Source organism: Arachis ipaensis, chromosome B2, assembly GCF_059453495.1.
Source record: "Arachis ipaensis isolate K30076 ecotype BB chromosome B2, ASM5945349v1, whole genome shotgun sequence".
In the NCBI taxonomy this organism is placed as follows: Eukaryota; Viridiplantae; Streptophyta; class Magnoliopsida; order Fabales; family Fabaceae; genus Arachis; species Arachis ipaensis.
Window position 1 is genome coordinate 113,807,088 of NC_142437.1, and position 144,179 is coordinate 113,951,266.

The following is a 144,179-nucleotide window of genomic DNA, read 5'->3' on the forward strand; positions in this document are numbered from 1 at the left end:
AGACACTTGAAACAAACACCTTGGGCAAATGTAAAATAACAAATTGTTCTCCAATTGTCACAAACCTAAAGTATGAAACCCCACTCAACAAACAGAATAAAGGATCTGAGATAATAGCATGCATGCACAGGGTAGAAAAATAATGTACCAACCTTGAAAATCAACTGGTAATAAACTAAGGCCAGCTGACAAAGTAAGAGATGGACATAAATGTAGGGAACAAGTATAACCCCTAGAGCAATAGAAAAAATCTAAAGGGGCTAAGTTATTGTCCCAAGGAAGAGTAAAATTGAAAACAAAATGGGAATGAAAAGAATAATTACTTGCGGCAAATCATCTTGTCTTGATTGTACTTGCGGGCCAATGCCATGAGAGAAGGCTCAATGATGCCACCGCGAAGCCTGAGGACAAGATGAAGCGTTGACTCCTTCTGGATGTTGTAGTCAGCCAAGGTGCGTCCATCTTCCAGCTGCTTCCCGGCGAAGATCAACCGCTGCTGATCCGGTGGAATCCCTGGATTTTAAAGGTTAAGGATATGACTTTGGATGGAAGAGAATGGAGTGTGAGTTTGTGCGTGTGTACCTTCCTTGTCTTGAATCTTGGCTTTCACATTGTCGATTGTGTCGCTGCTCTCAACCTCGAGGGTGATGGTCTTGCCGGTTAGGGTTTTCACGAATATCTGCATCCTTAGGGTGATGCTCTGCGCCGTGCAAACAACAAAGACCACACTTCTTTTATACTTCTGTTTCTAGGGTTTCATACTCTTGCCATTCTTTTTTTTTTTTTAACAGATCCAGGCCCATAACCAAGGAAACACGGGCTCCAACCCGGAACCCGACCCGGATTTCAAACTTCTTAGTTCATCCTCCCTCTCAAGGCCGCTGCGTGTGTGCGCCGCTCTAACAGCTCCCAACTCCCAACTCCCAAGCAGACCTTCATCCGCCGCGAACATGCCACCGTCTCCCGCTTCACCCGCTTGGCCGGTTAATGCTCGTGCTCGCATGGCCGTCGCGACCGCCGATGGTTCCGCAATTGTCGGTCTTTCCTATGCTTCGCTTCTCTGGTTCCATTGCAGCCTCCGTGACCACTTCCACACCGCCGTTCGCGTCGCCGTCCACCCCGCCATCTGCCTAGCTTCAAATGGTTGTTCTCTGTTCCAATTGACTTCCTGCTTGTGAATATGTGACCTCTGGTTATCTGAGAATGTTTCCTTCTTCACCCTGTCAAGCTTGACCTTGATGATCGTTGATCCGCGACCAATTCATGCGATTGTCATTTCGGGGATGGCTATGAGTTTTGGGCCGAAATAAAAAAAGAAAATGGTGAATATAATGACAGCTGTGGGATTTGAACCCACGCCCTTTCGGACCAGAGCCTAAATCTGGCGCCTTAGACCACTCGGCCAAACTGTCGTTGGATAATAATAGATGAAACGTAAAATATTAAATTAGTTTTTGTATTCAAATTTTAAGTCCGCATTTATACCCCTATCGGAATAATATGATTACAATTGTTAGAGATATAACCATTAATGTTACCTTCTCCCATCAGTTTAAGCTTTTGGGATGAGTGGTTTCTAACATGGTATCAGAGCTCTATGTCCGAAAGGTCAAAAGTTCGATCCTTAGTAAACCCCAAAAGTGAAAAATAGCATAAGGCAAATAAAAGTAAAAAGAAGGCCTATGCAAAATCAAACAAACCCAAAAGAGGCTCTTGTTTGAGAGGAAGTGTTAGAGATATAACCATTAATGTTACCTTCTCCCATCAGCTTAAGCTTTTGGGATGAGTAGTTTCTAACAACAATACGTGACAAAATATTAGCATATAAAAGTATTTTTTATTTTTACCTTATTTAATTATTTTGAAAACTTGTGTGTTTGATAAAGAGAAGGCATCTCTGATCTCTAGCAAACTGTACATAAATTATTGGGGTGAACAAACAAATATGCCTAATAGAAAATGAAAAAAATATTGAAATGCCTTTCAATTAATTTAATCCAAAGTTGTAACAATAAAAAAATGCTTTGATATTTTTTTTGTACAACTTTTAATTATATTTTAAAACCTATAGACTTGCTTTTCAAAATTTTTACAAAAAGTAATTATAGAATGAATAATTATCCATAAGAAGTGAAGAGTATAATAAGAGGTATTAGAAAAAGGATCGCACTACTGTACAGATGTAAGTTCATGCAGATTTACAGATATTTTTTTTCCATGCATCTCCTGTTGACGCGTGTTGTCTTTCTTTTGCAAAATGGAGCAGGTTGTCAGCAAGTTGCGGGCGCTCATGGAATGATCGGCCGAGCCGAGTTGGTAGCGTGCATTGGAACGGGATCTCATTGTGCTGGGGTTCCGTAGATGCCAGCTTCGCAAGTTGGGCCATTGGTCGCTCAAAAAAAAAACGGATGAAACAGATGCAGGTTGGGTCTTCAAGTCACTCTTCTCCTCTCGTGAAAGCAAACCCGAGCTTCCTCCAATGCGACCGCCGCCTCTGGTCTTGTCACTGTGGCTGTCAGTGGCGCTCGAGATCTGTGTCTGTTCGTCGTGGTCAAGGTCATCTCCCCGTTCGCCAATCGCCATTCTTTGTCGTAGTCGCGTAGTCGTGGTGCCTTGACCCGTCATTGTGGTTACCGTGTTCAGTAGCGCCTTGCCCGCCATCCCTCATCGTGCTCGTCGTCCGCCTTGCTTGTGAGTCGAAGGTAAGAGCTGCTCCGCCCAGCGATTGATTAGCTTTGACATCTATATCCTTGTAGGGTCCCTTGAATTCTATGGCTCCTAGCCATGATGGGTTTTTTGGAATTCAGCAAAGCATTCATGGGTTGGTAGAGTACTTTCTGTTTCATTTTTAATTTTCAATGAAATTGCTTGGAAGTTAATGACTAAACTAACTTTAACATGGTAGCTTTTTGCTGATTTTTTTCATTGGTTTATGTAGGGAGGGCAACTGGAATTCCGTCCTGCTACTTCTTTCGGATATAGCCTTCAGGTTTGTTAATGGAATATGCTATGTTCTAATATTTTGAAATTGGAATAACAAATTGTTTTTGGTTTTCTCTTTAATTTATTTATTAGTATTTATTATTTTTGGCACCTTACCTCTCTTCGTTTCTTGCCTCAAATTCAGATCCACCGTTTCAACTAGGTACCCTCATTAAGCTTCAATTCCTCATAATCATGGTTAATTAATAATATTAAATATAATTTTTCTTTAATTTAGTTTGATTTAGGTTTATTTTTCTTTTGCGCTACATGGTTCTGTATTCAGATTCAGATGATTATGCTTTTTGCAGTGTGCATGACTTAGGGAAAATATATAAGTTCATGAATCAGCTTCTGAGAAATATTTCTTAAGCTTAGAGGAACTTGTTTCAATTTTTACCGAATTTTTCTTTTCCCTTTCCTTCACGTGTAGTAGATTTAGGGTGTGTTTGGAAACCCGTTGGAAGGGAAGAAGCACGTTTAAATTTCTTGAAAGTTTCAACTTTTGGTTTGGCAAATTTTTTTCTCATGAACGCAGAAGTGATTCTGCTGCCAAAACTAGCGTTTACAAGAAGCAACTATTTCTAGCTTCTGCGTTTTCTTAACGGGCTTTTAGCCATAAATACTAACATTTTATTTACTTTTTACCAACTTTATCCTTTGTATATGTTATTGTATTATTTATAAAATTCTTGTTATTTCTATTTATATGAGCTCTAATTTTTTATTATTTATTATTTTTATTTTTTTTAACTATTTGTTTGACATTATACACTTTTATAATCGTGATTTTTGTGTATTATGTTTGTTATTATCTTTTTATAATATGATTTATTAATTCTATTAAGTAAAGTAAATTAAATAAAAAAATTAACTGTAAATAATAATAATAGTAAAAAATTATAACATACTAAAAAAAGAGTACTAAAAATATATTATATAAAAAGATCATTAAAAACTTTTAGATTTGTTTCGATCACTATAAAGTAAATATTTAATTTTTTTTTATTATTTTCAGGACTATCTTTTATAATTGTAATTCTCCTATACTATATTTTAGTGTAATTTTTTATAATATAGATTATGATTCCATTAAAAAAGATAAATTAAATAAAAAATTAATCATATATAATAATAAAATCATAAACGTTGGATTTCAAATTAATATATATATATATATATATATATATATATATATATCTAAAATGTATAATTTTTATTTTTATTTAAAAAAATATTTTGTCTATTTTTATATGTTATTTTTATTTTAGTAAGTAAATATTAATTTTATTATAAAATTAACTAATAAAATCTATTTAAATATCTAAATTAAAACAATAGGATAATATAAAAAAAATCTAAGTTGATGTCCATTTTAGTAATTTTTTATCTAAAAGTGATTTTAAATGGTATAAGCCAAACAACATTTATTTTACTATAATCCATTTTGATACAAAAATTACCAAACATAAATCACTTTAACACAAACCTACTTTTGACCAAAATCAAGTTTGCAAAATCAATTTTATGCAAACTCCCGTTTGCAAACTGTAATCCAAACACACACTTAATGGTATCAATTATATTATAATTATATATCATAATCCCTGTTTTGGAATTGGATCATGATTGGATCATGATTGCATTTGATATATCATATAAGTAGCCAAGTTAATGTATGACAGCATAGTTAGTATATAGTGATATGGTGTTAGAGATGAACTTGTCAACAATATAACAAGCAATGGTGAAACTTGTTAGTGTTACATAATGTAATCTTGCTAGTACATAGTGCTTGAATTTTCACCCTGTTGTAGTTTTTTATGGTTACATGGTTATTGTTTGAATCTATGTGCAGATTATTATCTATGGACTGAATTGCACTTAATAAGTTGGATATTATTCCTTTTCATATTGCAGTCTCTCTTTTTATTTTTTCCGCTCGAAATAGTGCAGTTTTGATGTTGGGAAATTTGAAGACTTTGCTTGAAATAAGTGTAGGATTTTGACTAAGTCGAGCTCCAGAGTGTCTTTATGTTGGTGCAGTCATGCACCCACAGACGAACTGAGGTATCTGAATTGTCCTTGTGCCATTTAGGACTGCAGAGATGTACGAAATGGCATGCTTAACTTTTATGATCTGTAGCATTTATTTGGATATTTGAATGGTTCAATTCTGATATGTTGTATAATGAGATGAAAAGGGCCCTCCGACAATCTGCTTTTATCCTGATGAGGGAGTTATCATGGCGTTTCTTTGGCCACAAAATCGACTGGCGAAGATTGTTTCTTCTGGCGGCTGTTTTGACTGTATCTAGTATTTTGTTTCAGATGCTTGTACATAGATATTTACTAAATGATCAGTCTCCTTATGAAAATGATTCATCACACCCATCCTTGAATAGCAGCACCACCAAAGAGGCAATACTTCAGCAGGTTCGCTTCAGCCTTCCTTACTCTGTTATTTTACTTAATTCATCAAATGAAGTAGTCCAATCAGTCGCATTTGAGTCTGAGAGAGCAAAAACCTGCCTGAATAGTTCAATCTCTAGGAGTAAAAGGGAGGACAAGCTTGCTGACGCAACAAAAAATACAAGATTTTCACCCCTTGGTGTTCCTTCTTATAAGCAGGTAGAAATTGGTGAGACCTTGAACCTACCACTTTTTTTTTTTTTATAAATTCACCAATAAGTTGATGCATATATATTTCTCAGAGACACATACAGTTGTTGCCACCTCATGAGGCCCTTGTGTATGCAAAGAAAGAGATTGATAATGCCCCTTTGGTTAATGAAGATCCTGATCTCTATGTCCCTTGAGGGTGAAGATGTAGTTTCGCAAATGAAGATGTAGTTTCTTGTACAGTAAAGAACATATATGAAGTTGCATCATATATAATATGTATATTTAGTGTTCATAAATCAAGATTTGTTTTCAATATGTTAGAAAACATTGCTTGTGAGCCGTATATATGCCTTGTCCTTTATACATATATAATATGTGAGCCGTATATCTATGTTACTTGTGATAATGTTTATTTTATGGATTCAGAGGCATTACTTGTGATATTGTTCATATGAAGTTGATAGTAAAAAGTCAATAGATGGTTTGACTAAATAATTTTCTAATGTTGTATGTGAATTTTCACCATGCCCTAATCTCTCAAGTATGCTACTAGTGTCTATAGGTTGGAATGTTGGACAACTAAAAACAATAAATTTAGTTATGATCAAGATGTTTTGCCTTGTTTCCTTGGACACAAAATTCTCACTGTTTCACCTAATAATGAATTGAATCCATACCATCTTAAAATTATAATAAAGTTTGATTTTTATCTGTTAATTGAGTAATTGGCACGTCAAATTTTAAATATCATTGCACCTTACAATTAAAGCCTAAGAAGCGTAATATTCTGTCTATTCTATACTTGTTTTATTTTTAGTTATTACATCTGTTATAGTATGAAACATGCTTTAATTCCTATAACAACTCCTATCTAAATATAGTTACAAAATATGTAACAAAAATTAAATTACATTAGAATTCATTTCTTTTCTCATGATATTAAAATCAGAAAATACAATGTAAATATATGTATCAATATTAATATGTTCGGTATATTTTTTTTACTAATTTATTTTAAATGAATATATTAAAAATTAGAGTTTCATGTTAAAAGAATTTAAATTTTGGTATACATGAGTTTTTAAAAACATAGTAAACATGCAGGTTTTTAAAGATAATAAAAACAAAAAGAGTCCAAAATAGTCCATGTTTACAAAGCTCCATTGATAGGCCCACCAAAATCCTCTTTCCTGAATCAATCAAATGGGCTGTGAACCCAAACCATATGAACGGATCAGTATATGTAACAGAGTCCAACATTAGTAACCGTTACACCGTTTTATGGAAACTAATGTGGCTTCTTCTGTTTCTATTTCTGCTAATGTCAACCAAACTCTGCTATATGTTCAGTGAGCCTTGCAAGCTGCTTCCTGAGTACCAGCATGGTACCGTGTGTCATTCTGGTATTCAACCACAGAAAATCTGTATAAAGAGCATCTGTACGCTATAAAAATCCTTAGAAAAAATATTAAAGTTAAGTGTGATTTGAATTTGTAACATAAAATAAAAATAAAGAATGCAATTTGTTAGTAAGTTTGGAGTATGATATATTAACAATTTCAAACGATATATTTATTCTTCTATTTTTTAGTATAAAGAGGATTAGAAGATGTTAAGTATAAACTAAGGTTAGGTTAATTGGTATAAGAGTTTAGCTTTTTTCTTCCCACCTGGTATTTCATATTCGAGACCTAGTATTAATAGGAAAAGATTTAGTATATACTATTTGTCACAACGTCCCTGCCTCAAGTGACGGGATTTTTTTTATTTAAATTAAAAAAATATATTTACCGATTTAAATAAACGTATAAGTATTTACCAAATTATATTTAGAGTCATATCTTGGATGCACTGACCTCGTTTTGTGATACGGGACGCGTTGGTCATATCCCAAGTGCACTCGAGATATGAACAAGAAAGTATCTCAGATACACTGCAGCCAAGATATGCTCATATTCTGACATGAAGCAGTGCATCCGAGATACGTGCAAGGAAGCAAAACAGGGGCACTACATCCGAGATATAGTCAAGATTATAATTAGGGTCTCATCACCTAAGATATGTTGTACAATAAAGCTATTTATAGAGACCATCCCAATACCTCTCCTCACACAATTCACAAACCATTCATTTCTTTCTCTTCTTTCAATTCGATTTTGCTCTGATGGAGAACAATCAAGACTTTTTTGTGGTGGTTTATCCGAATGGGATAGTCAAACAATATTGTGATGTTGCGCACTTACCGGGTTGATACCCTGGATGTGCTAAAGACGATCATGCTGACCAATACGGGAGGAGTAGGAACAAAGGAGGTTGGGAGGATTGCATATAGATTTCTGTATGCGCTTCTGAACGGTGGATTTACGAACCCGTTATTCTGGATAAATTGGGATCAGCATGTGAGGGTAATGTTCGACGTACATGCGCGACTGATGCCCCAACATGTGATGGAGTTGTATGCTGTGGTCCGTGATGTAGTTGTTAGGGATTGGCCGTCTCCTCCGGGTCCTGAAGTCGTGCTGCTCGAGGCGACACCAATCCACTATGCCCAGCCTTATGATAGTGCCGACGACTCCGACAGTGAGGGCGATTCCACCTATGTTGCCGAGTCCGAGTCGTCAAGTGATACAGTGTCAGAGGATGAGTTTGTGTCGGAGACTCGCAGTGGTAGCGTTGGTAGGTTTCTGCTACCTCTACCTTTGGCCATTCCTCGACTGTCGGATGTTCCTAGCCATTATTAGACGTTGAACTTGGATGCAATGCACTCGGACGATCTTTTGAACGCTGGGGACAGGGAGGATTACAACACAGATAGTGGGGTAGAATTCCGAATTGGGCATAGGTTCAACAACCGAGAAGTAGTCCTACTGGCAGTGAAGAACTACAGTATTCGACGGAATACGGAGTACAGAGTGGTAGAGTCAGATAGGCTAAAATATCACTGCCGATGCAAGCAGTTCTCCAATGGTTGTCCGTGGAGTCTTCGTGTGGCATTATGACAGAACTTGAATTACTGGTATATTTTGCATTATATTGTGGATGCATTAGACTCTATACGTTTGTTTTTTGTTTGGCATGTTGTTGACATTGGATCAATATTAGTAGGGAGGTACGTCAATTCGGTGAATCGCATACCTATCTGGCACCAACCATGTCTCAGGACCATGCGCAACTGGATAGTGGGTTGATTTGCAAGGTTGTGTTACCTATGATAAAGACTGATCCTTCGGTGTCTATCCAGTGTTACAAAGTGTTGTCCATCAAAGTTACCATTTTAATCACTCGTATCGGAAGGTGTGGATGGCAAAGCAAAAGGCAATCGCCAAGATCTATGGCGACTGGGAAGAGTCATACAATAGAATTCTGGCATTCTTACAAGCCTTGCAGGAGTGCCTCCCAGGTACAATCCACGAATGCAATGCTACCCTTATTACAACGGGGATATGGTTGACGGAGAGTGGAGTCAGTTTGATAAGGTTTTCTGGGCATTTCCTCCATGTATTGAAGCATTTAAGCATTGCAAGCCGTTTGTATTGGTGGACGGAACACATTTATACGGCAAGTACAGGGGTGTGCTTTTGATTGTTGTGGCTTAAGATGGTAACAACAATATTCTTCCTATAGCTTTTTCATTAGTGGAGTTTGAGACAACGGAGTCATGGTCATTTTTCCTCTCAAATTTGAGACAACATGTTACTCCACAGCCAGGAATCCTGATCATATCAGATAGATCACAGGCCATTCGCGCCGCTCTCAATGCACCTCACAGTGGATGGCATCCCCCGTCAGCATATCATGCTTACTGCATACGGCACATGGCTTCAAATTTCAATTCCAGGTTCAAGTCGACCGAGGGTAAGAGGTACCTGATAAATGCGGCGTACAGTCCGAGTAAGGAAGGATGCAACTGGTACTTGGATGCTTTAGGTACACTATCTCATGAGATGGTGGATTGGGCTCTTTGTTTCACGAAGGAATTGTGGTTGCAACATTGCGACGAAGGTTGTCGATATGATCACATGACGAACCTATCGGAGTGTATAAATGTCGTGCTGAAGGAAACGAGGAATCTTCCGGTGGCAGCGATTGTTCAGGCAACGTATGAGCAATTGCAACAGTTGTTCGTGCGCAGAGGATGCGAAGCACATGCTCAGTTACAAGGTGGACAGATCCACTCGCTGCGGCTGTTGGCAGCTATAGATAAGAACAGAGAGAGTCTGCCGATGTTGTGAGTCACCCATTGTGATCGTAGGGCATCCATTTTTAGCGTGGAAGAGGTGGAGCCAGTAGATGGTTGGTCACAGACTTCATATCGGGTTTGTTTGACCGAACGTACATGCAATTGTGGCATGTTCCAGTCATTGCATTACCCATGTCGACACGTCCTGGCGGCATGTACAGTTACGAGTATTGAGTGGGGTCATTTTGGGATCCCGTGTACACGATGGCCTCTGTATTCAAGGTATACGAAAGGGATTTTCCGCCGATACCAGACGAAAAGATGTGGCCTCCATGGTACGGTGCACGCCTGAAGCCCAACTCAGCCATGAGGAGGAAGGTATTGGGTAGGCCGGTATCCACTCAGATCCGGAATGAGATGGATGCCATTGAGCGTGCGGAGAAGAGATGTAGGCTTTGCCGCAGAAAGGGCCACACCAGACGTGGGTGTCCCAATGCGCCCCACTCGGATCCATGACAATGCATGCAGTTTAGGGTTTAGGTCTTTTTGTTCCAATGTTGTCACTTTGATGTACTTATTGTTATTAAACGTGTTTAATGTGTAATGAAGCATAATTTCTGTATAACTAGTTATCTTCGATTGTTATGGGACCATTTTTCATCTACAACATTACAATATTTTCATAACATCGGATCTTGACTATATCTCGGATGCAGTGCCCCTATTTTGCTTTCTTGCACGTATCTCAGATGCACTGCTACATGTCAGAATATGAGTATATCTCGGATGCAGTGTATCTGAGATGCTCTCTTGTTCATATATAGGATGCACTCAGGATATGACCAGCGCGTCCCGTATCACAGAACGGGGTCAGTGCATCCGAGATACGTTCGATTTTTGGTTTTCTCCACTATATCCGAAATATGACTCTAAATGTAATTTGGTAAGTACTTATACGTTTATTTAAATCGATAAATATTTTTTTAATTTAAATTAAAAAATCCCAGGTGACACGACCCAAATGCAACCGAAAAAATTAAGGGAGGTTATTCATCATTTAAAAAAAATTGTATTATGAGATTCATAGTCAGAAATTAATTTGTAAATGGATTAGAAAATGGTGAATTGGTAAAAAATGGATGCATAGTGTGTTATGCTTGAATGTGGAGCTGACATTTGTCAGAGAGCACAAAACACAAGTAACGTTTTAGCAGGGACGAAAAACAAGGAAGAGAAGCACGCTGCAAAACGCAGCCTGCGTTTGGCAGGCTCAGGCAATCAAAGAACGAAATGTGGCTCTGTGTCCCCTGCATGAAAACAGCTTCACTTTTGACCAGTTTTGGAGATGACAAAACGCAGGTTGCGTTTGTCAGCCTACCAAAGCAAATCGGATGTTACGTTTGGCAGCCACCTTAGCTGCATGTGTGACACGCATCTTGGAGGATGGTAAATTTGTTTATAAAGACGAAAACCAAACGCAGATAGGAGTAACGGGAGTGAAACGAGAGTAAAAGAAAAAAGTTGAAGAAGTGAAAGTGAAGAAGTGTGGGAGAAGTGGGGAAGAAGAAGAAGTTTACGGTAAAGGATTAAATAATGATTCGTAATTTTACCAAACCGAAAAAACACATTATTGAATATCTTGATCATCCTCAATGGGTAAATAATTTTTTTATTTTGATAGTGTTATTGTTAATTTTAATATTATTATTATTGTTATTATTATTATTGTGATTACTGTAACTGTTGTTGCTATTATTATTAATGTTATTATTGTTATTGTTATTATTATTATTATTATTATTATTATTATTATTAATATAATTATTTTTTAATAATAAAAAATACTGTGTAATAAATTTTTTATTATCTTTAATAAATTTGTTATTATTTTTTAATTATTTATTTATATTTTTTATCATACGACTAGTCGTACTGTCTAATAAATTAAAAAATAAATTAAAAATTTATTATTATTTTTAAATAATTTATTATTAATTATTATGATACGGTTGTGTAAATATATTATTAATATTTTCTAATAATAAGTTATTAATTTTTATAATAAAATATTAATATTTTCTAATAATAAATAAATAATACTGTGTAATAATAATACTAAATTGTAATTGTTTTTTAATGAAAAGTAAATAATGTTTAATAATTGTTTATTATTTATTAATAATTTATGATTATTTTTTAAGATAATAATACATACTGTTTAGTTATTGGTTATTATTATTATTATTATTATTATTATTATTATTATTATTATTATTATTATATGAATAATAGTTGTGTTTTATCATACCGATATTATTATTATTATCATGTCTATAATATGAATAATAATTATGTTTTGGTGTACCGGTAGTCATGAAATAGTTATTATTATTATAATTATTATTATTATTATAATATTGTTACTGTTATTATAATAATTATTTCTTAAGATAATAATAGTAGTAACAATACTGTTTAGTTACCGTATTATTATTATTATTATTATTATTATTATTATTATTATTATTATTATTATTATTATTATTATTATTATTATTATTATTATTATTATTATTATTATTATTATTATTATTATGGAATACTGACTAACAAGTTTAAACCCTAAACCGAAAATTTTTGCGACAACTTTTTGCTTTGCCAACCAAACCTTGCGGTAACTCACAGTATAGTTGAACTTGCCTTAAACTTCTGTAATAACAGACTTCATCTATATTGAGGGGTCTGCTTCGACCAACGACCTAATAGCATCTGCAATTGTGTCTGAATCCAACTTGGCATGATCTTGTGAAATCGTGTTCATGGTGCACGTGTGCTTGCTATTGTATCTCCTGATCTCCCAACAAGCTTTTTTTCTAATCAAGCTAGCTCGGATAAGCCAGTTGCACCCTGCACCATACCCCTTGCATTTCGCATAGAATGTTTGCGGCTCAGACTCATACACAGTGTAATCAACTCCTCTAGAGATGGTGTAGCTTTTGATTGCAGATATCACCGACTCTCTCGAACCAAATTCCATTCCGACACTAAACTCGCCATCTTCCGCCGCAACGTTGCCTTCGCCTACGACATGCGCACCGTCATCAGTCAGACAAGGCAAATAAAATAAGCATTATAGAAAACTTCAGTTAATAATTATGACATACCTGTATTCGCATACTCAGAAAATTCCGGAGCATGCATGGCTTCGAGATCTAAAGTCCGCATAAAGGACGGAACACCAAACGGGTGCTGGCTTACAATCGCATTTGCTTCATCTTGCACCGTCGGATTACCTGCCAAGTTTCCGTCATTGTTTTTGTCATCGACTTCATAGTTAGTTTCGAATTCGTCTTCACTGTCATTATTATCTTCTTCCCAATCTATATCCCCAAGCTCATCAACATTGATCTCGTCGCCGACCATACTCATCCCCGACTGTTGTTCAAACTCAACGTACAGCTCTATCATCGGCACGTGAGATCCAGTTTGTTGATAAATATACATCTGCTGCATACTGGCATCGTCAGTGATGGGCATTATTTGAAACTATATTAACCCACCAAATACTTGCACAGGACTTCTGTATAAAAGATTGCTCACCCTTTTCAAAATGTGGCTTTGAATGTTATTACAAAGACCATTTTGCAACTCAACAAAATCCATGGTACATGGAATGGCAAATGACAACGGACATTCACAAACAAAAGTCACTCCTTCATGTGTGTTTGTTATAACCTCACCGTTATAATATACTCGCAAGTTTGCAACGCCTTCCATAACTTCAGTCTTAACTAACTCTATTTTTTTGACACAGTTATCTGCCAAAAAAATACCCCACTAAGGACTTTATGCAAGAAATAACAAGAGGAGAAGTGAAGATGAAGATGAACATCACCGGACTTTATATTTATAGGCAAACTTGTGGATTTAAATATTATTTTGTGTACAAAACGCAACCTGCGTTTTGGGACTTCCAAGAAAAAATTTTTGACACCAACAAAATGCAACCTGCATTTTGTGGGCTTCAAAAATTTTTTTCTTTTTTTAACTTAGTAAAACGCAACTTGCGTTTAGTATTAAACTGAAAAAAAAAAAAAAGAAAAACCCAAAACATAAGCTACGTTTAGTGTATTTTAAAATTTAAAAAAAGTAAACAAATACAAAACTAAGGTTGCGAGAACCGAATCGGTTATTGAACCGGTCAAGTTACTGGTTTAATGGTTCAATGGTCCAACCGTGGTTGAACCGTGATCGAACCGATTTCATTAAATATAAAATAAAATTATTAAAAGTATAATATAAATTTTTTAAAATTTAAATTCAATCATTCATATGATAATAAAATTTAAAATTTCATAACCTCCCCACTAACTAAACTATATCTCATATCATCATTAAAATTCTACATTCAAAAATCATAATTTATAATGGCATAAATACTATATCCATATTCAATCAACAATCACCAACAATCAATAATAATATCAATAATTACTTAATTAGACAAAACTCACTCGGTTAATATCAAATTACTAATTAGAAATAGTTATGAACCAATCTTAGCAGCAACATTTTTTCAAGATGTGCAAAACAAACTATCCCCTGCCCCCTTAAAACCAAACTTCATGTTTCAGCAGCCATTACAGCAATTATACCAAGCGTTACAAAATTATACCAAAATTCAATTCAGCATTCAAAATTCAGGATCTGAAATTATATCAAAATTAGGAGGATTATTAGAAGAATACATTACAGAATATAGAATTCCATAATGTGATCACTAGTTTTCAGCCATTAACAGAAAATAAATTCAAAAGAAAAATTCAAGTTTCTTCAAAAACCAAAGAACAAAACAGAAAATAATGTTAGAATTACTTTCAATAGAAGGGTATGTACCAAATATTTGGCACATCATGGAGCAGAAGTAATGTTCTGAAAAAACGGTTTTGAAATTCTATTCAGTATTACAGCAACTCTGTAGCAAAATTAACAGAATAAAAAAATTAATTGAAAAACTAAAGAACTCTGCAGCAACTCCAACAAGCCAGTGATTCATATAATTAATAGAATAAAAAATATTAATTGAAAAACTGGCAACTCCAGCAAGCCAGCAATTCATATCATTATGAGTTTATCAAAAAAAATTAAAACACCAAGAAACTCATTGAGGCAGAGAAAGCAGACAGCCTAAAGTGGCATAGAGATGCTCGGCAGGACAGAGGTGGCTGACGACAGAAGCTATGCCCCGACCTTCCGACGACGAGGGCGACAGAAGCTTCAAACGGACCACCCGACGACGACGATGGTGACAGAAGCTTCGAGTGGTGATGGTGGCAACGACTGGTGGCCGCTGCCGGTGCCGATAGTGGTAAGGACGCTGGAGTGGAGGCGTTCCTCCTGGCTTCAGCCTTCAGCTCATTGAGGAAATTAGGGTTGGAAGGGGAGAGAGAGGCGTTAGGCTCGAAGGATTGGGTGGGTGTAGGTTATTGAAAGTTTTTTTTTTAAGCGTCAAAAAATGACGCCGTTTTCTATATGGGTGGCAAAATCGGACTTCTGAAAAATTTTCCGGTTCGTCCGGTTCACCAGTTAACCATCGGTTTGACCGATTTTTTTACCGATTTTTTGCAAAACGATTTTAGGAGTCAACCGGACCGGCCAGATGATCGGTTCCCGATTAATCTAGTTGAACCGGCCGATCCGGTCCGATTTTCAGAACATTGTACAAAACGTAAGTTATGTTTTGTCTCTTACCCGTAGCAGTGCAATATTTTGCTATGCCTCCATTTTATGGTGTTACAACATGATCTTCTCCATTTGCAAAAAAAATGAGACATTCATAGTTTTCCCCAAATAATTTTTGATAAATTCTCTTGTGTAGACAGAGAAACTCTATCTACATGTGTAGACAAGTGTTGACGAGGTCTCAGTACAACAAGTGTTAACGGAGTAAGACATTTTTTGCAGGGTTTTACAGGGCATTGCAGGAATGGTCTGCTGAACCGGTCACATGCATTGTTGAATTATCTTAATGTGTAATAGTAATAAGTAGTTACGATGATTTTAATTATATATTGGTAATATGGATTTTTTGTGTTTTTGATTGTATGAAAGCAATTATAACAGGCCCATAATTGAAAGGAATAGGCATGGAATCCCTGTGCAATGATTTTGTGTTTTGTTGGGTTTAGGCCCCTTTTATTTACCAAGAAAAAAAAAGAAAAATATATTTTAAAAAATAAATTATAATTAAAAAGAATATCTAACTAAAAATTTTAGTCTAAAAAATTCAATTACAAATTTTTAAGTTATAAGAATCTAATTAAAAATTAATAAAATTAAAAAAGCTAATTAAAAAATTAAAAAGAACTATATATAATTGGAATATTAAGAGTTTAGTGTATAATTTTTTCTTCTAGAGTTTTAGGAACATATATAATTTATAAAAAGTATGCTTCCTATTTCGAAAATAGAACAAAAAAATCTTGGTTTTTTTTTTGGTGACTTCAAAAAAAAAAAATCTTGGTTAAAAGATAATTTTTTTACCATGTTGATTAAATTTACATTTATTATGTATTTAAGTTATATAAAAAAAAAGAATTAATAGTCACATTATTAGTAGCTATATATATATTCATAATAAATAGATAAAAAACTATTCAATAATTAATATTTTGACGTTATTTAATTCAACAAATTTGATATATTTATAAATAATTTTTTTTATTGTCACGTGTTATATATTTGCCCCACGACATAAAATTTTCAATCTATCCGCTTTTAGAATAGTGACAAATTCAACAAATTTGATAATTGGGATAAAATATATTAATAATTTATTGATTTAAGTACTTGTTGATCCTTATAATTTAATAATTTTTTAGTTAGGTTCTTATAGTTTAAAAGTTTATAATCGAATCATTATATTAGGTAAAAAAAATTGTTTAATTAGATCCTTAGTAGTTATCTTTAAAAAAATACACATTAATCCTAAAATATTTTGCTTTTAAAAAATTTCATAATTTATTGTACATCAAATATAAAAACAAATATTTTAAAAAAGTTAAAAAGATTCTACTTGAGAATTTTTGATCTAATATAAGGATTTAACATAATAAAAAATTTTTAAATTATAAGGACTTAAACCTAATTCTTCTAATTATATTATGGTATTGTAAAATATGATTAGTTTTAAAATTATGTAATTAACAAATTAAAATATTAAAATAGTAATTTAAATAACAATATATACTTTAGAATTCGATTATTATTGTAAGTTTCATATTTAAAAAATGAATAACTTTTAAGGTATGAATACAATTAAAAATCTCTCTTTATATATATGTTATAAAATAATCATTTAAAAATTCATTTTTCTTACTATTACGAAACCAGTATTTATAACTGAGAAAATTCTTTCAACTGATATAGTTGTTATAAAAAAATTCAAGCTTACTTTAACAAAGGAAACATTTATAGATAAAATATTCTTTCAAGTGTTAATAAATTTAAATAAAGAACACCAATTTCATTTAAGTTCGAGAATTGATTACAAAACCTTATATCTAAAATGCTCTCAAATTAATTATTTTAATGGCGTAAATTATTATTATTATTATTATTATTATTATTATTATTATTATTATTAAAAAAAAATTTACATGTGTAGTCGGAGCAGTTGCCCCCACACTCTAATACATAAATCTATCCCTACTTTAAAATTTTTCTTCCTATAATTGATATTTTTTGATATATTTCTAGTATTGATCTAATCCAAAATTTGTAGTCACGACAACAACTGTAATACTGTTAGTCATAATATTAATAGTAAAAAAAGTTATATAATTATTAACAACATTAATGTTAATAATACAACTTAATTTTGATATAATATTTGACCTATAGAAATATAATATTATTAGTGAGAAAAAGCTAATAAGATTTAAAAGGTAAGAAATGAGATCAAGTAATATATTTGCAGCTTAAAAACTTTATTAAAAAGTTATTAGGGTAGTAAGATTAACATTAATTTTTTTTGTTTTTAATTTTTTGGATTTTTTTTTTGGTCAAGTACCTTTACACATATTTGAATTTGGTGCACTTTCTAGCAAGACAAACATAGTTGCTACTAAACTAAGTCTTGTGCTGCATTTTTGGATCTTGAATTAGTACTAGTTTTATATATATTTTTTTTGTAATAGGCCCAAAATTAATTGCTCTCATCCAATCAAAAACATAAAAAAATCCATATTACTTAACGCATAATTAAAATGATCTTAATTATTAATTATTGTTACACATTGCTAATCTCACTAAATTAATTCAACAATGTACGTGACCGATTAAATACTATCACTGCAATACATCTATACAAAAAATGTCTCCATCAACACTTATTACATTCTATGAAGTACGGACACTTTGCTGAATTATCGTGTCCACGTGTCGAACACATTTTGGACACGACACTCGTCCGACACGCGTGTCTGCTGTGTCCAACCGTGTCTTAATAAAAAATAAAAAATTCTTCTCCGAACACGCCTGGACACACCTAAATTCTAAATACCATCACGTGTCCGCGTGTCCAGTCTTATTCTTAACATATATTCTTAAAATAAATTTAGATATAGTATATATTATTATTTATTAAAACAAAAAATATTTTAAATACTTGATATAATTAAAATAAGACATTAAAAATAATTAAAATTTTTAATTTATATTTTAATATCAATAAAATATCAAAATATCATTACAATTTATCTAAAAAATATTTTATATTATATATATATGCGTGTCCCCGTGTCATGTAAGATTTTAAAATTCACGTGTTGGCGTTTTCCGTATCGTGTCGTGTCCCGTGTCCGTGTCAGTGTCCGTGCATCATAGATTACATTTAAGTACTCTCAACACTAATCTACACATGTAGATGGAATCTTTTTATCTATAGAGAGCTTGCCATAATTTTTTTATACAAGAATGAAATAGCTGATTGAATGTCAAAAATAAAAAAGTCTGCTATACTAAAATTTAAGTTCGGAAATTAATTATGAATAAAAAATGTATTAGTACTTATATTATTTGTTTTTAATAGTTATTTTTTATTCTTTTATTATTTGTAGATTTAATTTTATTAGTCTTAAAAAATATATATAATTTATTTATTTTAATTATCTTGATAACTAAAATATTATATTTTAATAATTTTATGAAACAATGAGTGTTTATATTATTATTATTATTATTATTATTATTATTATTATTATTATTATTATTATTATTATTTTGAAGATTAAATTTAACCAATAGTTATGGTTAAATTTGAAATAAAAACTTCTGAGTCTTAGAAAGAATGAATTTAATTGGTAATGTGACCTTCTTCTCATTTTTATCGTAGACTAACTAAAAAAAATTGGGATAATTTATAATTATTCTCATTTAATTATGATGATATTTTATTTTATTTATTCTAGAAATTATAGCAAATTCACACTTCGGATCAATCTTAATTTTAGGATAAGTTACCAGAATAAATCAATTGACAATTAAATTTATCAAATTATAACTTTTAGAGATTGCATACGCAAATGCATTTTTTACAAATCTATAAAAATTGTGAGAGGGATCCCACAGATTTTAAATACACGTAAATCGCTACATCCCTCTAACGGTATATGTTGAAATTCGAAATGGCTAAAAACCGCGACAAGAGTCCAACAGTTTCTTCATGTTTTGGCAAATGTGCATGAATCGCGATAAAGAGTGTAGCGGTTTATGCTTTAGTATAAATACGCTAGAGGGAGTCGCGATTTATTCACTTTGCACCAATTTGAAATTTTTAGAGAGAGAAAGTGACGTTTTAGAGAGAAGGGGAGAGAAAATTTGGTGAGAAAGACAAAGTTCTTAAGGCTTAAAGAATTTGGCCATTCGGATTTAACTGGGAGCGGGACCATGGTGGACGAATGCAGTCTTTACCGACTCAACAGCGTTGCGCACGTTGCCGGCAGCATCAACGAAGAGGTAAGTTTGTTTTCTTTTAGTTATTGAATTTCATATAACATGAAATGTAGTATTCGGGTACAGTAATTAGAATACAGAATTTAGGATTGGCCAGTTTAGGATTTTAAAGTTAAATATTTGGGTTTAAATTTTAATATTATAGTTTTAGTCGTTTAGTATTTAAAATTTAAATATTAAATTTTTGAAATAGAACCTAATGATGGTATTTTATATTCTTAAATTTTAAAATTATAAGTTTTCTAGTTTAATATTTTAAAATTATAAGGTTAGTATTTTATTATTTTAAATTTTGTATTGTAGGACATATAAATTTAAAAGTTGGACATTTTTCACTTGTTTTAAAAAAACATTTAGATATGTTTCAAACTGAAATGTAGAAGTTTAGTAATTTTGTTTTCCCAACTTAATACAATTAGTTTCAAAAATAATGGTAACATTTGTGGGTCACATGTTGATGCAAGTGGGATAAGAAAAAAGCCCAAGACTCCACATTCTCCCCTTCCACAAGTGCAAAGGCAATGAGGAAGATATTCGAGTTTCTATTTTGCGCGATAGCCAAAAGCAAAGTCCCGCCATACTTTTCATACAAATGAGTCCCGTCGATGTTGATGACTAGTGGCTTGCAATGTCTAAATGCCTCAATGCATGGAGGAAAAGTCTAGAAAAGATGATGAAAGTAGACTGTAGACTCATCAACCTGATCACTAACATGTACCGGAGAAGTATTCAACAACGCCACGGTTCCATCCATTGTGGATTGCACACAAAAGATCCAACGAGGTAACTCGACATACGACTCTTTTCAATCCCTGTAGATTTACGCAACAGCCTTCTGTTTTGCCATCCACAACTTCCTGTAACCAGGCTTGAATCCGTAAGTTGCCTCAGTTGCTTCTTGCAAGTAGCGTTGTCAGAACCAGACCGACCCTCCCGGTCGGACCAGAAACCCAGCGAACCGGTGACCAAGCCAGTCCGGGTGAGCTTGCTGACCAGACAAGGAATAGAACCGACAAGACCCAGTTTGAGAGACAGAGAGAGACCACCTGAGAGCTGAGAGTCTGAGACCTCACCGTGCTCACCGTGCTCGCAATGTCGCAACCGCACTACCCACCACAGCCAGTGCCACTTCCATCAGTATTTCGAACGTCGTCGGCTCCTGTGTGTCCGTCACTCCGCCGCCTCCTGCTACTGCTACTGCTCGTCGCCTCCATTGTGTGTCCAGTCGTCGTCGTCGGTGCCTTAATTTCTTCTCTGGTCTCCCTCTTCTCCGCCTGTGAACTTTCTCATCAGCCAGGTATGTATTTTTTTTTCAAATTTTCAATAATTTAGTATTTTAGTTAGAATTAATTGATTAATGATGTTGATAATCTATGTTGATTTCTATTTGAATTGTGTTAGATTGTTGATTGTTCAATTTTTTGTAATATATTGTTGTTATATATGTTGATTATCTATGTTGAGTTCTATTTGATTTATGTTTGATTGTTGATTTATGTTTGATTTCTGTTCAGTTTGTTAATTATCTATTGTTGTTAGATTGTTGATTGTTGATTATCTATTATATATGTTAGTTGTTGTTGTATGTTATTCTTAGTAAGTTAGTAGATTGTTGTTGTATATTATTCTTGTAGATTAATCCTTTAGTTCTGGCTGATTAGGAATTTAGGATGGCTTCATCAAATACACCATCAGAAACACCAGCTTCTCAGAAAAAAGGATCAACTCCTGATGCAACAATTGGAAGAAAAAAAAATAGTAACAGAGGAAAAACAGATCCTTCATGGGGCCATTGTAAACAAGTTGTGGATAAAGAAAAAACAGTTCTGTTATTATTTATTGTGAGAAGATTATTAGGGGTAGAGGAATTAACCAGGTTAAGCATCATTTGGCTGGAAAAGGCAGAGATATTGAGGCATGTCGAAAGGTGCCAGCTGTAGTGAGACACCAATTCAATCAAAACATTGAAGATCTTCGAAACAAGAAAAGGAAAACTCAAGAAGAATATGCAGAAAGTTATAATGCTTGTGATGAAGTTGAAAGAGAATTTGATGAGATTGAACGTAATGAGATGCGACAACAACAAAAATCAAGGCTTCCAGCACCTAGCTCTAGAAAAGGAAAACAACTCAAGGGTTTACAATCTTTTTTTCCGTCGGCAGCAACACCTAGAGCTCAACCAACTATCAAAAGTGTTCTCCAAAGCAAAGAAATTATGGAGAAGTGTGATATTGCTATTGCGAGATGGATGATGAATGCCTCTTCACCATTTAATGCAGTTAATTCAGCTTATTATCAGCTGATGATCGATGCTATTGCAAACATGGGTGCAGGGTATAAAGGGCCAAATTACGGAAGAGTTCGTGGATATTTATTGAGTAAATTGGTTGAAGATGTAAAAAAAATGATTAAAGATTATCGTGAGATTTTAAAACAAACTGGATGTACTATCATGGCCGATGAATGGACTGATCGTGGTAGGCGTACCTTAATTAATTTCTTGGTTTATTATCCTAAAGGAACTATTTTTCTAAAGTCAGTTGATGCTTCTCATCTTTCGAAAACTATTGATGCTTTGTTTAAGTTGCTTAGGGATGTTGTATTATTTGCTGGTCCTGAGAATGTTGTACATGTAGTGACGGATAATGCTACAAATTACATTGCTGCTGGAAGGTTGTTGGAATCGGAGTTTCCTAGATTGTATTGGTCTCCTTGTGCAGCACATTGTGTTAATTTGATGTTTCAGGATATTGAAAAATTAGAGGAAGTGAGTGAAATTATATCACAAGCTTCAATGATTACGAAGTATATCTATAATCATTGCCATCCTTTGTACTTGATGAGAAAGTTCACAGGTGGTCGAGAAATACTTTATCCAGCTCCAACTCGGTTTGCCACTAATTTTATTGCTTTGCAAAGTATTTTAGCTCAAAAGGATGCATTGAGAGCTATGGTAACATCTAGAGAATGGACAAGCTCAGCTTACTCTAAAGAAGCCAAAGCTAAAAAGTTTGTGAATCAAGTCTTAGATTCTAATTTTTGGAATCAATGCACTGATATTGTTAAGCTTACTGAGCCATTTGTTCGTGTCTTGCGAATTATGGATAGTGAAGATAGAGCTGCAATGGGTTTCTTTTATCAAGCTATTTATAAGGATAGGAAAGAGATGGTGAAGAGGTTTCAAAAAAGAAAGAGGATTATTGATCCTTATTTGAAGATTTTAGATACACGTTAGGATTCACAACTTCGAAAAAATCTTCATGCTGCTGGTTATTGGTTAAATCTAGCTTTTCGATTTAATGAGAATTTAAAAAGCACAAGCAAACAACTTCTGGCCTACTAGATGTCATTGAGAGATATGCTTACGGTGATGCAGATTTGAATTCTAAATTGACAAGTGAGATGAGATTCTTTAAGAATGCTGAACAAGATTTTGGAAGACAGTCTGCAATACGTGAGTGAAGCACAGTGATGCCTGATAATTTTTTTTTTGAAATTAGTCTTTTATGATTGTGATATATTTATGATTTGATTTTTATGATTGTGATATATTATTTTCTTTTTATGTTAAGATCAATGATGGGAATCTTATGGATGTGAAGCACCAAACTTGCAAAAATTAGCAATTCGTGTTTTGAGTCAAACTTGTAGTTCTTCAAGTTGTGAGCGTAACTGGAGCATTTTTTAACACATTCACTCAAATAAAAGAAATCGGTTAGAGCATCAATAGCTTAATGATCTTGTTTATGTTCATTACAATTTAAGACTACAACAAAGGTACTTTTTATTATTCTTTCTTGAAGGTATTATTTTAAATTTTTAGTCACAATAAGAATAATGAACGAGAAAGTAAAGTTATGATTCAATTTGTCTTGATGCATTTGAGATCATTTAGAATGGATAATGGAAGATTCACCACCATTTTTAACTCTCGAAAAAGTTGATGCTTTACGAAATGATCTTACAAATATGTCTCTTCAATCATCTTTAGATGACTTTGGTATGTTTTTGTTAGGGATGATTTTGAAATGTTTTAACCAAATGCAGTGACAGACCTAAAAAATTTTAGGAGTGGGGGCAAAAATATATATACTAAAAGAAATTTTGTTGAACATTATTAATTATATGGAGATATAGAAATTAAAAAGAGTTAATGAACACTTTTCATTTTTAAAATACTATTCATTATATATAATTTATAAAAAAATATTTTTTATTTCTAAGACTTGAACTTAAAATATTTTAATTAATTAAATTATAGATAACTTGTTATCCTAATTAATTTTTATACACATTTAATAATAAAAGACTGAATCAATTGACACATTAACGCCTAATGATACATTAGTATTTATAATTTGAAACTATAATTATATATAAATACTAAAAAAATTAAATATGTATATAAAAAGTATGTTTATATAAAATAATAAAATCTTAATTTACAATTTTTTTCTTTCTTTATTTTAAAATAATTAAATTTGTTATATATTTTTAATTTAATTTTAATAATAATATTAGATAAAAAAATTTATGCATCTGTTTAATTATGTATTGTAATTAAAATATATTTTTATTATTATTTTTAAAAATAAAAAATATATTTTAAATTATTAAATTAATAAATTTATTTTAAAATTTTATATATAACATAGGTATATATAATAGAACAAAAGATAAAAAAATAAGTAATAAAAATGAATAAATTGAAAATAAAATAAAATATATAAAGTCATGAAGAGAATAAAAAATTAGATTAATATCTAAACTATAATTGTTTGAATTTAAATTTGTAATTGAAAATATCAAAAAAAAAAATAATAAAATTGGAAGATACATGGAGTTATGGAGAGTTATATAAAAAAATATGGAGAATTTAAAATTTGTCTTTTTGATGAAAAGAATAATTAGACAAGGAATAGAAAAAGAAGGTTAAAAATATAAAAATAAGAAGATGGTTTAAAGGAATAAAAGAGTCATGGCATAAGAATTAAATTTGATTAGGTTAAATAATAGTAAAAATGATAGAAAAAAATAAATTTACAATTTTGACTAATTGAATTTAATTTATTTATAATAGGTCATTTAAAATTTAAAGTAAAAGTATATTATATATAACTATTTTTTAAAAAAAATTAAAATCACAGTGGGGACAAATGCGCCTCATTATTATTACTAGGTCTATGCCTGACCAAATGTTTTGCCTTATTATTAATTATGATTTGTGAAATATTATTGAAATGCTAGATCAATTGAATTTGGAAGATGATTGAGATGATGATAAAACAAATAATAATTCTGTGAAAAATACAAATCAGAATGAAATCAATCAGGATGTAGCTCCAGATTTGTCAGATAAAGAAAGATATTTAGACTTTGAAATTATTTTTTGGATATAATCCATGAATTATTATTTTCATTGTGTTAAATTGAGATGTGTTTAGGATCTGAGACTTAATGCTTAGGATTTGAGACTTATTATTTTAGGACTTGAGACTTAATCTTTTTATTTTCATATTACTTATTTTTAGGATTTAAGACTTAATGTTTATTAAAATGTTATTGGAGATATATTTTTTAAATTTTAATTTTTAAGTTTTTTGGCTATTTTATATGTTTTACTTATGTGGGACTGGGTTAACCAGTTGAACTAGTGATTCACCGGTTAAATCAGTAACTCAGTGATCCAGTAGTCTGACCGGTTTGATCACTGGTTCGGTTCTAACAACTATGAGTTGCAACACCTTTATCATAATCGCTGCATCAACTCTAACCAATGGAAAGATCCTCGCACAAATGACATGGTGATCGAGCTGTCGGTGATCGCTCGAAATCGAAGTGGCCAAGCAAGTGTGAGGTCCGTTGTACCTTCTAACCTCCCAATTACCCTTATGCTACCGAAGTGTGATGCGAATCATCCACGTGCAACCGTTCCCGAACTCCTTGCATCTCCCATGATACTTCAGATGATCTAACTCTATTACCCAGTACTCAACCACGACGGATGCTATAATCGTTAACACTCAACACAGCTTCCTCCTTAGTTTGGAAAGATTGACCAATCTGAAATTTCCCACAATGATTTTTCTCGTGTAATCCTTGACCTCCGAAAGTGGGATCTATATCCGGTTGTTGGCCGACGGCTTTCAAGTTCAGCATTGAGAAATGTGGCGGGTGTTGCTGTGACCCAGAACTGGATGGCCCCTGATGTGTTAGTGGGTTCCTAGGAGTATTCTCGTCATAAATGTTTCATACTGCACACCAGTTGACACAACCGCAATCGAAATCTTATAGAACACCTTCTTTACCCACTTGACCCCACACAACCCTTCCTTTTGCAATATACTCATCTTTAACTCTGACAAAGTAGATGTTGACCGGATAAAAACACTCACTGGTTCTTTATCCGTGAACTTAATACCATGTCATTTTTTTTCACAGCAATGTACTAGCACAAAAAAACTCTCCATACTATCCATTTGTGAATTTGTGAAAATGAACCTCTACCATCACACCACTCCCTCTTAGTTGGTATTTATAGGAGTTTTTGTACATGCATAAACCGCTACACTTCTATCGCGGTTTATGCACATTTGTCGAAACATGAAGAAATTACTGGACTCTGTCGCAATTTCTGGTCATTTCGAATTTCAATGTAAACCGCTAGAGAGGTGTAGCGGTTTATGTGTATTTAGAATTCGTAGGACTCCTCTCACGATTCTATAGATTTATAAAAAATGCATTTACGTATGTAATTTTCAAAAGTTATCATCTAGTTAATTTGATAACTTGTCCTTAATTTTAGGTATTAAGAATTTAGCACATCTATTTAAAAAAGAGTTATAGTTGAGTATTTTATTTCTTTTAAAACAATTTTGAATTTATATCCTTTATTATTTTTTATATTTAATTTATTATTTTGCAGTGAAAGAAAAAATCTAAAAAAAAAGTATAAACAAAATCTTAAATGGATTACTTTCACGAGTAATTAGCCATTTCTGACCATGAAAGATTGAGGCGCTGACAATACTGACCATGACTAATTTAAATTAACTTTGTAACCATGAAAGATGTACTCCGTTTGAATCAAGATAAACGGAGAGGAAGAAGCATGACAGCTATCATAATAAATCCATATTCTACTTTTATAACTACATTCTCAACCTTTCATAACTAGGGTTTTAGATTTTGAAATAACCCACACACTTATGAAGAAGAAGAAGAACATAGGGTCATTATGGTAAAATTAGGTAATAATGCCATGTTGAAAAGCCAAGTTGGAAGGAAACTTGCCATGTAGGAAGCCTTACTAATGACAAATTTAAAAAATTGACGTTTGGTTAGAAATGTCAAACGGAGTATATCTTTTATGGTTACAAAGTTAATTTAAATTAGTCATGGTTAGTATTGTCAGCGCCTCAATCTTTCATGGTCAGAAATGGTTAATTACTCTTACTTTCACCAAATGAGGTTTTTATTAAAAAAAAAAAACAAGAAACACTTGAAAACAAATGCATCGGAACCAAGAATAACAATAAAAAATAAAATAGAACAGAATGAATAAAATAATAAAGAGCCTGAAAAAGTTCACATATTTCTAAGGCACACACCACAATATTTAGAAAGTTAAATTATACCGTTAGTCTCTATATTTTTAGTGAAATTGTAAATTAGTTCTTACATTTTAAAAATTTATAATTGAATTTCTAAAGAGAATTAAAATTTTAATTTAGTCTCGCCGGTCAAAAAATGTTGATTTAACATAATATTTTCAGAATATGCTAAAAATATTCTTTTAAAATAGAGAATATGTTAAGAATATGCTGTTAAATCAAACTCTTTTTGAACGATGGAGACTAAATTGTAAATTTTAATTATCTTTAGAGACCTAATTACAAACTTTTAAAGTGTAGGGACCAATTTACAATTTTACTAAAAGTGTAGGAGTCAACTGTGTAATTTAATCTATTTAAAAACACAATATCTTTCAAACTTTTTTTATATTTTCTTTTTCACTCTTTATTAATAAACTTTCATAAAAGATAAAGCATATAGGTAGATCAAAGAACAAGGTTTTTAGTATGTTCAAGAAGAAACTCAAAAGTCAAAACTTAAAAGTAGAAGGTGCTGTCTAGGGTAAAAATAAAGTGTTCATAAAATTCGTAGCTCAAGTTATCTTTACTTGCATAATGGGATGCTTTAAATTACCTACCAGTCTATGCTAACACATTGGAGCCATATGATCAGCCAATTCTACTAGAGGGTCAAGGAATGAGGAGCGAAAAATTCATTGGATTAAATGGGATAAGCTGTGCCAACCAAAACAGCGTGGGGACTTCAGTTCAGAGACAGTGAAACTTTCAATTTGACACTTTTACTTCAGTTTAGAGACATTGAAGCTTTCAATTGGAGACTTTTAGCCACACAAAGGTGGAGGCTAATGAAGGATCATAACTCTTTAGACCGTGTTTGTTTCTAAAAATAGGATAAAATAAGATATTAAAATTATTTAATGATAAAGTAGAATAAATTCTCATTTTTTCATTCAAAAATTTTGAAAAAAAATATAATAATAAAAATATAATTATAAAAAATTAATAAGTATATTAAAAAAAATAAATTATTTTTTTATTAGTGTTTTTGTTTTTTTTTTTTTAGAATAGATACAAAATATAATAAATAAATTCTTTTGAAAAAAGAACTTAAAATATAAGGACTTTTATTAATAATAGCTTATGAATAAGTTATTTTTTGTTTGGACTTTTAATTATATAAATATTTATTTTAAAGTTATAGGGATTGAATAAATGACTTAAAAAATACATTTTTTTACACAAAAGAATAGATATTAAAATAACGATGATAATAAATACCTTCTAATATTAAATGTTGATTTTACATAACCTAATCTCACTTGTTTTTAAATTGTTTATACTCATAATTCAAACCAATCTCTTTCGTTTTAAATTTGTCCAACCAGTTTGGTTAAAATGTGTTTCAGGACTTGATATGGTTGCTATAACTCATCCTTAATACTATAACTCGACAGTATATATTATATGGCCGTTATAACTTGTCCTTAATGCTATAACTCGGCAGGCCATTATAACTTGTTCTTAATACTATAACTCAGCAGCATGCTTTATAGATCAGTTATCAATAACGGGTACACAAAAAAATATTATAACGTCTTAATATGCTATTACTCTCTATTAATGCAAATTATTGAGAGTATAACAGCCGATGTTTCATCCCAAAATATAAAAGGGAGGTAAAACGTTTATTTGATTCATTGCGTTTTCTACAAAACTTATTATTCACGTACTGACTTGAGTCTTGAAGTGCCTTTTGCAGGTACCCACCCCCTTATTATCTCCTCATTGATTTATAACTCATCCCGACAGAAAGCTTGCAGATACTCATCGGTAGACGAGCTATACACCGGCCAACCTCTACAAGAACATGTCTATTTCTAATCACCATCTCTTCTTTACATATTTCATGAATATAAGAGTATTTTGTTCATTTCAATCAACTTTAAATTTTCTTTCGGACTTGCCACTTTTATGAATTTACTGAGGAAGAACATAAAAAAATCAAACAAATATTTCATACATGAAGAGATACATAAAAAAGTGGAGAGATATTACAAAATAAGGGAATGACCCTATTGAAAAAAAATAGTGGAAGACCAGCACTTCTAGTAGATGGAACATTGCGTGAAAATAGTGGAAGGCCGGTACTTCTAATATTGCGTGAAAATAACGGTGGAAGACCAATATTTCCAGTAGAAATAGGAAACATTTTTCACAAAGCCAAAATTAAAAGTAGCACAATGGTCTCTCTTATTTTGAAGTCAATTTTTTTTTAATAAAAATAATAAAATAACTTTTGAAAGAAGAAGTCATATCTTTCTACTTTTTCAAAAGCACTTAATTAATTCTTTCACAGTGGTCCCTATTCTGCTTCCTCTTGAACTAACTCTAGAGAGCCTGAAATCTCTTGATTTTCAGAGGAAGCACGAAGCCAATTGAGGAAGAAGTGGCATCAGTGATGAAACTGAACGAAGAATATGGAAAAGGGAGTGTTGTTTCACTGAAGTTATTTTGGAGAGTGACAATTTGGAAGTGGTGAAAACACTCAAACAAGGTAAGCTAGATGACACTTGGTTTGGTCATTCATTGACAATAGACTCTCTGATTGCTGAATTTAGATCACTTAGTTTCAATCACGTGAAAAGAAATAGAAATAGGGTAGCACATGGACTAGCAAAATGGGTATTTACCAATCCAAATTTAATGAGAATGGAAGAAGCTCCAAACCATATACAAAATATGGCAGGGATAAATATCATTGCTCCTCATGAATTTAACCCTCTCTTTCCTTAAAAAAAAAAGTGTATATAATAACTACGAGGAATGTTATGTGGCCAGCAACTTTGTGATTTGTAGCCATCAAATAGCCATGAATGATAGTTTTAATGGTATGAGATGAGTGTGAGATTTCATCCAATTACTCACTTTTCTTTGCTGGTTAGATGCTGGCCAAAATTTAACAAAGTTGCTGGCCCCTAGACTTTTCCTAATAACCACTTTAAATTCTGCTCAATATGGAAAAGGCTTCAAACCATACACAATACATGACACAACAACTTGGACTACTTCCAGTTTCTTAACAACCTCATCCATGGAAGGTCTCAATTCAGGTGATATTGCCATGCATGCCTCTGCTAGTAGCATCATCTTCCTTAGCATTCGACCATGCATGTCATCGCGAATCGAATTGTTAAATGAGCTCTGAAGATCATTATTATTATACTCAGATGACAATTTTCCAGTTAGTATCTCAAAAAGAACAACACCAAATCCGTACACATCAGATTTTTGAGTCAGAATTCCAGTTCGAATAACCTCCGGCGCGTAATACCCTTTATTTCGTGTAAAAAGATTGGTTGATTTGCCACTGAATATAGAATGCAAGCCAAAATACGATATGCAACCTTTAATATCTGCTGTGACAAGTATATTGGATGTGCTAATGTTGCCATGAACAAATTCTCCTTCACTTGATGAGTGGATATGAGCAACACCCTTTGCAACTCCAAGTAAAATCTTCAGTTTCAAATCCCAATCTAGTAGTGGCATTCCATTCTTCCTTTTCTCTGTAACCATATTGCACATGGTATATAAGTTTAAGAAAGTCATGGGGCTATGGATCGAAGAAGTTCCTATATACCTTATGTTAAATTTGATTACATTTTTAGTATGAGTAGAGTAAGGTATTCATTTTAAATAAGTGAATTCATTTTATAAAATTTTATGTCTCTGTCTTTTATAATAAAAGAATTCCAATGCAGAACCTCATGGTATGAGAGTAAGGGGTTGAAAAGCAGTTACCATGCAACAGATCGGAAAGGTTGCAGCTGGCTATGTAGTCGTAAATGAGCAACTTCTCATCCTTGGAATAATAGCCAGCAAGAAGGGGCATAATATTCGGGTGCCTAGAAAGCCTTTGCAAAATCAGCAACTGCCGATCAAACTCACTCTTCCCCACCACCACATTTCTCAGCCTTTTCACAACCAGCGTCGTCCCATCCTCCAACATCGCTTTGTAAGCAAACGTTCCATAACTCGTCATCCCAAGAACCTCTCCCGAAGCACCTAACAACTCATCAATATGGAAATTACTAGAAGACCCTTGGAAATCGGGGAACGTTATTGTAACAGAGTCAGTTGGACTACTTGACTCGTCGGCTTTGATGTTTGTGTTGAAAATGGATTGGCTCTGGCGATTCACAAAAGCATTAGATCCCAAAGACGGCGAACTTGTTTCGTGTATCTCTAAATGGCCCAAATCAGCGGATAAAGAGACGTGACCAGAAGAAGAGCACCGTAAATGTGATGCAGAGGATAATTTACTCACTTCACTGCTTATTTTCCTGACCTCAAGCAGAGTCTCCTTCAAATCTCTGGCTGTCTGAGCCTGCAAATCAATCATGAAGAACTTGACCAAAGATTCTACCAACGCCACCAGCTGTTCTTGGTACCGGATCCTGGCGATGAAATTCAACTTGCGGATCTTGGAACACTTGTAGACGAGCTTGGTGCCTTGTTCCATTTCTCTCATGAGGGATTCAAGCTCTTCCTTTGGACGACCCAATTCATTGTTGTGGTTCTCTATCTCTTTGACCACAGGAGCGATTGCTGTTAACGTTGTTCTCAGGTGCGCTAAGGTTTGTCTGAACATCATGGCCTTGTCTTTCATTGCCAGGACCGCTTTTAGCAGTTCTCCAAACACAGCACCTACTGCAGCTCCTCCTACTAGTGATGCTGCCATACTTAATTGTTTTATTATTTAGCTATTGATTGGTGTGAGGTTTGAGCAACAGATCAGAGAAAGTTCTTACTTGTTACTTGTTGGTGTACCAAGTTGATTATTAGCAAAACTGCTTTCTTGTATGGAGACAGAGTCAACGCGTCTGAACCATGATTCGAGAATGGGAGGCTTCTTGGTTCCTTCAAATAAGCTTCTTTTTCTTTTCTTTTCTTTTTCTTTTTATATTCATATCCATTTTTTTTAGAGTTATACTAGGTAACTAATAACTTTTTTGAATAATATAAACAACCACCAATCAAATCAAAACATATTACACCTCTAAATTACTTACCTAAATCTTAATATTAGAATAATCATGCGTATACAATAGTAAAATAAACATCCGATATATCTATTATTCACATTGTTTAGTATTTTCATTGTCTACCTATGCTTTTCCTTTTTATTATATCTCCACGACGTTGTTGAATAAAAAGAAGGGGAGTTATAGTGTACAGATGCGATGATACAGATATTCCTCTTGGAGTTATCTTGTGCTGACAGGTGTCCAGAGGAGCCGTAGCTGAGTGTTTGCTGAACGGTGTAACGTGAAGCGACAACGAAGCCGAGTAGCTCATGCTGGAAGGAAATTGACTCCGTTTAGATAGTAGGTGCTGTGCCTGGATGTGCGAGGATTGGGCCCAGTTGGATGGACTCCATATGAGGTCTTGGATATGAGTGGGCCGCGGAGGCATCATGGTAGAAAGGGTGAAATGAGTTAAAAGCATAGTGCAAGATTAAGTGATTTTGTGTTGTTTGACCGTTGACCCAAAAAAAAAAAAAGGGTTGTAGGACCCAAATGAACACGAACAAAATAAAGGGAGAGAAAGGACAAATGCGCCTGGACAAAATTTTTGGGAAACATTGAAGAGTTAGTTTATTAAAGAGGAAGTAGTTGTTTTAGTGCTATACTCGTTATAGGTTAATTTTGTATAATTTAAGAAGTAATGAATAAAGATAACGAATATTAAATACCTGAGTATGGTACTACTAGATTAACAGTAAAAGTATAATTCATGCAATATCGCTGGAACGTTGAGATGTAAAAATATCTTAATATAAATACAGTTTAGATGCAGTTTAAATGTGTTGATTCTATTTATTTATTAGAACGTAGACTAAATAATATAGTACAAGATTTAAATATGTAAGTATTTGTTGGCGCCATAGTTACTGAACATTGTATAAGATTAGTATGGAGTGTTCCGATGTTGGGTTTGTTGACTTCTAGCTGTTACTATTAATTAAAAGAAGGCAATAGAAAGAGTCAGTTTGATCAGTATAGATGTGGGTATGCCTCCGAAGTGAATAAAGTCTTGGTGAATGGCAGTGTGTAAAATCAGCAAGCAGTTGGTTGTTAGGGTATTCCGAGTTTGCAACGAAAAATCTAAAGAGCTATCCGGATCGGTCTGGAGGAGGGGGACGTTTTCGATTCGGTTGAAGTTATGAAAGAGCGGGAGAATGTAGTGATGAGACAAACCGAAGTCCAGTTGCATGAATAATGCAATTTGATGGTTAGCAGTGAATTTGAACCAAAAAATTAAGAGCCATTAGCAACTAACAGAGCCATGGAGCCATCAGTAACAGAGTCATCAGTAACAGAGCAAAGAATTGAAAGCAACAGACTACATGAGCCAGCGAGCCATCAGTAAATTTGAAAAAAAATTAACAGCCATCAGGAACCAGCAAATATAAGACAGAACCATCAGCAGCATAGAATTACAATTTACAAAATATTACAAGAGAAATGGAACAAAAATTGAACAACAATTTAAGAACTTCAAACGAAGAAGAAGACTGAACATTCAGAATGTAAAAGGAAGAAGCGGAGGCGAAGAATTGAAAGCAGGGCCACTAAACTAGGTTCCGTGCCGAGAAGGTAGCGAAGAAGAAAATGACGTGCTGAGCTACCTGGGGAAGTGGAAGATGAAAACAACGTGCCAGTGAAGATGAAAACAACACAGGGAAGAGGAAGCAGCGGTGTTGCTGAGGACCTGGGGACGGCGGCGGCAATGAAGGGCTAGGGTTTTCCTTTGCTTAAGAGTTGTCCAGTACAGGGAGTGAGTAATGACAAATGAATGAAGGATTGGGTGAAGAGGGGGGTTGGTTCACGAGTGGATACGTTTCGGTTTTTTTTTTTACTAATTAAAAACCGGCGTTGGTTTATTTGAACCGGCAGGTTACTGGTCTGGCCCAACGGGCCGGTTCTCAATCGGTTCGGCGGTTTTCTAGCAATTTTCCGGCGATTTTCCGTCGAGCGATTATGGGTGGAAGAGTGGACCGCTTGCATCGTTGGTTTCCGGTTGAACCGATTTGACTAGTCGGTCCGGTTCGGTTTTTAGAACCATGGCTCTCACTCCTTACCTTAAACCCTCGGCCATTCACCTTTAATATAGAAGAGTGAAGCTTCCGAAGTTGAATCACGTTCAACCGTAGTACTGTCTTCTTGTCCAACATCAAATTAGCGGCAGATTCATCAGATGATAGAGAGAGATAGCCCGAATCTGTTGCGTGCATCTCTCTCATAATTGTTTCATCCATCTTCTTCAAAGCCTGAGACTCAGAGGCTATCTTCTTGTTGGTAGAATAAAAATAGAAGTGAACTTTTTACCAAGGAAGATATGCTTCCTATCCGAATCCGATCGCGTCTTTTCTTGGTAACAAAATCTTGAAGACTTTCTTCAAATCTTTCCTTTTGAAGCAAAGATCTTTGTTAGACTTTCTTCATAGACTTTTCCCGTGACTTCCAATTTCTTCTATCTTCATCTTTGATAGATTGAATTGACCAAAAGCAAGAGAGAGGATAGAGAAGAGGGACAAAACGTTCGAAGGAAGCATTAAATGGAAGAGGGACAAAACTTTCGAAGGAAGCATTAAATGGAATCTCCTCTCTTATCTCTTTCTTTCTCTATCTCTCTCATTCCTTCACTCATTCTATCTCTCGTATATATCATTATCAATGACTAATTACGAATTTTACAATCAAAATATACAACATAACATTCTCTAATTGTATTTAAATTAAATCAAAATTAAAATTGAAATACTAGAATTGAAATATAGCTATAATATATATTATATTAATATATTACTAACTAATTTAATAACTAAAATGTGTCACAGGACACTCTTATTAGAATTTGGAGAACACTTTTTCCTCTAAAATTAGTAAACATTCTTCTTATATTTTCTTATCTACCTCTCTCCTTTTTTCTGTTTCTCTCTATTCTTCTCGCTCTATGTATAATTTATAATTCATATTTTATATTAGTAATTTGACTAATCAAAATGTGTCACCAGATATTTTTATTATAATTAAAATTAAAATTTTTTTAACTTCCAAAATTAACAAACTCCATGTCTCATTCTTCTTGTTTATCTCTCTGTTTTCTCACAGTCTCTATTTTTCTCTACCTTTATGTTCTACAGAAAATAAAATTAACAACATAATATAATTTAAATAAAAATGTTATTATATACATATTTCTTATTTGACTTTAAATTTTTACTGCTTATCATTTTAATATATATTTTCACTTCTTCTCTTTTAAATATTTATTACATATAAATTAAAAAAATACTAATGTTGTGATTAGAAGTTAGAATCAAGATTCAATTGTTTTAAAAAAATTAATTTATTTTATAACTATCAGTAGAAATTTTTTTTATGTTAATATCTAATTATGTTTTTATATATCTAAAAAAATATTATTTTTAAATAGCAAGTATAAAAATTAATTATCTCTATTTGTGCAACAAATTTAATACCTAATTAAATATAAAAATAAACATATTAAATTCTTTCAAATTTTAGATAACGAATGTTAAAATAAAGTAAAAAAATTTAATTCTTTCATTTGGAAATAATAACTTAAAAATTTATTATTTAATAGCGTAAAGATGAAAAAGCAAAAATTGGGCACTAAACTCTCCTATTCTCTTTATATAATTTTATACCTAACCTCTAAAAAGAAGGTGGAAATTATTCTTAACTTAATTTTAATTTTTAAAAATGATTTCCTATAATTATGTTTCATAATTTTATTTACGAGAATGTTATTGTTTTCTTCTTTACAAGTTCGAAAGCCTAATCCCGACATGAAATCCTGTGGCTTATAATCGCTTACGTTTCTTTCATGAAAATAAATTTTTTATACTTGTATGGATAAAATTTTTCTCAACATATTAACACGGGTATTACAACAGTCAAATAACAAGGTCCTGGTATGTGGCTTCGCATGACGTCGTTGCATGCTTCACTAGCTCTTGTTTAAAGTAGGCTTCGATCCGGGTTGGCTTGCGGACGGTGGGAGCACAGCATGCACGTGTCATCTGATGCTTGTAGGGTTGCCCGCGGCATATGCTTCCGCTACAGTTGCATGTGCGTTGCATTGGGAAGCCATTCAGCAAGACATGGAAAGTTAGCGTTTGACCTGGCCGAGCATGTACAAGTTTAAAGGATGCATGCACTGGAGAGCCATGATCAGCCTACCTTAGCGAGCGAAAGCGGTTGTGTTGGACAGCTTCCGGCCCCCCGCCCCTTTTAGATCACATTTTTAATAATGGCACCGTTAGTATTGTTCACACCCTCCTGCGCAAGGCACGATTTCTGCTCGTGAGAGTTAATGGCCGTGCAACAGTGAGCATTTCGAGGGCAACTGTTTATGCTTAGCCGTGTGTTGATCTTGCCGTGTTACGGCGTATAATATGTGTGTCTTGTCACGAGCAACGCTATGAACGTAGTGATGAATTATTTTTAACCTATGCAGCATGTGCGAGAGAAGCAGAATGACCGGCGAATATCGACCAGAGGCAAGATCGTCATAGTTCAAAAATGGGTTCGGCCACGATAAAAAATGGTTGAGTTCAAACAAGAATACGAAATAAAGGGTCAATGCATCACGTGACATGTACATACGATAAGAATGGTTAATTAATTTGCACATACATATGGCCACAGCCATAATTCAGCATACATGAAAATAAATTAAAAAAATTCTTTGAAGAGCCAAATAGTGAAAAACGTATACTAGTAATCACCTATTGAGGCAGACAAAAGTAAACGCGTACGGTCTTAACTCGAGATACACCAAGAGATTAATGTCGGCATCGGTTGCTATTCTCCAAGATCGCTCACTCGAGGTGCCAACCTATAGCAGGGAGTCGCTAAACTTGCATTCACTGTCGCTAGACACATTGGTAGAGCGGCAATCTTGCAAGTCACCCCGACCTTCTTAAATGTGAAATTTGTCGAGGGGCGCACCCATTAATGGATCCGACGTAACGAGAAAGGTAACTAAGTCATGTGTTTGCTCCCAATGCCACCCAATCCCAAGAAAACATGGAAGGGGTTTATATTGCTCCCTAACAGGTTTTTGTAACGTGTGTGGTGTTTGTTTAGTGGGCTGAGGCTCTCCCTATTGTGGAGTGCCATGGTTTTGAAGGTCCGATAAGGGTGTTTTCTAGTCTAACCCTGAACGGCTTTGTGTGTTGCATTGTGGTGCAGTAGCGGTAGGCAGATATTTATACTGCCACTTTCTTAGGCATTTTTTTGGATGGACGAATTTGCCCCGATCATAACAATGATGCCATACATTGTGCATCTCAAATAAGCCAGCCTCTTGATGCATGTACAATTGGGTAAAGTTGCGGGGCCCATGAGGTCCTACACGGCGTCGTCTTGTGCGTTGTGAGTTTTGTTAAAGCAGGTATGACGCGATAGTTTGATGGACAACACAATGGGTGTACTGTAGCATGCATGGGGTTGTGATTCTTGTAGAAAGACTATTTCATCCCCCGCTATTGTGGTTTCCCGCCACTAATATCAAGACCTCATGGTCATAGTAATTCAATGCGAATGAATGTGTCGAAAATGTAAGGGGTAGTTTCGTCAAAGGGAAACTCAAGTGATGACTATGTGAGGATGGGGTGAGGTAGCAGGAGTGGTGCACGAAGATCACAACACTTCCACGAGGCATTGCACAAACGAAAAAGAACTTGCGCCTGTTAACCTCCTCCACGAAAATGGCCTCCATGCTGGTGTCTGGCAGTGTCCGGGTCTGACGTTATTATTCCCTCGCCACTGTTTCTCGGCACGCAAGAATCTTTCCATGGAAGAGGACAAAACAGAGCAGTCTCGCTTCGTTGGGGGTCCGTGAAAGGATCCCTGAGTGGCGGACACGTTCCTTATTCGTCTGTAGAAACCACATCAAAGATTCGCTCGTAGCTCGAACCCATGTGAGTTGATACCTTTCCACACTTAGCTATGTTTTGTTTCTTCCATATTGTTACGATTTCAATAGTGTCAGGGCAGTCGAGTGCCATACCTACGTCTTTCCCTTCAGAAGCTATCCCTAGTAACTATCTCGCCGGTGTTGGAAACTTGGTCTTTTCAAAATAGCTTTCTGTCCCCATTGTAGCATTAGGGTTCCGTGAACATGTGTTGAATCAAGTTGGCCCTATGAGGGTCATCATTGCCGCAGGCTCATGCATGTGTGGCCCAATAAAATAGGCATGTTTAGAAAGCAACCCATCTGGGCTGTGGTCGCGAAAGAATGTGAAGGCCAGCGGGTTATAGTGGACACAACCATGTACCCCTTATTCTACTGGGCCTGTCAACACGATTTCTGGCCCTGAAAAGCTGAAAGGAGAAGGGGGTGCACAAGAGGAACCCTCGATGGAGGTTTTTGTATGGCTTGGGCATATATGCCGTGGTCCTAGGCTAACCGGTGAAATTCCTGGGTATTGCAGGCGCTCACGTCGATTGTCCTTCGGTGAGAAGTCGTTTGGAAACGTTCGGGACAGACCACTTCCCGTACCGGAACCGGTGGCTGGATCGAGTTCCAAATGTTCCTTGTCGTGTGCGAGGAAGATGTCGTGTGTTAACACTAGTAGGTAGATAAAGATATGTAGTTATTTATTTAAGGGACAACATATACAATGCATGGAACATACATGGGATAGTATGCTAAAGTTTTCTTCTCACTTGAATTTTACAGGGGCTTTGTAGGCAGAGATGCGGATGAAGTCGCGTCATGTGGAAGTTGCCGATCCTCCCGTGCTCCCAAAAACCAGGTATGTCTTAGTTGGGTACTTTTCCTTAGTAAGAAAAGTGTCACCTATTTGGAAGTGCAAGATTGTGTGATGTGGTACGTACTGTTGCAAGACTGCGAAACCATCGCGATGAGTATGGTGACAAGTGTCTCCGGGATGCAAACGGAGATGAGGAAACTTTCGGCCACGCTGTCCCGGCATGATGCCCTTGTACAAGAAGTGAGAGATGCCATCAAGCTACTGAGAAGAGACAATTCTGCTGTGTCCCTGAACCCGGTTCCATTTGGGCACTGCGCCACTTGCAGGTGCTACAAGGGGGAGGCCACTGCGATGTCAAAAAAGCGGACCATCGACAGCCAGCTATGAACTCCGAGGCAGGGCAAGGGTCTGTCATCTCGTCCTATCAGCGACATGACATTCACAGTTGACCATATTACATTCAGCTCTTCGCGGAAGAAGAAACCCACAAGAAAGAACCTCTGGCCCCAGAAAAAGTCCCCCGCAAGCCCCTCGCCGGAAGTGGTTCGGTCTTCTAGGATAAGGGGGTTTATTCATAGCATGCATATGCGAAGTCCATGAAATGTTCGTTCTAGATAGCCTAATAATCCAGTTGATTCTTGCAGGTCGATTTGACTTCCGAGCATGTGTGGGATAGCCTAAAATGCAGGAATCCCCCTAAAGAAGGCACTGGATGCATGCGTCTCCCCACTAGGGTTCAGAGCAATTACTATCCCACAGAGAACGAGGACGTGCTCGATGGTTGGCAGGGGATGGCGATGAAACTCGAACAAGTTCCCCGAGTGCGACATTCTATCTGTTTTTAAACTACCAATTACCAACTCTAGCCTAGTATGCGAATCCAGATTTGCTGGTAGTTCTTCGTTTGTGACACTTTGCAATTGATTTCGCAGACCATGAACCTTGCATTCCAGCCGCAGAACGACATGAATCTGTCTCCAGTTGAGCTGGCTGTGGCGGCTTACGTCTTTTGCAGGGATCTTCCCCACAGGTTAGTAACATGCGGTGGTCTTGCAATAGGGGCTCTGTGGTTGGAATGTTTTACAATAATCAATTTAAGTGACATGACTGCATGGTTTCCTGACAGCGAACTACTAGTGGATGTCGGCGAATGCATCGCTAACAGGGCAGCCCTGATGACCCTTATTCTGAGAGCGGAGGTTGTGGACGATGTACGTGCCTGTAGCGATCCTCATACTATAACGTGGCCTTAATGGCATGCCTTTATACGCGAACTGATGATGACACACTGACCCTATTCTTCATTGATAACTTTTTTCGCTACAGGTTCTAAACATGGTCGTCTGGATGCTCATACGGACTTCAAAACAAACTCAGTGGTTCCTCCCCACAAGCATCGTGGTATGTAATGGTCTTCCTTTCGAATTTGTTGATCAGAAGTTAATTTGTTGACAAGAAACGGCTGAAGTTTCCCTTCTTGACTTATCTCAGCAAGCCGCACTCGAAGGCCGAATGCTTACCTCAGGCACTGCCACCTCGCTTCGTAACAACTACATGCGGTGCAAGGTGGACATGGTCACGAGGGTATGTTAGTTACCTAACCCAATTAATTTCGACTGTATGGTTTCACGTTATGCCTCAATTCTGATTTCTTGTTCAATTTATGTGTAGATACATCAACCGATGTGGTGTGATGGTCACTGGTATCTCATGATAATTGATGTATCCCGCATGAAACTCATTTACCTGGACTCGCTTCGAGATCCTGCCCAAGCAGAAGCAAGGAAGATCGGCATGACGCGTGTGGTGAGTATCCGGGTTTAATTCCCAACTATTGGATCGTATCACTTTTTTTTATTAGTGTTGATGCTGGGTTCTTGATCGTTGTCATATATTCTTCCTGTTTAAGTAGGAATTGTACCTTGAAGGGCTGATGTTGGGACGGTCTTGGCTCTCCGGCAACTGCTCAACTCGACCCAGGTTTTCAACGTTCGATTTTGAAGAGCCTAAACTGCCCCAGCAGGATCAGAAATCGTGAGCTACGAATATCCCGTCCACATGCCTTGCACATGCATCCATGACTCAACAAAATTAAAAGTGTCGCAACTCATACTAAAAGTGGCATCTCCTTTGGAATACAAACTTAATTGTTTTTTTTTTGTGACTGTCCAACAGAATGGACTGCGGCATGTGGGTGGCACAGTGGATGATTAGGGACCATCTGTGGCAGGATTATAGTGTCCAGGTATTTTCCTCCATCACTAGTTCATGTCATGATAGGTTTGCATCTCGTTAACCACCTACGTATGTCGGGTTCGGTTTTCCTGTGTTATAGAACGTCAGCAGCGCAACGCATATGCGCTTGGCAGTAGATCTGGTGATGAAGTCGCACAACGACATGGCCAGCGACATCGTTGCCAAAGCCGTTGCTCACTGGTAGGTGGAGGCCGAGTAGCCATCGCCCTTGAAAAAGTTTCGGTCCTATATTGTCTGCATACCCTTTTTGGTGCATCTCCAACAACCGTGTGGCCATTTTGGAACAACTTGGAGCCCCACCTTAGGTTCAGATTTGGGTTGCGTACAGCACTTTTGGAGGTCAAACGACCAATTTTTTGTTCCCAGCTCTTGACCTGGCATAGGAAATGGTCTTCCACTTCGGAATTCTATAACGTGTCTCGGCTAATAGGTCAGGTGCCTTTGAAGCCGTGGAAGACTTATAGCACCATTCTGTATGAAGACATTATGCAACTCTAACCATTTTGTATAAAGACATTATGTACCAGCGACAATGTTCTTAAATATATATTGTTAAAGACCAAACAATGGTCAAGAAATTAACATCAACGTTCATATCTATTGTATTAGTATATACTATACGTATTTACTGAGAAATAATATTAACAGATTTTATTCGCTTTGGAAAAGAAAAATTATCTAACTTTATAATTCTTTTTTTAAAAAGATGTATAATTAAGTTAACAATGGATGAGTTAACAACTAAAAATAAAATAACTTAAATGCAAGTAAATTAATGGGTGAAAGGTTTCTACACGTATTTTAATTTGCACATACGTTGACAACAAAGATGTTAGCCCGGGGGTTGTGACTACCATTCGTTTCCCTCAGAACGAGGATTCGAACTCTTGCTTTTTCATTTTGGGACCCAGATAAAAAAGGCCAAAAAAAAATGTTATTGTTGGCCCAACAGACCCAGCTGTTACAGTTGGCCTGTTTAAAAATGCAGATTCTCCATCTTTATCAAGGAAGCAAATTACTTCAACTGGCCAGAGCAGAAAAGTTGCTAACAAATCCTTGCACATGTCCATGAGCAGTACAGTGGGAAAATATTTAATATCTTTAATTATGCATTATGCAGAAAATGGGAGATATGGACATAGTGAGACGAGCATTTAAGACATTCCAGAACAATTACAACCAGCCAAATTATTCTGGTGAAGACAGATCCTTGGTAAAGTGACAGGTATGGAAAATGAGTATGAGCCAAATTATTCTGGACACAAAATTAAAAAAAGCCAACTAAAACCTCAACTAATGCTGCGTTTTCGCTGGCAGCACTAAGAGAGTCACCACCAACACACTATAGAAATCTAGTTACAATAAATCAGAAAAACAGATCACACACTATTGAAATTTGCAACGACCACTTAGCAACACAGACTTTACCGACAAAGACAAAATTTGGCAACACACAAAGTATTCGGGGCGTGTTAATACCCCGCTTAATATCAAGTTCCACGCGTGGGAAATCCGCCCTGCATCTTGCTCGAGGAGCAACGACCGATCACATTCTGTTCGACACCAAAAGGCACATGGTTTAGTTGACAGGTCCGAATTGCTAATACATCGAAATAGAAAATATTGGAGTACATCTCAGGAGAACCCCCGTACCTGGAGCAGCCACCATTCAAACAAGTCCTCATTCGTTGCCCTCGTTGGAGTCGACATACTGCCGTGGCCTTCTTGCGGCGACGGTTCGCTTTGGTGCCTAGAGCAAGGTTGGGATGCATAGAATTGGTGGATGTGTTGGCCCCCAAGGAAGAAGTTCCCCCCACTTCCCCCGCCACAGAACGGAGCACGCCAACAAGGACTACCTCTCCGATTCACCATGGAGGATGTATTCACCGCTGAGCTAGACACGTTATTGAGACAAGATTCGACATGAGGCGAGGTTTGATCTTGCAAGCATGTAGGACGTTTTATATTTTGTTCAAAATATAAGCCACTAGGCAAAAAATGATACCAGTAATTAACTTCAGCAAGTAGGAAACAGCACAGCCTCCCTTGTTCACTTAAAACGAGTTAACATTTCTACCTTAATTTCTTTACTTGTCTCAACATATACCACTGTTCCAATCACGACACAGTTAAATCAAATGACATGCTACCGGGTTACAAGTTAACATGTTCGTGAAACATTGTGTAACAACCCTGATTTTCGAGTATGCGAGATCTTTTCCGAAGGCACGGATTTCTCTGGAAGATTAGTAAAGGGAACACCTCTTCTATATCATCAAGTATCTCAATCCTCATTGTCATTATGTCATCTTTAAGCTAGAACCTCTTCTGAGGCAAGCTCGATAATGCAATCGTGAAGAACCTAGTTTTTGAACCGTATCGGTTGGCATTTTTGATTCTGATTTTCGTAAATAGTCTCTGTTTGACGAACCGGACTCGATTCATGAGAGGAGAGAGATAATAGAATAATATTATCATTATATTAGTATTAGAAGCTTCTTGAATAATATTATAAGGTTACCTGGTCTGTTTTAGTTAAAAACAGGAAATCGGTTTAACCGGGTTCACAGTTTACTGGTGCAGCATAGCACCGGCACTCTCTGATGACTTTAGCAATGCTAAGGCCTCATTATACATATTTTATTCTCATATTAAATATGTTACTAGTGTCTTTTATGCTAGTAGCTTAGAAAATAATTTTTAGAGATGTTTTTACGAGTGTTCCGATACATCTAGTTTTAGTAGTTATACACCTGAGATACTTTAATATTATTTTAATCCACCTCCAAGCCAACCAATCACAACTCACCTTATACCCCCAATACCCCCAAGGCTGCCTCATTTGCTCATTGTGGCCGAAATTGAAAGGAGAGAAAAGAGAGAAAACTTCATGAACACTTAATCTTCAAAGCTTGATTTCTTCTGAGCTAAAACTCAAATCAAAATTCCGATTTCACCAAAATGATCCTCTCTTCTTCCTCTACATAACCATATAACATATCAAGGCTGAAAATAAGGTGAGATGGCTGTCTTCCTCCCTCTTCAATTCGGTTTTCAAGAAAAACCATGCAAAACATGTGTTTTCTTGATGTTTTTCCTTAGGAATCATGCTTAACTTGACTTGAGGGCCAAGAAACGTGAATTTACATTAAGTCTAAGGTTAGAAATCACTTCCTAACATGCTGAGTGAGATTTGGTTAGTTGAGGGTTTTTGGATTTAAAGTTGTTCTTGATGTGATTTAGGAGGAAAAAGTGCTTAAGGACCACCTGAAAGTCTAAACGAATTAGGAGCAGCAAAACCAGGTAGGGTTTGAAGAATTTAATCTTGATTGATTGTATTTGAGTTGTGTGATTATGATATGGTTTGGCTGTGCTTGAAATTGATTGTTTGTATGAGTAATTCTTGTTGAAATTTTGGTGAAAATTTGATGAAATTTGATGAAATTCAAGCTATGAATGTGTGTTCTTGGGGCAGCTGGGAAAACGAAACCCTAGGATTAAATTGGGGTTCAATTTGTGTTTAAATCATGTAGAAAATATGGGGTTTTAGTGGCTGCTAATTTATTATGAATTTTGGTAAAAATCGGTTGCTGAAAAGACTGAAAAACGAGTACAAACAGAGAAAGAATCTGAAGAATTTACGAAGAACACGAAGAACACTTTGAGTGTGGTGAAGAACATTGAAGAACACCTTTTAGATCTTAGAAAGGGCAAGGAAGTAATTATTAAATGAACTAGGGCAACTTAGTTAGTACTTGAGTTGCGACTAGGGCTAGGTATAATATGAAAAGTTAAACTGTTTCAGTATAGACTTAATGAACCTATACTTGGGATAGGCTAACTATTCATACCGAAATTTACATAAGCTTTAAATACATATGTTAAGCAGAGAAATCAAAGCAGAGTAAAGAAACACAGAGAACAGAGTAACCAGAGAAGAATAAAGGGATACAGAGAAAAGAGTAATCAGAGCAAAGTAAAAGTAATGTGATAAAGAGAAATGGTTTGAGTTAAGATGTTGTAAAAGTAAAAGCTGTAGAGTTTGTATAGTATGATTGAACAGAGAAAGAAAGAGGTATTGCATAAGAATGTCAAAGTGATGATGAATAATGAGAATGATAATGAATGATGATAATGAGAATAGTTATGTGATGATTTGTTGCTTGAGGCAACCCAAGAGATATTTATTTGTTGCTTGAGGCAACTCAAGAGATGTGTTTATTCATTTGTTGCATTAAGGCAACTCCAGAGTTATTTGTATGATCATCTGCTGCACTGAGGCGGTCAGATAGATGGTGGTACGACCACTGAGAATGCTTTCCTGGGATACCTTGCTATAATGCTTTGCTGTAAGACAGAGGTTGCTTACAGAAGTATCGAGATGAGTGTGCTCCTGTAAGACAGAGGTTGCTTACAGTGAGTCTGTTGGGCGTATATCGGCTAATAAGTGCCGCCCTGCAAGACAAAGGTTGCTTGCAGTGGGTGTTGCCAACAGGAAAGCCTTATCCAGACAGAGGTTGCTGGGTAACGTCGGGAGCGGGTATGTAACCGACAAATGAGCTCATTACCTGCACTAGGGCTAGACATGCATCATTCTTGTCTGCACATCATTCTCTGTTGCATTCCTTTCTGAGTGTGGTCTATTTCTTTATGTTTGTCTGCTTGCATGCTATTTCTGTGTTTTATTTTTTTGTATTCTTTTGTTTGTGTTCTGCTTTCTGTTGTCTCTACTTTCTCTTTCTATCTTTATTTTCTATTTACTGCTTCGCTATATTATGTTATTTGTCTGCTAATCGACCCCAAATTAATGAACTTAACTAATAACCCCGGCCCTACTAAGAACTCCCCAGTTCTTACCCCTTCTCTCTCCCTTCCCCCTTCAGATGGAAGCAGGAGTACCCTTCCGTAATCTACCGATGACCGTTTCGCAAAGAGGATTCCGCTCTAGGTAGTCTTCTGAGTCTAGGGTGAATCTCTTTATCTGTTTATATGTATATACTATGAGACCAGCCAACGTCTGCACCCTGTTTGTATGCGCACTTTAGCCTAAATCCTGTGAACGAGACTCCTGTTGTATGGCTACCTGATGAGGTATCAGAGAGATGTCATATGGCAATGTCTGATCGTGTAGAGGAATAGTAGATGATGTTCCACCTTCTGATGACGTTCCACCTGACTTGAGTTTTGAAGACTTAGAACGTACTTTCCCTCGCTTTAGTAGTTTAGAGGGACTAGGTGAGTATAGAGTCTAGGCTAGCCTAGGTGCCAGCTTAGGGACCTCTTGAACAGGTCAGGACCTGGGATGTTGTATGTATATATAAGTATATAGTTATTATCTAGCTATATCTAGGGCTGTTCTAACTAACAGTCTATTTTCTAATAAAGGCTGAATCATCGAATGCTGTCAACTACTTGTGATGTATTTATGTGTGGTTGTTTATAACTGTTTTACCTGTTATTATTTGTGAATTGATTATAAGTGATTCTGTTTATTAATTCAAACGTTTTAAAAAAAAAAAATACCTCGCTAACTAACTACACTTTTAACAACGAATCAGGCTCATATAATAAATAATAGATAATAATTAGGATGACAAATTGGTAGCACTCAGTTTCTGGTATGTCCTAGGCGTACTGAAAATTGGGTCGTTACGCATTGCATCCTGAACAATAGTTTAACAAGCACTATCCACCAAGACTGATACACCTAGCCAATTATTACTCTGTTGGGCAAATGCAAGGTTCAAACAACTCCTACTCACAAATAACATCACTGATGGTCTTCTAACCCAGGGAATAACACGCAACATAGTCAAAAGTAAGGAATCTACCAAATTATTTCACTGTAAAACAAGACTAAGGTCTACGGTATGATCTGATCCACGAAACTAATCTCACAATTGCACACAAACGTGCAACCTGAGAAGCAACCCATTGATCTGGGCAAGTTGATGGATAAAATTACCTCATACGCATCGTCGAGCTCTGTCGGAAGCGACGCTGAAGCGGCTGCAGAGCCGTGATGCGAACCGTTGCCACACGTGGGGGAGACCCCATTACCTACCCCAGAAACACCTCGTGCATAGTTCCTGCTGCATGTCCTTTTCGTATGCCCGGAAATGCCACACTTGGTGCAGCAACGTCTCTTCCCTCGGACGTCGGGTTGACTACTTTGGTCGAACTCCTTCGCCCTCTTAGGGGCACCTTTTGTTCTTGCCACAACCGGGTCCTTCATCACGCACCACACCGACATACCTGGCTGACCGTCTGCCCTCTCATAAACTCTATGACATAGCTTCTCTATTAGACTCACAATGCTCTCCCTAGCGAATTCAAAGTCTTTGCCTCCTCAGAACCAAGCTTGTGGCCGAACAAAGTACGACATACCTAAGCATGCGACCCTCATGTCTAGGTCTCGTAGTCAACGGCATCCATCTGGAATCCTTTGCATCCTTACACCATCTTCTCATTATAAGGCTGTCTGATATTTGTTCCAAATCCTCGTATTTCATCACGCAGAATATGTGACTACATGGAATACCCTCACTATTCCACATCGAACAGTTGCACTGAATTTTTTTGTCATCGGGGTCGAACAAAACCTTGTGAATCCTACCAGGGGCGCCCATCCTTGAAAACTTGTAGACAATCGTTGTGCTGATGCTGTCTCTCCCACGAAACAGCAAGGTTGTAACACCCTTGATTTGTTTTTTCACCTCTAAAAACTGCCCGCGTGTACAGTTTTGATGTAAAAAGCTCTATTGAGTTAAGTCAGGTTGTTAACGCGGGGCTATAGTACGTAGAATAGAACTGTGCCGTGACTTCGTTGTTTCGATAATCCTTTACAACGCGATCTAAGCTGTGCACCAGCTCCAAAATGCTATCAGTGGATTTTAGGAACCCCTTTATGTATGCATTAATCCCCTCAAACCTTGCGGTTGTCCTGTATCCCGCACAGAACGTGCCCCGGAGATATGCTGTTGCCCAACTTTCTTTGACCTCGTATGTGCTTTGAACCCAACTATTATTTTGTAGGCCAAGTGACTCCACCGCCGTCTTCCAATATTCCTCGAAGTCATCTACCTTGAAGTTCGCATAGATAGCCTTCTTAAAGACCTTCCGAAATTCGGTATCCTTAACCCTCTGAACACAGTTTTTCTCGAAGTGCCACCCAAACAGCCGGTGCCTAGCTGCCGGGAACACCTCCGCGATGGCTGCGCGCATCGCTTTGTCCCCATCCGTGACAACAACACACGACGTCTTCTCTCCCATTACGTCTACAAGATTTAACAGTAGCCACCGGTAACTACGAACTTCTTTATCCTCCAGGAGTGCAAATCCAAAAATGGTTGTCTGTTTGTGGTGATTTGACTCGGAGAACACTACAAGCAGTTTCTTGTACTTATTAGACCGATACGTCGAATCAAAAGCCAGAACATCTCCAAATAACTGATAGTCCGACATCATCTCACCGTCGACCCAGAAAAGGCACCCCAGCTGATTATCGGCAGTTTGCGTGTAACGTGCGACAGTCGTCATATCGGCGTTCGCCTTTCCCTCCAAGTAACTGACTGTTGCTGCAGCATCGCCATCACTGATTTGGGCCAACCTTTGGCCGTGTACGTAATTATACAAATCACGCTTTGTAAATTGCAGCATTCCATACCCTCCAGATTGACCAGCCATGTAAGCCATTATCTTTGAGATTGGTATCCCAAACTGTTTCATGCTATCAACTTGTGCTTTGTCACCATTACTCATCTTGCGATGGCTAGGCAGGAGGTGGGAAAACATGGCCAGAGCAAGCTCGTGGTTGTGCTCACCGAAGATGGTCCTGACCTTCCACACACTGCGTTGCACATCATAGTAAATCTTCAACTTCGCCTTGCAGTCGGTTCGACTCTCCAACCTCTCCTCCCTAACTCACTCAGGACAGTCATAGTGCTTAGGATGTCTTGTGCCTTGTCGGTGGCAGAAAAAATCTCTCCTGACCAAAACCCCGTCAACACGCCCCACATCGACCTTGCGGACCCCAAAACTCCTTATTCTAGCAAACTCCTTGTACGCAAGATAGGCATCCTCCTCCCCAACAAACTCTCTGCCCAGAAAATCCTCTGCGACAACTGGAAGAATTTTCTCATCATCCCCTATATGACTGGCACCACCTGAGAAATTACCATGTTCATCTTCTCTGCGACCTTTTGGGTCACCTTCCTCACCACCACAGCACTCACCACCTTCATCCTCATCACCATCTTCGTCACTCGCATAATCACGGCCACAATATCCATCGGAGCTGGTTTTCATCCGACTCTATCACTTCGGCTCCAAACATCCCATTGAAATCCATCAGAGTTATCGGTTCATAGTTCTAGCCTGAAAACATGAAAGCGTGCAACAAGTTACGGTCAATCACTCCGCCCATGAAAGTTCTTGTCAAATTATACTACAGATTTTAAAAAGCCAAACAACCATGAACACATACCACTGTAACGGACAACACCCTAACGTCTTATGCAGAATCAACTACATCATAAGCCCGAGACATCCGTTTCCCTCACGAATAGATCTTCCCTTCAAGAACTGTCCTCAAAGATCTTTCTCTATCATGAGTAACATATGCGAAAAAAGGAGCTTCAGATTAAATTTCTGACAAATGAATGAAAATTATTTCGATCATGACAAGGAAATCTCATGCTGAGTTCTAATCCTATTATATTTTCCATGAAATATTACAAACACAACACATCAACCTGAAATACATACATAACCCTAGCATAACAGCCGTGTTACAGATGAACTTTGCAATTGCACTCCTAATCACTACAGCAGCCAATGATTACTAACACCAATTCTCAAGGCTTACATAGTTTCTCAATTGGTAAATTTTAAAAACATTGCCAATGTCATACCTCATCTCAAAGTTACAACACAGGATATTCTGTTTCAACAGACACACAAGTTTTGATTTTTAAATGAGTTCATATTCTGAAAGTATTCAAGAAAATTCCATAATATTTATTGTCGACTTACAAATTAGTATGACAGAAAAATCCATTAGCTGTAGAGAATTTCAGAATCTCTTCTGTATAATAATAACAGTATCTAACTATAAACAGCCAAGCACAACTAAATGATAATGCTGATACTTTTAATAGCTTCCAACTATAACAGCTAAAGATTCCCTTAGGGGCTACGAACAATAAAGAGATGGTGGCGGCAATAGAAATAAAAAGGACACCTCCAAAATCCAATCAGTGAAGAGGTATGATAGACATAAATTGAAAGAATTGCATTGGCGTTGGAGCTTTTTGCAGGTCCCCTACCAGAGTAGTCATAATCGTGTAGCAAGTACGATGTTCGGCTTACTCTGGAAATGAGGAAAGCTTCATTTGATCCAAAGATGTTCCCCAATCCCCAATCACATGCCTAGAACAATAACCATGTCTAATCCCTATTGGACTATTGGTCCAATAAACGAAAATCAGACACCTTCAACTATGTATGGTAATAAGGCCTAAAATAAATTCCCTTGATCCTTTTTTATTTTTCGATCCTGATCGGTGATCCAGAGTCATCAAACATCAAAACATCACAACGCTATAATTCCACTTATGTATGAACCTATACTATAATTTTTTTTTAAAATTTGATAATCCACGGCACAGAAATTTGTCCCTAGCCGAATAGATTCTGAATCTAAATCACAAAATCTAAACTCCAAATTCCCTTTTCGGCGTTCTCTCCATGCAAACATGGCCCCAACTGTATCCTTAAGCTACAATTAAAGTACAAAACCCACAGTAGTAAAACCACTCACATTAAACACAAATTTACAAATAAATTCAAATAAAGGAAAGAAAATACTACACACCTGACTTTGAACTGTATCAGTATCTGCGAGAACCGAATTCCGCGGGAAAATGACAATCTTCAGAGAAAAATTGAGATCTGACAGGAAAAATAAAAGGAGAAAGTGCGGATTCTGTGATACGTTGTTTCAGCGGCAGAGTTTTGATTCCTTGAAGAAAACGGCTGCGTCCGTGACACGGCGCCCAGACCTACGCAACTGCCGCCGGCAATGACCACTCTTCGAATCAGGGAAGCAGACGCGACAGCCGCGTTTGCTACGGCCAAAGTGGGTGCAGACTGTTTCCTTTTCCCACATTAACTCATAAATATTCTTTTTTGGAAATTGACCCACAAGTTTTTTTTTCAAAGCCCACAGCCACAATGACTCACCCATCAAATCCAGTCCTGATTCCATATCTCTCCTTAATGAATAGTATCGGCTAGGCTCACCCATAGTAAGCCTTCTAAGCCTACATCAAATCCCACACCCTCAATGCCTTTTCCATTATAAACCAACCATCACACGTGTCCTCCTCCAGGCACAAAAAACAAATTCTCTGTACGCCTTTCATTGTCTACCTATGCTTTTCCTTTTTATTATATCTCCACGGCGTTGTTGAATAAAAAGAATTAGGATGCCTTCTTGAGAGCAAGATAAAATAAGAGAATAAAATACAAATAATAAAAACACAAAAATTAATATTTTTATATTTTATTTAATAATAAATTAAAATAAAATATAAAAATTTTATTTATTTTTATTTGAAAAAATTGAGAATAAAAATATCATAATAAAAAATATAATTATAAAAATTAATAAAAATAATAAAAAATAAAAAATAAGTTGTGTCTCTTGTTAATATTTTTGTCTTTTTTGTCAAAATAGACATAAAATACATTAATTCAATATCTCTGACATAATATTTCTATTCATATATCATCTGTTAACCACGATTTTGTGTCTCTATATGACTATATTCATATTTTAGTTTCTCGAAACAAACACAGTCTAGTAGAATATTAGAAGGAAAAATATAGAGGAACAATGTATATAATGAACAACGTGAACAACGATTTAAAAAAAAGAGGATAAATTTGAAATAAAAAAAATCACATTCTTAATTAATTAAATAATTATTATCAGATTTTAAAATTTGAAAACATTAGGATTAGCACCTAAACCACTATGTACGATTACACATTCACGTATTATACGTTTTGCACCCCACATCCACCCTCAACGGCGTCGGTCTCTCCCGCAACCGTCATCGTCGTCGCCGCAAAGGTCTTGACACTGCCGCCCCGCTTACTGTTGCAACAGGTTCTCTTCCAACCCAGGTAGTGACGCCGTTTTGCACCCCTCACAGACGTCGATATCTTCCACCTCCGCCGACTATTTCTCACCGGATGGTGCCATATCGCGATGGAAATTCATGGTGTCGTGGCAGTACTAACATTTCCTCGATAAGACCATTCCACACATGCTCCGCCGCTGGATTGGTTCCTTGATCATCACTTGTATCTACGTTCTGCGCGTATACTTGATCCAAGGCTTCTACATCGTCTCCTACGGTCTCGGAATCTACATGTTCAACCTCATCATCGGCTTCCTTTCCCCTCGGTTGATCCAGAAATTCAAGAACTCTACGACGATACCACTCTCCCCACGGGGGGCTTCGATGAGTTTTGTCCTTTCGTTTGCCGTCTCCTTGAGTTTAAGTTTTGGTATTCAATCATGGCTAGTTCAGGATGATTATTTTAGTAGGTATGCAGATGGTTATTTTAATTCTTATATGGATAGTTATTTGATTGGATTGAGTTTAGTTATATACAATTAAAATATGCTAGATGCTCAATTTTGCTAGATATACGGATAATTATTTTCACTCTTAAGTGGATGGTTATTTTCATTAGGGGTGAGCAGCGCTAGTGACGGTGTATAGCAAGCCAAGCAGTGACGGTGAGGAGGAGCCCGGCAGTGTTGTTCGTTTCTGGTTTGGAGGAGAGAAATGCCGATGAGAGTCATTGTTGACGAACCAGCGGCGGTGAGGAGGATACGATCCTGTGGGTGACGATGGGGGCTGGTTGGAGATCCGGCGGCAACAGAAGAGGGTTTGTGAGAAAAGCTGGTGCTGTAAAACCCGCGAATTTATAAATAATTAGCCAATAAATTAATTATTAATTTAAGAAATTAGAAAATAGAATCTTATAGTTTAATGAGGTAGAATTAATTAAAATATGAATTTTGACACTAATTTTAAAGAATTTGGTCCAAAATTAGACCGAACCAGACAAACCGGACACAAAACGGGCCCAAAGACCTATCTAATCCACTTAATTAAATGAGCTTCAGCTGATTCCTTCCTCATGCATGCTGAAACGCTGAACAAGTTCAGCGAAAAGGGGAAGAACGAAAGAAGAAAGCACAAACCCTTGAAATCAATTCAAATTCCCATAACTTCCTACTCCGAGCTTCGATCGCTGTATCGTTTGCGGCCACGCGACCGCAGCATTGAGCTCTACAAAGTCCAGTACTTGATTAGGTAAGAAAGTCCCATCTTTTTTTCAATTTCTCCTTCCCAATTTCGAAATTCAATGAGTAATTGGGTTCAATTTTGTGTAATTTCGGTGTTTAGATTCGAATTAACTTGTGGGTAATGTCGGATCTAGCTTGCTTGAGCTGTGGGTCAGGTAAGTACCCTCAAAACCTTTGTGTAATATTGAATTAGTGAACTCTATATTGATTATAGTGATAATTATGATGTTAGATTGAAATTGGTACGTTGTTGAATGGAGTCAATTTGAGAAATTGGAAGCTAGAAGGTTAACCATGGAGGCTGGGTTTGTTGGTGAGGGGCTGGAGTGGTAGAGCTTGTGGTGCGGTGAACGTTTGAGGTGTTCTGGGATTAACGGAGAATCTGCCAAGGTATGGTTTCGCTTTCTCGTAACTAAAATATAATGTGTCGTGAAAACTTAGGCTAGTTAACCATAAGATAGGATTGAAATATCAAAGTTGTTGATGATTGAGATTGGTTGATATGCATAATAATTAGTGAATTTGAGATTGTTGTTGATGCCATGTTGGTTGTGATGTTGATATTGTATTTGATAAAGATAATTGATTATGTATATTGAAATATTGTTTGAACTTGAATTATTGAATTGAGATTGATGGAAGAGGAGAATCGATAGGTTGAAGGATGAATAAGGAGTATTGAAATATGATTTGGGAGGGTTTGATGCTGATACTGTAAGGTTTGGTTTGGTTTTGAAAGGTTTAAAATTGGTATGTTTTGAAAGTTGAGGTTTGGAATGTTAATGAAATTTTTTATTTTTGACCAATTTCAATAAGCCACAACTTGGCCTCCAAACCTTTGATTTTTATCAAACTTATCCAGAATGAAAATTTGGCCCGAGAGGTTTACACTGTTCGAAGAACGAATAAAAAATGTTTTAAAATGAAAAAGTTATGTGCATCGAAAGTTCGGTGTGTAAAATTGAAATTCTGTAGCACTTACAATTTTGGTCACCCTGCATAACTCGCGTACGCGAGCCTCACATGCGGGGCGGGCATTCTGTTCGGGTTAGATATCCTACATACGCGAGAGAATGCGTACGCGGGCAGAGGGATGGGTACGCGGACCCCTGTTTTTTCAAAACATGACTTTTTGTTTTTAAAAGCATTCCTCCAACTTTCAAAACCTGGTAGCTCTTGTTTAAAGCCTGGTAGGTGAATTTTTGGGTAGTGAAGTATGATTAGGGCTGTGAGGAAGATAACTTGTCGATGAAGAAAGAGGTAAAGTAGATGATGTTGAATAAGGAAGTGTTGTAATGTTATATATGCTGTGAGCGGTGGCTAAATTCATGATGTATAATGATATAATAATTAATGAATGAATGTATATTTGTGATACCTGGGCAGTAGCAAGGATTGTGGTTCGTCCCGCTTGCTCCGGGTCAATGCTTGAGATTTGATAATAATGATGATTGTTTTAGACTGAATGAATGTATGTTTGAGATACCTGGGCAGTAGCAAGGATTGTGGTTCGTCTCGCTTGCTACAGGTCAGTGATTGTGATGCCTGAGTAGTAGCAACAGTAGTGGATTATTTCACTTGCTCCAGGTTGAGCTTTTAAACACCCGCCTGGGTAGTAGCAATAGTAGTGATTTAATTCCACTTGCTCTGGGTTAAGCGGGTAGTAGTAAGAGGGTTGTAACTCAGACCCACTTGCTCCGCAATGGGTGTTTCTGTCCATGGTTAACTACTAGGACATGTCGGATTTGGCTATATAACCGACAGATGATATCATCAGCCATAGGATAGGCATACAACATATGCATATATTTATTTTGTATGGTTGTGCATTAATTGGACTTGTCTATGTGATTATTATGCCTACTTGCTAAAGTTGCTACCTGCTGTAATTATATTCTACTTGTGTTTGCTTTGTCTATATTTTGTTTGTCTGTGCTATGGAGTTCTGGAGGAACGGAGGAAGGTGAGAAGCTAAAGGATCAAGTTAGGTTTGAGTTATAATTTTGAACCCTTAGCTACCCCACCTTGTTTATGGCTTATTTATGGTTGTAAAGAATAGTTTTAAGTTTGTAATCTATTGACGGAAGTTCTAGGATCGCCTCTGGCTTTCCCGGGACCTTATATGTTAGTTATGTGGGCACTGTTACCATGCTGAGAACCTTTGGCTCTCACCCCATACATATTTTGTGGTTTTCAGATGCAAGACGTGAGACACCTCGATGAGGCATACTGGGAGCTTCTGAATGCGAAGGACTTTTGTGCTTTTGGGACTTTAGTTTGGTTTTTGATGTATATACAGATACTCTTATATCTCCACTATATATGTATATTATGCTTTATCCCTCTTAGAGGTTGATTTGGAGAAACAGGTTTTGTAAACTGTATTTTAGGGCTCTTTTGGGATTCTCATGTATTTATGTATATATATGTATATATGCTCTGGCTGATTTTAACTTCGCGAGACGGGTCAGAAGCCTTGTTATCTGTATTTTTGGAACTCTTCTCCTATATATATGTCACTTTGCTCTTATCTCATTTGGTTTACGTTTATTGCTTACGCTTTTCTGTTTAACGCTTTTGTTTTAACTCTTTTTCAAAAGGCTCCTAGATAAAACCCTTTTTCACCTATATTTTTAGAGGTCGTAATACTTTATTATCTCGAATTTATGACTTAAGTATAAGACTTTGTGTGGTAGGGTGTTACAGGTGCTTTGGTAAATTAGAGTATAATAAATGGTTAAAATTTTTGAATTATTGAATGAGATTTTTTTGTTGAGTAATTTGGGTGAAGTGTTTTTTTTTAAATTTGATTGGACCAAATTTTTAGACTATTATTCACGTTGTTTATATTTTTCGTTGTTTATCTAGCGGAATCGATATTAAAATAAGGAGGCCACTTTGATAAACATATTAAAAATATCTTTTTTTAAAGACAGTATACGTGTCACATTACTATTGGACGAAATATTAAACCGGTCAATAAAATATTTTGAATAAACCAAAATAAAATCGATTTATTATAATTATCAGATCCGATTCAATCCGATCGGTTTACATAATCTGAACCAAATCATATTTAAATTTTTTATGAAAATGACAAATATATCCTTAATTTTTATTTGACAGACATTTAAATCTATAAAAATATAAAATTACAATTAAGTCCTTAAAAAAATAAAACCTAACCCTAAATTCTTGCTAACCCAAACCCAAGCCCAAGCCAATGCAAACCCAATCTCAATGGCTCACCAATCTCTCAATCTAACCTCAAAAAAGCCCTACCCTTTCACTACCCACCCCACCCAGTAAGAACTTCATTCTCGTTCTCCTCTCTTGGTAGCAATCTAATGAAAGCTAGAAATCAATTTCATAAGAGCTTCATTCATATAGCGCGTTATCCTCTCCTTTTTCTCGCGAAGTCAATTGTGTGAGGGCGCAAACCACTTTTTTGGAATCCTCACCGCCGTGGTGCTCCCCCTCCGTCAATTCCAGTAGTCTCGTCATCCCCATTGTTGTATCCATCACTGAGCCACTTCCCCGCCCTTCCTCCATGATTACGCGCACCACTTCATTAGGTTTGCTAATCCCTCTTTCAATTTGGTTGAGTTTTCTTCTTGGTTTCACTTTTCAGTTTAGCTCAGATTGATGTTTTTCTTCTTGATTGGGTATATATAGTCAAGAATCAGATTTGGGATTTGTTTTCTACCTCGCACGAACAGAAAAGGAGCAGAAACAAGAAACACACCTCCGCGCTAGAATCGTTGCCGACGTTCCCCTCTACCCGTCAGTACCGGTTGCATTGTGCTTCCCTTGCCAGTGGGTCCATCGCCGATTTGCTCCCTCCTTCCTCTGGTTCTATTCTTAGGTCTGCTTAGCTTCTTGGTTCAGATTACTGGTATGTAAAAAATTCCTCCTTCAATTTTGTTGTGTTTTCTTTTTTGTTTCAGAATTGAAATTGGTTCCCACTAATGTTTTTCTTGTTGGTTCGGTTTCGATTTTAGTTAATGTGTTTGGTTTGTCTAAAAATCTCCTTTTCAATTTGGGGAACATTTCTTTTTCATTTCAGATTTCAATTTGGTTCACATCATGATTTTTCTTCTTGATTTGGTTTCAATTTTTGGGGGTTTGTTTTCGTTCTTGCCAAGAACACAGGACAAAAGGGGGTGAAGTAAAGGAAAGGCCTGCAAGACGCATCGATACCGCTGTGAAGAGTTGTCGCCGCAACGCGCTGCACCTCCATTCTGGGTTTTTCCTATCTGGTACGTGTATATTATTTGTTGCTGCCGTCTTTACCTATTTCAATTTAGGGTAGAATCAGCTTTTTCCAATTTGGATTCATACTAAAGATGTTATGCATTGTTGATTAATTTGTGGAAATAGTATTACTATATGTTAATAATAATTTAGATTTACATGTATGCATCTTAATATGTTTTGGATTGGTGTTTTGTATTTTTTCGGGAGGAATTTAGTGGATGTTGAGGGGTAGAGAATGATATGTGTGGTGAGTTGTGAATGTATCTATTGCCTATGTATGACTTTATACTCTTTTGGTGATTGAAATTTGAGTAGTGCTAGGGAGCCAATGGCCTAAGTGTACAATGTGTACAATGGGCTAAATCTTTGGTTTATGAATCAAATGAACATCACCTATACTATGCACAATAACCATCCGGATACCAGGGATACCCATCCGGATACCAAGGATAATAAACATCTCATGTTATAAAAAGCTAATTTTGGGTTCACCAAGGTTCGAACCCTTGACCTTTTGGATCTGGAATTCTTATACCATGTCCTGAAACCACTCATCCCAAAAACGTAACTTGACAGGACAATGTAACACTAATAATAATATCTCTAATACTTTCCAAACCTTCATTGTACACATTGTACGCTTAGGTCATTGGCTCCCTATACTTTCTCTTGAAATTTTGTTCTTTTATACAATTTAGTATTCTGTTTTTACTGTTTTAATTGTGTGCTGGATATAGGGCTTGTGTGTGGTTAATAAATAATAGCTGGTCTTGCAAATGTTTATGCATCCTGCCATATGCTAAATACTTTAGTTAGTTTATGAGAGGTCCTACAGAAAGTTTCTTTTCCACATAATTTAACATGTTGTGGAATGCTATTTTGGTTCCTGTGCTGTATTTAGATTATTGCAATGAATTTTTTATACTTTTTTTGAGAATGTTTAAATCTTCATTTTAATATGCTAAATCACTGATAACAAATCTCTATTATCCAAGTTTTAATCATATTATGCAAGTAAAATACAATGATATTAGAGTTAAAGATGCTAAAGTACCCGACCACCTCCATTTTTGCTAAAGAGTGATCAAATTTAACATACCCTGGGTGGTAATAATCATTGTGTGAATTTACCATGTGTAATGTGGATATGACTATGAGAATTTGGAGCTACTAGAACCTTTGATGTTTATGAATAGGCCCAAACCTCAAAGTTCTTGCAAATTTATGATATAAGTATTTGGACTAGAATACCTCATGTTTAAGAATACAACATGCATGCATCTCGAAGAAGAGGGAGGTGACAGGTGTAATTTTGTAATGTTATGTTGCTACATTAGTTATTAGTTCCTGATTTGCATGCTATAGCAACTTCTTTTGCGTAAATTTACTTGGCCTTTTGTAATAAATTGTCTGTTAATTTTCAGCAGAATATTGCCGAAGCAGGAGAGAAGAAAATAGGAATGCAATCAAGTGGTACTAAAGAAGATAACATATTCTCCCTTACAAAGCAACTTTCTCTAAATTCCTTTGGCAAAAACAAGTCTTCAAATAGCTAGATTATTACAATAACAAAAGCTAGTTTCTTATTTATTTCTTCATTTTTGGTGTCATATTCCCTTGTTCAATGTTCACGAGTATCTCTGTGATTTTGTCTAATTAAATTGTGTTATACCTATGATCATATTAACATTATTATGTGCATGATTTGCCTCCTTTTGCGATTGGCCTTAGCACTTTCTAAAGCTAGTGAAGCTTTTGTGGATAATAATAATAATAATAATAATAATAATAATAATAATAATAATAATAATAAATTTTCTTTTAATTGGACGACTACAAGAGAAAACAAATTATGTAAAGTACCTAAATGCTACCTTTTCTTTCATTTCCCCTTTTATAAAGCAAAATTATGTAAAAGTCTCACCAAATGAGTTGTTCTCGTGACAACAACATCCAAGAAGGTTTGAAATGAGTCATCCAGCAAGTGTTCCTGTTAGAACCCTGTTGAGCCATATTTAAAACAATAATGTGTCAATGTTAGGAACTATATCATACAAGTTAGGCGCATAATTCACGTGACAATGTCATTTTATTAACAACAACAATTTGAGCTATAAAATATAAAATATATTTGAACCTAAATAACTGAAAAATACTTCTTACCTACCATCTATTCCCATCTGTCAAGAAATTTGAAAATCACAATTGTCTTCTATTCCTGCTAGAATGAAAACCACTTTAAGTGACCCTGAATTTTTTATGGCATGACTATGACGTTCCATCAAGATGAACTCATGAACGAAATGGTCACACACAGCTTCAGTATATTTTCTACTGACCCTCTAAGATAATTCAAATCTATACATTTATTATATATTATCCAAAATATTGTATAACTATGTTTCAATTCAATTATGTGCCTAGCACAACTAGCCAAATTTAATTGCAACTTGAAGAGAGGATGCAAGTGAGAAGAGCAAAAAATAGGATCCATGAGGTTGATGAAAAAGACAAGAAAGCCATAGACATAGCATTGATTAGTATATATTCAGAGTAACTTAATATTACATAAGATAAATTAAATTCTATGAATCCATAGGAGATGATTTCACGTGGCTTTGTTAAATTCAATTGGGTCAGTTAGACTAGTTATAATATCTTTAAATTTAACATTTTATACGAAAAATATTTTAGTTTAATAATTTAAACCAATCAAACATTTTCATTAAACAAAAAAAAATCAGTCATTTTTAATGTAAGAATCTTTTTCTTATCTAATGTACTGGTGATCTGATTTTGTTAGTGTATATATCAATTTTGTATTGTTTTACTTAAATCATGGATTATTAATTGAGATCTTTAATTACTTTTTTTTCTTTGAATGATGATCAATCTTTAAAAATGAAATCACATAGTTTTTATGTCAAATTTTCCTTTCCTTTTTCTAATGATATCATCAATTTTAACTATATATGAAATGCAAGATATATATAACTTTTCTTTATAAAAATGACCAACATCCGACTACAAGTGAAAATTTTTATTTTAATGTAAGTATAAAATTTTTCGAAAATGTTTGGTAACCAAAGAAAATTAGCCAAAAATAGCCATAACTTGCCTTATTTAGCATTTATTAATTGTTGCGACAATTAATGAATGCTAAATCAGGTAATTTTTAAGATTAAAAAAATTATTGATTAATGCAATAATGAAGATCTAAGAATAAAATCATATCATATCTAATACATTAGGAAACAAAATATCGGTATAACTATGTAAATTACATTAATCACGAGATTTTGAAGCATAAATAAAATTTAAAATATTATTCTATTCTCAAAATTCAATCTAAATACTATGTTTAATAACTTAATTCACTTAATTAGAGTATATTCATTAGAATTATTTTTGTAACAATAGGTAATGAAAATAAATTTATTCAGGATCAAGTTTAAAATAAAATAATAACAATTAATGTGAATTTAATCAAGTATTAAAATAAAATAATGATAAACTATTGTTGTATTAATATAGTGACATCATAAATTTGATTTGTTTATAGATTTATAACTGAGTCAAGGAAGAACGATAGCCAACTCAAACTTACTTCTTTAACAGTTTGATAAGTTAAAGTGATGATATTGATGGCAGATTTCGAACTTTAATTTGAACTTATATATTAATGTGAATTTAATATGGTACTGAAAGAAAATTAAGATCTTTTTTATGACATAAAAGATAGCCAAAGTAAGAAAAAGAGAAAACAAAAAATTCAATATCTAGGACGAAGACAGGGAGACTGAGACTCGATATCATGTTTGTTAGTACTAGTATCTGTTCCCAAAATTTTAGAAGTACCTCCCAAAAGTGGGGACAGGAGACTGAAATTTGGTGGGACGAAGACTAAAATTTTAATAACATTTTACACCTAAAATATCATCATTTCAATTAATTAATTTCAAGTTTACTCTGTGTACAAATTAAATTAAAGCTTTATTCTTATTTTATATAGTCTCTGTCTTCCACTTTACACCAAATACAATATTGAGACTTTATCTTCAGTGATGTGCAGTCTTCTCTAGCTGTTTTCCGAATCTAACTCTTCATATCCTAGGCTAGCTACAGCAGTTATGGCATCCGCTTTTGGGACTATAAGCTAAGTAAGGTAGTTTACTCCAGGCTTTTTAGTTTGTAGCTAGGTTGTTTTTTCTTCCAGCTATTCTTCTTCTCTTATGGGTTTCAATCTCGGTCTTTCAGTCTCTGCCTCTCAATCTTAGTCTCTCAGTCTCTGTCGCTCTTCCAAACGCTACCTAACATAAGCGCTGACGAAAACAATGGTGAATATTATCTTATCCGCACTGTCATCGCATCGGATAAGATCCACACTCTAAAAGGATCGGTGTAGTTGTAGGATGCGATAAATTTTTTGTTGGTCTAGGATGGATACCAATCTAGAAAGACTATTTTATCAATACTCTAAAAATATATTTGTTTCTTGAATATGATAGAAAAATAGAAAAAAAATAGGTTTAAAAGAAAGAAATAAATAAAAAATAACCTAAAAATATAATTTTTTACAAAAAAGATTAATATATATAAAAAAATAAAAATAAAAATGAAAATAAAAAATATGAGATTTTATTAATAGTTATAATATTATATTCTTTTAAAAAAAAGGTAATATGTCTGGGTTTGGTTTCTATAATTATGATTTTTATTTGTTAGCATTCTCTACATTATATCTTAATGACATCAATACATGTTCAAAGTATAATTATTCAATATTTTTATTTCTCTACTGAATGACTGAAGTTAGAGTTTTTATTCATTTCTATCACTAGATTAAAAAATTGTGTAAAATTGAATTTAAAAAAATATGATAGAAGACTATCAGATATATTTAATTATCAAAAAAGACCTTTAATATAAAAATTATTAAGTGAGAATAATTTTTATAATATTTATAAAAATTAATTTTTTAAAATTTCTAATGTATATGTAAACTATAGCCCACTTATTATTATTATTATTTCTTTGTTATTATAATTATTTGTTAATGTTGCCAATTTTTTTGTAAGGATTTATACATATTTTTAAGTTGATTTGATTATAGGATTTTACAATGTTAGACATAATTAGTATGTTATAATTGAATTGAGTTCTTTTCATAATTTTTTAAAAATAATAAATAAAAATATATAATTTAGATGTAAATTTTGAATTAAAAAATACTTATTCATTAATATGTATTCGTTATATTTATTCATTAGTATTTAACTCTAAATTATAATTAAGAAAATATTAATTGTTATGTTTGATTATCTAAACCGATCAGTCGCGGATATGTACCTGCAGATATGATTTGTAAGAGTTATAGTATAATTTATATTTAGTATAATTTGTAATAAATTAGAATATTATCTTTCTCCGAATAATATAAGAGTTTATCTATCTTGTACCCAAATTAAAGTCACAAAATTAGAAAGAAAATCAAAAGAATATCATATCTAATAATTAATTTGTTTAGATATCCAAATACAAATAATTTAATATAATATTAATTATTTAATATTAATATATGAATTAGTAATATAATTGATAAATAAGACAAGACTATTTAATTTAATTTATTTAATATTAACTATATAATTTGATTTATTTAAAATTATAAGTCTTAAATATTCTTCTATTATCATTATATTTATTTATTAACATTTAATTTTAAATTATACTAAAATTGTCTTAATTTAATTTTAAAATAAATGTATAAATAAAAAAATGCATTAGTTATTTGGAAAAGGGGGAAACCCTACTAGCTACTAAGCTCTGTTTTCTTCTACGCTGTTTCATTTCCTCATTTCTACTTTTACATTTTCCTCCTTTCCTTCCCCTCCCATCCACTTCTCAGATCTTGAATCTCCAACATCAGTCCATCACCACTGCCGTTTTCTCTTCTCCGGTCTCGCATTCCCAGTGCCTCCCCACATCGCGACAGTCTTCTATTCTCTTCTCCAGTTCTCGCATCCCCAATGCCTCCCCACATCCCTTCGTCCCTTCTTTTCACCTCAACAATTGCAGCCACTGCCGTTGAGATTACGATGACAACATGGCCTACGCGTAACAATTGCAGCCACATCCCTTCGTCCTTCTTTTCACCATTTTTGACTGGTGGTTTGTGATTTCTCGTAGCAACGATGGAGATTTGTGGAAGCAGCCACTCTCATAACAAATAGGTAAAGTAGAATTTCAATAGAAGATCTTTAATTAGAATATGAGATCTAATTTGGATTAACTTTATTATTTGGAGGATATTTTTATAAAAAATTACTAGATTGAATTTGATTTTGAATATCAGATTTGAAATTAGAATATTGTTATTATTTAATAGGATATCTTTATAATAAAATTAGATCTCTGCACCATTTTTATTGATTATCGCTATAAATAACAGTGTTTTACGTCATGTTTTAAAACTAAGCACTCCTTTTTTTCAGGTACAGTAAACTGGAGGAGCAAAGAGGATGAGTAAGGTAATCATACTTGTTTTTGTTAAATAAAAAATATGATTATTAATCTTTTGTAATCTGTTTTTATTTTCTATTTTTCTTTTATTCTAATATCAATAGTGAAATTTATTTGTTTTGACTAGCAAACACCGGCAGCCTCTATAACTTTGAAGGGAGAATCGAACATGCACTTTTCAGCTTTGGATGAGAAGGTAAAGTAATTTTTTTGCTGTCATATCCAAAGATGCCTTGCTTTTTTAGCAAGTTTTTTTTAAACAGTGTGTAGTTATATTTTGTGACGTCTAGATTTGCCATGTTGTTACCTTATTATTTAGTAATGCGTGTCTTATTTTATGGCATCTTGAGGCTTGGAAAGGGTGTTGTCGAGGCACTGTCAGCGATGATACGCGAAGCTGTTGTGGATGGGATAACAACGGTTCTGCCAAAGTTTGTGGAAACGGTTGGTTCCTCATCAAAAATTGAGAGTTACGGTGTCAAGCTTTCGGATACTGCTCCAGCTGTTACACCACCGTCAGACAGTTTGAAACGCTTCCTTGACGCTAACCCCGCAATGTATTTGGGTGACGAGCCAGTAACGAAAAAAAGGACACCGAGGCGCAAAGGAAAAAAGCCGGTCTCCGAAGTTAAGGTTTTATATTTTTTTAACAAATATCACAATTTATTTTTTATTTTCAATTATTGTCATTAATTTTTATAATTATATTTTTTATCATTATCCTTTTTTCTTAAATCCTTTTAAATAAAAGAATAAAAATAAACCAAACTGTTACCCTTACTTCTTAAATTAATTGTCATGTTTTTTGAATTTACAGAAAGAATTACATTTTGGAGAGAAGCTTCTTCCAGGCCGTTCATGGCTTTATTACAATAATTACAATCCAAATATGGATGGAGATGACATGCCACATGTAAGTTTTGGCCTTTAGGATAACATTGTTATTAATAGAATTTTGTGTGTACACTTTTACTAAATAATTAATGTTGACATTGTTTTTATAGTGTTTGGACCTTTTATTTCGACCAACTAAAGAGATGAAATTTTTTGAATATGAGCTGGCCATTGCTGCTTACATTTTTGGAAACAATTTGGATCCAAAGTAAGTAAAACTAATTTATTTCTCATTTTAATTGTTGATTTGTCATGTAATTATTTTTTTAATATTTTCTAACACCATAGTATACTATTCTTTTACATGATTTAAGGGAAGTGCTTATTCCAGACGATCATTGTATGGGCACACGTGAGACTCTTCTGACTATTATGCCCGGCAAGGCAATAATTGGTGATGTAAGAATCATTTCAACAGTATTTCTTTGTTATGCTTGCAAATTTATAAAATTTGGATTAGTGCAACATAACCGTGATTGTCTTTTATCCATAGGTCCTTACCTTAGTTTGTTCGATGATGACCAAAGGGCCATTTGGGCCAAATAAATTCAAATTAGACAACAAATGGTTTTTGCCACCGACATTCTCTGTAAGTTTATTAGCAATTCAAAATTTACTCTTCTATATAAATATATCTTCCTATTTAATTTATAAATATAATAAGATTCCTCACTTAGTTCAATATGCAATGTAGCAAATTGTTTTAAGTTCGAAACAGAAATGTTCCGGCACAATGAAATACATCAAGGATAACTTTATGGGAGACCTCGGCAGTTTACACGAGGTTTGTTAATTCCGATCAACATTCAATTAATTGGAATATTAATATTTCAATGCTGTTTTTATTAAAAAATATTTTCTGAATGTTGTAGATTTTTGTACCAATTCACCTTAATGATCATTGGTTCCTCATAGTGGTTAATTTGCTTTATGGAACTGTGAGGTATATGGACTCGTTCAAGCGTTGTACATCGATGACAGAGCGTAAGAGAGTCATTGATGATGTGTTAACTTATCTTGAGAAGTTTGTATCTGACGAAAACTTCCAAGAAACACCTTCACCTAAAAACCTTCAATTTTCTAAATATAAATTCTCTGAGCCAGCTGTCCCGCAACAAAAGGCCAATTCGTAAGTTTAAAAATATGAATTTTTAGAGTACAAGTTAATTTTTCTGGCTGTTCTTTTATATTATTGCTTTGTTAATGTGTGCCTTGAATTGTGGTGAAGGAATGATTGTGGTATTTGGGTCGTGAATGGATGATCCTCAACCACTATTGGGGCGTCAATAAGCCATGGGTAGGAAAATCGTCTATGGATTTTATAATGTTTAGTTTGTTGGGTTTATTTAATTAAATAATATCATTGTAACTGTCTGTTAGGTTATCAATGATTACTCAAGGATGCGATTGGCTGTAGATTTGGTGTACAAATGGCACAATCCGAAACGGGATATGATAAAAGAGTTTGCTGTTGCTAACTGGAATAAAAAGATGCAGCAGTCTGTCCTTCAAACTTAGAATTTTAAGACGCCTCTAGTTAAAAATTTATTAATCGTAATTGTGTATTTTAAGAACACATTTATTTAGTTAAGTTATGGATTGATTAGGCCATTTTAAATTTGTTTGAAGTACACTTTATCTTTATATTTAAGTCTATAATGATTTATATATTACTGTTTTTGGACTATTTAGATATATATTGTTCTTTTTTATTTATAATAATTTATACATGATCTTTCTAGCAATTGTTTCATTATTATTGAACCTAACCTAAATTTTAAGTTCAGTAGTATACTCTATAATTTAGATATATAGTATTGAATGGATGAGAATTTTGATAAACTTCCATGATGCAGCCACAGTGGTTATGGTAACGACAATTACTATGTTAAACATCTGAAGTGCATATGGTAAATATTGTGGTGGCAGGTACTTTTGCATTTTAGTAATAAGGAATGGTTAGGGTGAGTTAGGTAATTCTGTTATGGCCATTATAGATTATTTGCATTATAGTGTTTCTATTCAATTTTCTGTGTTACAGCATAGTACTATATACTTATCCTTTGTGTTTGTGAGAAATCTTTTGAGTGCAAACTGAAACAGAACTTTGTGGCTGTGGCAGCCTACAATAAATCCAATTTCTGCAGCTGCTGCCAGCAATGCTGCACTTTTAGAAAGGGCCCCATCTGTGGTAGCTATGGATGGACTGCACCATTTTTCTTGCAGTTCCTCTTTTGAAATTTATTTATTTATTTCTGTAGATCCTTGAAGCTACCTGAGAATGTACGAGTAACCAAGGTATGTTCTTTACCTTAGGCATACAATATTGAAAGTTTAGTGAAACTTAGTTGTTTTATAAATCATTTTAATACCTGGATATATTTCCCTTTTTTATAAAAGAAATTTTAGTATGAAGAGAAGAAAGAGAAAATAAAAGAAAAATAAACCCCACATGCAATTTCCTGGATAAGTGCTACCTTTGGTGGATAATGTTAAGCCCTCCCTCGAGTTTCCTTCTTCTAACCCCTTACCCTCTTCAAACTAAGTAATCCGATCATCTCTATCCCTATTATGACAGATGTCAAGGTTGATATACACTAATTCAGGGAATGCTATTCTGGCATTAGCTTCCAATGCCATTCATCTGCAACCTTTCTTGCTTTCCATCCTCAGGATAACAATATCCTTGCTATAGGCATGGATGATTCTTCAATTCAGATATATAATGTCCGTGTAGATGAGGTATGATTGCTGTTCATAAACTGTTTCTGCTAACTTATGATTTGTGTAATTTGGTGTTTATGCATAGCTTTCTTATTTGCAGGTTAAAAGTAAACTCAAAGGCCATACTAAAAGAATCACAGGTAAAGAAGTAAAGAACAAGTACAAGTAAAGAAGCAGCTTTGTAAACCATTAGAGATAAGATTTTGTTTTTGATTTTGTTTTTGCATGTTGAAGCTCTAAAGGAGTGGCTGCATTTTATAGTTCAGACTTTGGGATGGATCACAGGTAGGATAATACCACCTCTTTTGTATTCCCTGTTTCATCTTTTCATCAGTTTCTCTGGTAATGGTTGCTAAAGCTTTTACTAGATTCATGTATTTTTTTAGTGGTCATTTAACCTAACATGATAATGTGTACTGATTTATAGCCATCTGATCCATGCAATTCTATGTGTGAGACGCAGATTGCTGTGAAAAGATTGAATTCAGAGATTGGGCACTGCCGTTGGCTTGTGAGAAGAAATTCAGAGAAATTACAGATTCAAGACTTAATGGGGACTATGTGGAGGAAGAACTTAGAAGAGTTGTTTTGATTGCTCTTATATGTGCTCAGAGTCAAGCTGAGAAAAGACCAACCATGCTTGAGGTGGTGGAGCTACTCAAGGGTGACTCCAAAGATAAGATTTCTCAGTTGGAAGCCATTGAACTCTTTATCAGCTCTGTAACTGTTGGACATGACCATGGATTTGGGAAATTTCGGGATTTCATGGGTTTGTAGTTTGCTAATCCCCATGGACCAGTTTTATTAATCAACATACATACTTGTCATATCAGATAGGAGGTGTAACTCATTGTTCGTGTAATGATTCGCTTTCAATCCCAAATAAGTCTTTTAAATTAACGCACAAATATCCAGTACTATAAGTTATCAAATGTTGTCCAGCCTCAAAATAATAAAAAGCTATTTAGGGTAGATGTTCCTGCTTGGACAAAATCTCAACTTAGTATTTAAATCCAAAACCTCAAACCTAATTGTGAAAGCAAATACAAGGCTCGATTACATCTGTCAGGCTATTATGTTGACATGTTAACAAATCTGTTACATCGTTTCTACAAGAAAAAACTAGAATGATTATCCAACAAAAAAATACAACATATTCTCTGACAAGTTTAAACTAAGAGAATGTGTCCTCTCGATCTCCCTCGGCAATTGTCTCCCCTTCCTCCATATTACTGAACTCTAAGAAATGGGTTGGTCTGTGGTCCTCGTGATAATACTGCTTAGGTGTCCCAAGCTTCACTCCATACTTCATCCCGGATGCATGTCTGACCCCCATGAAGTTGTAATTCCATGGACCATTATCAGGAGTCTAAACAATTCACCAAAAAAACAGTCAATACAATTAACAAATAGGTGCACAAATAATAAAATTACATCTCAGGGCAGGTAGGCAAGCTTACCATGTAGAAACCAAGAAAGCGGTCACTAAGGAGCATCTGAACCTTCTCATAGTGAGTGGGAAGGTAACCATGAGGATTGCTTCCTGTGTCCTTGTTGACACGTCCCCATTCAGAACCAGATGGAGTGACACAATAATTTAACAAACAAATCGTACATGGTGTAGAGTTTACAATTCAAACTTAACTAGTAGTAATAAGTAGCCTAAAAAGAAACACAAGAACTAGTTAAAATTTTAAGTGTTGCATTCAAAATCACCATATCATATGTCTATTCACTTACAAAAGTAAACATACACATAGATGAGAATGACATGCTTTTCTTGCTTACATGGGTAGAACTATTATGCATAGCAAAATTTTCCTACAGCAAGTTATACATAGCTTAAACTAAGTTACTTTGATTTGATGACTTTCACATGGACCAAAACAACAAAACAAGAAAAAAATATGCATCTAGGAAACAGAAAATGCTACAAATGCTCTATGCTGAGAGACTTTAGCGATAATTGTAACATTGCTAATCCAGGTGCATCATCAAAAGGTAACCACACCCTTGGAACTTCTGGTTCATCTTGCAAGGCAAATACCTTGCCCTTGCACCTTTTGATTCTTTCAGCTTCCCCTGTAAAAATTCAGATAAGCTATCTCAAAGCAAAAACATAGACTGAACTGAGAAAGGATGAACAATGATGACAAAACTAACTTGGCAAATCAGGTTTCAAATCAATCATCAACTGAATTGCCACCATGGAGTCATTGCTGTCCTTGGATCCCATGATTGCTCGGGAATCCCCTATGTTGCTCATGAACAGAATTGATTCCTGGAAAGTGAACAACATAGAAATGTCAGTGAAAAGAAGCAATGAAGTATATGCAGCAATTGAATGCACTACTCATTGAGCTGCTACCTGCTTCACTATGGTTACAGCGGTGCTTCCACTACAGAAACAATCCAGATTCGGATGAGACCTCAGCTCTTAGTCCATGGCCTTATATGCCTTCATGAAAGCTTCTCCCCACATGGAATTTACTAACATGTGAAACCAAGTGATAGAATACACTAAAAATATGTAGGATGATTGGTCCCTCCTCAAGAATCACATTGACAACATCAAACTCCGAGGCTCCTGACATTAATTTAATCCATAAACTATGCATTGGAAAACTAAACTTAAGTAGAAAAAGCAGAGAACACAAGAGGCTTCAATTTTCAAGAGTGTTAACAACTAAATTTCTATGCATTTTCTTTCACAGAACAGAACATAAATCTTCATAAAATAGAATATCAAAATAAAGAGCAAGGCAACACACTTGTGATAGTGTCCAAGTTTTCTCATTCCATAGCAAGGAGGAAGAATATAAGGAACAAAAACCAATCTTTTTTAGACGGATTTGGATTGAGGATATTCAAATTTTATTATCAAAACTAATGAGGCTTGATGTAAAACACAAGAAAATATTTGCATATTTAATCTGTTATTGAAATATTCATAGCCAACTAAGAAAATAAACCTGTCATGACAATTGGAAAGTAAAATGGAAAATAAATCAGTTTAACAATCTGTTATTGCACCTATTTCAGAAGGTATTAAATTGCCTAAAATGCTCAAACAATGATTCAAGAAATAAAAAATTCTCATGGAGTACAACCAAACATTAAATTGAAGCTGATTTTTCTTTGACACACAGTCTAGCAGTCCCCATCATATATCAACCTCAATGCACTACTGCATCCCATTGAACTTCGGATATTGTCCTTGTTGTACAACCTGTTCTCCACAGCACAAACAAATTTGAGAGAAAAAGAAAGGAATTCAGCGAATCATAATGGATATCAAATAGTTTAAAATTTACTAATCACTAAGTTATAACAATGCAATAATTCATCTCTTATTATTGATACCTGTAATAGCCACTGATTACTTCCATATGGTGGGATGGGAGCCCCATGACTATTAATCAATTCTGAGTCACCTAGCCCAAACCCTAAGTGCACAGATGCTTTTACTTCTGTATTTGGCACTGCTGATGTATCTTGAGAAGTCATAAGGTCCTTGAGAAGCTCCTAAGAAAAAATGATACATGCAGTCAAAATTTCTATCAAGTATAACTACAGCATAGAATTTACCAGTTTATTTTAATTCGTGTAACCACTAATGTAATATTGTATCTTACTAACCTCTTCTGTACCAAAGCTAGCTTGCATCCCTTGAGAAGCCATAGGGTCTTTGGGAAGCTCCTGTGACAAAAGAAGGCATAAACTCAAACTTGCTATCAAGTATAACTACAACATAGAATTTAACAGGTTATTTTAATTCAAGTAAAGCATAATGCCATTTTGAATTTGACTGACCTCTTCTACACCAAAGCTAGCCTGTGTACCACCACCAATCTTATCATCCAAATTGTCATCCTCATTCTTCATAGGACAATTCTTCTTTACATGACCAGCACTGTTGCATTTAGTGCACCTCCGTTTTCCTCTCTCTTTTTTTTCCCTTTGGTGCACCTTTTGTCTTGACAACTGAAGGGTCACCAACAAAGTTCGGCATGGGAGAATCTCTTCTTCCTCTTTTCAAGCACGACTTTTGCTCTAGTGTTTTGGTCAAACGAGAGACTTCATTCATAGTGTCATGGAAAGAAGGACCATCTTGAGCTCCTAAGAATACCATCCACGTAGCTGCCACTGACAATGCGCCATAGCGCATTAAAAATTCTCTTTCTGCATCTTGCACAGTGCTTCCAGCTGAACTTTCGTCCATATACTTTTTGGCATCCTTGGACCATCTTCTCAAAAGAAGACTTTCTGGCAACTTCTGTAAACCTACCCTTTTCATGGCACAAAACATGTGGCAACAGGGAATGCCTTCACTACTCCACCTACTACATTCACACTCCATATTCTCGGTGTTGCGCTCATAAAGTACGGTGTATATATGTTGCCCTCTGTCATACTCCTTAACTTTTAAAACAACAGTAGTTGATATATTTTCCTCATTTATAACATCTAATGCAACCACTCCTTCGATCTCTGTTTTTACTTTGCCAAACATCTCCCGTGTGTAAAAATTTGCAGCACAAAGCTCCAATGCAGCTAAGCGAGTTGTTAACACAGGCTCTCCGTACACCGTCTTAAATTGAGAAACTAATTCGTTGTGTCTATAATCCCTAAGAGCATGTTCAAGATTCTGGACTAGCTCTAAAAGACTTTGACGAATGCCAATAAACCTCTTGATGAAGTTGTTTATCCCTTCACACCTTGATGTTGTTCTAAATCCAGCACAGAATTTATCTCGCAAGTAGGCGCTTGCCCAGCTTTTCCTCTTTTGATACTCATTTAGTACCCATTCATTTTCCTCCAACCCATATTTTTTTATCATATTCTCCCAATATTCTTCAAATTCATTCGGATGCCATGGAGCATACAAACATCTTCTGAAGTCGTCGGAAAAACCTTTGCTTTTTATGCTTGCCGTTACATTTTTCTAAATGTGCCAACCACATAATCGGTGAGTTGCATTTGGGAAGATTTCTTGAATTGCTGCCTTCATTGCCTCATCACCATCTGTGACCACAACACTAGGAGACTTGTTCAGCATGACATCTAGAAAGTTTTGCAACAACCACGTATATGTTGCCGTTTGTTCGTTCTCTATCAAGGCAAAGCCAAATATGCATGTTTGACGGTGATGGTTACAACCCGAGAAGATAACCAACGGTCTTCTGTACTTATTTTTCCGATAGGTTGTATCAAATGCAAGCACATCTCCAAAGCACTGATAATCCGCCCTACAAATGCCATCTGCCCAAAATAGATTCGCCAGCCGACTTTCATCAGTAGCACTGTACCTTGCCATGGCCATGGGGTCAACATCGGCTTTTCCAAGTAGATAGCTAATTGTTGCATTAGAATCCCCACCAATGAGCTTTGCACGACGAGTTCTTTCAATGTGGTTATCCAGATCCTTCTTTGTGAACCCGACATTAGCATAACCCCCGGCTTGGCCTACCATTAGTCCCATTATCTTAGAGCTTGAAAGACCATTATTGTGCATGGTGTTTGCCTGAGTTTTTTGAGCCTCGTTCATCCCACGGTGGTTTGGAATTAGGTGTACCAAGCATTGGGGGACAAGATCGTGGTTGTGCTTCTCAACTAATTTTTTAACTCTCCAAGCTGAAGTTTTGGTGTCAAAGTACACCGCAAGCATGGCTTCACAACCCGTACGAGTCAGCGCTTTATGCTCCCTCTTCCTGTTCAAATTAGAGATGTATTTATCGGCTCTCTTTCCTTCCTTGTTGCAAAAAAATCGCCTTCTGCGTTGTGTTCCATCTTTTCCACGCGCTATATCACCCTTGCGAACTCCGAACCCGACACACCTTGCATAACGCACATACAAGTGATAAGCTGCATCCGATGTTTCAAATGTCTGATTTATAATATCATCGGCCGTCACAACAACACACTTGCTACTGCTGCCACCGCAATCACAAGTGCAATTTACATTCTCTTCCACACCGGTCATCAAGCAATCTTCAACGTTCTCTTCTGAATTGAGTGGTTCCGAATCAACATCCATTGCACCCACACTCGTTTTCTTTCTAATTCTATATATGTAAAAAAGTGAAAATTTTACCCCCTAAACAAGAACAGGTAGAAGTAGGAGATACACATATAATTTTCTACTTCTTCAAGACACCTTAGAATTGTATTTTGCAGACCTCAGTATATTTAATAGATTCAAATTCAACTCTAGTATTTTATCCAATATATTTCAAATAATTTGATTCAGAGCATAATCCTAATTCAGATACAAAATAAATACCGAAAAGAATGACAAGTCTAAATCAACAAAATATACTTTAAATTTAGGTTAAATTTCAACTCCGTCTAAGTTTTGCACACCCTTACCAAGTTACCAAGGTTTCTCAAACCAAACAAATGAACACTAAATTAGATGGTTGCACACTAAATTAACAAAAAAGTCAAGCTTAGGCACTAATTTAATTGCAGAAATATCATTTCTTCAAAAGTAAACACTAACACGTCCAATGTCATTTACAATTTCATTTAATTAAGAAAAATAAAATTGGTCAACCAAACATGGCAAGCACTTAACCCAAACATGCAAATATGAATTTAACATAAGTGAAATGTGAAATGGAGAAGGAAATGAAAGAAGGTTGACAGGAAAGCATGAAACAGCCAGCATAGACACATTCTCTTGGGTATTTCTTGAAATTACCTATTGCTTAAAATTCGAATTTAAAATTTAGAGTTCAACAGAACTCCTACATTCTTGATCTATTTCGTCAGAACAAATGATCATTTGTGCTATATATATATAAAAGGAAATGAGTTTTTTTTTATTATCTTCTTCGTTTTTATTTATATTTGTTGGTTTCTTTCTTGACTCATCTATCTACCCTTTGAGTTCTAAGGTATGTGTAACTGTGTCCACAAAAATGTTATACACTATACTTATTTTTTCAGTTTGTGATCAGACACGCAGGTCAATGCTTAATTGTTATTGTTAATGGATAATCTTAAGAGTAATTGTAAAGCTTTAAATGATAATAAACTTTTCCATCAACGTATAAGTTTTGTTAGCACACAATGCAATTGAGCTTAACCCTTGATATTATTAATTTATTTTTTGGTTTCAAGGAACCTAAATAAACTCTTTTATTAGTATAACTTTCTTTTTCTCTGTACATATGTACACACTCAGAAGCTATTCATATTCATACTTCATTTATACACTGCTTTTGACAGAGAATTGAAGGATAGCAAAAAAACAAAAGGGTCCTGCAATAGGGATCGATCTTGGAACTTTATTGTTAAATCTTAAGACAGTAATAAAGCAAGAATTTTATCTTCTATGGAAACGTCCTAATAGCATTGAACTTGCAGGGAGTCGCTAACCGTGGTTGCTCAATCCGTGTGGGAAGAGACACAGAAAAGAATGGCAAAGGTAAGTTTCCAGTAAAATTGCAGTAGGTTGAGTTGAAGGAATTGTAACATTAGACTACCTATTCCTTCTTTAGAATATTTGCTTTGCTAAATGCTAATGTAACTTGAATTTACTAATGCTAATGCCACGTATACTGCTATGAAAAAATGCTATGCATCCCTTGTTTATTGCCCAAAATCACCCCGTTAAGTAGGTAGTCTATAAAAATATAAAATCCTAAATTTTTGTTGCATCTTTCTAGCACTTTAAATTCGGACAAGAACTCTAGCTATGTAACATTGTTTTTCTGGTATTACTTTTCTCAATTGAATTTTACTTCATTTCCTTTTCCGTTCCAATTTTACCTCTGCAATTATATTTTTTTTATATTACTGTTTCCCTTTCATCACTACTTCTTATTTCAAAATCAATTTCAATTTTAGTTACCAGTTTTTTGCATAACCCATTTAATTCTGTTTGATCCCAATTATACAATTATTAATAAAATAGTAAAAAATCCCAAATTTTGGCTTCAATCATTCATACAGTTCATCTTTTTATGAATACCCATGTGCCCATATTGGTGATCTTCACTCAATGTGATTATTTTTGACAAAAAAATCAAACACAGCAACCAAACACAAAACAGATGAAGAGAAAAATTTGTTGAAAACTCACCAGATTGGGACCAGATTGTGCGAAGGAGGCCGAGGAGTTGCTGAAGGCGAGGAGGAAGTCGGGGACTTGCTGCTTCTGTCTCGGCGTCGACGGGGGCAATGACGGCGCGAGACTGACTACGAGGCAGTGACAAGACACGGAGCGGCGACGACGTCCAGGTCCAGGAGCTGCTGCTACTGCCGCCAGTGATGACGACGGCAAGGAAGGCACGCGAGATCGGAGCCGGGAGAGACCGACGACGAGCTTGTCGGATGATGCTGATAGAAGGAGAAAACTTGGGTCAATGAGATATGAGAGATGAGAGAGCTTATGTGAAAGTGACGTTGAGGGAGGAAAAGGGATTATAAAACGACATAGTTTGGTGGACTGAAGAAAAGGGCAAAAAAGGAAAAGACTCGGACCAGTTGATTTAAACCAGCTTGGTCGAACCGGATTTAAAGTATCTGGTTTAAAAATAAATTTTATTAACCGGTTTTATAAAACACCAATAATAAAGTGACACGTCAGCAACTTTATAAAACACTTAGGGAGTGGTAAGAACATATTAGTGAGGCAAAGATAAAAGAAAGATAAAAAGTTGAAGAAAAGATAAAAATAAAAAAAAAGTCTGTAAAGTTTTAATGACAGAAAAACAGACAGGGACTAGTAAACGAACTAGGACAACTTAGTTAGTACTTGAGTTGCGACTAGGGCTAGGTATAATATGAAAAGTTAAACTGTTTCAGTATAGACTTAATTAACCTATACTTGGGATAGGCTAACTATTCATACCGAAATTTACATAAGCTTTAAATACATATGTTAAGCAGAGAAATCAAAGCAGAGTAAAGAAACACAGAGAACAGAGTAACCAGAGAAGAATAAAGGGATACAGAGAAAAGAGTAATCAGAGCAAAGTAAAAGTAATGTGATAAAGAGAAATGGTTTGAGTTAAGATGTTGTAAAAGTAAAAGCTGTAGAGTTTGTATAGTATGATTGAACAGAGAAAGAAAGAGGTATTGCATAAGAATGTCAAAGTGATGATGAATAATGAGAATGATAATGAATGATGATAATGAGAATAGTTATGTGATGATTTGTTGCTTGAGGCAACCCAAGAGATATTTATTTGTTGCTTGAGGCAACTCAAGAGATGTGTTTATTCATTTGTTGCATTAAGGCAACTCCAGAGTTATTTGTAAGATCATCTGCTGCACTGAGGCGGTCAGATAGATGGTGGTACGACCACTGAGAATGCTTTCCTGGGATACCTTGCTATAATGCTTTGCTGTAAGACAGAGGTTGCTTACAGTGAGTGTGTTGTTGCTCCTGTAAGACAGAGGTTGCTTACAGTGAGTATGTTGTTGCTCCTGTAAGACAGAGGTTGCTTACAGTGAGTCTGTTGGGCGTATATCGGCTAATAAGTGCCGCCCTGCAAGACAAAGGTTGCTTGCAGTGGGTGTTGCCAACAGGAAAGCCTTATCCAGACAGAGGTTGCTGGGTAACGTCGGGAGCGGGTATGTAACCGATAAATGAGCTCATTACCTGCACTAGGGCTAGACATGCATCATTCTTGTCTGCACATCATTCTCTGTTGCATTCCTTTCTGAGTGTGGTCTATTTCTTTATGTTTGTCTGCTTGCATGCTATTTCTGTGTTTTATTTTCTTGTATTATTTTGTTTGTGTTCTGCTTTCTGTTGTCTCTACTTTCTCTTTCTATCTTTATTTTCTATTTACTGCTTCGCTATATTATGTTATTTGTCTGCTAATCGACCCCAAATTAATGAACTTAACTAATAACCCCGGCCCTACTAAGAACTCCCCAGTTCTTACCCCTTCTCTCTCCCTTCCCCCTTCAGATGGAAACAGGAGTACCCTTCCGTAATCTACCGATGACCGTTTCGCAAAGAGGATTCCGCTCTAGGTAGTCTTCTGAGTCTAGGGTGAATCTCTTTATCTGTTTATATGTATATACTATGAGATCAGCCAACGTCTGCACCCTGTTCGTATGCGCACTTTAGCCTAAATCCTGTGAACGAGACTCCTGTTGTGTGGCTACCTGATGAGGTACCAGAGAGACGTCATATGGCAATGTCTGATCGTGCAGAGGAATAGTAGATGATGTTCCACCTTCTGATGACGTTCCACCTGACTTGAGTTTTGAAGACTTAGAACGTACTTTCCCTCGCTTTAGTAGTTTAGAGGGACTAGGTGAGTATAGAGTCTAGGCTAGCCTAGGTGCCAGCTTAGGGACCTCTTGAACAGGTCAGGACCTGGGATGTTGTATGTATATATAAGTATATAGTTATTATCTAGCTATATCTAGGGCTGTTCTAACTAACAGTCTATTTTCTAATAAAGGCTGAATCACCGAATGCTGTCAACTACTTGTGATGTATTTATGTGTGGTTGTTTATAACTGTTTTACCTATTATTATTTGTGAATTGATTATAAGTGATTCTGTTTATTAATTCAAACGTTTTCAAAAAAAAAAATACCTCGCTAACTAACTACGCTTTTAACAACGAATCAGGCTCATATAATAAATAATAGATAATAATTAGGATGACAAATTGGTAGCACTCAGTTTCTGGTATGTCCTAGGCGTACTGAAAATTGGGTCGTTACACATTGCATCCTGAACAATAGTTTAACAAGCACTATCCACCAAGACTGATACACCTAGCCAATTATTACTCTGTTGGGCAAATGCAAGGTTCAAACAACTCCTACTCACAAATAACATCACTGATGGTCTTCTAACCCAGGGAATAACACGCAACATAGTCAAAAGTAAGGAATCTACCAAATTATTTCACTGTAAAACAAGACTAAGGTCTACGGTATGATCTGATCCACGAAACTAATCTCACAATTGCACACAAACGTGCAACCTGAGAAGCAACCCATTGATCTGGGCAAGTTGATGGATAAAATTACCTCATACGCATCATCGAGCTCTGTCGGAAGCGACGCTGAAGCGGCTGCAGAGCCGTGATGCGAACCGTTGCCACACGTGGGGGAGACCCCATTACCTACCCCAGAAACACCTCGTGCACAGTTCCTGCTGCATGTCCTTTTCGTATGCCCGGAAATGCCACACTTGGTGCAGCAACGTCTCTTCCCTCGGACGTCGGGTTGACTACTTTGGTCGAACTCCTTCGCCCTCTTAGGGGCACCTTTTGTTCTTGCCACAACCGGGTCCTTCATCGCGCACCACGCCGACATACCTGGCTGACCGTCTGCCCTCTCATAAACTCTGTGACATAGCTTCTCTATTAGACTCACAATGCTCTCCCTAGCGAATTCAAAGTCTTTGCCCTCCTCAGAACCAAGCTTGTGGCCGAACAAAGTACGGCATACCTAAGCATGCGACCCTCATGTCCAGGTCTCGTAGTCAACGGCATCCGTCTGGAATCCTTTGCATCCTTGCACCATCTTCTCATTATAAGGCTGTCCGATATTTGTTCCAAATCCTCGTATTTCATCACGCAGAATATGTGACTACATGGAATACCCTCACTGTTCCACATCGAACAGTTACACTGAATTTTCTTGTCATCGGGGTCGAACAAAACCTTGTGAATCCTACCAGGGGCGCCCATCCTTGAAAACTTGTAGACAATCGTTGTGCTGATGCTGTCTCTCCCACGAAACAGCAAGGTTGTAACACCCTTGATTTGTTTTTTCACCTCTAAAAACTGCCCGCGTGTACAGTTTTGATGCAAAAAGCTCTATTGAGTCAAGTCCGGTTGTTAACACGGGGCTATAGTATGTAGAATAGAACTGTGCCGTGACTTCGTTGTTTCGATAATCCTTTACAATGCGATCTAAGCTGTGCACTAGCTCCAAAATGCTATCAGTGGATTTTAGGAACCCATTTATGTATGCATTAATCCCCTCAAACCTTGCGGTTGTCCTGTATCCCGCACAGAACGTGCCCCGGAGATATGCTGTTGCCCAACTTTCTTTGACCTCGTATGTGCTTTGAACCCAACTATTATTTTGTAGGCCAAGTGACTCCACCGCCGTCTTCCAATATTCCTCGAAGTCATCTACCTTGAAGTTCGCATAGATAGCCTTCTTAAAGACCTTCCGAAATTCGGTATCCTTAACCCTCTGAACACAGTTTTTCTCCAAGTGCCACCCAAACAGCCGGTGCCTAGCTGCCGGGAACACCTCCGCAATGGCTGCGCGCATCGCTTTGTCCCCATCCGTGACAACAACACACGACGTCTTCTCTCCCATTACGTCTACAAGATTTAACAGTAGCCACCGGTAACTACGAACTTCTTTATCCTCCAGGAGTGCAAATCCAAAAATGGTTGTCTGTTTGTGGTGATTTGACTCGGAGAACACTACAAGCGGTTTCTTGTACTTATTAGACCGATACGTCGAATCAAAAGCCAGAACATCTCCAAATAACTGTTTGTTGCTGCAGCATCGCCATCACTGATTTGGGCCAACCTTTGGCCGTGTACGTAATTATACAAATCACGCTTTGTAAATTGCAGCATTCCATACCCTCCAGATTGACCAGCCATGTAAGCCATTATCTTTGAGGTTGGTATCCCAAACGGTTTCATGCTATCAACTTGTGCTTTGTCACCATTACTCATCTTGCGATGGCTAGGCAGGAGGTGGGAAAACATGGCCAGAGCAAGCTCGTGGTTGTGCTCACCGAAGATGGTCCTGACCTTCCACACATTGCGTTGCACATCATAGTAAATCTTCAACTTTGCCTTGCAGTCAGTTCGACTCTCCAACCTCTCCTCCCTAACTCACTCAGGATGGTCATAGTGCTTAGGATGTCTTGTGCCTTGTCGGTGGCAGAAAAAATCTCTCCTGACCAAAACCCCGTCAACACGCCCTACATCGACCTTGCGGACCCCAAAACCCTTATTCTAGCAAACTCCTTGTACGCAAGATAGGCATCCTCCTCCCCAACAAACTCTCTGCCCAGGAAATCCTCTGCGACAATTGGAAGAATTTTCGCGTCATCCCCTACATGACTGGCACCACCTGAGAAATTACCATGTTCATCTTCTCTGCGACCTTTTGGGTCACCTTCCTCACCACCACAGCGCTCACCACCTTCATCCTCATCACCATCTTCGTCACTCGCATAATCACGGCCACAATATCCATCGGAGCTGGTTTTCATTCGACTCTATCACTTCGGCTCCAAACATCCCATTGAAATCCATCAGAGTTATCGGTTCACAGTTCTAGCCTGAAAACATGAAAGCATGCAACAAGTTACGGTCAATCACTCCGCCCATGAAAGTTCTTGTCAAATTATACTACAGATTTTAAAAAGCCAAACAACCATGAACACATACCACTGTAACGGACAACACCCTAACGTCTTATGCAGAATCAACTACATCATAAGCCCGAGACATCCGTTTCCCTCACGAATAGATCTTCCCTTCAAGAACTGTCCTCAAAGATCTTTCTCTATCATGAGTAACATATGCGAAAAAAGGAGCTTCAGATTCAATTTCTGACAAATGAATGAAAATTATTTCGATCATGACAAGGAAATCTCATGCTGAGTTCTAATCCTATTATATTTTCCATGAAATATTACAAACACAACACATCAACCTGAAATACATACATAACCCTAGCATAACAGTCGTGTTACAGATGAACTTTGCAATTGCACTCCTAATCACTACAGCAGCCAATGATTACTAACACCAATCCGCAAGGGTTACATAGTTTCTCAATTGGTAAATTTTAAAAACATTGCCAATGTCATACCTCGTCTCAAAGTTACAACACAGGATATTCTGTTTCAACAGACATACAAGTTTTGATTTTTAAATGAGTTCATATTCTGAAAGTATTCAAGAAAATTCCATAATATTTATTGTCGACTTACGAATTAGTATGACAGAAAAATCCATTAGCTGTATAGAATTTCAGAATCTCTTCTGTATAATAATAACAGTATCTAACTATAAACAGCCAAGCATAACTGAATGATAATGCTGATACTTTTAATAGCTTCCAACTATAACAGCTAAAGATTCCCTTAGGGGCTACGAACAATAAAGAGATGGTGGCGGCAATAGAAATAAAAGGGACACCTCCAAAATCCAATCAGTGAAGAGGTATGATAGACATAAATTGAAAGAATTGCATTGGCGTTGGAGCTTTTTGCAGGTCCCCTACCAGAGTAGTCATAATCGTGTAGCAAGTACGATGTTCGGCTTACTCTGGAAATGAGGAAAGCTTCATTTGATCCAAAGATGTTCCCCAATCCCCAATCACATGCCTAGAACAATAACCATGTCTAATCCCTATTGGACTATTGGTCCAGTAGACGAAAATCAGACACCTTCAACTATGTATGGTAATAAGGCCTAAAATAAATTCCCTTGATCCTTTTTTATTTTTCGATCCTGATCGGTGATCCAGAGTCATCAAACATCAAAACATCACAACGTTATAATTCCACTTATGTATGAACCTATACTATATTTTTTTTTAAAATTTGATAATCCACGGCACAGAAATTTGTCCCTAGCCGAATAGATTCCGAATCTAAATCACAAAATCTAAACTCCAAATTCCCTTTTCGGCGTTCTCTCCATGCGAACATGGCCCCAACTGTATCCTTAAGCTACAATTAAAGTACAAAACCCACAGTAGTAAAACCACTCACATTAAACACAAATTTACAAATAAATTCAAATAAAGGAAAGAAAATACTACACACCTGACTTTGAACTGTATCAGTATCCACGTAACGCGAGAACCGAATTCCGCGGGAAAATGACAATCTTCAGAGAAAAACTGAGATCTGACAGAAAAAATAAAAGGAGAAAGTGCGGATTCTGTGATACGTTGTTTCAGCGGCAGAGTTTTGATTCCTTGAAGAAAACGGCTGCGTCTGTGACACGGCGCCCAGACCTACGCAACTGCCGCCGGCAATGACCACTCTTCGAATCAGGGAAGCAGACGCGACAGCCGCGTTTGCTACGGCCAAAGTGGGTGCAGACTGTTTCCTTTTCCCACATTAACACATAAATATTCTTTTTTGAAAATTGACCCACAAGTTTTTTTTTCAAAGCCCACAGCCACAATGACTCACCCATCAAATCCAGTCCTGATTCCATATCTCTCCTTAATGAATAGTATCGGCTAGGCTCACCCATAGTAAGCCTTCTAAGCCTACATCAAATCCCACACCCTCAATGCCTTTTCCGTTATAAACCAACCATCACACGTGTCCTCCTCCAGGCACAAAAAACAAATTCTCTGTACGCCTTTCATTGTCTACCTATGCTTTTCCTTTTTATTATATTTCCATGGCGTTGTTGAATAAAAAGAATTAGGATGCTTTCTTGAGAGCAAGATAAAATAAGAGAATAAAATACAAATAATAAAAACACAAAAATTAATATTTTTATATTTTATTTAATAATAAATTAAAATAAAATATAAAAATTTAATTTATTTTTATTTGAAAAAATTGAGAATAAAAATATCATAATAAAAAATATAATTATAAAAATTAATAAAAATAATAAAAAATAAAAAATAAGTTGTGTCTCTTGTTAATATTTTTATGTCTTTTTTGTCAAAATAGACATAAAATACATTAATTCAATATATCTGACATAATATTTCTATTCATATATCATCTGTTAACCACGATTTTGTGTCTCTATATGACTATATTCATATTTTAGTTTCTCGAAACAAACACAGTCTAGTAGAATATTAGAAGGAAAAATATAGAGGAACAATGTATATAATGAACAACGTGAACAACGATTTAAAAAAAAGAGGATAAATTTGAAATAAACAAATCACATTCTTAATTAATTAAATAATTATTATCAGATTTTAAAATTTGAAAACATTAGGATTAGCACCTAAACCACTATGTACGATTACACATTCACATATTATACGTTTTGCACCCCACATCCACCCTCAACGGCGTCGGTCTCTCCCGCAACCGTCATCGTCGTCGCCGCAAAGGTCTTGACACTGCCGCCCCGCTTACTGTTGCAACAGGTTCTCTTCCAACCCAGGTAGTGACGCCGTTTTGCACCCCTCACAGACGTCGATATCTTCCACCTCCGCCGACTATTTCTCACCGGATGGTGCCATATCGCAACGGAAATTCATGGTGTCGTGGCAGTACTAACATTTCCTCGATAAGACCATTCCACACATGCTCCGCCGCTGGATTGGTTCCTTGATCATCGCTTGTATCTACGTTCTGCGCGTATACTTGATCCAAGGCTTCTACATCGTCTCCTACGGTCTCGGAATCTACATGTTCAACCTCATCATCGGCTTCCTTTCCCCTCGGTTGATCCAGAAATTCAAGAACTCTACGACGGTACCACTCTTCCCACGGGGGGCTTCGATGAGTTTTATCCTTTCGTTTGCCGTCTCCCTGAGTTTAAGTTTTGGTATTCAATCATGGCTAGTTCAGGATGATTATTTTAGTAGGTATGCAGATGGTTATTTTAATTCTTATATGGATGGTTATTTGATTGGATTGAGTTTAGTTATATACAATTAAAATATGCTAGATGCTCAATTTTGCTAGATATACGGATAATTATTTTTACTCTTAAGTGGATGGTTATTTTCATTAGGGGTGAGCAGCGCTAGTGACGGTGCATAGCAAGCCAAGCAGTGACGGTGAGGAGGAGCCCGGCAGTGTTGTTCGTTTCTGGTTTGGAGGAGAGAAATGCCGATGAGAGTTATTGTTGACGAACCAGCGGCGGTGAGGAGGATACGATCCTGTGGGTGACGATGGGGGCTGGTTGGAGATCCGGCGGCAACAGAAGAGGGTTTGTGAGAAAAGCTGGTGCTGTAAAACCCGCGAATTTATAAATAATTAGCCAATAAATTAATTATTAATTCAAGAAATTAGAAAATAGAATCTTATAGTTTAATGAGGTAGAATTAATTAAAATATGAATTTTGACACTAATTTTAAAAAATTTGGTCCAAAATTAGACCGAACCAGACAAACCGGACACAAAACGGGCCCAAAGACCCATCTAATCCACTTAATTAAATGAGCTTCAGCTGATTCCTTCCTCATGCATGCTGAAATGCTGAACAAGTTCAGCGAAGAGGGGAAGAACGAAAGAAGAAAGCACAAACCCTTGAAATCAATTCAAATTCCCATAACTTCCTACTCCGAGCTTCGATCGCTGTATCGTTTACGGCCACGCGACCGCAGCATTGAGCTCTACAAAGTCCAGCACTTGATTAGGTAAGAAAGTCCCATCTTTTTTTTTTTCAATTTCTCCTTCCCAATTTCGAAATTCAATGAGTAATTGGGTTCAATTTTGTGTAATTTCGGTGTTTAGATTCGAATTAACTTGCGGGTATTATCGGGTCTAGCTCGCTTGAGCTGTGGGTCAGGTAAGTACCCTCAAAACCTTTGTGTAATATTGAATTAGTGAACTCTATATTGATTATAGTGATAATTATGATGTTAGATTGAAATTGGTACGTTGTTGAATGGAGTCAATTTGAGAAATTGGAAGCTAGAAGGTTAACCTTGGAGGCTGGGTTCGTTGGTGAGGGGCTGGAGTGGTAGAGTTTGTGGTGCGGTGAACGTTTGAGGTGTTCCGGGATTAACGGGGAATCTGCCAAGGTATGGTTTCGCTTTCTCGTAACTAAAATATAATGTGTCGTGAAAACTTAGGCTAGTTAACCGTAAGATAGGATTGAAATATCAAAGTTGTTGATGATTGAGATTGGTTGATATGCATAATAATTAGTGAATTTGAGATTGTTGTTGATGCCTGGTGCACGAAATTGTGATCTCTGGTAATGGCTTATTAGGTCAGATACTCTGATCTAGTTTTACAGTCTGTCACAACTTCGATACAACTAACTAGCAAGTGCACTGGGTCGTCCAAGTAATACCTTACGTGAGTAAGGGTCGAATCCCACGGAGATTGTTGGTTTGAAGCAATCTATGGTTATCTTGTAAATCTTAGTCAGGAAGTCAATTATGTTTATCAATTGAATTGTGAGTAACCAGTAGAGCATAAATTAAAAGTTACTTGTTGTGCAGTAATGGAGAATATGTTGGAGTTTTGGAGATGCTTTGTCTTCTGAATCTCTGCTTTCCTCTGTCTTCTTGTTCACGCACGCACGTCCCCCTATGGTAAGCTGTGTGTTGGTGGATCACCGTTGTCAATGGCTACCTTCCATCCTTCCAGTGAAAACTACGCTCACGTGCTCTGTCACAGCACGGCTAATCACCGGTTGGTTCTCGATCCGGTTGGAATAGGATTTACTATCCTTTTGCGTCTGTCACTAACGCCCAGCCTTCAGGAGTTTGAAGCTCGTCACAGTCATTCAATCCTTGAATCCTACTCGGAATACCACAGACAAGGTTTAGACTTTCCGGATTCTCATGAATGCTGCCATCAGTTCTAGCTTATACCACGAAGATTCTGATTAAGGAATCTAAGAGATACTCATTCAATCGTATATAGAACGGAGGTGGTTGTCAGGCACGCGTTCATGGTTTGAGGAAGGTGATGAATGTCACGGATCATCACCTCCATCACAGTTAAGCGCGAATGAACATCTTAGATAGGAACAAGCGTGTTTGAATGGAAAACAGAAATACTTGCATTAATTCATCGAGACACAGCAGAGCTCCTCACCCCCAACAATGGGGTTTAGAGACTCATGCCGTCAGAGAATACAAAGTTTAGATCTGAAATGTCATGAGATACAAAATAAGTCTCTAAAAGTTGTTTAAATACTAAACCAGTAGCCTAGGGTTACAAAATATGAGTGGACTATGATGGATGATGCAGAGATCCACTTCTGGGGTCCACTTGGTGTGCTGGGGCCCACTTGGTGTGTGCTAGGGCTGAGACTTTAAGCAATTCACGTGCAGAGGCCATTTGTGGAGTTGAACGCCAGTTTTTGTGCCAGTTTGGGCGTTCAACTCCAGTTTTTTATCCTTTTCTGGCGCTGGACGCCAGATTTGGGCAGAAGGCTGGAGTTGAACGCCAGTTTACGTCGTCAATTCTTATACAAAGTATGGACTATTATATATTGCTGGAAAGCCCTGGATGTCTACTTTCCAACGCAATTGGAAGCACGCCATTTCGAGTTCTGTAGCTCCAGAAAATTCACTTTGAGTGCAGGGAGGTCAGAATCCAACAGCATCAGCAGTCCTTTTTCAGCCTGAATTAGATTTTTGCTCAGCTCCTTCAATTTCAGCCAGAAAAATACCTGAAATTACAGAAAAACACACAACTCATAGTAAAGTCCAGAAACATGAATTTTTCCTAAAAACTACTGGAAATAAACTAAAAACTAACTAAAACATACTCAAAACTATATGAAATTATCCCCAAAAAGCGTATAAAATATCCGCTCATCACAACACCAAACTTAAACTGTTGCTTGTCCTCAAGCAACTAGACAAATAAAATAGAAGACTAATAGGTTGAGAAGCAATAATATCTCAGAGTTTTTGATTGAAGCTCAGATCCTAATTAGATGAGCGGGACTAGTAGCTTTTTGCTTCTGAACAGTTTTGGCATCTCACTTTATCCATTGAAGCTCAGAGTGATTGGCATCTATAGGAACTCAGAATTCAGATAGTGTTATTGATTCTCTTAGTTCAGTGTGATGATTCTTGAACACAGCTTCTTTATGAGTCTTGGCCGTGGCCCTAAGCACTTTGTTTTCCAGTATTACTACCGGATACATAAATGCCACAGACACATAACTGGGTGAACCTTTTCAGATTGTGACTCAGCTTTGCTAAAGTCCCCAATTAGAGGTGTCCAGAGTTCTTAAGCACACTCTTCTTTTTGCTTTGGACCTTGACTTTAACCGCTCAGTCTCAAGTTTTCACTTGACACCTTCACGTCACAAGCACATGGTTAGGGACAGCTTGATTTAGCCGCTTAGGCCAGGATTTTATTCCTTTTTGGCCCTCCTATCCACTGATGCTCAAAGCCTTGGGATCCTTTTTATTACCCTTGCCTTTTGGTTTTAAGGGCTTTGGCTTTTTCTGCTTGCTTTCTCTTTTTTCTTTCTCTCTTTTTTTTATTTTTTATTTTTTTTTCTGCAAGCTTTGTTCTTTGCTGCTTTTTCTTGCTTCAAGAATCATTTTTATGATTTTTCAGATTCTCAATAACATGTCTCATGTTCATCATTCTTTCAAGAGCCAACATATTTAACAGTCTTAAACAATAAATTCAAAAGATATATGCACTGTTCAAGCATTCATTCAGAAGACAGAAAGCATTGCCACCACATTTAACTAATTAGAATTTCTCTTATTAAAACTCGAAATTTTATTGCTTCTTATTTAAAAGATCTACTATTTTATTCACGTTTGCTGATGATGAGAAAAATAAACTATAGCTTAATTGGAGATAAAATCAAAATAGACTAATTACTACTATATGACTCCTAAGGTAAAATTAAAATAAGAACAGTTATCACAGAGTTAAGGCTAAGATTAGAACTCAACAACCTTGAGGTTTGGGAAGTGGATGTTCCTCTAGTCTGTGAGGTGCTTGGTCCTTCAAGAGAGAATTTCTGGCGCTTCAGTTCCTTTAAATCACGCCCTTGCTCCTCTTGGAGTGGGTTGTTTTCCTTTAGGGGCCATGATCTTAGTGATCACGGATAAGCACACCAAACTTAGAGCTTTGCTTGTCCTCAAGCAAAAGAAAAAGAAGGAGATGGGTAGAAGGAGAGCTCCTCCCCCCCATCCTGGCGTTTGAACGCCCAAACACTGCATGTTTTGGGCGTTCAATGCCCAAATGCTGCTATTCTGGGCGTTCAACGCCCAGTTGTTGCCCTTTTCTGGCGTTGAACGCCAGATAGCTATCCTTACTGGCGTTCAGCGCCCACTGGATGCCCATTTTGGGCGCTGAACGCCCAAAATGGCCTTCACTGGCGTTTTCTTGCCAGTAAGCTCCCTATCTCTGTTTTGTGTGTAGATTCCTTCTGTAACCCTGTAAACTTATGCAAATGATTCTTTACCTTAGTGTCAGTGAACTTTATATAAACAAATAAAAATAAAAATAGGGCAAAATGCTTAGAGGATTGTTGCCCCATGGCTGGGTTGCCTCCCAGCAAGCGCTTTTTTATTGTCTTTAGCTGGACCTTGCTGAGCTTTTAATCTAGCTTCAGCCTTGAGCATTCTTGCTCAATGTTGCCCTCAAGATAATGCTTGATTATCTGTCCATTGACAATGAACTTCTTATCAGAATCAATATCTTGAAGCTCCACATAACCATATGGTGATACACTTGTAATCACGTATGGTCCCCTCCACCGGGATTTCAGTTTCCCGGGGAATAGCCTGAGTCTAGAGTTAAACAACAGAACCTTCTGTCCTGGTTCAAAGATTCTAGATGACAGCTTTCTGTCATGCCACTTTTTTTATTTTTCTTTATAAAGCTTGGCATTTTCGAAAGTTGTGAATCTGAATTCCTCTAGCTCATTTAGCTGGAGCAATCGTTTTTCTCCTGCTAATTTGGCATCTAAGTTTAGGAATCTGGTTGCCCAGTAGGCCTTATGTTCCAGTTCCACGGGCAAGTGGCATGCCTTACCATACACGAGTTGGTATGGAGAGGTCCCTATAGGGGTCTTGAATGCTGTTCTGTAAGCCCACAGAGCATCATCCAAGCTCCTTGCCCAATCCTTTCTACGGGTACTTACTGTCCGTTCCAGGATTCTCTTTAATTCTCTATTAGAGACTTCAGCTTGCCCATTGGTTTGTGGATGATATGGTGTGGCCACTTTGTGGCGAATTCCATACCGAACCATGGCAGAGTAAAGCTGTTTATTGCAGAAGTGAGTGCCCCCATCACTGATTAACACTCTAGGGACACCAAACCTGCTAAAGATATGTTTCTGGAGGAACTTCAGCACTGTTTTAGTATCATTGGTGGGTGTGGCAATAGCCTCAACCCATTTTGATACATAGTCAACTGCCACCAGAATATAAGTGTTTGAGTATGATGGTGGGAAAGGTCCCATGAAGTCAATTCCCCATACATCAAACAACTCTATTTCCAAGATTCCTTGTTGAGGCATGGCGTAACCATGAGGCAGATTACCAGCTCTTTGGCAACTGTCACAATTACGTACAAACTCTCGGGAATCTTTATAGAGTGTGGGCCAATAGAAGCCACATTGGAGGACCTTGGTGGCTGTTCGCTCACCTCCGAAATGGCCTCCATATTGAGATCCGTGGCAATGCCATAGGATTCTCTGTGCTTCCTCTCTGGGGACACACCTACGGATAATTCCGTCTGCACATCTCTTAAAGAGATAAGGTTCATCCCACAAGTAGTACTTTGCATCAGTAACTAATTTCTTCTTTTGTATTCTATTGTACTCCTTGGGTATGAACCTTGCAGCTTTATAGTTTGCAATATCGGCAAACCATGGTGCTTCCTGAATGGAAAATAGATGCTCATCAGGGAACGTCTCAGAGATCTCAAGAAAGGGGAGGGACGTCCCTTTCACTGGCTCTATCCGGGACAGATGATCAGCCACTTGGTTCTCTGTCCCTTTTCTGTCTCTTATTTCTATATCAAACTCTTGCAGAAGCAATACCCATCTGATGAGCCTGGGTTTTGAATCCTGCTTTGTGAGTAGATATTTAAGAGCAGCATGGTCAGTATACACAATCACTTTTGATCCTACTAAGTATGATCTGAACTTGTCAATGGCGTAAACCACTGCAAGTAGTTCTTTTTCTGTGGTTGTGTAATTTTTCTGGGCATCATTTAGAACGCGACTGGCATAATAAATGACATGCAGAAGCTTGTCATGCCTCTGTCCCAATACTGCACCAATGGCATGATCACTGGCATCACACATTAACTCAAATGGCAATGTCCAGTCTGGTGCAGAAATGACTGGTGCTGTGACCAGCTTAGCTTTCAGCGTTTCAAACGCCTGCAGGCATGCTGTGTCAAATACAAATGGTGTGTCAGCAGCTAGCAGATTGCTTAGAGGTTTTGCGATTTTTGAAAAATCATTTATAAACCTCCTATAGAATCCTGCATGCCCCAGAAAGCTTCTGATTGCCTTAACATTGGCAGGTGGTGGTAATTTTTCAATTACCTCTATTTTTGCTTGATCCACCTCTATTCCCTTGTTTGAGATTTTATGCCCAAGAACAATTCCTTCAGTCACCATGAAGTGACACTTTTCCCAGTTTAAAACTAGGTTGGTTTCTTGGCATCTTTTCAGAACAAGTTTCAGGTGATCAAGACAGGAGCTGAATGAGTCTCCATATACTGAGAAGTCATCCATGAAGACTTCCAGAAATTTTTCCACCATGTCAGAGAAAATAGAGAGCATGCATCTCTGGAAGGTTGCAGGTGCATTGCATAGCCCAAAGGGCATCCTTCTATAAGCAAACACTCCGGATGGACATGTGAATGCTGTTTTCTCTTGATCCTGGGGATCTACTGCAATCTGGTTATAGCCTGAGTAGCCATCCAAAAAGCAGTAATAATCATGACCTGCTAGTCTTTCTAGCATCTGGTCTATGAATGGTAAAGGAAAATGATCCTTTCTGGTGGCTGTATTGAGCCTTCTGTAGTCAATACACATGCGCCACCCTGTAACTGTTCTTGTAGGAACCAGTTCATTTTTTTCATTATGAATCACTGTCATGCCTCCCTTTTTTGGGACGACTTGAACAGGGCTCACCCAGGGGCTGTCAGAAATAGGATATATAATCCCAGCCTCCAGTAATTTGGTGACCTCTTTCTGCACCACTTCCTTCATGGCTGGATTTAGCCGCCTCTGTGGTTGAACCACTGGTTTGGCATTATCCTCCAATAGGATTTTGTGCATGCATCTAGCTGGGCTTATACCCTTAAGATCACCTATGGACCACCCAAGAGCTGTCTTGTGTGTCCTTAGCACTTGAATAAGTGCTTCCTCTTCCTGTGAATTTAAAGCAGAGCTTATGATCACTGGAAAAGTGTCACCTTCTCCTAGAAATGCATATTTCAAGGATGGTGGCAGTGGCTTGAGCTCTGGTTTAGGAGGTTTTTCCTCTTTCAGAAGAAAGTTCAGAGGCTCTTTCATGTCCCCTGAATCCTCCAAATCAGGCTGAACATCTTTAAAGATGTTTTCCAACTCTGATTCGAGACTCTCAGCCATGTTGATCTCTTCTACCAAAGAGTCAATAAGGTCAACTTTCATGCAGTCTGTTGATGTGTCTGGATGCTGCATGGCTTTGACAGCGTTCAATTTGAACTCGTCATCGTTGACTCTCAGGGTTATTTCCCCCTGCTGGACGTCAATGAGGGATCGTCCAGTTGCTAGGAAGGGTCTTCCTAGAATGAGAGTAGCACTCTTGTGCTCCTCCATTTCCAGTGCAACAAAGTCAGTGGGAAAGGCGAATGGCCCAACTCTGACAATCATGTCCTCAATCACGCCTGATGGGTATTTAGTGGAACCATCAGCAAGTTGGAGACATATCCGGGTTGGTTTAACTTCTTCAGTTAAGCCAAGCTTCCTGATAGTGGATGCAGGTATCAGGTTGATGCTTGCCCCAAGATCGCATAAAGCTGTCTTGGTGCAATCACCTTCTAATATGCATGGTATCAGAAAACTCCCAGGGTCTTTAAGCTTTTCAGGAAAGCTTTTCAGAATGACTGCACTGCATTCTTCAGTGAGGAGAACTCTTTCTGTTTCTCTCCACTCCTTTTTATGACTCAAGATCTCTTTCATGAACTTGGCATAAGAAGGTATTTGCTCAAGTGCTTCTGCAAATGGAATCTTTATTTCAAGAGTCCTTAGATAATCTGCAAAGCGAGCAAATTGCTTATCCTGCTCATCTTTCCGGAGTTTTTGAGGATAAGGTATCTTGGCTTTATATTCCTCAACCTTAGTGGTTAAAGAAGCCTTTTTAGAGGGGTTGTTGTCAGCACTTGTGTGTGTCTGATCCCTCACTGGCAATTGAATGCCAGAGTCAGAAGCTGGAGTGACGTTAGACGCCAGCTCACTGTCTGTTCCTGGCGCCTGAACGCCAGAAATGTGCCCCTGTTGGGCGTTCAATGCCAGATTCTTGCCCATTTCTGGCGTTGAACGCCAATCCTGCCTTGTTTCTGGCGCTGAACGCCAGTTTTGGGCATGGTCTGGGCGTTCAACGCCAGCCTTCCACCCATTTTCTGGTGTTTTAGTGCCAGAATTATTTTTCCCTGGGCTCTTACTGTCCTCAGGGGAATCTTTGGTGGGTTGCTTATTTCTTGAATTTTTGATGCCTTGAGGTAGGGTATTTAATGTTTTCCCACTTCTTAATTGAACTGCTTGGCATTCTTCTGCTATTTGCTTTGATAGCTGCTGCTTTGTTTGCTTAAACTGTTCTTCCATATGTATATTAGCTATCCTTGTCTCCTGTAACCTGTCTTTGAATTCAGCTAGCTGCTTTGTTAGAAAATCTAATTGCTGATTGAATTCAGCAGCTTGTTTTACAGTACTGAATTCAGCAGTTACTGTTTTAACCTCTTCATTCATGGAAGGGTTGCTGCTTAGATACAGATGCTGATTCCTGGCAACTGTATCAATGAGCTCTTGAGCCTCTTCGATTGTCTTTCTCATATGGATAGATCCACCAGCTGAGTAATCTAAAGACATCTGAGCTCCTTCTGCAAGCCCATAGTAGAAGATGTCTAACTTAACCCACTCTGAAAACATTTCAGAGGGGCATTTTCGTAGCATCTCTCTGTATCTCTCCCAGGCATCATAAAGAGATTCATTATCTCCTTGTTTAAAGCCTTGGATGTCCAGCCTTAGCTGTGTCATCCTTTTTGGAGGGAAATATTGATTCAGGAATTTTTCTGTCAGCTGTTTCCATGTTCTTATGCTGGCCTTAGGTTGGTTATTTAACCACCTCTTAGCTTGATCTTTTACAGCAAATGGAAACAGTAATAGTCTGTAGACATCCTGATCTATTTCCTTATCATGTACTGTGTCAGCAATCTGTAGAAACTGTGCCAGAAACTCTATAGGTTCTTCCTGTGGAAGACCGGAATACTGGCAACTTTGCTGCACCATGATAATGAGCTGAGGATTCAACTCAAAGCTACTAACTCCAATGGAGGGTATGCATATGCTACCCCCATATGAAGCAGTAGAGGGGTTAGAATATGACCCCAGAGTCCTCCTGGACTGTTCATTTCCACTTATGTCCATGATGGATCTATGGATATAACTTGGACTGATTTATCTTTTTATTTATTTTATTTTATAAGAAGTAAATACTTAAATAAAATAAAATAACTAAAAAGAATTTGAATTTTGAAAATTATTTTTTTATTTTTTTATTTTTATTTTTTTTTCGTAAAAAAAAATAAAAATAATTAGTTAAAAAAAACAGAAATTTTTGAAAAAGAGGGGAGATATTTTCGAAAATTTTGAGAGAGAGAGAGTTAGTTAGGTAGTTTTGAAAAAGTTAAGAAACAAACAAAAAGTTGGTTAGTTAGTTGAAACAAATTTTGAAAAGATAGGAAGTTAGAAAAGATATTTTGAAAAGATATTTTTGAATTTAGTGAAGAGAGAGAAAAATAATAAGATAGTACAAGATTTAAAATTTTTAGATCTAATGCTCCTTGTTTTTGAAAATTTTGGAGGGAAAACACCAAGGAACACCAAACTTAAAAATTTTAAGATCAAGACACAAGAAAACTCAAGAACACTTTGAAGACTCACAAGAACACAAGAACATGAAGGAAGAACACCAAACTTAAAATTTTTTAGAAAACCAAACCAAAATTTTCGAAAATCAAAGGGGAATCAACAAGAAAACACCAAACTTAAAGTTTGGCACAAGATTTAATAGAAAAAATATTTTTGAAAAAGAAGGTTTTGAAAAGAGTATAAAAGATTCTAACCCAATCAAATTAATGTTCTAGCCAAATGAGTTATGGGACCTTATTAAAGTTTGGCACAGGATTTAATAGAAAAATTATTTTTGAAAAAGGTTTTTAAAAGTATGCTAGCCAATTACCATGAACATAAACACCACGTTCTAATTAACTGAGCTATAAATTTAAAGTGTTTTAACAAGGGATAAATAATAAAAGACTCTAAACCAAAAAAGAGAAGATTTTTCCTAATCTAAGCAACAAAATAATCCGTTAGTTGTTCAAACACGAACAATCCCCGGCAACGGCGCCAAAAACTTGGTGCACGAAATTGTGATCTCTGGTAATGGCTTATTAGGTCAGATACTCTGATCTAGTTTTACAGTCTGTCACAACTTCGATACAACTAACCAGCAAGTGCACTGGGTCGTCCAAGTAATACCTTACGTGAGTAAGGGTCGAATCCCACGGAGATTGTTGGTTTGAAGCAATCTATGGTTATCTTGTAAATCTTAGTCAGGAAGTCAATTATGTTTATCAATTGAATTGTGAGTAACCAGTAGAGCATAAATTAAAAGTTACTTGTTGTGCAGTAATGGAGAATATGTTGGAGTTTTGGAGATGCTTTGTCTTCTGAATCTCTGCTTTCCTCTGTCTTCTTGTTCACGCACGCACGTCCCCCTATGGTAAGCTGTGTGTTGGTGGATCACCGTTGTCAATGGCTACCTTCCATCCTTCCAGTGAAAACTACGCTCACGTGCTCTGTCACAGCACGGCTAATCACCGGTTGGTTCTCGATCCGGTTGGAATAGGATTTACTATCCTTTTGCGTCTGTCACTAACGCCCAGCCTTCAGGAGTTTGAAGCTCGTCACAGTCATTCAATCCTTGAATCCTACTCGGAATACCACAGACAAGGTTTAGACTTTCCGGATTCTCATGAATGCTGCCATCAGTTCTAGCTTATACCACGAAGATTCTGATTAAGGAATCTAAGAGATACTCATTCAATCGTATATAGAACGGAGGTGGTTGTCAGGCACGCGTTCATGGTTTGAGGAAGGTGATGAATGTCACGGATCATCACCTCCATCACAGTTAAGCGCGAATGAACATCTTAGATAGGAACAAGCGTGTTTGAATGGAAAACAGAAATTCTTGCATTAATTCATCGAGACACAGCAGAGCTCCTCACCCCCAACAATGGGGTTTAGAGACTCATGCCGTCAGAGAATACAAAGTTTAGATCTGAAATGTCATGAGATACAAAATAAGTCTCTAAAAGTTGTTTAAATACTAAACCAGTAGCCTAGGGTTACAAAATATGAGTGGACTATGATGGATGATGCAGAGATCCACTTCTGGGGCCCACTTGGTGTGCTGGGGCCCACTTGGTGTGTGCTGGGGCTGAGACTTTAAGCAATTCACGTGCAGAGGCCATTTGTGGAGTTGAACGCCAGTTTTTGTGCCAGTTTGGGCGTTCAACTCCAGTTTTTGATCCTTTTCTGGCGCTGGACGCCAGATTTGGGTAGAAGGCTGGAGTTGAACGCCAGTTTACGTCATCAATTCTTGTACAAAGTATGGACTATTATATATTGCTGGAAATCCCTGGATGTCTACTTTCCAACGCAATTGGAAGCACGCCATTTCGAGTTCTGTAGCTCCAGAAAATTCACTTTGAGTGCAGGGAGGTCAGAATCCAACAGCATCAGCAGTCCTTTTTCAGCCTGAATCAGATTTTTGCTCAGCTCCTTCAATTTCAGCCAGAAAAATACCTGAAATTACAGAAAAATACACAACTCATAGTAAAGTCCAGAAACATGAATTTTTCCTAAAAACTACTGGAAATAAACTAAAAACTAACTAAAACATACTCAAAACTATATGAAATTATCCCCAAAAAGCGTATAAAATATCCGCTCATCAATGCCATATTGGTTGTGATGTTGATATTGTATTTGATAAAGATAATTGATGATGTATATTGAAATATTGTTTGAACTTGAATTATTGAATTGAGATTGATGGAAGAAGAGAATCGATAGGTTGAAGGATGAATAAGGAGTATTGAAATATGATTTGGGAGGGTTTGATGCTGTTACGGTAAGGTTTGGTTTGGTTTTGAAAGGTTTAAAATTGGTATGTTTTGAAAGTTGAGGTTTGGAATGTTAATGAAATTTTTTATTTTTGGCCAATTTCAATAAGCCACAACTTGGCCTCCAAACCTCTGATTTTTATCAAACTTATCCAGAATGAAAATTTGGCCCGAGAGGTTTACACTGTTCGAAGAACGAATGAAAAATGTTTTAAAACGAAAAAGTTATGTGCGTCGAAAGTTCGGTGTGTAAAATTGAAATTCTGTAGCACTTACAATTTTGGTCACCCTGCATAACTCGCGTACGCGAGCCTCACACGCGGGGCGGGCATTCTGTTTAGGTTAGATATCCTACATACGCGAGAGAATGCGTACGCGGGCAGAGGGATGGGTACGCGGACCCCTGTGTTTTCAAAACATGACTTTTTGTTTTTAAAAGCATTCCTCCAACTTTCAAAACCTGGTAGCTCTTGTTTAAAGCCTGGTAGGTGGATTTTTGGGTAGTGAAGTATGATTAGAGCTGTGAGGAAGATAACTTGTCGATGAAGAAAGAGGTAAAGTAGATGATGTTGAATAAGGAAGTGTTGTAATGTTATATATGTTGTGAGCGGTGGCTAAATTCATGATGTATAATGATATAATAATTAATGAATGAATGTATATTTGTGATACGTGGGCAGTAGCAAGGATTGTGGTTCGTCCCGCTTGCTCCGGGTCAATGCTTGAGATTTGATAATAATGATGATTGTTTTAGACTGAATGAATGTATGTTTGAGATACCTGGGCAGTAGCAAGGATTGTGGTTCGTCTCGCTTGCTACAGGTCAGTGATTGTGATGCCTGAGTAGTAGCAACAGTAGTGGATTATTTCACTTGCTCCAGGTTGAACTTTTAAACACCCGCCTGGGTAGTAGCAATAGTAGTGATTTAATTCCACTTGCTCTGGGTTAAGCGGGTAGTAGTAAGAGGGTTGTAACTCAGACCCACTTGCTCCGCAATGGGTGTTTTTGTCCATGGTTAACTACTAGGACATGTCGGATTTGGCTATATAACCGACAGATGATATCATCAGCCATAGGATAGGCATACAACATATGCATATATTTATTTTGTATGGTTGTGCATTAATTGGACTTGTCTATGTGATTATTATGCCTACTTGCTAAAGTTGCTACCTGCTGTAATTATATTCTACTTGTGTTTGCTTTGTCTGTATTTTGTTTGTCTGTGCTATGGAGTTCTGGAGGAACGGAGGAAGGTGAGAAGCTAAAGGATCAAGTTAGGTTTGAGTTAGAATTTTGAACCCTTAGCTACCCCACCTTGTTTATGGCTTATTTATGGTTGTAAAGAATAGTTTTAAGTTTGTAATCTATTGACGGAAGTTCTAGGATCGCTTCTGGCTTTTCCGGGACCTTATATGTTAGTTATGTGGGCACTGTTACCATGCTGAGAACCTTTGGCTCTCACCCCATACATATTTTGTGGTTTTCAGATGCAAGACGTGAGGCACCTCGATGAGGCATACTGGGAGCTTCTGAATGCGAAGGACTTTTGTGCTTTTGGGACTTTAGTTTGGTTTTTGATGTATATACAGATACTCTTATATCTCCACTATATATGTATATTATGCTTTATCCCTCTTAGAGGTTGATTTGGAGAAACAGGTTTTGTAAACCGTATTTTAGGGCTCTTTTGGGATTCTCATGTATTTATGTATATATGTGTATATATGCTCTGGCTGATTTTAACTTCGCGAGACGGGTCAGAAGTCTTGTTATCTGTATTTTTGGAACTCTTCTCCTATATATATGTCACTTTGCTCTTATCTCATTTGGTTTACGTTTATTGCTTACGCTTTTCTGTTTAACGCTTTTGTTTTAACTCTTTTTCAAAAGGCTCCTAGATAAAACCCTTTTTCACCTATATTTTTAGAGGTCGTAATACTTTATTATCTCGAATTTATAACTTAAGTATAAGACTTTGTGTGGTAGGGTGTTACAGGTGCTTTGGTAAATTAGAGTATAATAAATGGTTAAAATTTTTGAATTATTGAATGAGATTTTTTTGTTGAGTAATTTGGGTGAAGTGTTTTTTTTTTTTTAAATTTGATTGGGCCAAATTTTTAGACTATTATTCACCTTGTTTAGATTTTTCGTTGTTTATCTAGCGGAATCGATATTAAAATAAAGGGTTAAAAACACGTTTAGTCCACATCACCACAAGAAATAAAAGAACATTTTATTAAGATAGATCATAAATGATTAGAGAGAAATGACATAGTGAGTCGTACGCTGTAAAGTTCATCGAGGGAGGCAGGCCTCAAGGTCAATTCTGTATTATCATAATGTTGCTTATCAAACGATAAAGAACTTCACCAGAAACTCTACCATGGCAAGTTGTTCTTGACACCTTATCCTGGCAAGGTAATTCAACTTGTGGATTCTTGAACACATGTAAACAAGGTTAGTGACCTCTTCTAGTTGTCGAATCAACAATCTTAGTTCTTCTTTTGGGCGGTCCAACAAGTAATTGATGTTATCATGGTGAATTTCTTTTTATCAAAGGATCTATCGCCGCTAAGGTTGTTTGAAGGTAGGACGAGAAGAATTATTTTTCCAAGCAGCATCTTCAGATTTCTTGATTGACGTTGACTGATGTGTTTCTTCACTAAATCTCACACGATTCGGCGGTGCCTTTTTATCATAAGCACCCTAAGCAATGATCAAGTTCAAATATTATCACTCTTTATAAATGAAACATGTATAAGAAATTTTGTAATAAGCTTATGGATGTTAATCCAAAGATGCTAAGCTTATTACATATTTTAAGAGTGGCATTGGTAAAATAAAATTAGCACTAACCTGCATGTAAACTTCAGAGATCATTTTATTATAATTAAGAATCATTCAATTTTGGTGTGTCTTCATTTGCCTGCTTCGGCACTGATGACTGATTTATGGCTTCCTCGTATAACTATATGTATTCATCTAACTTTCATGAAGCACATAAATATATATTGATTACATGATATAGATAAAACATATACATAATATATATAAAATACAATATTTAAAAATTATGAGATAAAAACAACAAGTTATAATATAACATATAAAATTAAGAAAAAACATAACTTTAAATTATAGAACTATTAAGTGAGACAAAACTATTTATCTCAAAAATTTATTTATTTTTTGGAATAATAAAGATGAGTTATATATAATTATATATTTTAATTATGGAAGCTCTGATTAAATAAGCAGAAATACATGCTGATATATCCAACAATTATCATAACTTATTATATTTAAATTGATTGAGTTATAAGTAGTTGATAAAAAAATTAATGAAAATTTATGAGATTAGTAATTTTTAGTATTTTTTTGTTATTATTTGACTAGTATAAATACTAAATTGTTTTTAATATAAATTTTATTAATTTATGTGTATAAATTTTAAAAAATATAAATACAAACTGTATTAATTTATATGTGCAAATTTTGATAAATATAAGTGCAAACTATATATTTTTTTATGTATAAAATCTCTATAAATATAAATATAAAGATTATTACTGACCAAGTACTAATAAAAAATAATAATATTTACTAATCATCTAACATTTTTTTATTATAAATTATAAGTTATCTACAATTTCTATTTACAAATAAACAAATATTCAAAAATCATAAAACAATATATAAATTAAAAGATTACTAAACTCAAATTATATAGCTTCTAACTAACCTTGAGCAAAGTCTCCTTCAAATCTCGGGCAGTCTGAGCTTGCATATCAATGATAATAAAGAATCTGACAAGAGGCTCCACCAGTGCTGCAAGCTGTTCTTGGCAATGGATCCTTGCCGGAAAACTGCACCTGCAGATCTTGTAACACTTGTAAATTAAACAAGCTTTGTCCCTTCTTCCATGTCTCTTATCAACGATTCAAGTTCTTCCTTTGGGCGAGCGACCCAATTCGTTGTTGTGTTGTTCAATCTCTCTGATCAAAGGCTGAATTGCCGTTAGAGTGGTTCTAATGTAAAGGTTTTCTCAAAGCTTCGGGCTTTGTGTTCAATTTCAAGAACTGCTTTAAGTAATTCTCCGAAAGCAGCTCCTCCTATTAGAGATGCTGCCATAATTACTACTATTATTAGATAGTAATTAACACTCATTATATCAACACGTCATTGTGTTTGATGGGAACATGATTTTGAAAGTCAACAATGATACACGATTGTAATTGTGGCATGGATATTCTTGCGGTTAACTTTTCTTCTCCCTAATAAATTATAAATTTTGAAGCCTTAACCAGGAGGATAGGTTCAAGTTGCCAAATCATTCGAAGTACTTCATAAAAAGTTTTTTTTTTCTTTTTTATTTTCCATTGATCCTTCATAAAAACAAATATCGAATTCATGGATTTAACATTACATAACTAACTACTATTTATTTTATCAGGATGATAAAAAAAAAATTAAAACTTATCTTATTTAATATAAATGAACAATTAATGAATATTAAATAAAATAAATTCCGACCATTTTTGCTTAATTCTTTTTGGTTATTACCAAACATGCATTTTCGTAATTGTATACTATAAATCTAAAGTTTTAACACGTGGGTATGAATAAACTTTGATACAGGCATTCTTTTTCTTTATTTGTGTTATATTAAAAAAATTTTTTCTAGGATCAACAACAATTAAATTATAGACTTTTAACTTTTAAGCCATAAATGTTCCTATATGATAATCAAGGCCGGGGTATAGTCCTGATCGCTAACGAGGTAGAAATCTTTCTTTTTGAGTCCTGGTGACGAGGTATACGTCGATTACTCTAGGAAGAACGGAAAGAAGTTGGTACATGAAAAGATATTCCAATTCTCAAATCAAAAAAACAGTAAAAAAAAAGTAAAAATGACCTTAGTCTTTTTTTTTCTTTCCTTTACCTTGTTATCTCGTCCTCTTATATAGAGTCGTACCTGGACTCATGAGAGTAGGTTTTTTATTATCCGAAATATGATGTATAAAACAGTTTTGTGAGAATCTCGTATGTAGTGGGTGAACGGTTATTTTGATTTGATCTTATAGTTAGTCAAGTTATAACAAACATGACCAATTTATAGGTACGTACAGATCAAAAGATCATAGATCAGAAGTTTGGAACTATTTTTCTCAAAATTTTAAGTTAATTAAAAGAGACACATAAATAGTTATATCTCTACCAACATCATTATAGTTTGAATATAGGTAAATTCTACTCTACCCTTCTTATAATAACATGTACATTACCCTCTGTAACATGTCACTCTCTAATTGGTGGTTATGTTAACTATGGTTAAACTATTGGTAATTAAATTATAGCCCAAAGTGAGTAATTGTATAATTTACTAAACTATTAAAAATCCAAATTTTGTTTCTTTCCCAAATTATGCTCCAAAAAAATGAATCATTGCTTTTCAATTGGTGATGTTATATCAAAGGCATGTTGTGACTTTGCAAAATCAACTAGCCAAGATCGTGAAGACTTCTTGCAAATGTTGATCCTTAATTAGGAAGGAAATTTCAGTATGGTTTGAGCATCAGGAAGAAGATGAGAATTGCCCTTCAATTGAAACCATCGCACTTGCTCTTTGTTTCCTAATTGAAATTGAAGAATATATTGATGCAGTACAGCCATTAGTGATATGCATCGGTGAAAAATTCATTAATATCAAATAAAATCATTAGTATTTAATTACAAAATTATCCTACTTTAATTAAGATATTAACTCTTATTGAGTTAAATTAACTCAAACTAAAACTAATCATCCAATTAAAACATGCCATGTCACAATTGTTATTTAGATGTTGATTTAGAGAAGGTTGGGTAGAATTCACCTTGAATATATTATTATTGTATTTTGAATATATTCTTATTGTATTTTATGTTGTCATATTTTGTAAATTCCACTTTAAATTACATTCTATGCTATGATAGATGAGTATATAACTATATATTATCTACAAAGTATCAGAAAGATATTTCTCTTAAAAGTCAGAATGGCTTTACTCATTTAGGCCCGCTGGTTTATGTCTGTTTGAGTTTAATTAAATGGGCAAGCTAAAGATATATTAAGTATTCATCGATCATTAAAGAACCGTCTTCTAATCTTTTTCTACGTATTATTAGGTTCAGAGGATGAAAAAGAGAGAACATAGACATGAGATGATGATAAAAGTATTTGAGTCTGAATTACATCAACAAGTTCATAGTTATGGCGCTAACAATCTTGTTTCACTTAATGATCGTTCAATGTTTTGGCTAGTTATTTATTTATTTATTTAATTTTGTATTTTTGGTTTTACTTACCTTGGGAAAGGGAATGATTTTGAATCGAGGTCATCACTTTTGGTTTTAAAAGTGGATTTTCATTTTTTTTCTAAATTATAGAAGATTTTTTTTTTATCTTACGAATTTAGACGAGTAAGAATACTATGCAGAAAAAGAAAAAATGTAACACAACATCATATATGATCCGTCACCTTATAACTCAGTCTTTATTATGTATTATGAGTTATAATTCGGTGTTAACTATCATTCATTTTTTTGCTTGTAACTGACACCTTCATTACCAACTTAATGACCATCATTTCTATCTTAATGACCAAACGATCATAACATCAATTCTATTTATCAATTTTATGCCTATAAAAAGAACCTTCTATGTCTAATCTCAATAATACATTCTATATTCATAGAATTATTATAAACACAACATAACACATGATAACTTTCATTTCATGTCTTACATTCTATATTCATAGAATTATTATATACCTCTTAAACACTTACTGACTTGAGCGTCGGAGTATCTTTGCAGGTACCCACCCCCTTATTCTCTTATTGCCGACGTATACCTCATCTTGACGGATACACCGGCCAATCTCAGCAAGAACAATTGGCGCCGTCTGTGGGGAACGAGTAAAATAATTCCCACTCCCCTTAGGTTCATAAAACTTGAATTACATTCAAATTTTTGAACCAATTTCAACAATCTTGTTTAGGATTTTATTTAATACATTTATCAAATTTTTATCTAACGTATCATAATATTTCACATGTCATAATCAATCCGAGAACAAACTCGGCTTTCAACCAATCCGAAAAAAGAAAAAAAAAACTCGGTTTTTAATCAATTTAAGTACAAACTCACCTATCAATTTTGCTAACTTTTTCAAAGTTCTCTACTTACACAAGTAAAATTATATATTTTATTCAACATACTTATGCATTTATATTTTGTATAACTAATATTTATTGATTTATTAGTTATATTCAAACCTCAATATATATGTCCTATACAATAATGCCATATAACAACCATGTCAATTACATTTTTATTTCATTATATATTATATTCTTATTGTTTAATGATTTCATTTATACAATTAAATGACGGTAATGATGAGTTTAAATCTTAAAATTGGATTCCATAAAAAATTAAGTATATATCAATTGTATATAACTGTTACACTATTCACTTTATGCTATTAACTTTTATGTTACTATTTGTTTAATACAAAAGGTTAAGCAAAAACACATGCAAACATTCAAAATTTACTATTATTGCACAAGGAATATCCTTCGTCATACTGTAACTGCTAGAAACATTATACTAAATGTATAATTCAATAACTGTTATCTTATTGCTTTATTATCAAATTAAAGCATGTCCTACAAAACAAAATTCAGATATTCACATTTGGCATGTATGACATTCATATATGTCATCTTCTTCTCTACAATTATCAACTTTCAAGGTATATATATATATATTTTTTTACTTTGAACTATTTTACTTTTACAATATATATTATTCAATATATGTTTTATACCTATTCATTTTCTCAATTTATCTTATTCATGTCAAACCTTCACTATAAATTGTAAATATTCAATAACTAATTGCTTTGAGCGAGAAATTTATCAATAAGTTATTGTGGGTTGGAAAAATTTCCAAGACAATTAATCATTATATCCTCGGATCATACAATCGATTCCGTCAATGGATATCTATCTCTGAACTTTTCAGTTCATATACAATCAAATGCTAAAATTGTTCTTAAGCGGAAAAGTATCCCCCACACAACTATCTTGATTTAATGACTCTTATCACTCAATTATTTTTTGAATAAGTGCCGACATAATAACCCAACTAAGCTTGGGGGCTCACCATATCATTATTCACTCATCTTTTAACCGAGTTATAACTCATTTTATTTTCTAAGCTTAGCTTGGATCATATGATCGGTGGACAAAGCTTGGGGGCTGTGATCCGTCACCTTATAACTCAGTCTTTATTATGCATTATGAGTTATAACTCGGCGTTAACTATCATTCATTCTTTTGCTTGTAACTGACACCTTCATTACCGACTTAATGACCATCATTTCTATCTTAATGACCAAACGGTCATAACATTAATTCTATTTATCAATTTTATGCCTATAAAAAGAACCTTCTATGTCTAATCTCAATAATACATTCTATATTCATAGAATTATTATAAACACAACATAACACATGATAACTTTCATTTCATGTCTTACATTCTATATTCATAGAATTATTATATACCTCTTAAACACTTACTGACTTGAGCGTCGGAGTGTCTTTGCAGGTACCCACCCCCTTGTTCTCTTATTGCCGGACGTATACCTCATCTTGACGGATACACCGGCCAATTTCAGCAAGAACAATATATATCTTGATTTAGTTTTTAAGTATAATGAAACCTATATTCAATATCCACTCTAAATTATTGTGAAATTTTCACTATAAGCATCAGTTGATTACTATCATTAATACACAGACAAAGCAAAAAAACTAAAACCGATTCTAACGCCAATAAGCGAAGCTTAATCCCAAACTTCTAAAACACTAAGTAACCCAAGCCTGAGTCAAAACCACCAAAAAATGAACTCTAAATCAGAGTTCTTTTATTACAAATTTGTAATTCGTAAGAATCTTATTAAAAATAATTTCAATAAAATAATAGAATAATTAAACTTATAAAATATAAAAATCAAAAGACTTCATTATTACATTATGGATCATATAAATTATGATCCTATTTGCTACATTTATTTGAAAATGATTTCATATCATAATAAGTTTTCACTACATTTGATCGCGTAGTTTATTGCCAGAGATAGATTATTTATATAGAAAAGATAAAAAAAAAAAAAACACAACTTACTAATATACTTGCCATTACTAAAACCCTAGTGGAATATTGAAAGGCATTTGATTTTGCATTGCTCCAGTAATTTTTTCGATTGAAAAAGGTAGACTAATTTGCATCTTTCAATACACTCATGTAAGGTTTTTCTCCTAGCTGCAATAATATAAGATGTAGTCCCAGTCTGTGTAGGAATTATATCATAAAATTTAGCAATAACAACACAAATGATTACTCCAATCAACAACATTGCTAGTGCTCGTGTCATACCGACAGTTCATATAAACATATTATTTCTCTTTTCTTTTTGGTTGTAATCACAAACTATTTATATACACCGGATTTTATACATGCTTAAATATCCTTTTTAATATTATTATATGCTGTATGAAAAAGATATAAGATATTCTTCTCGTAGTTAGCGTCCCCTTTCCTGTATTAAGAGCTATATAGATTGTCAATATAACCAAAAATAAAATATTCTTATAGTGACAAATGTTCTTTCAAAATAATTTATTATTTTGATTAAGCTTTATATTGCCTCTTGAGTTGAATTAAATTTTAGAAACAGTCCTTAGATAATATGGTACTTGATTGTGTAAAAACTTATTATATGATATATTGGACATCACATGATGTGAAATGTAAAATATAGGCCGCAAAAATGTGAAGGTAAAAAAAATACATACAGAATTATAAGGATGGGGAGAGTCATGTATTGGTAATGCAGACAAAAAGAAAGGGGGATTAATTAAGCATATATTGGAATGATTATTTCTTTATTACCATGGGAGGAATTGGTGTAAAATCTCATGTAGAGGAGAAAAAAAAAATCCCTCTTTATGTGTAAATACTTTTTTATGAAAAATATTAGGAGATTATCAGAATTTATTATTTTTTATTTTTTATTTATCATTTAGTCATTAATTTAATTTTTTTTTAATTTAGTAGTCTAACAATATATTTTAGTCCATATTTTTAAATATTGATGATTAACTGATGGCCAAAAAATAAATTCTAATAATTCTTTAATTTTTTTATATATACTTTGATAAATTTAGTAATTTTTGTTTTTCTATTAAAACGTACAAAATTATGAATTTTGGAGTGTCAAGAACAAGAAATAAATAATAAATATTTCACTAATAAATATGATAAAAATATAAAATTAGTGACAATTCTATTTAAACTAAAATCTCTAATGAAAATGAAATGATGATTAAACACTCAACTAATTCAAATTCTAAATACACTAACAATATTTATGGGTATTTGATGGTTTCAGTGGCTAAGAGAAGGAGGGGTTGAATCTTAGCCCCCTTTTTTATGTTGCTGACACTTGCTGAATACAGGGGAGGCTTTTCTGTTTTAGCTCGTCTCAGGACACGAGACTTTTTGTTTTTGCTCGTCACTTGCCACGAGACTTTTTGTTTTGTCTCGTCACTTGGCACGAGACATTTTAGTTTTTACTCATGTGCAGTAGAAAACAGAAATGGAGTAGGAGAGAAGAAATATTACACCCAGATATATCCTGGTTCAGCTGCTAAGTGCAGTGCAGCCTACATCCAGTCTCCATCACAACCATGATGGAATTTCACTATAATCAATCTGATTATAACTTGTAAAGTGCTAACCCAACTTACAAGGGGATTCCCACAGAATCATGAAACACAACATAGATGAACAAAGGAACTCTAAGACATCTATGGCTTTTTCTTTTAATTTTGCACTCTCTGCCTTTTTCTGCTCGATGGCTTTTTCATACAAACCTCACTGTTTGCCTTTTTCCATGAGACTCAAGACATGACAAAATTAAACAGAAAAATACTAAACAGAATACATTGAAGGAGAAGAGAAAACTGTTAGCTCAGGTAGCTCTGAGAACTCTGTGCCTTGCACTCTCAAATTTTCTCCTTGCCTCAAACAGTGGCTGTCCACACTTAATATAGAAGAGGGGAGCCTGCACTTATTGAAGCCAAAACCGAACCAACTTCTTCCTCCTTCAACAAAACCGGTTCGGCCACATAGAGAGAGAAGAGATAACCATGCAAAACCCAACATGCAATTACCTCTAGTCCTTTCTTGATCATCACCCTTCATCAATCCGAGCTCTCCATCCTTGGCTTGCTCTCCAAGATGAAATTCTGGCCCTTGATGCTTCATGATGATGATGACTTCATCTGCTTCAATCTCTGCCTTCAACCATCACTTCGCCACTCTAGCTACTCCCTGTGGTGATTGAGCAGAATCAAAGACAAGCCATGTTTCAAGAATCTCCCTTGCTGGCCGAGATCTTCTTCTTCCTTTTTGAGCATGCAAAGCTCAAGATAACCTCACCAAATCTGACCACATTTGGTAAGTATCTTAGCCACAGCTCATTTTTATTTTAGTATGTTTTCTTGCCATCATTAGCTTGATGGACTTGATGCATGCAACTCCTTCTTTTTCTTTGTTAATGAGCACGGCGTCCATGGTTTATTGGACAAAGACCAAAGAAGAAGCAAGAAAGAGATGAGAGAGAGGAAAGAGAAATAGTAGTTAATGAAACAAAAGATAAAAGTGAATTAATTTCCCTTTCTCTTTTTACTGACAAACGTGTAGCCTTGGTGCTTGCAATCCCATCACTTTGTCAATTTCTCTCTCATAGTTCCCATGTAATAAATGATAGTTGAGTGTAATTTGAAATCCAACACATGTTTAAATTTTTGGATCTGTTGAAAACAATTTGGGTTCCCTCTTCATTGTTTTTTGGGTAATGCATGAGGAATTAGCATTGCATATAATTGGGTTTAGTTGCATCAAATATTAAATCTGGCCCAATTAATAACATTTGCTTTCTTGATGAATTTGGATCAAGCATAGGAAGCTCTCATAGAAAATTAACCATGGGCTTGGTTGTAATCAACATTGAACTTGGCCCATTAATAAAAATTCAGCCACTAAATATAACACATGCAGCAAGGCTGGTTATTGGGCTTAAGACAGAAATTCATTTTTCGGCCCAATGTAAAATCTGCACCACAAAATTATTAATTAACATGTGTTAAGTGAAATCAAATTAATAATTCAATAATGTTTGTTCATCATCAAAATTAAATAGGAGTTTTCCAAACTCATCAATCTCCCCCTTGATGACAAACATTATTAAAATTGAAATGGGAAAAATTTAGAGATTGAGTAAAGAATACTCCCTTTGATTTGAATTTCTCCCCCTTTCAAAATGTCACAATGCTCCCCCTTGATGTATGCTTATTGTTACCAAGGGAAGTACTTAACCTGTAACATTTTTAAATCAAGCTCAAGTAACAATGTTATTTAGCATATTTTATGATGCTAAATGCTTGATTTATGAGCAGTTTTAATTGATAATCAAAACTCATTTGATATCATAAACTGATTTACTGCTCAAACATTTTCATACAAACAAAAATTTATCCAAATATTTTCCAAACATTTCTTGTTAGTATATCAGAGCAAAACAAAATGATGTGAAAAATATTTGAAATACACATGATCAAAAACAAGGCAGTTTTAATATATTGCACAATTTAAAGGAACTGCCAAAAATAAGTTTTCAATCCAACAAATTTATCAATGATGAATCAACAGCCAAGCATCAAAATCAAACATCATCATAAACCAAATGTAGTTCAAGCAATATAGTGAATGCAATAACACATGCATTCTTTGAACAAGAGTGATCATAAATTTTCAATTTTGAAAATTTCATCCCTGTTCCTCTGTTTTTCAGCCCCTGTTTCGTTCCAATTTCAATTTTGGAACTTAAACTTCCTCCCCCTTTTGGCATCATGGGGGCACCTGCACAAAACATGATCAAACATAGAAAAATATTCAAAGCAAAGTAGCAAGAGTATATCACAATATCCTAGAGAGTATCCTAGAGCAGTGAGTATCAAGTCATGCTCATACAAAAAAGATTGAGCCTAGTGGAGCCAATATCAAACAGAGTAAAGAAACAGTCACTAATCATCAGAAAAATTAAGTTGTTCTTCAGCATCTCTGACACTATCATCTCCCAAATCTTCTTTAAAATGTTCCATCATCAGATTGATCCTGTCTTTGCAATTTTTCCAAGCTTTCTCACTGTCAAAGGCTTGCTTACGGGTTTCTTTGGCTGACCGATACATCAAATCTGCCATGTTCGAAAATTCTCCCAAAATCTGTTTGATGGACTTGATTGTTTTGGAAGATTCTGGTCTGCCTTCATGGTCACTATCCGATGCAGCAGTTTGTCGCCCTTTGGTTTCCTTAGTTGCTCCTGCTCCTCTAATTGAAGACACCTTATTTTCTACAGCCTCATTCAACAAGTCAACTTTAAAGTACTCAAATATTCTAGTTAGAAACATACCATAAGGCAGGTTAGCTTTTCTGGTGCTTCTAACAGAATCCCACATGTGTCTAATCATAATATAACCGAAGGATATAGGAGTAGAGGTAACCAAAGCAAATAAGATGAGACAGTCAGAAAATGTTACTCGGTTGTGTGAGCCGCTTTGGGGAGTCAGAATATGTGTGATGATGCGGTGAAGCAGAGAATTGACTGGTCCTAGAGCTTTATGTGTTGGTATGGTGCCATGCAATCCAGAAAATTTCTCGCAAATGTGCTTGAGAACAGTCTTGTATGGAACGCCAACTTGTGTGTCCCATTTTTCCACCATGTATGCTCGCGGTCCTTCATCCTTGAAGCCCAGGGCTGCTCCAATAGTCTCAGCATCAAGGGCTATTTGAACCCTTTTGACATAGGAATGAAGGGTGCCGTCAATGAGCCGCATATTGGCATAAAACTCTCGAACAAGACCAGGGTAGACTGGTTTCTGGATGAGAAGCAAAGGTTTCCAGTTGAGTAGTTCAAACAGAGGAGAGACGTTGATGCCCTTGTTGGTGAGATTTTCAAGGCTAACAAGATAAGTTGTGCACAAATGACGCTTCTCCATAACCTCCTTATGAAACTCAAAAGAGGTGCAAGAGTTAAATCTGCTTGGATCAAAGTGGGAATGAGTCTTGCCATATTTGTCTCTGAATTCCATGGATTCCAAGTTTGGAGGTTCAGTAGTGTCATTGAGTGCAAACCCCTGATTTTTCTGGGAGCTTTTTCCAGGAGTAGTCCGCTTCGGTGATGAGGGTGGAGGTGAAGGAATGGGAGAAGTATAAGATTCTTGCTCTTCTTCCTCTTGGGGGTCCTTGTTCTTCCTGTTTCGTCCTCTTCCGGAACTCTTTTGGGCCACTACCTTTCTTCTCATGGCTTCGGTTTGTTTGGTTGGAGGTGAGGGAGAGGATGAGGAAGTAGAATGTATGTAGATGTGAGTGTGAGTTTGGGGTGTTGATGGTTTTTGAGAAAGAAGAATTCTTTCACTCTTTATTGGCGCGGTTTTCTTTTTCATGGTAATGGGGAATGGAATATGAAAGGGTGGTGGTGATAACCGAATTGAGAGAGGGAGAGAGACAAGGTGGGTGAACGCATTTAATGGGGTTTGGAAAGAGAATATGGAGAGTAATGACCATTAGTGGACAGTTAATGACCATAATGGGTGGTTATTATCCAAAAAAAAAGATTTCCCTTTTAACTTTTGAAATCCAAAACTGAAAAGTTGTTGCCTTAAATCAAGGGATTAGATGGATATAGGGATTTGATTTGACAATAACCACTTCCAAGGAGATTTGATGACACAAGAGGAAGATTCTTATTTGTAGAAAGATAACTACCATAACTGTTAAGGTGGGGTCAAGGAATTTTGGTGGGGCCCCTAAAATTTTGAATTCTGCGCTGCCTCCCCCTTGACCACAGCTCTTCCATCATGCCATGATTTTTATCTCGTCCAAACCTACGAGCAAAAACTGAACAGAGTCACAAATTCACAGATTTTCAATAAAACTTAAATCAAACATTCCCAAACTTTTTCTCAAGGTACAGAATCTGTCTTCACAGAGAGGTTTTGTAAAAATATCAGCAATTTGGTCTTCAGATTTTACAAATTGAATATCAATAGTACCCTTTTGCACATGTTCTCTAATGAAATGATATTTAATTTCAATGTGCTTTGTTCTTGAGTGCAAAACAGGATTTTTTGAAATATTTATGGCACTCATATTATCACAAAATAGGGGTATACTATTGATTTTTAATTTGTAATCTTCCAATTGTGTTTTTAACCAAATTAATTGAGTGCAACATGCAGATGCGGAAATGTATTCTGCTTCAGCTGTGGATAAAGCCACTGTGGCTTGTTTCTTGCTTGACCACATGTTGAGTGAGCTTCCAAGGAAGCAACACATGCCGGACGTGCTTCTTCTATCCACTCTATCTCCCGCATAATCTGCATCACAAAACCCTACTGCACAAAATTTATCAGATTTAGGATACCACAAGCCATAATCACAAGTTCCCTTAATGTATCTAATGATGCGTTTAACAGCCGTAAGATGGGATTCTTTTGGGTGAGATTGAAATCTTGAACATACACCCACACTTTGAACAATATCCGGTCTAGAGGAGGTAAGGTACATGAGTGAACCTATCATTCCCCTATACCTTGTTTCATCCACATCTTGACCATCATCATCCTTTTCAAGTTTTGTGTTGGGATGCATTGGTGTACCCATTGCTTTGGAGTTTTCTAGGCCAAACTTTTTAATAAGTTCCTTTGCATATTTTCCTTGGTAAATAAAAGTACCACTAGGAGTTTGTTTAATTTGGAGGCCAAGAAAGAAAGTAAGCTCTCCCATTAAACTCATTTCAAACTCACTAGTCATGAGTTTTCCAAACTCTTCACACAAGGAAATGTTGGCCGAACCAAATACAATATCATCAACATAAACTTGAACAAGAAGTATATCATCATTAGATGCTTTAATTAATAAAGTAGTGTCGGTGGTACCCCTTTAAAATTTTTTTCCAACAAGAAGGCACTAAGCCTTTCATACCAAGCTCTTGGAGCTTGTCTAAGACCATAAAGAGCCTTAGTTAATTTGAGAACATGATTTGAAAACTCTTTATGTTCAAAATCGGGGGGTTGAGCCACATACACTTCTCTATCAATAAAACCATTAAGGAAAGCACATTTAACATCCATTTGAAATATTTTGAAACCTTTATGGGCGGCATAGGCAAGAAGCAAACGAATTGCTTCCATTCTAGCTACCGGAGCAAAAGACTCATCAAAATCTATACCCTCTTCTTGATCGTAACCTTGGGCCACTAATCTAGCCTTGTTACGAACAACTTGTCCATCCTCACCAAGTTTATTTTTAAAGACCCACTTAGTACCCGTTACCTTCATACCATCCGAATAAGGTACTAATGTCCAAACCTCATTCTTGTCAAATTGAGCTAGCTCCTCTTGCATGGCCTTGACCCATGATAGATCTTTAAGAGCTTGTTTGACATTGTTGGGCTCCATTTGTGACAAGAAAGCAAAGTTGCTAGGTTCGGTTTGCCTTTTGGTGGAGGATCTTGTTGTTACGCCATGAGAAGGATCACCAATGATGAAATCATGAGGATAACCTCTCATAGACTTCCATTCTCTAGGCTTTCGGACAGGTGTAGAACTTTGATGAACTTCTGGTGGTCTCACTGTTTCAGTTGCTCGTGCCTGTTCAGGAGACAAAATAGAAGTGTCTCCTCCAATCTGACGAGACAGAACAGGGCTGACAGATTCTTCATTCTAGACAGATTTGGGAATTTCTTTGCTTGTTCCGTCTTCACAATCTGAATCAATATCCTTCACAATACTGGGAATTAAGTTAGAATCACAAAAAGTAACATGTATGGATTCCTCTATTGTCCTATGCTCCTTGAGATAAACTCTATAGGCCTTGCTTGTGGTGGAATATCCAACAAACATTCCTTCATATGATTTTGGATCAAATTTTCCAAGGTTTTCTTTATTGTTAAGTACAAAACATTTGCATCCAAAAACATGAAAATACTTAAGATTTGGAGGGGTTCCTTTCCATAGCTCATATGGTGTTTTCTTTAACCCTTTTCTAATGATTGTTCTATTCAAAATATAACAAGCTGTGTTCACAGCTTCAGCCCATAAGAATTTAGGAATTTCACTCTCACATAACATAGCCCTAATCATTTCTTGAAGGCTTCTATTCCTTCTTTCAACCACCCCATTTTGTTGGGGGGTTCTAGGACATGAAAAATTATGAGAAATCCCTAAGTCATCACAGAATTTTTCAAAATCTTGATTTTCAAATTCTCTTCCATGATCACTTCTTAAATGGGCAATTTTCAAATCCTTTTCATTTTGAATTTTCTTACAAAGGGTGGAAAAAGCATGAAAAGCATCATTCTTATGAGCAAGGAAAAGTACCCAACCAAATCTAGAGTAATCATCTACCACCACAAGACCATAAAGTTTACCTCCTAAACTTTGAGTTCTAGTAGGACCAAAAAGATCAATATGTAACATTTCCAATGGCCTTTTGGTTGAGATTCCATCTTTTGATTTAAAAGAGGATTTTACTTGTTTGCCTAATTGACAAGCGTCACAAGTGAGATCCTTATCAAACTTGATGTTTGGGATTCCTCTAACCAAATTTCTTTTAACTAGCTTAGAAATTTGATACATGCTAGCATGTCCCAACTTTCTATGCCAAAGCCATTTTTCAGATTCAAAAGATGTGAAGCATGTTACATTTTGTTCCTTTAAATCCTCAAGAGTTAATCCATACACATTGTTGCATCTTTTAGCTTCAAGAAGAACATTCCCAGTTTTTTCACACACAACTAAACAAACAGATTTCTTAAAGATAACTTCAAAACCCAAATCACAAAGTTGACTAACACTAAGCAAATTATGTTTCAAGCCATGTACAAGGAGAACATCATTTATACAAGAAGAAAAGTTTTTACCAACTTTCCCAACAGCCACAATTTTTCCTTTTGCATCATCACCAAAGGTGACAAGTCCTCCATCATAGTCATCAAGCTTTATGAAGAAGGTTGCCTTTCCGGTCATATGCCTAGAGCATCCGCTGTCCATATACCACATATTTTCCTTCCTTTTGGATGCTAGGCACACCTACAAAACAATGCTTAAGTAACCTTAGGTATCCAAATCTTTTTGGATCCTTTTACGTTAAACCATCTTCTATGTCCTAAGCCATTGTAATCAAAAACAATTTTATAAACTTTGTCACCAACCATTCTTTCACCGAAAAAGCATTGAATGGGAAAGTGTCCATTCCGATTGCATAGTCTACAAAACCTTGGAGTTGCCTTTTTGTTAAAGTAGGTGGGATCTTGAAATCTTGTGTCATTAGAAGATGAAGCAATATTTTCAAAATGTGAATTTTTAGATTTATGAAACCCCAACCCAGCCTTATCATAAAGAGGTTTTTGACTAGCCAAGATGTGATTTAAACTTTCAGAACTTTGTGTAAATTTGGCCAAGTCTTCCTCAAGTCTTTTAACCTTTTTAAGCAACTCTTCATTTTGTTTAAAATAGTCCACATATGCAAGAACACAATGGTTACTTTCACAGCTCCTAACTTGGGCTCTTAACTGCTTATTTTCTTCAACAAGATCACAAGCAGTTTCGGCCTCTCTCACTTTTTCTTTTAGAAAACTGTTTTCGGCCTTAAGAATGGTAATTTGCTGTTCAAGTTCTTGATTTTCCAGCAGAAAACATCTTATTTTTTCAGAAAGGTGGTCTATCATAAGATGAAGATCTTCAGTGTTAGGGTTATGAAAGACTACCTGATCTATGTGGTCTGCCATGAGACATGTTTGTGACTTAGTCTCGGTTTCTTCATCATCATCATCAGAGTCATTCTCCAAGTCTTCCCATGTGGCCATCAGTCATTTCTTCTTTCCTCTTTTCGGCTTTTCCTCCTTCTTCAGCTTGGGACAATCAGATTTGAAATGCCCCATTTCCTTGCAATTATAGCAAGTTACCTTGCTAAGGTCTTTCTTTGCTCTCCTTGTGCTGCTGCCTTTGCCTTTGAGCTTAGCCATTTTCCTGAATTTTTTTGCAAATAAAACAAACTCATTTTCAGAAGAGTTATCACTGGATTCATCATCCAGAGGGTTAGTCACAGAAGAAAATGCAATTCCTTTCTTTTTTGTATCTTTTTTCAAATAGGTATTTTCAAAAGCAAGAAGATTTCCTCTTAAATCATCAAGTGTCATGGAGTCTAAGCTACTGCTCTCAGAAATAATTAAAGCTTTAGTTTTCCACTCTTTTGTGAGACATCTCAACACTCTTCTCACTAGCACAGAATCAGAATGTGTAATTCCCAGAGCATCTAAGCCAACAATGATAGCATTGAACCGTTCGAACAGTTCATCAATGGACTCTCCTTCCTTCATTGTAAACATTTCATATTCTCTATTTAGCATATCTGTCCGAGTCTTCTTGACAATGGTGGTTCCTTCATGGGTGATTTGCAATTTGTCCCAGATTTCCTTTGCCGTTGTGCATCTTGATACCCGTCGGTACTCCTCGAAGCTGATAGCACAATTGAGCAGGTTTATTACCTTGGCATTTAACTTCACCTTCTTCCTATCTTCCTCGGTCCATCTTGCTTCTGGTTTGAGAGAAACAACTCCTTCTGCACTTGTGATAGTTGGAAATTGAGGCCCTTCGAGAATAATCTTCCAAAGTCTGTAATCCACTGCTTGTACGAATATCTTCATCCTCTCCTTCCAATAGGTATAATTTTTCCCATTGAAAAGAGGGGGTCTGTTGCTTGATTGACCTTCAGTTAGATTATAAGACACCACATTTGCGCCACTGTTTTCCGCCATAGGGATCTTTACTCCAAGCTGCAAAGCTTGATCTCTTTGAGACCAAGCTCTGATACCAATGATCTTGTTGGGGCCACCGTGGGGAGCTCTCGACAACCGGGAGGAATAAAATGAGAAGACACCACATCCAACTCAAAACCTTAAGGTGTCAAGTTAATGGGTCTCTCATCTTATAAACTCCTCACTCTTCCATGCTTTCTTTGATGTGGGACTAACTTCAATACTTCTCACACTTGCAACACTAACAATCTCCCCCTCAAGTGTGAGCCTCCACATCAAGCACTAACTCCCCCTCTTTCTAGCTCTTCCACCACCACGAGTATCCGTCCATCACACCGCCGCAAAACACCGCGGGACACGCCGTCCGGACCACCTTTGCCGGGAAGACTTTCGATGCTTCACCTTGAATACTCCTTAAACCAGTCCGATTAAACCATCGGCTCTGATACCACTTGTTGGGGCCACCGTGGAGAGCTCTCGACAACCGGGAGGAATCAAGTGAGAGAACATAAAATGAGAAGACACCACATCCAACTCAAAACCTTAAGGTGTCAAGTTAATGGGTCTCTCATCTTATAAACTCCTCACTCTTCTATGCTTTCTTTGATGTGGGACTAACTTCAACACTTCTCACACTTGCAACACTAACAGTATTATAAACCAAATTTTATATATGCTCAACTCTCAAGACTCAAGAGAAATAAATAAATAAATAAAATACTCTTCACAAAAACAAAAGAGAAGATAAAAAAAAAATTAACACAAATATTCTCTAAAATAAGATATTAATTAATAGACTTAGTACATAAAAGATAAAGTACACAAAATATAACTCTAAAATATGATTAGCTATATTGTGGAGTGATTGTCATATGAAGTACCAAACCCATTAATCTTTATATAGGTGTTTAGATCCAGTTTGAATAAAGAGTTTAATTAAATTTTTTTAAAAAAATAATTTAAACAATAAATATTTATATTAAAAATATCTTATAAATAAGTTATTTTGTGTTTAGTTGTTTAATGTTAAAAATGTTTATTTTAAAAAAATGTAATAAAAAATTTTTTATTATAAATTTTTTTTAATTTTTTATAAGCATTTAAATAACTTTTTAAAAATTATAATTTAATTTTAAAATTTTCCAAAGGACCCTTAATATAAACAAGCGTATATTCATATGACTAGGCAAGTTACAATCACACAAGTCTTAAATTTGAATAAAATAAAACCACCAACTATATATGTACATCAGTATATGACTATAAAACTTAAAATCACTAACATACACATCCACATACACCCTCACACGTGCCCACGCACACGCGCGCACAAATACATGTACTATAAATACATAAATTCTAACTTTTCATCTTGGCATGCAAAACTACCATACATGATCAAATTCCTTAACCATTTAATCAAACTTCGAACAAATTTGATTAATAATCATTTTTCAAACTTCTACCACTTGTATGTAGCAACAATTTGATTACCTTGCATCAAATTGATTTTTTTTCACAAGTTTAATATTTTAATTTCCCGCTTATTCATTCTATTAATTTGATATATTTGTGCACGTGCTGATAAGAGAATGATTTTTAAAGGCTTTTATTTATATAATATTATTATTTGATAAATATGCTAGTTGAATATATGTTAGGTGGAACAATGATGATTATTGGTCGACTATGACTTAAGCATAACAAACTTAATAGTGAGGGTCTTTAGTCTTATATATTTGATGATACTGCTTTGTAGAACTAAAATCATCAATAACGAAATAAATTTTAACAAATATATATTTTCAATGTAATAATTGTTATGTAAATTATTTACTTATGTTATTTTTGAAAATTACTCATTGGTTTTGAAATAAGAGAATTAGAATTTAATTCTTCATTTGTTTTCGTTTTATCTCAAAAATCAACCAATCATTTTTGCTAGGTTTGATGACATTTTTTTTTATGTTAACCTTATATATAAGTAAACCAATTAACTTAAAAAAACATAACTATATAAACATAAAAACACAAAAGATAAAATAATTGTGCAAGGAGCATCTAAACACAAATAAAAGATAATTAACTTTAAGTCTTATCTAAAATATTAGACTAATATTTATATATATTATTTAAATCTCAAAAGCTTAATTTTGATTATTTTCAAATTAAACATTATTTTTAAATAGACCGAAATTACTATCAATTCATATTAAATCATATAATGCAATATAATGAAAAAAAATAAGAGTAAAGTATGTTTTTGTTCCCAACGTTTAGGATAAGTCTCAAAGTTGTCCCTAACGTTTGAATCGTCCTATTTAATTAATTCCCTAACATTTTAAAATTGACTCAATGTTGTTCTGCCGTTAGGAATCTGTTAACGGAATTGACGGTGGGACAAAATTGAAACGATTTTAAAACGTTAGGAACTTAAATAGGACGAACACGTTGGGAACAAAAACGATACTGTTGGAAAAAACTCAACAAAGGTTCAAAACAAGAACCTGTCTAACAGCGGAAGCACCAGAAATAATTTTTCCACAACCTGTGCGATTAAATAGGCAATACCAAAGATACTCCAAGCAGCAAATATAATGGCAGAAATTAAATAACCAGACACCAGAATTTTAACATGGAAAAACCCCAAAAGAGGGACAAAAAACCCACGGAACCTAGTCCAGTAAAATCTTCCACTATCAGAATAATGGGTACACAAACAGTCTTCCTAGTGACACTAGGGCATCTCAACAATCAACAAAATACATCACCAAAACTGGTGGAATCAACATAAACCCTCCACAAAAGTCGGTATCTCAAATCAGGAAAAAGAGAAGACAATACAACAAATAAATTATATCCTAATGTTCATCTCTACACCAGGAATAACATACTAAAATTTCATAAGAAATGGAGCAAGTTTACCAAGTCAATGTGATCAAGGTAGCCATACTCTTTTTCCCCAAATTCTTCTCCTCTTCGGCGTTGAAAAACCCTTGCTTCCTTGCTTTCAATTTCAAAAGAAAGCTTCATTCTCTCTCCCGTGCTTCCGTGGCTAATGCCACTTTCTCTTTTTATTTTTTTTTAAAGCTTGTGGGCCCCACTTGATTGGGGACCTACTAACAAATCTCCTCCTCACCAACTCAAGTGGGGATAGGCTACTCCACCAAGCCCGCCTTCTTTTTGCAGGAATCAAACTTCACTGCAGGTAAACTTTTAGTCATCATATCTGAACCATTATCATTAGTATGGATCTTCTCAAGTGCATATGACTTCATCTCAAGTGCTTGACGTATCCAATGATACCTCACCTCTATGTGCTTCGATCTGGAATGAAACGTCAGATTCTTGTTGAGATGGATAGCACTCTGACTGTCACAAAATAACACAAACTTCTCTTGATTGATGCCTAACTCTTGTAGAAATTTCTTCATCCATAAGAGTTCCTTAGAAGCTTCAACAACAGCAATGTATTCTGCCTCTGTAGTAGACAAAGCGACACATTTCTGAAGTCGAGATTGCCACGACACAGCTCCCCCTGCAAAAGTCATCATATAACCAGAAGTAGACTTTCTTGAATCAAGATCCCCAGCCATATCCGCATCTGTGTAACCATCCAACACAGGTTGGCCACTCCCAAAGCATAAACAAACTCTGGAAGTACCATTAAGGTATCTGAGAATCCACTTCACTGCTTGCCAGTGTTCCTTGCCAGGATTAGAGAGAAACCGACTAACAACTCCAATGGCATGAGCAATATTCGGCCTGGTGCAAACCATAGCATACATCAAACTGCCAACTGCAGATGCATATGGAATCTTCTTCATTTTCACTTTCTCTTTCTCACTTGTAGGACATTGCTGCGAACTCAGCTTGAAATAACTAGCAAGTGGAGTACTAACAGGTTTGGAATTACTCATGCTAAACCTCTCTAAAACCTTCTCAATGTACTTCTGCTACGACAACCACAGTTTTCCATTCTTCCTGTCACGAGTGATACTCATGCCAAGGATTTTCTTTGCAAGACCCAAATCCTTCATAGCAAAGGATCTGTTCAAGTCTTTCTTAAGACTTTCAATCTTCTTAGTGTCATGACCAACAATCAACATGTCATCAACATAAAGCAAGAGAATTATAAAATCACCATCAGAGAATTTCTTAACATATACACAATTATCAGAAGAAGTCTTACTATACCCATGACTTTCCATGAAGGAATCAAACTTCGTGTACCACTGCCTTGGTGCTTGTTTCAGCCCATATAAGCTCTTCTTCAACTTGCATACAAGATGCTCCTTTCCTTTAACTTCGAAACCCTCTGGTTACTCCATATAGATTTCTTTATCTATGTCACCGTGAAGGAATGCAGTCTTCACATCAAGCTGCTCAACCTCTAAATTCAAGCTAGCCGCCAATCCAAGAACAACTCGAATAGAGGACATCTTCACAACTGGAGAGAATATCTCCTCAAAATCAATACCTTTCTTTTGCTCAAAGCCTTTCACAACCAATCGAGCTTTGTACCTTGGCCGTGAGACATTTTCATCTGCTTTCAATTTGAACACCCATTTATTCTTGAATGCTCTTTTACCCTTCGGCAACTTCACCAATTCAAAAGTATGATTCTCATGCAAGGATTTCATTTCTTCTTGCATGGCCTTCAATCAATCTTCCTTATGCTCATCAAACATAGCTTCCTGGTAGCTCTTTGGCTCCCCAGTCTCAGTGTTCATCACATACTCATGAGGAGAGTATTTCTGAGAAGGATGACGCTCTCTAGTAGATCTTCTCAATTCAGGCTCAACTGGTGGTTCAGGTGGAACTTCAACATCTGGTGGAACTTCTGCATCTGGCACCTCAGGTTGAAGTGTAGGTTCATCATGCAAATCATCACCAACATTATCAACTTGTACATCTCCCCCATCAACAGGAGGTCTAGTGGAAGGACCAGGTTCATCATCAACAGAACGTCTAACAGTTACTGTTGGCTTATCTGTCTTCTCAAGATCTTAAATAGTTTGGTCTTCAAGAAAAATCACATCTCGGCTTCTAATTTTCTTCTTGCTCACCGGATCCCATGATCTGTAACCAAAGTCTCCGTGACCATAACCCATGAAGATACACTGCTTTGACTTTCCATCAAGTTTAGACCTTTCATCTCTTGGAATGTGAACAAAAGCTCTGCAGCCAAACACTCTCAAGTGACTATAGGAGATATCTTTTCCTCTCCAAATTTTCTTTGGAACATCACCATTAAGTGGAACTGAAGGAGAAAGGTTGATCAGATCTACTGCAGTTCTCATCGCTTCACCCCAAAAGGATTTAGGCAACTTTGCATGAGAGAGCATACACCTGACTCTATCATTGATAGTACGATTCATTCTCTCAGCAACTCCATTGTGTTGAGGAGTCTTAGGAACCGTCTTATCAAGCTTGATCCCATGTCCTTTACAATACTCTTCAAACGGACCCCTGTATTCACCACCATTATCTTCTCGAACACATTTCAATTTCCTTCTTGTTTCTCTTTCAACACTTGCATGAAAGTGTTTGAAGATACCGAGCACCTGGTCTTTAGATTTCAAAATAAAAGCCCACACTTTTCGAGAATAATCATCAATAAAAGTAACAAAATATGATGCACCACCTAGTGTCTTAGCATCCATAGCGCAAACATCAGTGTGAACTAAATCTAGAACATGTGATCTCCTATGAGGTCCAGAATTATGAAATGATACTCTAGCATACTTTCCAACAAAACAATAAGTGAAAGTATTTAAAGTTGTACCTTTCACGGGAAGTGAGTGCTTCTTGGCTAAGACGCTTAGTCCTTTCTCGCTCAAGTGACCAAGACGTATATGCCACAAATCAGAAGAGGAATCATCAGCTACATTCACATCTTCTTTGCATAACTTTGCTTGCAACCGGTAGAGAGTAGTGAGACTATTGTCTTCTCTAGCAACAATGAGAGCCCCTTTGGTAATCTTACATTTTTCACTACCAAAGGAAGTGCAATACCTTTCTTGATCCAATGCCTTCACTGAAATGAAAGTGAACCGCATATCTGGCGCATGCCTAACATTCTTCAACTACAACTTGCATCCCATGTTAGTTTCAAGCCACATATCACCCATACCAATGATATCACACACTCCTTTATCTCCCAATTTTATCTTGCCAAAATTTTCAGCAGTATAGAAAGTGAAAAATTCACGCTTTGGAGTGACATGACATGAGACACCAGAGTCCATAATCCAAGTGGAATCATCACAGACAAGATTCATATAATTTTCATCATATGTGATAAGAACATCTTCATAAACAATAGCAGCAGTTTCTTTATCACTATCTTTACCTTTGTCTTCGTTTCTTCCCCTTGATTGTTCCCTTTTCAAGAACCTACAATACCTCTTGATATGCCCCGGCTTCCCACAATGGTGACAAATGAACTCTTTTCTTGGCTTGTACTTTCCTCTTGACTTGCTTCGACTCTCTGACCTGTCAGAACTGTAAGGTTTTCTACTTTGACTTCTCCCCCGTGACTCTGAAACAAGTGCTTCTGACTGGGAGGAGGCATTAGTCAAACCTCGCTCTCTTCTTCTGGCTTCTTCATTCAACATACTCTCTTTAACCATTGCTAACGTCAACTTTCCTTTTGGAGCTGAGTTAGTCAGTGTCACAACCAGAACTTCTCAACTATCAGGCAAAGAGATCAACAACAACAAGGCTTGCAACTCATCATTCAAAGTGATTTCATTATTTATCAGTTGGTTCATCGTCTCCTGAAAAATGCTCAAGTGCTCCGGCATTGATTTACCTTCAACATACTTCATATTGACAAGCTTCCTAATCAAGAATGCTTTGTTTTGCACATTCTTTCTCTCATATAACTCCTTCAATTTCTTCCACATCTTCTCAGCATTCGTTTCGGTGTCAACATGTGGATACACACTAAGATCAAACCATTACCTAATCAAAGCAACTGCCTTCCGATTCAGCTTCTTCCATTCAGCATCAGATTTAGTACCTTTGGATTTATCTCCCTCCCCAGGATCATACAAGTCCTTACTATACAACATATCTTCCATGAGGGTCTTCCAAATTGAATAATTTTGGGAATTCAATTTGACCATATTCGGTCCGTGAGTATTTTCCTCCATTTAATCAGCACAGAGATAACCAACCAAAGCTCTAGATACCACTTTGTTGGAAAAAACTCAACAAAAGTTCAAAACAAGAACCTGTCTAACAGCGGAAGCACCAGAAATAATTTTCCCACAACCTGTGCGATTAAATAGGCAATACCAAAGATACTCCAAGTAACAAATATAATGGCAGAAATTAAATAACCAGACACCAGAATTTTAACTTGGGAAAACCCCAAAAGAGGGACAAAAAACCCACGGGACCTAGTCCAGTAAAATCTTCCACTATTAGAATAATGGGTACACAAACAGTCTTCCTAGTGATACTAGAGCATCTTAACAATCAACAAAATACATCACCAAAACTAGTGGAATCAACATAAACCCTCCACAAAAGTCGGTATCTCAAATCAGGCAAAAGAGAAGACAATACAACAAATAAGTTATATCCTAATGTTCATCTCTATACCAGAAATAACATACTAAAATTTCATAAGAAATGGAGCAAGTTTACCAAGTCAATGTGATCAAGGTAGCCATACTCTTTTCCCCCAAATTCTTCTCCTCTTCGGCGCTGAAAAACCTTGCTTCCTTGCTTTCAATTTCAAAAGAAAGCTTCATTCTCTCTCCCGTGCTTCCGTGGCTAATGCCACTTTCTCTCTTTATTTATTTATTTTTTAAAGCTTGTGGGCTCCACTTGATTGGAGACCCATTAATAGATACATAGAAATAAATTTAAATTTTATCCTTTAATAATATTAATTTTTTGTGGTACATAGTTATTTAATTATTTTTTAATTACATTTAAGTAAATTACACTTAATCACATTAATTTTATTCTAAATAAATTTATTTTTTTATAATTTTATTCTTAAAATATTTTACTCATCATAAAATATTTATAGAATGATATACACATATACATATTAAAGAAAACAACTCGCCGTGATTCCTTAGAAGCTGAGCTATCCTCTCAAGGTATTCATACAAGGACAATATACACATATACATAACACATAATTAAACTAACAACTAGCTACTAAAATTTAAAAAAAAACTTGGAGACCATGGCACCTTGGTTCTCCTTCAATTCAATTCTCCCCTTATGGTTGTAAGGGCTGCAACTAGGGTTCAAAAGTGCGGAAAAAAAGAAAATGAGACGAGAAAGTATATGATTATCGATGTAATTCTTGTAAATAATACAGTGAAAGATTTTAAACTCTAATTAATATAAGCTTAAAGGGTTAAAATACCCATACAACAAAAGTTAAAAGGACCCAAAACTAAAAGTTAAAAAACCAATTGACCCAAAACTAACTTTTTCTCTTATCCTTTAGTTTCTGGTTTCGTCCACTGATAATAACATATCTTAATGCACCTACGAAACAAATTTGATGAGTGAAGAAGATACTTGAATTTGCATTTGTTAATACATTCTTGCAAAGATTTATCCCTAGGTGTAACATAATAAAAAGATGAAGTCAAAGGTTGTTGACGAATTATTTAATGAAATTCAGTAATAACAACACAAATAATTATTACTCCGATCAACAATATTTCTGCGGCTCGTGCCATACCGTTCATAGATATGTATTTCTTCTATTTTTTTTTTCCTCTTGCAATCACAAATTTAGAATAGAGCAGATTCTATACGTGTTTATTATCTTTGTTCATGTTATTATATGCATTATGATTCAAGAATTAAGATACTTAGTTCCGTGTCCCCTCCCGATATTAAGCGTTATAAATTGATAAAATAAACAAAACAAACTGTTATCGTTGTAGAAAAGTGTTGTTTTAAAATAATTTATTTTTTTGATTAAGCTTTAAATTGCCTCTTGAATTCAAATAGCTTTTAGAAATGATACTTATATAATAATATGGTACTTGTGTTAGGAAATTATTTGATTTCCTAAATTATCTGTGGGCAAATATATATATTAATTATAATCACAAATTATGCTATTTCAAATTAAATAACTTATATAATGATGATCTCATTTATTGTTATAAATGCTAATTGAATAAGTCACTATTACTTTTGATTTGGAATTAAATGAGAATAAAACCGGATATTATCTTTTGTTCCTTAGATAATTATCTTTTGGATTTTAGATATATTATATTTTGGGCTTTAGATACTATTTTATTTGGACTTTAGGGTTTAATGGGTGACATGCTCAAATATAAATAGACCTTCAGAGTTTCGGTCCCCAATATGCCAAAGCCGCCTTTGTTACTCTTTCCCCATCAAAAGAGTTGCAGTTCAGCCTCCTAGAAATACAGAAGATTTTGGTTGAGGAAGATCGAAAGAACCACAAGATCCAAACTCTTCCAATCGTATGATTCATGTTTATGAATTCAGGTACGCTTCCGCATTATGATATATATATTTTTGGTGATTTAATATAGATGATCTGGGTTATTGAAAATTAATTTATTCCAACAAGTGATATCAGAGCCGTCCATAATTTAATCATCGAAAATATTCAATTTTTTTATTCGCTGAATCAATATATGGATTGATGTATATTTTGTGTCCCTTACTTGATAATATTACGTATAAAGAAACAAATGTGTATGATGTGTGTGTCGTATACTGGTACTGTTGCACAAACACAGATTAATTTCCTTTTGTTAATGTCAGTGCCGTGATATTGCAATTCCTTATATACGTGTGTTATCATGTATGATTGTTTATATATTATCATTGTTTAAGGTATAACTATATATACATGAAACCGAACTGGCGTTTAATTTATATAATAAATAAATGTTTTATTTTTAAAACATTAATAGAGTATTATTGAATTATAATGATTAATTTTAATGTTAATGGATCAAGAATTTTCGACACATGAGTTATAATCATGTTTTTCTTTAAAGTCTTAAAAGATATTATTAAGATTTAATTCTTTTGTAGGATTTAAGTATTTTTTTTGTTGTTACATAAGGAAACTGGTAACAATTTAAATTAGTATACCCATCTATTTTATAAAGATTTGGTTTTGAAATAAATTAATTGAACATTATGCTGCCAAAGTAGCCTCTTTTGTGAAAATTAATTTATTCAAAACATTAGGAATATAATGATATGTAATTCATGTGAATATTGGTCAGCCCATAGGAAGGTTTATATTTGACCGAATTACATACACATATTGATGGTAAATAAATATTTGGGTAACTGATTAAGAATAAAGTAATACTTATTATTTATGCGAACAATAATCGGCCCAAAGGAAGTTTATTGTTTGGCTAAATAATAAGCATTGCACACTTCTGTTTATTTTCTATTAATTATGCGGTCAATAATCGGCCCAAAGGAAGGTTATTGTTTGGCCAATTAATAGAAAATATATGCGGTAATAAATAGGTTGCGAAGTTTAAGTTTCCATGTGCGCATTAAGTCGGTCCAAAGAAAGGCTTAATGTGTGACAGAAATTTTGACAATATTTGATTACTGCAATGAGAGTATCACTTACAGTTAATTTTTCTATCCAAAGATTGAAAATTAATGTTGTGCTGGATATCTCAATATGAATTTTTACCCATTAATTAACTAATATTTACTGCATGTTCTTTTTGTTCTAATCCAGAAACTATGGCTTTAGCTACCAATGTTTTTGCGCAAATTAGCAGTAATCCTATGCTGAATGGTTCAAACTTTAAAGTTTGGAAAGATACCATGGAGATTGTCCTCGGTTGTATGGATCTAGATATAGCTCTTCGAGAGGAGAAACCCACTTCCACTCCGGAAAACCTCAATGAGGTTAAACTAGAGAAGTGGGAGAGATCCAATCGAATGAGCATTATGATCATGAAACGCTCAATTCCTGAGGCGTTTCGAGGCTCAATTACTGAGGATAAAGATGCCAAACAGTTCCTAAAGGATGTTGAGAAATTCTTTACTAAGAAATTCAGTGCTCACATGGCTTTATCTTCTCAGTATAAAAGAAAGCGTGATACTACTGCGGATGCGCCTTCTCAGCAGAAAAAGGCTAAGAAATAGGATCAAGTTTCAACCTGTTTCTTCTGTAAGAAGGTGGGACACATGAAGAAGGATTGTACCAAATATGCCACTTGGCGTGTAAAGAAGGGTATAATTCTTACTTTCGTTTGTTCTGAGGCTAGTTTGAGTTATGCACCTGTTGATACTTGGTAGGTAGATTCTGCTATTACTACTCATGTAAGTGTCACTATGCAGGGTTGCCTGTGGAGCCGACCGCCAAGTGATGCTGAAAGATACATCTACGTGGCAGACGGCAATATAGTTGCAGTCGAAGTTATAGGAACCTTTAGATTATGTTCCACGAGTGGATTTTACTTGGATTTATTAGAGACATTTTATGTACCGTCATTTAGACGAAATTTGGTTTCTGTTTCTCATTTGGACAAATCAGGTTATTTTTGTTCATTTGGAGACAATAAAGTCAGTCTCTTTTACAATTCGAATAATATTTACTCTGGTCATTTGGTGGATAATCTATATAGGCTTAACTTAAATTCCTATAATAATGAAATACTGCAAACGGGTACAAAACAAAAACTGAATGAGAATTTGGCATCATTATGGCACAAACGCCTAGGCCACATCTCTAAACAGAGAATTCAAAGGCTCGTGTCAGAAGGAATTCTCAGACCCCTAAATTTGGCGGACTTTGAAGTCTGCATTGAGTGCATAAAGGAGAAACGACAAACGAAAGAAAATTAGGTGCCGAGAGAGCTAAAGATGTCTTAGAACTAATACATACCGATATATGTGGCCCATTCCCTACTGTCTCTTGGAATGGACAACGGTACTTTATTACGTTCATAGATGATTACTCTCGTGATGGGTATCTATATTTAATTCATGAAAAGTGTCAAGTCTTGGATGTTTTCAAGTCTTTCAAAGCTGAAGTTGAACTTCAACTTGAAAAGAAAATTAAAGCTGTCAAATCTGATCGTGGTGGTGAATACTACGGAAGATATGACGGTTCAGGTGAGCAACGTTCCGGGCCTTTTGCTCTTTTCCTAGAGGAGTGTGGTATTGTTCCGCAATACACCATGCCAGGCAAACCTAGCATGAATGGTGTTGCAGAGCGAAGGAACCGAACTCTTAAAGACATGGTGAGAAGTATGATTAGTCATTCTTCCTTACCTGAATCACTCTGGGGAGAAGCCTTAAAGACCGCAGAGTACATCCTTAATAGGGTGCCAAGCAAAGCAGTTAACAAAACCCCATATGAAATTTGGACTGGGAAAAATGCCTAGTATAAAGCATCTGCATATTTGAGGATGTCCAGCTGAGGCGCTACCTTATAGGCCGCATGAAAGAAAATTGGACTCAAGAACAATTAGTTACTACTTTGTTGGTTACGCTGAGTGCTCACGGGGGTACAAGTTTTACAATCATGCATCAAGGTCTATTTTGAAACAGGAAATACGAGATTTCTTGAGGATGTTGAGTTTGGGGGGGAAGGAAATATTAGGAATGTTGCTTTTGATGAGGATTCTGTAACTGACAATGATCAGGTCCTTGTGCCTATTGTTGTTCAAGATACAGTTATAGTACAAGAGCGAAATAAGAATCCTATTGTAGATCCAGTTACAGTACAAGAGAACAATGAGAATATTGTTGTTGCTCGAGATACTGCTACAGTACAAGAAAATGATGAGAATCCTCATCAACCCCAACCCATACAGCAAGGTCAACAACCTCAAGAAGTGTCATTAAGGAGATCCAATAGAAAAAAGGAGAAAATCCATCTATGGTCTCAAAAAAGCTTCCTATTAATGGTATCACAAGTTTAATTAAGTCATTACCTCATGGTTTTGAGGTAAATATTATAGATGAATGTGTATACCGCAAGTTCAGTGGGAGTAAATACATATTTTGGTCTTATGTGTTGATGACATTCTACTTGCCAATAACGATATAGGCTTGTTGCATGAAACTAAGAAATTTCTATCGAACAAATTTGAAATGAAAGATCTTGGTGATGCCTCTTTTGTATTAGGAATCGAGATACTAAGAGATTACTCTCAAGGTATTGTTGGATTGTCACAAAAGAACTATATCGAAAAGATTTTAAGTAGATATGTCATAGAAAGTTATAGACTAATGGACACACCCGTAGCTAAAGGAGACAAGTTCAGTCTCCAACAATGCTCTAAAAATGATCTTGAGAGGACAGCAATGTATGATAAGCCTTATGCATCAGCACTAGGGAGTTTAATGTATGCTCAAGTCTGCACACGTCCTGATATATCATTTATAGTGGGAGTGTTGGGTAGATACTTGAGCAATCCAGGCATGGATCATTGGATAGCTGTTAAACGCGTAATGCGTTATCTGAAGAGAACAAAGGATTACATGCTCACTTATCGGAGATAAGAAAATTTGGAGATCATTGGGTATTCTGATTCCGATTTTGCGGGATGCCAAGATAGTAGACGCTCAACTTCAGGCTGTATCTTCACTTTGGTTAGAGGAGCTATTGCATGGAAGTCTAACAAATAGACTCTTGTAGCTTCCTCAACAATGGAGGCAGAATATGTTGCTTGCTTTGAGGCATCCAAACATGGCATATGGTTGCGAAACTTTGTCACTGAGCTTCGTATAGTAGATGACATTAAAAAGCCATTAAAGATATTCTGTGACAACAAGTCAGCAGTATTATACTCCAACAACAATAAGAGCTTGGCAAAATCGAAGCATATAGACATCAAGTTCTTAGTTGTCAAGAAAAAAATTCAAGAAAAACAGATTTCCATAGAACATATAGGAACAGAGTATATGCTAGCAGACCCATTAACTAAGGGATTGATCCCTAAAGTCTTTTATGAGCATACTGCTCGGATGGGTGTCAATAGTTGTGATGTCTTGGTTTAGTGGGAGTTTATGCTATATGTCCTATGACAGATATTGAGTTATTTTTCTGCAGAATTAAGTTGATGGTTTATTTCATGTTATATGAAATGTTCATTTTGCAATATTTGTATTGTGTTTGATCTCAATAAAATTGGACCAGCTGGAAATAGACATGCATGAGATCACTTGGCATGTAATTTCCATATTACTCATCCAAATTTGATCTATGTCGTTAAGTATATTAGGATGGTGATTGGCGTGGTTTAGTCACGGCATTTAATGTGATAAAAGCTGCGGTAGTTCCATATCTAATGTATGAGACGGACCAGATTGTTAAAGTAATGAGAGAAATAGCATTCAGATGCGCGCATAAAGTTTATAAAGATGTGATTATGTCAAGAAATAATATATGTATAGCCCAAGTGGGAGATTGTTAGGAAATTATTTGATTTCCTAACTTATTTGTGGGCAATACATATATTAATTATAATCACAAATTATGCTATTTCAAATTAAATAACTTATATAATGATGATCTCATTTATTGTTATAAATGCTAATTGAATAAGTCACTATTACTTTTGATTTGGAATTAAATGAGAATAAAAGCGGATATTATCTTTTGTTCCTTAGATAATTATCTTTTGGATTTTAGATATATTATCTTTTGGGCTTTAGATACTATTTTATTTGGGCTTTAGGGTTTAATGGGTGACATGCTCAAATATAAATAGACCTTCAGGGTTTCGGTCCCCAATATGCCAAAGCCGCCTTTGTTACTCTTTCCCCATCAAAAGAGTTGCAGTTCAGCCTCCTAGGAATACAGAAGGTTTTGGTTGAGGAAGATCGAAAGAACCACAAGATCCAAACTCTTCCAATCGTATGATTCATGTTTATGAATTCAGGTACGCTTCCGCATTATGATATATATATTTTTGGTGATTTAATATGGATGATCTGGGTTATTGAAAATGAATTTATTCCAACAACTTGATCTTGTGTAAGAATTTACATGATATAGACATCCCATGACGATGTGAAATATAAAATATTGGCCGCAAAGAAGGGGAAAAAACCATAATATCGAGGGGGATTAAACTATCATTTTAGTTTAAGAAAATTTTAATTTTTGACAAAATGCCCTTTTAAAAAAAAATCATTTTAATAATCTAAAAATGATCTCAATATAACAAAATGTACAATTTTTTCATAAGTGACCATTACTCATGCATTTGAATATTTTTTTTTCAAATATTTTTTAAATTACTTAGAAAATATAGAAAAAAATTAAACAAAGTTTCAGAAATTCAAAGTCGTTCGCATCGTGCATACATGTCTTCTTCGAACTCCATTTATAATTTGAACAAAAATTCGGGAAGAAAAAAAAGTGATCGGAAGGCAATGGCGCCAAAAAAAAGAACAACGACGAAGAAAAGAATGAGAATATATCTTTTGTTGTTCAGACAAAAATCAAAATGTTAATTTTTTTTTTTGAAATTTATTTTATCATAAACAGTAGTTGTTGGTTTTGAAATTGATATGCATGGAGAGTTGGTTAGAAGAGAGTTGTTATAAGTGTAACTAACAATTCTATAAATAGTAAGCAACAGTGTTTGTACAATAACAACAAAATTCTTTAATATCATATACAGTTTAGTTTCATTCTCTTCTCTTCCTTTTCTTTCTCTCTTGCCAAATTCCTACTTCAAATTATTTTAGTCATAATTCACCTACACTGCTACACAAACTCAAGGAAAATGCTTAAGGACAAGTTGTTCGACACAAAGCTAGATTGATTGCTCGTAATTACACAAATAATTAGAATAGACTTTGATCAAGTCTTTTCTCCAGTAATTAAGCCAGACCTGGCACTTGTCTTAGTCCAACTGGGTCAAAAACCCGTGCAGATACATGGTAAAACCACGCTGTAGTTGAGCGCAGTAGAAATGGCCCCACCAATTCTCTCTCAAAAAAAAATTAAACGCTACAACAGTTTGTTCACTTTTCCACTAGGCCAATCCTATTTGTGTTAATAAGTATAACAAAGTGTGGGAGATCGAATTTCGTCTTATGCAAGCAATATTTTATTAGTCAGCGACAGACTCTTAAATAGAGTTTAGATCTATTAGAAGTTGACCTATCAAGTTAGAGGATATCATAAAAAAAAATACTAATAATCATATATATTATATGAACGCATTGTTTAAATTATTATAATTTATATATAATTTAATAATATTATATTAAATTATAAAATTATTTATTTATTTTTATTATCTAAATTTTATTTTATTATTATATATTTATTTAATTATTACGAGTCTATTAAATAGTTCGACCAATAACTTATACCGACTTATTAATTGAACTATTAATCCAATTAGGACTAATAGTTTAATTGGATGCACTGAAGGTTTTGTTTTAATAACTATGCTCACAACTATTTAAAAATAAATTTGAGAGATAAAAGAAAATCAGACTAATACACACTAAGGGTGTGCATATGGGTCGGATGAAACCGGGTTTGATGTGACTCAAATTCGACCCGAAATATATATCGGGCCTATTTATTAGACCCGAACCCGGCCCTAGACCCGATGAAACTTATACACTTTCGGGTTATGATTATACCGGGTAAAAACTGAGTGAAAATCGGGCCGTTAACATTACATTACCTTAATACCTTCTTATAAGTTAGCATGTGAAAATATTCAAATTTCCAAGGCTCCAACTATTATTTGACATGGTAAAATTCACTTAGAAAAATATAACAAGAACCAACTCTTCTCTAAAATTAAAGCATAACTATAATCAATACTAATATTGTATAATAACACCAAATATTTAAATCAATACAAATAACACAATATTATGCATTAGTCTAAAATGTTATGCATTTTAAATATAAAACATTAACTTATAGTCTTATAATAACTAATAACACAAAATATTAAGGTTTACTATACTTAAATTCCACATAAGAATAGTCATCATCCATCACTAATAACACAAAATATTAATTGTGTATGATGACTGGGCCACCGGGCCGAGTTCGGACGACCCGAGCCCTGACCCGAAATAATGACCAGATTTATTTTTGAGACCCATACCCGGTCTAAAACCCGATGAAATCACACCAAATTAGTCCATAAAGTGTTTGGGATCGGGCCGAATCTTCGGACCAGAACAGACCATGCACACCCCTAATACACACATAGTATATTATTATTAATATTAATATATATATATATATATATATATAATTAAAATAACACTATCAGTTACCAAAAACTTTTAAAAATGTTTGGAAGACCACGATCACCCTAAACCCTGCGGATCCAGAAAAAATGGTGGCAAAAATTCTAAACATACACGTATACATGCAAACACATACATAACCGAATATAATTGTTGATCGAAAAAGTATTTTCGACAAGAGTAGGTCAAATCGAAATAAGTTAAGTATGGTGTTTCAAGAATACGCGTGCGCGCGAGCTTGAAGCTGGAGGTAATTGGTGCTGGTGTGAATTTCGATTGTGTTGTCAATCGAATAAGCTAAATCGAAGAGAAGATTTGATTCGAAGGGATGAATAAGGCCTTCGAAAGAACTGATCGATCAGTAGTGAAAGTGGGAAGTTAATGACTTTAATTGCACGAGGAGTTCATGGAGAATAGCTACAATCATGCGGCGGGAACGGTTACCAAGAGAGACTGCGCTCTAGAATTTGAAATGCCATATTTAATTATAATTAATTGTAAATTAATGGACAGATATATAAGATTAGCCTATAAATACCAGGAGTTCTTTGTGAATAGGGTTGGAACTTTTACTCAGAAAAACACTCTAGCACTCTCGCATCCCAGCGAATCCCTGAGTTTGCGATCGAGTTTTCTTTTTCTGTAGGGTTCCTTCCACCTTCTTCTTTCTTTTTATTTCGATTCTATTTGTAAACTTCATATTTCAGTTAATCATATTCATTAAGTGTTATTTACATTCCTTATTTTCGCTATTTAATTTATCTTTCAGCATTTTATGACTTACTTTAAAGTTCTTTGATTTAATTGAAGGCGCTTTTACTGTTTTCTTTTGATTTTGGTACAAGTCTTTTCATTTACCATGTCTTTACTTATTGAAAACCTTGATTTCTAAATTTCATTTAACATTTTACAAATTTACTTTATTTTTATTGTCAAAACTTGTCTAATCGAAGATGCTTTGATGCACTTCTAGAAAACTGATACTCGTACAGAGGAGTAGGTTTCGCTCCCAGATCACTAGATATCGAACCACCATCGATTTGCTAAAAATCGACAAAATAAATTGGCACGTCCAGTGGGACAGTTTTAAATCGAAGTGTGTCAAATAAGTCCTTTTTCAGTAATTGTTAGTGTATGCGATTACGAAATGGGAAGATCATTCACATGGCTAATGAGTTATCAAATGTGAATGGTGGTTCATCTACCAATGATAGCATACCGATTTCCATGCAACAAGCCGACGTGTCTTCACGTTCAGAGGGTGCAATTGGGACTGAAAGCATAGTCGTTACGACTATCCAAACTGTAAATGTTGGACGTAATACTCGTCCACGTGGTCCTGTACCACCATATCAACCTCCATTAACCACCGGTTGGCCTACTTATGGTCTTCCTCCTGGTTATACCCCACCGGTGGGTGGTTTTATGCCGCTTGTCCGTTTTGGGAATGTAAATGGAGCAAATAATGCTCAAAACCCACAACATTCCGAGTATTCTCGTGATTATCATGTGGGCTCTACTTCGAATGCTGCAAATTCGATGGCAGTATATCGGCAACAAGTCGAGGAGAGTCATCATGACTTGGTCAATTTATTGACTCAGTAAATGACTACAATTCTGAATCCCATGATGGCTGATCATGAATCAAGATTCGAGCGTCTTGCTAGGCAAGTCGATAGGATTGCTCGAAAAGGTGAGAGGCATAATGCTCGAGGGAATAACGAGGGGATGGAAAATATTTTTCAAAATAAAAATCATATTCCAAATCGAAAAAATCCTCGCATGGTTCGTCGAGATGAAAATGCTGATGATGTTGTACATGGATTATGTGGTGATCGTTATTAGGTCACCCGAATTGTAGAGGAGGTTTTAAATCGGGTTGGACTGAATGTTAGTTTTATGAATCAACCACATTTTGTGTCTGCTTTTTCCCAAGTAGTTCAAATGGCTGAAGTGCTAAGAGGGGTGAAAAATCCGAAAATAACCACAAAATTTGCTGGTGAAGTTGGAGAATCAACTACTGAATATGTTGCTCGTTATTTGGTCGAGATTGGGAACCTGGCTAATGATGAAAATTTGAAAATGAAATTTTTTCTTCGTCATTGACGAAGAATGCATTTACCTGGTTTTCAAATCTTAGACCAAATTCGATTACAATATAGAATCAGTTAGAAACTGCTTTTCATGCTCAGTTTTATCGAGGGAAAATGAACGTAGCAGTTACTAATTTAGTGGCTTTGAAACGTGAAGATGGTGAGACCATTGATGATTATTTAATACGTTTCAAAAATGCAAGTAGATGCTATGTGACATTACTTGAAAGTGAGATAGTGAAAATAGCGACTATGGGGTTGGAATTCTATATGCGCAGAAAATTGCTTAATGTGCATATTCCTGATTTGGCTCATCTGGCTGAAAAGGTTTGGCAGACTGAGCTTATGAAAAAGGAGAAAGAAAAACATAGAATTGAACAGAAGTTGAAGAGTAAACCATTTACTCGAAAAGAAAAGGTTGCTTATGTAACCATGGAATCCTCAGAAGAGGAATTCGTTTTCGAAGCAGAAGTCGATTTGGCTGAACTTAAGAAAGGTCCTCCATATGTCTGCTCTTTATTGAAAAAACTTCCTGGTAGTGAAAAGTCGAATGATTCAAAACTTAAAAGTGGAAAGAAATATAGTTTTGATATCTCGAAATCTGATCAGATTTTCGATGTGTTGCTTAAAGATAAACAATTAGTTTTGCCTGAGGGTAGAACTTTGCTTTCCGTGAAAGATTTAAAAGGAAAGCCTTACTGTAAATTTCATCAAGCAACAAGTTATTCAACTAACAGTTGTGTCCGTTTCAGAGACTTGATTCAAGAAGCAATCATGGAGGTTCGTTTGAAATTTGATGATGGCAAGAAAGAGATGAAGGTCGATGTAGATCCTTTCGAAGTCGATACCAGTTGTGTCGAGCCCTACTTAGGGGTGAATATGGTTGGCATGTCTTATGATTTCGATGTGGCTCTTGATGATTTTGAGTCACAGGTAAGGTCTGTATACCCTAGGACAGGGGATGGCTCACTGGATTTCTTGGTGCAGCAAAAGATTAAAGACCGGGGCGTATCTCTGTATCTGCGGTGCAATGCTATTTTTGATGCTGAAGCAGCAGCAATCTTCGAAAAAGAGAGGATGAAGAAAGAATTGGCTCACAGGGAGGAACAAGCACGTCAGAGCCAGCCAATTCGACGTGTAGAGTGTTCTGGTTCAAAAATCCTTCAACATGATGTGACTGCACCTTTGAGCCGATCTCAGGCTATAGGTGTTCAGTGGATTAGGAACTGTCAAGAGTTCCAGAGGCGTGATCACCTGTATCGATGCAATCCTCAATGGGGACATCGAGCACTATCTCGAAATCAATATGCTTCCTATCGAGGGCGAGCCAGAGGATACCCACGAGGAAGAGGTGGAAGAAGAAGTTTCAATCAAAATAAGAAACTTCAAATTGAGACAGGGAAGGAAGCAAGCAAGGGGGCAACTCCCTCTGTGCATTCGCGGATTGTCTTCCCTTCTGATGGAGAGACTTATCCCAAGGAAATTCTATCACCAGCAAAGATGGAAAAAGGAAAGGCAGTTGCTCAGTCCTCTGGGATCGATAAACATAAAGATGTCGATGTCGATGAGGAATACTTTGATGAAGGAGATGACGACATGGTAGGGACGATTTCGATAATTCCCACTGAGTATCTTGGAGAATGCAAAAGTAATCCGAATGAGGATTATGATCAAGAAGATGAAGAGGCTTTCTCTTTCATTCGCATAGAAGATGAGCCAGGTTTGTTTCCTCGACCTACTGAGAGACAAATGTCTCATCTGCGTCCCCTTCATATTGTTGCTGTTGTGAATGGGTTCAAAATAAACAAGGTGTTGATTGATGGTGGGGCAGCGATTAGCCTCCTACCTGAAAGAATGTTGGGAAAAGTAGGGAAACATGTTGACGAGTTGGTCCCTACAAACATTGCTGTGACTGATTTTAATGGGAATTCTACGCCAGCGAGAGGGTTGGTTACCTTGACTGTAAAGGTGGGGTCTTCAGAGAGACACTCTGTGTTTATGGTAGTGCCATCGAAGGCTAGCTATAACGCCTTGCTTGGGAGAGATTGGATCCATGGAGTAGGTGCTGTACCATCTACAGTGCATCAGAGCGTGATTCTGTGGACTCAAGAAGGCAAACCTGAAATTGTCAAAGCAGATTCGAGTCTTTACGTCGAACAAATGCATGTCGATTTTAGGATATATAATTGTAAATTGAAGCCTTTTAATGTTGATCGATCTCTGAATCCTTACAATTGTGAAGGATGTTATTTTACTTCGGAAGGACTTTCGGTGAAGTTGCGCTATCCAAATTTGGGTTTCGAGCCGACGGGTTGGGATTGTCTTTCTTAAAGATCTCGAAGGCTGAACTATGGACCAGGTTGAGGAAGTTTCCAACTACCTAGTAACTTTGCATAATTATTTAAATAATTTTCAAGTTTTAGAAAATAAAGATGATTCTTCTGATAAAGTTGAATCTGGTAGGATTAGTAAATCTACTAGTTGTAATATGTTTGATTCGACACCTCCAGTCGAATGTACTTATGATTTTTCTATTACTTGTAATGAAATTAATGATGTGAGTCAGACTACCGATTTAATAGCAGAGGCTCATTGTGTGAAAAATAAATGTAGTAATGAATTAATCAAAGATCAAGTTTCTTCGATTTCTAAAAACTCCATTGATTTTACTTTCGATTGTATTTATGATTTGGAGCCTTTGGAGTTTGAAAAATATTCATTCGAAGATAATTATTATAAGGGGTTCGAGTCTCAGGATCCTTTAGAAGAAATTAATTTGGGGACTCATGATGATGTTCGAATTACATATATTTGTAAAGGTCTTGTTGATCATTTTCGAACTAAGCTTTTCGATTTGTTACATGAGTTTAAGGATTGTTTCGCATGGGACTATCATGAAATTCCTGGTCTCGATCGTTCATTAGTAGAACATCGATTAGCATTGAAACCCAATACTCGACCTGTGAAACAAACCCCAAGACGTTTTGCTCCTGAAATCAATGTGAAAATTAAAGAAGAAATAGAACGCTTGATCAAAGAAAAATTTATTCGAACTGCTCGTTATGTGGAGTGGGTGTCGAATATTGTTCCAGTGATGAAGAAAAATAGAAAATTGAGGGTATGTATCGATTTTCGAGATTTAAATAATGCCACTCCAAAGGATGAATATTTTATGCCGATTGCAGACATGTTAATTGATTCTGCAGCGAGAAACGAAATTCTTAGTTTCATGGATGGTTATTCTGGATATAACCAAATTTTCATTGCGGAAGATGATGTGGCTAAAACTGCTTTCCGTTGTCCTAGAGCGTTAGGCACATATGAGTGGGTAGTTATGCCTTTTGGTTTGAAGAATGCCGGAGCAACGTATCAACGAGCAATGAATGCTATTTTCCATGAGTTTATTGAAAAAATTATGGAGGTATATATTGATGATGTGATGGTAAAATCGATTTCTGTAAGTCAACATATAAACCATTTAAGAAAGGCATTTTTGACTATGAGAAAGAAAGGATTAAAAATGAATCCTTTGAAATGTGCTTTTGGGGTATCGGCTGGAAATTTTTTAGGCTTTGTTGTTCATAAAAAGGGGATAGCCATTGATAAAAACAAAGCAGATGCAAAATTAGCTTTGTCTGCTCCCAAATCGAAGAAGGAAGTGCAATCGTTTTTGGGAAAAGTAAATTACTTTAGGAGATTCATTTCGAATCTTTCGGATTGAACTAGGGTATTCGCGCCTTTGGTGAAATTAAAGAATGGTTCAAAATTTGAGTGGACCACAAAACATCAATCGGCGTTTGATTCGATTAAGTCATATTTATCAAAAGCTCCAATTATGGCGAATGTGTGTCCATCTGAATCTTTAAAATTATATATTACAGCATCTGAAAATACTATAGGGTGTATGTTAGCCCAGGATGATGAAAATGGGCATGAACGGGTGGTTTATTACCTTAGTCGAGTTTAACCGATATCGAGACAAGGTATTCCCCAATTGAAAAATTATGCTTGTCATTATATCATGCTTGTATGAAGTTAAAATATTACATGGTGGCAAAATCGGTGAAAGTAATAGCACAAACCGATCTTATTAAATATATGCTAAGTTTTCCTATGTTAAGAGGACGTTTGGGAAAATGGATATTGGCATTGACGGAATTTGATTTACAATATGTCCCGGCTAAGGCTGTAAAAGGACAGGTCATTGCAGATTTTCTTGTAGACAATTCGAAAGATCTGAATGACCAGGGGGCAAATATAGTCGATGTAGAAGTTAATTATTAGAAATTGTATTTCGATAGATCCAAGCATAAAGATGGCGCATGGGTTGGAATCCTCATTGTCTCACCAGAGGGTATTCCATCAGAATTCTTGTTTGAATTAAAGTATCCTTGTTCCAATAATGTAGCCGAATATGAGGCTTTGTTTTGGGTCTAGAAATTTTAATCGACAAAGGAGCTTTAGAAGTTCAAATTCTAGGGATCACAGTTAGTTTTAAAGTAGTTGTCAAAGGAGTTTAAGTGTAACAATGAGACGTTACAAAAATATTTAGTAACTGCTTGGGAGTTATTGACGTCTTTTCGAAAAGTCTCTTTGGTGTATATCCCTCGAATTCATAACGAGATTGCTAATGAATTAGCTCAAATTGCTTCGAAGTATCGAATTGGTCCAGAAACTATTAAGAAATTATCTAGTATCCATCAAATTTTAATACCAGCAAATGAGAGAGAGGTGTTATGCATAGATGAATGGGAAGATTCTTATTAGAGAAAACCTATTGCTCAGTATTTGAAAGATCCCAATATTGCAGTTGATAGAAAACTAAAGTTGCAAGCAATGAACTTTGTTTTATTGGCTGATGAGTTATACAAAAAAGGGATTGATGGAAGTTTGTTGAGATGTTTGACTCGAGAAGATCAAAACATTGCTTTGGGTGAAGTTCATAATGGAATATGTGGTGCTCATCAGGTAGGAAAGAAAATGAGATGGGTGTTATATCGCAATCATGTATTTTGACCATCTATGATAAAAGATTGTATTGATTATGCAAATGCATGTCAAGAATGTCAGAAACATGGTTCGATACAACAGATTCCTACGGCTGAATTGTATTCGATAATAAAGCCATGGCCATTTAGAGGTTGGGCTTTAGATCTAATTGGATTGATTCATCCTCCTTCATCGAAGCAACACAAATTTATTTTAGTGGCTATTGATTATTTTACGAAATGGGTTGAAGCAGTTCCTTTGGTAGAAGTTGGTCAAATGGAGATAATTGATTTTGTCGAGGAAAATATTATTCATTGATTTGGAATTTCTTAGACGTTAAGTACTGACCAAGGAACTATGTTTACTGGCCAGCGAATTAAAAATTTTGCGACTTCAAGGAACATTAGTATGGTTACTTCAACTCCTTATTATGCACAGGCTAATAGGCAAGTGGAGGCAGCAAACAAGATACTGATTGGTTTGATTAAAAAGCATATCAGAAATAAGCCTTGAACTTGGCATGAAACTTTAAGTCAAGTGTTATCGGCTTATCGGAATTCACCAAGAGGTTCGACAGGAACCTCACCTTATAAGTTGGTGTATGGTCATGATGCAGTATTACCATTGGAAATTAATTTGAATACCCTAAGAGTATCGAAGCAGAATGAATTTCCAGTCGATGACTATTGGAATGCAATGTTTGATGAATTAAATGAACTAGATTCAGAGCGAATCTTGGCACTTGATAATGTAATTCGACAAAAAGAAAGTATTGCTCGAAGTTATAATCGTCAAATTAAGGAGAAATCTTTCAAAATAGGTGAGTTAGTTTTGAAAGCTATTTTACCAATGGAAAAGAAATCGAAATTTCTTGGTAAATGGTCCCATAACTGGGAAGGTCCCTTTCAAATGATAGGGGTATTTTCAGGAAACGCCTATCAGATTAAAGACATTGAGTCAGGGAAAGTGGTTAATTCAATTAATGGAAAATATCTGAAATATTTCTATTGCTGGCAAATATAGAAATTCAATAGGCATAAGTTCAGAAAGGGAAACAGTCATTACAAGATAAAAAAATTTTAAGATGCCAATAGCTTCGCCAAATCAGAGCGCAGTTTTGTCCTTTTGTTTTCCAGAATCATAAGCATTTCAATTTGCTTGAACTTGTTAGTTTGAATCTTCTCGAGTTGTTTCTCATACTCTCCCCGCTCGGTGTCAATTGAGACAAGTTTCTGGATAAGGAGGTGTTGCTCTTGTTGGGATGCAGCCAGAGGTTTGGCTAGGGTGGCTCTATCTTGGCGTATGGTGGCAAGCTGTTTTTGAAGTTGAGCCAATTCTGCTTCGATTCTTTCTTCTTCTTGATTATGAAACGCCTGGACGGAAATAGCATGAGAAATTCTCCTATCAAATTCCTCACGAGAGGATTAGATTGGTTGAGCAGTTGCAAGACAGCTTTCTATTTTAGATTTGGCTGTAGCTTCTTCATTTTTAGTTTCTTGAAGTTGAAACTGAGATGCAACGCTATCATTGAGGAGTTGTTTGAATTCTTGGATTGAAGCAGAATATGGTGTGTTGTTTGGGAATTCAAAAGAGGAATTCAGGCAATCCTCCAGGAGTTTGCTGAGGATTGGATCATTAACTCACGAAGTAGGTGGATGATCCAAAAGTTTGATGAGAAATCGAAGTTGTTCCCGAGTGTTAGGCTCTAATTCGATTGGAGGTCTTGATGTGGCAGGCCTTGAAATTTCTGGAACAGGGACTGGTACCTTCTTTTCTTGGATAATTTTATTTAAAACAGAAATTAGATCATCCAAGGTAGCACTACCTGGAGTGGTAGGAATATTTGATGTCCCTGGTCTTGGTCTTGGAGGAGTTTGGAGTGAAGGATCAGGTTGTAACTCTGGAGGGGTTTCGAAGACCTTGGATCGAGAGGAATCTGAAGCAGTAGTGTCAGCAGCTTTAGAAGCGGAATCGGAGTCTGGAGTCGCTTGGTTTTCTTCAATTGGGGCAGCTTGATTGTTTGGTGAAGTTGATTCAAGTCTATGAGTTTCTTCTGGAGAATTTTGCAAGGGATTTTCTATCAGGTCAATTATTTATGTTGTGTGAAGAGGAGGCAGACGAGCAGCAGGGATCGATTACACGGATCTTGTGAATTAAATTGAATCATGTGATGTGGAGTGCTCTGGGTCATTTTGTTGTTGAGATATTAGTTGATCGAGAGCTCCGGTGAAAGAAGCGGCCTGAGCAACATTAATGGGCTAATATAAAAGGTACACAATTATGAGTTTAAGATTTATTTTAAACTAAGTAAGAAGTGTATAGTGATGGATATGTTACCTGAGGAATTCTGGATCTTAGTATTAGCTGAGTACCAGGATCAGAATCGGCTGCATCTTCCGATTGAGAGGAAGCAGCAAGAGAATCTTTGTTGGTTGGTTCACTCTCATCTGCGCTTTTGCTTGATGATTGCAAAATTAGCTGTTAAAAGTTCAAGGTCAATTACGTTTTTAAAAAAATATACATAAGAAAAATATTCGAAAAATGTT

The 144,179-nt window shown here is 35.8% G+C and overlaps 6 protein-coding genes, 2 non-coding genes and 3 pseudogenes across 10 annotated transcripts in view; 3 read left to right on the top strand and 8 right to left on the bottom strand.

Annotated features, from left to right (window-relative positions):
• The window catches only part of LOC107625871 (ubiquitin-ribosomal protein eL40 fusion protein), a 1,823-nt gene extending 504 nt beyond the window's left edge, over positions 1–1,319 (bottom strand). The window contains exons 1-2 of the mRNA XM_016328605.3: positions 583–1,319; positions 324–513 (exon numbers count right to left, since the gene is read on the bottom strand). Of these exons, the coding sequence (XP_016184091.1) occupies positions 324–513; positions 583–685 (293 nt within the window). The 5' untranslated portion in view covers positions 686–1,319. The remainder of the gene's footprint in view (positions 1–323; positions 514–582) is intronic.
• On the bottom strand, positions 141–241 carry LOC148575278 (small nucleolar RNA snoR99). Its single transcript, XR_015906510.1, has one exon. It is a non-coding gene; the product is annotated as a small nucleolar RNA snoR99 (small nucleolar RNA).
• Positions 1,320–1,332: 13 nt separating the features above from the next.
• On the bottom strand, positions 1,333–1,412 carry TRNAL-UAG (transfer RNA leucine (anticodon UAG)). Its single transcript has one exon. It is a non-coding gene; the product is annotated as a tRNA-Leu (tRNA).
• Positions 1,413–20,893: 19,481 nt separating this feature from the next.
• On the top strand, positions 20,894–23,036 carry LOC107627761 (uncharacterized). The gene is made up of 3 exons (XM_016330586.2): positions 20,894–21,098; positions 21,376–21,383; positions 21,651–23,036. The coding sequence occupies exons 1-3, from the start codon at positions 20,894–20,896 to the stop codon at positions 23,034–23,036; spliced, it is 1,599 nt and encodes a 532-aa protein (XP_016186072.2).
• Positions 23,037–30,062: 7,026 nt separating this feature from the next.
• Positions 30,063–101,429, bottom strand: LOC107625872 (probably inactive receptor-like protein kinase At5g41680). 3 transcript variants are annotated; one of them, XM_088503857.1, is made up of 5 exons: positions 101,041–101,429; positions 32,208–32,316; positions 31,198–32,130; positions 30,391–30,962; positions 30,063–30,210 (listed from the first exon to the last, which is right to left on the bottom strand). In XM_088503857.1, the coding sequence occupies exons 1-4, from the start codon at positions 101,083–101,085 to the stop codon at positions 30,406–30,408; spliced, it is 1,644 nt and encodes a 547-aa protein (XP_088359983.1). In that variant the 5' UTR covers positions 101,086–101,429; the 3' UTR covers positions 30,063–30,210; positions 30,391–30,405. The 3 variants fall into 3 exon arrangements, with proteins under 3 accessions (XP_088359983.1, XP_088359982.1, XP_020971914.1); XM_088503856.1 differs by having other exon boundaries at positions 30,063–30,962; positions 101,041–101,412; XM_021116255.2 differs by lacking the exon at positions 101,041–101,429 and having other exon boundaries at positions 30,063–30,962; positions 31,198–32,311.
• LOC107625873 (uncharacterized) lies at positions 40,006–41,648 on the top strand. Its single transcript, XM_021116256.2, has 9 exons — positions 40,006–40,029; positions 40,141–40,238; positions 40,335–40,419; positions 40,535–40,609; positions 40,700–40,792; positions 40,880–41,014; positions 41,121–41,242; positions 41,384–41,453; positions 41,544–41,648. The coding sequence occupies exons 1-9, from the start codon at positions 40,006–40,008 to the stop codon at positions 41,646–41,648; spliced, it is 807 nt and encodes a 268-aa protein (XP_020971915.2).
• Positions 47,328–49,814, bottom strand: LOC148575279 (protein FAR1-RELATED SEQUENCE 5-like; annotated as a pseudogene).
• On the top strand, positions 63,987–67,447 carry LOC110269024 (uncharacterized). Its single transcript, XM_088505960.1, has 11 exons — positions 63,987–64,342; positions 64,604–64,639; positions 64,759–65,264; positions 65,449–65,544; positions 65,636–65,733; positions 65,840–65,924; positions 66,019–66,114; positions 66,220–66,309; positions 66,398–66,654; positions 66,754–66,822; positions 66,906–67,447. The coding sequence occupies exons 3-10, from the start codon at positions 64,929–64,931 to the stop codon at positions 66,785–66,787; spliced, it is 1,092 nt and encodes a 363-aa protein (XP_088362086.1). The 5' UTR covers positions 63,987–64,342; positions 64,604–64,639; positions 64,759–64,928; the 3' UTR covers positions 66,788–66,822; positions 66,906–67,447.
• Positions 69,300–69,815, bottom strand: LOC107628510 (pre-mRNA-processing-splicing factor 8A-like). Its single transcript, XM_016331155.3, has 2 exons — positions 69,710–69,815; positions 69,300–69,618 (listed from the first exon to the last, which is right to left on the bottom strand). Exons 1-2 carry the CDS (start codon positions 69,743–69,745, stop codon positions 69,424–69,426), a joined length of 231 nt encoding a protein of 76 aa, XP_016186641.1. The 5' UTR covers positions 69,746–69,815; the 3' UTR covers positions 69,300–69,423.
• Positions 70,180–74,286, bottom strand: LOC107627763 (protein FAR1-RELATED SEQUENCE 5-like; annotated as a pseudogene).
• On the bottom strand, positions 79,158–81,526 carry LOC148575280 (protein FAR1-RELATED SEQUENCE 5-like; annotated as a pseudogene).
• Positions 101,430–144,179: the final 42,750 nt, after the last annotated feature.

What these genes read in the sequence shown, in the direction of transcription:
- LOC107627761 (XM_016330586.2), top strand. Translation starts at nt 20,894, where the DNA reads ATGTCGCAACCGCACTACCCACCACAGCCAGTGCCACTTCCATCAGTA.
- LOC107628510 (XM_016331155.3), bottom strand. Translation starts at nt 69,745, where the DNA reads ATGCTCCTTAGTGACCGCTTTCTTGGTTTCTACATG. An exon ending in GCTTTCTTGGTTTCTACATG is followed by an intron (nt 69,619 to 69,709) that starts GTAAGCTTGCCT and finishes TGAATTGTTTAG; the next exon opens with ACTCCTGATAATGGTCCATG.
- LOC107625873 (XM_021116256.2), top strand. Translation starts at nt 40,006, where the DNA reads ATGAAACTCGAACAAGTTCCCCGA. An exon ending in AACTCGAACAAGTTCCCCGA is followed by an intron (nt 40,030 to 40,140) that starts GTGCGACATTCT and finishes TTGATTTCGCAG; the next exon opens with ACCATGAACCTTGCATTCCA. An exon ending in GGCAGGATTATAGTGTCCAG is followed by an intron (nt 41,454 to 41,543) that starts GTATTTTCCTCC and finishes CCTGTGTTATAG; the next exon opens with AACGTCAGCAGCGCAACGCA.
- LOC110269024 (XM_088505960.1), top strand. Translation starts at nt 64,929, where the DNA reads ATGTTGTTACCTTATTATTTAGTAATGCGTGTCTTATTTTATGGCATC. An exon ending in AGCCGGTCTCCGAAGTTAAG is followed by an intron (nt 65,265 to 65,448) that starts GTTTTATATTTT and finishes TTGAATTTACAG; the next exon opens with AAAGAATTACATTTTGGAGA. An exon ending in TTTTGCCACCGACATTCTCT is followed by an intron (nt 66,115 to 66,219) that starts GTAAGTTTATTA and finishes TATGCAATGTAG; the next exon opens with CAAATTGTTTTAAGTTCGAA.
- LOC107625872 (XM_088503857.1), bottom strand. Translation starts at nt 101,085, where the DNA reads ATGCAAGCTCAGACTGCCCGAGATTTGAAGGAGACTTTGCTCAAG. An exon ending in TGAAGGAGACTTTGCTCAAG is followed by an intron (nt 32,317 to 101,040) that starts GTTAGTTAGAAG and finishes GCTTATTTGAAG; the next exon opens with GAACCAAGAAGCCTCCCATT. An exon ending in CCTTTCCGATCTGTTGCATG is followed by an intron (nt 30,963 to 31,197) that starts GTAACTGCTTTT and finishes ATATGGTTACAG; the next exon opens with AGAAAAGGAAGAATGGAATG.